This window comes from Pararge aegeria, chromosome 9 (assembly GCF_905163445.1).
Source record: "Pararge aegeria chromosome 9, ilParAegt1.1, whole genome shotgun sequence".
In the NCBI taxonomy this organism is placed as follows: Eukaryota; Metazoa; Arthropoda; class Insecta; order Lepidoptera; family Nymphalidae; genus Pararge; species Pararge aegeria.
In genome coordinates, this window is record NC_053188.1 from 11,023,125 (window position 1) to 11,138,733 (window position 115,609).

At 35.1% G+C, this 115,609-nt stretch overlaps 2 protein-coding genes and 1 long non-coding RNA gene across 4 annotated transcripts; 2 read left to right on the top strand and 1 right to left on the bottom strand.

Annotated features, from left to right (window-relative positions):
* Window positions 1–1,748: 1,748 nt before the first annotated feature.
* LOC120626283 (U1 small nuclear ribonucleoprotein C) lies at window positions 1,749–2,414 on the top strand. The gene has a single exon (XM_039893729.1). It carries the CDS (start codon window positions 1,889–1,891, stop codon window positions 2,381–2,383), a length of 495 nt encoding a protein of 164 aa, XP_039749663.1. The 5' UTR covers window positions 1,749–1,888; the 3' UTR covers window positions 2,384–2,414.
* A 2,333-nt stretch (window positions 2,415–4,747) lies between these two features.
* On the bottom strand, window positions 4,748–114,824 carry LOC120626161. 2 transcript variants are annotated; one of them, XM_039893515.1, is made up of 7 exons: window positions 114,217–114,824; window positions 20,504–20,594; window positions 19,588–19,765; window positions 14,759–14,961; window positions 13,056–13,259; window positions 10,011–12,571; window positions 4,748–6,676 (listed from the first exon to the last, which is right to left on the bottom strand). In XM_039893515.1, the coding sequence occupies exons 1-7, from the start codon at window positions 114,503–114,505 to the stop codon at window positions 5,148–5,150; spliced, it is 5,055 nt and encodes a 1,684-aa protein (XP_039749449.1). In that variant the 5' UTR covers window positions 114,506–114,824; the 3' UTR covers window positions 4,748–5,147. The 2 variants fall into 2 exon arrangements, with proteins under 2 accessions (XP_039749449.1, XP_039749450.1); XM_039893516.1 differs by lacking the exon at window positions 4,748–6,676 and adding an exon at window positions 8,723–9,045 and having other exon boundaries at window positions 9,269–12,571.
* Window positions 16,652–18,154, top strand: LOC120626162. The gene is made up of 3 exons (XR_005658843.1): window positions 16,652–16,703; window positions 17,164–17,396; window positions 18,101–18,154. It is a non-coding gene; the product is annotated as an uncharacterized LOC120626162 (long non-coding RNA).
* Window positions 114,825–115,609: the final 785 nt, after the last annotated feature.

A 115,609-nucleotide genomic window follows, 5' to 3' on the forward strand; every position in this document is an offset into this window, starting at 1 on the left:
CTCCGTGATAGTTCAGCTTTCTTTTGGCACAAAAATGGTTAAAATCGTCCCAGTACTTTCCGAGCCTATTGGGTAGAAACAAAAAAAAAACTGTCCTTTTATAATATTAGTATAGATGACCAATTTGGATTTAGAAGAAAACAATTTAAGGTTAAGCCAAGTTATAGATAGAGCATTTAGATATATAGAAAAAGCGTTTGTCAATGTAAACTGCAAATTAATGATGACAATTAATGACGGAAAATAGATAGGATTAGACTACAGAGAAAAAAATAGTATATTCGAATTATACAAAGCCAGGAAACACTAGAAGAAGTTGGGAACGAAAGAAGAAACGCAAAAATCAGATAAACAGTGGGATGGTCAAGAATATCCATTATCACCCTTTTCATTAAACATTTATATAGAAACTGCACTCCAGAAAATTCAAGATACAACAAAAGAAGGAATAAAGTTTAATGGTCAGAAATTGGTTTTTAACAGATTCGCCGACTTCTGCAATATCAGAAACAGCACGCACCGAAAAAAAAGTATAGAATGTAATGAACACCACTTATTACTCAAAAGTACGTATAAATACTATAAGTTATTACTCATAATTAAGTATAATAAACTAACTAATACTATAACTAAAGTTAACCTAAAAATAAAACGGTCAACTAAAATCAGTCCGATTTGTGTTGAATAGATGGTCTCGTCATAGACCAAGTAAACAGTTTTAAACCTAGCAAGCCTAATTACAACAGATTCAAGACGTACACCAGACATAAAATCTTTAAAAATAAGCAATAGCTAAGCAAGCTATTCACACTGAAAACAAATTTTCAAATCTGAAAGATCTATTATAGAACATTAAAAAAGAAACAAATAAAAAAAGGAGCATTGCATTATATGGATGCGAGACTTAGACATTGACACAGAGGGGAATTGAACTGCTGCTGAAAGCAAAATGTGGTGTTGGCGTCGAATGGTGAGAATAAGTTGGATTGAGAAAATCTAAAATAAAGAAGTAATAATAAAATGTTATTGTGTTATACCAAAGAGAAAGAAAATGATTGAAATAGACATGATGAATTTATCACGAATTTGAGGGAAAAGTAGACGGAAAGAGGAAAGATGACGACTGAGACTGGCTTTTATGGGACAAATAAAACGTAACGTTGGGGTGTGGACTTATAAAGAGGTGAAAGAGAGGGCCATGGATAGAGAAAGTTGGAAAAGAAAAAGATTAAACCGACAAGAGCTTACTTAGTTCTTAACTTAAAGAAGAAGTCACATTTGTAGACGAACAATTTTTTCGCCATTATTCACACACCATTATTAACTGATAAAAGTTCCTTAGGGAGAAGAGAAAGATTATTCATCAGGGCATGGGTACTAGTTTTTACCACGAAAAAATAGTCATTGTTCTTATTACTTCAGTGACCGTAGCTAATTAAACGAAAAGGTATACAAAGGATTTATAAATGCATTTTTAAATAGTCTTTTTTCACGCTGAAAGATAAAAATTATGGAGGCAAATTGTTTGCTTTAATTTAATTTGCCTTAAATATATTAATTATTATATTCTTTCTTTTCTCAGAATGCCGTTCAATTCAAGGATTTGTAATACCATGAGGTTGTTTTTTTCAAAAGCAAGAAAAACCTTTATGGGCATGGCCACTAGTTTTTACCACAGAACAGGAATATCCTTCTAAGTTCGTATTCTGTAATCTGTGGCCAAATGTCAATCTGATGTGAACCCAAACTACAGATCAAAGCGTTGCAGTCAATGTCATTTTGATAATTGTAGTTTTCTTGTTTCTATTAGTTGGTTTGTGTTATTTGAATTGTTTTGATTTATGCTATTCTTATAAATTATAGTGTAAAACAACTTTTATCGGTTAATATGCCTAAGTACTATTGCGACTACTGTGACACATACTTAACCCACGACTCTCCTAGTGTGCGAAAAACACACTGCACTGGAAGAAAGCACAAGGATAATGTGAAGTTTTTCTATCAGAAATGGATGGAAGAACAAGCACAACATCTTATCGATGCAACTACGGCAGCATTTAAGGCGGGAAAAATTGCTCAAAATCCGTTCGGAGCTAAAGGAGCCTCTATTCCCCCACCTTGGGATCCTTCAGTTATGGGTCCCGGAGGACCTAGACCACCAGTGCCGGCGCAAGGAGGACCTCCAGGCATGATACCACCTCCATCAATGGGTCATGGTGGACCGATGGCTCCACCAATGATGATGGGTCCGCACGGGCCTATGCCTCCTATGATGGGAATGAGACCACCTATGATGGGTCCATTGATGGGACCCATGGGGCCAATGGGACCTATGGGACAGATGAGGCCACCTCTAATGAATGGACCTCCTATGAATAAGTAGTAATAAACAATCCTCATTATGTGAATTCAAATACTTGTGTTTCAATTAGGAAAACTCTTTCACCCTTATCTTCATAAATGTGAAAAAGTTTTACTACATTAAGATTTAAAAAAACTACCCAATAAATACTAAACTGCAATTTTAGTAAATAATAATATAATGTAAAAGTTTCCTTTTAAATATTTGGATAAATGTGTTCTAGCATTTAAATTGTAAAGTATAAGTAAAATATATTTCTATAAGATAACTTGTGTTAGTATTTTCAAAAAATTTAAAGTATAAAACCTTAAGTTTCTTGGTGTGGGCAGTAGCTTTGATAGGTTTGTCAGGTGATTTTGCTGTCAGTCTTTTTCCGTTTGAAACACAAAGTTTGAACAGACTGATATGTATATATATATATATATATATATATGTAGATTTGTATGTTTTTTTTTCATATAAGATGTGAACAGTTGATAAGAAAATAATCTTTCATTGCCTAATTAGGGTTGTTAAGTTAATGCCTTTTTTCAACACAAGTTACAGATGAAACTCATTGAACTCAGCTATGTAAAATTTATATTAAACGTCCGCATTATGCAACTTCCCCCTAATTATTTTGAAAATGTACAATATGGGTGTTGTGTTATCAACATCACCAGGTACCTAATCTCTTTCAACTTGATTTAATTTAAAACTTATTTATAATATAAATAACAAAAATAAAAGCGCTGGCCTGTATTTTTTTTTTGCGTGCATGAATTCATAGGTGGTCCAAAAATTAAATGAAATTATAAATCCACCAAAATTTAAAAATATAAATTAATCGGAGTAATCTTTGATATATCTATTTTATACTTTTTTAAATTAGGTATAACCTTAGTTAACGAAATAAAAGTATTATGATTATGAGTATCTCAGCACGGTCCCACTGGGACCTGTAATTACTTATTGCGTTAAAATAATCACGAGTTTTGTGGAAAGTTTATTAAGTAGGCATCTAATTTTTTAACACTAATAATTTTTTTACTGCCGTTCCCTTTGCATAGTCGAAGATGAAGATATGGATAGCGGTGGCTCAGGTTCTTCTCGATGAGAAAATATAATTCCAGTTAGATCTATTAACAGTATAACGACACTTATCATTGGTAAAACACCATGTAGTACTAAAGCCACATTTTGTTTAGTAATTTGACTTGCCTTTAGTGCTCTAAATACACTAAAAGATAGTGTTAATTGAACGGCGCAGCATGCAACGACAGCGTACATTTGCAAAAACTTAGAAGCCACGTGTTGTCTAGCAGAGCCAATAACCAATATTCCAAGTAATATGTAGTTGGTAAATAATGTCACTGGCGTTATTATTGCGTGCGTAATGCCTAAACTTGGCGATGACCGTACGTTAATAAGATTAGCCGTGTTGATTACGAGTACGAACACCCGAAGCTTTATTGAGCTACCTTCCTCGCACATTGAACAGCTTGTAAATACAGGGTTGCAGTTCATGGGTAGTGTCTTATGATATTCTAGCACCTAAATTTTTTACCATGCTTAAGGTATATTAAGTTGATATAAAATTAATTTGTGCTAACTTCTGTGAAAAATAGTGATTAATGTTTAAATAATGTTTTAACGTCAATACTCAATCAGTTGGACGTAAAATTTTGATTCATGTCATAGCCATAGATAAATGCGAGAGTACCTTTTTGGTAACGTTAACGCGGGCAGTAAACCTAATTTTATTTATTATTATGGTTGTTAAACGAGAATGGTGCGCATATAGATCGTCAGGAATAAGAATGAAATGAAATAACAAATATTTAACTTTTTTTCATCGCGCAATTTCATACAATATTTGTTATTTTTAAGTGTCCCCTTCAGGCTGCAGGACAGGCAAAGATATGAAAGGTGGTTTAGAATGTTCTCTTTTTGAATTACTTAACCACCCACCCAATGTTATTGTCCCACATCTGCGCATCGGCCTCCTCCCTTAAGAGAGAGACATTACAAACATCAACAATGCTCCAATGGCCACGCTGACTCGCCAGTGACCTCTAAACTGAGGTATTTAGAATTGTTGGTCTTGTTGGACATTTTATTGCATTTCAATAATTAGATATTTCTGATAATGGTGCCAATTCATCAAGTCTCTAAAGTCAACAGAAAGGTCTAAAAGTAGGCCAGGGCTATCCTTTTCTACAGAGAACGTTGTTTAAAGGATAGCACTTCACATGATAGAATAGCTTTCTATACTTTTAGACCTGCAGATCAGAATTAGAATCATGCCAACAATCCAATAAAGAATAAGTACTTAGGTATGTTATATTTTAATCTTAGAATGACTACGAAATGTAGATTATACATAACGTAATGAAAAAAATCAAGATTGTTCAAAACATTTATTTAAAATTTTATTTTTAATAACTTAAAAACCCAAAAATCTGAACTAGTTGAAAAGTACTTTAATGTACTACCGAATAAATACTTACGTGCTATTTTGTAACTATAAACCTAATTTAGAAATACTTACTATCTTAATTTCATAAACTAAGATTGGCCCCAATAGAGCTACTGTAAATCATATAAAACAAAAACAGACACGAAATGTAGTTTGAACACTGGTTTTAATTTTTTATTAGTGCCAATTAAATGGCACACTAAGCAAGAAAAAGACTAGATTAAAGCTTCTTAAATTCCATATCCTTATATAATAATATACACAATATGAACAAACGTGTAAAAAGCACCGCTTTGTCACATCCGTCTTGTCCAAAAATAAATTTTATCATAAGGCCGTCTCTAAGGTGCTTGGTGAAGTTTTTCCTCTCTCAGGGGATATTTTATTTCTAAGTCCCGATCCAGAATCAGGTGAATTGGTACATTTAAAAGATGAAAATTTTAGAACTGACGGATCTGGAGTACTATTGAAGAACTCCGCTCGCTTTGCTTGAATTATTTCCGATCGAGATAGCACTTGTATATTCGGATATTCTGTACCTAATGGGAAAATACCTTGATCTAAGTTAGAAATACGGTCTTCATCGATCTTTTGCTCACTTATCGGTATTAGGGATCTCCTAGCCCCAAAATGTTGATTAGTTAAAATAGGAACTGTTTTAGAAGGTGGGCTAACAGATGAATCACATTTATCTCCGGAGCTGTTAGAATTCTCATCTTCATTGTTTGCTTCGGGTATAGGCGTAGATAGAACATCTGATCTCGGACTTGCGAATCGCCACTGCGATTTGGGGGAGAGAAGAATCTTAGAGGTGTTTTTATGTTCTTTCAACAAATTGCTAGTTCGACCTGGCGATAGTGGTTGATTGTTCGATTTTATTGTTTTTCTATGGGTATAGGTTTTCGGCGACCCACTGAGATCGAGTATATTAATTTGTGATCTATTTTCCGGAGAAGTCGAAGGAACTTGTGTTCTATCCTTAGAAAGTTTGAGTTGCTCTACTGCAGAGAGTTTCTGGGACCTACTTTGTACGCTGGGTGTATTTAGTTTGACGGTGTGTTGTAAAAGCAATTTCTTAAAATCTAATCTTGATGTTTGCTGCAGTGGCCCATATCGGTCTGCGCAGGTCTCCTGCTTTTGAATGCCAAACGAACCTATAGTGTTATAAATAGCATTTTGTTTGTAAACATTCGAAAAAAACATTCTGTTCTTACTGTCTCCTAGATAACCAGTTTCTGGATAGCGCTGGGTACTTTTAATAGCTAAAGATGTTCCAGATGAGCTCAAAGGTGACAAATTTACTGCATTAATAGCTGGCGACTCCGCCCGGTCAGTTTCTACAGGAGTTTCTTTGATATTAAGCTTCTTTTTACTTTTGTGTATGACAGCGTACAGTTCTTCGTTTGTCATAGTAGATTTAACAGGAGATAAAAGTCTGGAACTTAAGTCAACCACAGTTTCTTTATTAGTTGGCGTGGACGACTTAAAAGTGGCTGTAGTTCGAGGATCTATTGGTGATATTTTTATGGAATCCTCGTTACTGTGTCTAAAATCTTGTTCAATAGGGTGTGTTTCATCAAGACTGCGTCTTTTCGGGCTATACATAGTTTTCTCTTCAATAAAAATAGGTTTGTCAATGTTATCCGAAGGAGTTATTTTCGGCAGTGTCCAAAATTTTGACTGGGTCGCACCTGGTTTATTTTCGTAACTTGTAATGCCATGTCTTCCACGAAGATGTGCCGTGTGATATCGATGAAGTGTAAGGTTTGGATGGTGCAGGTCGACTGATGGAGAATTCTCATGCATTTGCTGATGGAGTTTAGTCGGAGGCTTGTCAGCAATTGAATGTCGATAGTCTGAAACGTATACAATTAATTTTTATTCAGTTATAATATTAGCACTGAATCGTTTCTGATCTATGTTGACTTAGGTTTGCCCAATAATTAGTAGTTCGCAATTAATACTCATTAGATAGCACAGGCTCCAAATTATTATTGTGTGTGTATCATTTATAAGTGAGAGTGCATTTATAATCCTCCTCAATCTATTAAAAGCAACAATATCAAGAAAGCTTTAGTAGGCAGTAAAAATAGCTATAGTAGACACGATGACAGTAAAATCGCCAAAATATAATATTATTAAGATTCATGCATTATGAAAAACGTATTTTTCCTTATATTTTTAGTGAGATTGTTATTAATTTTCAAAAGATAAAACTAAAAAGTCTACCGATCCACCAAGACAGGTGAAACGCCAATGACGTCACGTCTATATAAATATAATTTTGTACCGCTTGAACTTTGAAAATCGCTGCGTATATCAAGTGTTTTGCGATTTAAAACTAGATCATAACAAACTAGAAATCGGTTGCTTAGTTTTGTGTATTGATAATACCAAAATCTTTAGGACATTTGTACTATTAATTTGCCCATGACGTCATGAGTGACACGATGGTTTTCGCGTCAAATATTTTTTTAAATAATTATTTATATTAATTTGCAATTTATATCAACAAAACCTTCAAATGCTAAAACAAGATATTTTTTGGATATACACAGTAGGTACTCCTGAACATCATAGGGCCATTTTTCAAAATTAGTCATCATGCCTATTAAAGCACTTCCAAGTTTTAAGTTATAACATAATTGATGATTAGTGATACCTTGATACACTCAGATACCGCAACCCTTGCATAAAAAAGGGTGTTAATATGCATACATAAAATATCATACATGCCAAGTAGGTATTTTAAGCTCATACGACGTGCACAACAATAACTAAATAAAATCACATTATTTAAACAATAAATTGATACATTTAGTGTAATTCTGGTGCATGGTATTCTATTCTTTATACTTATAATAAAATTAAACTTTACATATTTGGTTACATATTACTTAAATATAAAGAACATTCTGCTTCCAATGATGCAACTGTTAGTTCATAGATATACAATAATAAGAGTAGAATATTAAACTAGTGATAAGTATTTATAAATATCAAATAATTACACGTAATAGTTAGTTATAAGTATCAAATAATTACAGGTAACATTCAAAACTGACGATCAATAAAACACATAATATATCTAAAATTCACCATTTTAGATATATTATACAGAGGCGGAAGAAATCAATAGATCTTTTATTAATATTTATTACACTAATGGGGACATCAGGAAATAATAGTGTTTTAGTTTCATCGCATGCTAAGAAATGTCATGCCAAAAAGCAATTATAACTTTACCTTTGAAGAACTTGGCCATAAAAGTCGCGACCATTGGAAGCAATCTCGTTCCTTGTGCAAAGCTATGTTATGATCAGTAATTTTAACGTGTATTAAATAGTTGTTTTTAATGCAACACACCTTGAATTGTTTAAAAATATCAGTGCAAAAGTATATTCTTAAATTAGTGACTATGAATTCAATTTAAGGTTAATATAACATAAAGTACCAATTTAGCATACCCTATAAGGATTTGGTCGTATGAGTTTGAATGTTTGAATTGGTTACCCTGATATTTGGTTGTACACAAAACTTAAACAATGAATAAAAAAAAATTCATGATTCAGACAAAATCATTCATTCAGTCCTATTCCATAGGATACTTAGACACGCTAATTTTAGCTTTTTATAGGTTTTGTTTACTACCGAATGAATACCATAATGCTTTACGTACAGAAATGAATTAAGCTCTTTTGAGTGGTGATTTTCGAAAATAATAATATTTACTAAGAACACATAAAAATATTGAAGATCACCTCACAATAGAACTAAATTCTTTAATAAAATGTTAAATCAGTGCGTGACCTGTGAATGGGGTGGAGTGATGTGAGGGTTATAGCAAAAGGAGTGAAATTAAATGAAATCAGTGCGTTAATTCATAATAATTTTATAATATTATTTACAAACACATTTAAAAACAGAATAACACACCATGCACTTCATATAAAAATTATGAATTAACCAAAAGCTGTGCACACACAGGTGAAGGAAGCCACCATGCAATTTTATTGGAATAAACGTAGAATAGCAACCAAATTATATTGACAAACATAATATTAATTTTAAAAAGAATTTTATAAATAACTATATATTCTATCACAGGGATATTTAATTAATTAAGGCAAGGAAGAACACTTATCAATTATATCTCAAATGGACGGATGATTCATCATGTAAAAGAATGCTACCTTTAAAGTAGAACTACGTACGCATAATGTCATTCCTTAAAATTACTTAAACCTAATATAAACATTGGAAGTTAAAAATAAATGTATTTACTATTTCAATATCTATGCAGTCAAGTAAGCGTAATGAATAGACAGGTAACAGAAAAATATTTCTACAAAACATACAATTTAATTACGTTCTACCAAATTTCAGTTCCAAAATCAGATTCAGATATAGATAAAATTCTAGCTCTGTGCATCGGTCCGTCATAAGGAACAGTAACTTTACTGGGAGTTAGAGGGCAAGCTGGCGACGAGTGAAGCACACATACATTTTCAGGATCAGAATCCAGTATTGCTGATAGCATGTCAATCGCTCTGTCCCTGTTGTCAGGAATAGACATTATGGTGTGCCTATTAGGAAGTGGAGTGGTTAATGGACTAAGAGCTAAAGCGGATAGTTCAGCTTCAAAGTTATCATCGATGAATGAATTACGATTGTTATTATTTATACATTCACAATTATTAAAGTCATTATTCGAGTTTTTGGGATTTAATTTAGGGGATACAGTTGATGGATAGTTTATTTGTTCCCGCAGAAGATCTGCAGTGATTTCAGCTTGGATTAATTCAAAAGAATTTCCTTTTTTTACATTGTTGTTAAATCCATCAAGTTTCAGGAGCTTTTTAATAGGCATCAACGGTGAATTGGCAAGTTTATAACTATCACTGCGTTTAATTTTACTATTTGGGTTCTTGTCAAAATTATCGCCGCTAATTATATTCAAGTTTACATTTTCGTCATTATTTCTATTTGTGAACATCTTCATAACTTCTGCCACTTTTTTGTTACCCGTTTTACATACGTTTTTCTGATGTTTGCTCTTTAAAATAACTGATGTTTGGAAATTAGGTACAAAAGGAACTATTTCTTCGCTGTCGAGAAACCTACCAGTACAATCTAAATTGGATCTATTAGCGTCACTCGTAATTGATGTTGAGGAATTATGAGGCTTACCTTCGTTATCTTTCGTTGGAGACAAGCTGACACCCTCTGCATCATGTATATTTACGTATGCACCTGTTCTTGTTATTGCTTCAACTACACGAGGAAGATCTCTATTTCTGTTAGCAACTGCATCCAATTTGTTATTATTTATAACAGCTGGAGCAGGGAAAGGCGTAGCGGAAATTATAGTACTTGGTTTAGGAGGTGGTAGAGTTACAAATTCCTTCGTCATGGCACCGTAGGGCTCTATAGGTGCTTTAATGATCGTTTTACCAAGTTGTGGTGATGTAGGTTTACTTGAGGGTGGAGGTTCATACGGAAAATCAGTCTCATCCGTGATTTTTACTACATCTGCACTTTCTCTTTGAATAATTGTAGTTGTGGGACATATTTCTTGAACAAATGGTCCAGGTTCGAACGTAGTATGGGCTCCCTTTCTTCTTTTAAGTGTATCTGATGAATAAATCACTTGGCCTTGAGAATCTAACGTAACTTTTGCACCCTTTCGCTGAATTTCTTGTAATGCATCTGACTGTTTTTGTTCCAAACCGTGCTCGACGTAGTCTTTGCTATCGCTCAAACCATTTGGAAGTTCATTTAGTGAAACATATTCTGTTTCTGTAAGTTTCCCAGACAGAACAGCTTGTAAATTTTTTCCAACTATGTCATTGTTTGCGTAGTTCCCTCGACCTAAGCTGATCTTTTGGTTATTGTTCTTAACATCTGCAATAGTTACATAATCCCCAGAATCATAACAATCTTCTATTACATCCGCATCTTTGGTAATAGGCGATTTTTTCGTGGACAGTTTATTTGGTAATACACCTTTTAACCTACACATAAAATTATTGAAAGGATGTAATGACGACTTCGATTGATTTTGTGGTTTATATGATTTGACGTCAGTTTTTATGTCGTTTTGCTTTTCATCGCTAGGTAAATCTAATTTTGGTCTACTAGATGATTTTGTCAAATCTCCATTGTTTTTTAAAAATGTTTCTTGTTTTCTATTTTTATCTGAACCTTTGTTACTGGTTTCACTTTCGTCATCAGAGTTTGTTGGTGTTATTACACACATTGATGGGATTCTGGAACTATTTATAGTCGTTTTATATCGTATTCTTTCTATTCTATCAGTACCTTCCAGATCTGATGATTCAGAGTAATCTTGTTCAGAAAGACTGTTTTTGCCATGGGCACTAGATATTGAATCTTCTATTGGTGAGCTTGAAGTATTATGACCTGAATCTGGGGAGTTTGTTCCTGTGTAGTTCTTTGCGCTTTCGAGATCAGTTTCAGTATGGACCTCAGCGACGGCCGTAATTTCTCTTTGATTACCTACATTCTTTGTAATTGTTACGGTGTTTAAGGGAACTACATTTATTTCAGGTGCTGAATGATTGGATGGCTGCTTATCTGCATATGATCTCATTGCAGTGTATCTCAGACTTGTGAACGGTGATCTAGAAAATGACGAACTTGAACTACGTTCTAAACTGGAGTTATTAAGGTTATTTCCCCGACTACGAGTTATTTTGGTTAAGGAGCTTTTACGTTCGGGTACAGTTGGACCGATTATCAAAGAAGATCTATCACTATCACCTGCCATCAAAGTGGTGCAAACAGTGCCAGCAGAACTTGTAGTAGTACTTGTAGAACCTTTGCCGAAAAGTTCGTATTCATTTTCAGCTGTTAAATTTTGGCTATTAGAAGAGTTTGAAAGAGCTGTTGTAGTATGCAAAGGCGTACTAGGAGACATTTCTTCCTCTTTCAAAGTTTTAAGACCTGAATCCATGTGGAAAGATGTATAATATCCTTCTGTATCGCAAGAAAACTCAGAACTTGTTTCTAAATCTTCGTGTAAATCAAGAATTATATCTGGAGTTAGAGTACCTTCACTAGTTACGCTTCCTGAACCAGATGTATTTAGAAATTTTCTTCTGCTTATAATCGAACTGGGTGGACCATGGTGGTAGTTAAGCGAGTTATTAGATGTAGCAGCCGATGTGGAACTTTTAGGCGGTACTGTTGTTGTAGTGATTTCCGAGCCGATGCTCGTCCTACCAGATTCTGAACTAGCTGACCAATTACCGCTAGACGAATGCGGCTCATCTTTACCAATGCCCGACCGCCTAGATTTTCTTTGCGTGGACGCTCCCCGTAATTTTACTCCACTATTGATAGTAGCTGTCGTATGAGCACTAGTCGGAACTCCAATACTTTTTTCTGATGACGAGTAAGATGCACATCTTTGGTGAGTTCTTCTATCTTCTTCTCCGGGGCGTTTTTTACGCATACTGACAGCTTCTTGTGTTTGATCATTTTCTATGGTACCAGACGTTATTAATTCTTTACTTTTATACATTTTCGAGTCCCTAAAGTTGTCTCTACTGGTACTCGGTGATCTGCCAATCATTCTTAATCTGTTTTTACCCCATTGTTTCAAACTATTAAAATGACTTTTCTTAGCAATAGTATCTGTCGGACTTTTCTTAAGCAAATCACTTGATCTTGACCTGATGACTGTACTATCTTCAATTTCTTCAGAAGCCACAGCATTTGGTGTATCACTATGATAGAACAAACCAAGCAAAGCATTAGTCACACGCTAAAGGCCTATGAAATAATTCATTGAACAATCTCGCTTAGTCTCGTAACAGAGAGATTCTTCAAGAATATCATTAATAATGAAGCTAATGAGAAAATGACACTATTAGTGTTCAAGTGCGAAACAATATTATGCTGATTGTTTTTATCTTAACATCGTTAAATATTAAGGAAGCATAAGTGAATAACGTCAACCAGAAAAAAAAATGTTTATTCACATAAGCACGAAATAATATTATCGACAGGTTAAAATGTGCAGAAATTTATTAAACGATCTTTAAGCTTCCACACAATACTGTGCTTTAGGTTACAAAAGTTAATTGGTTGTCTCAAGATTACATTACCCACATTACAATAAATTAGATGGGATTTAAAGTATTTTTAACTTTATTGTATTTTACTATAGATAGTGTAATCTAAAGAATACAGTGCACTCTAAAAGCTTACCCAGCTATAGCCTCTCTAAGCTCTTTCTGATCAGTGCCCGAAATGGTGTTTCGTCTTTTACCCCGTGGTTTCCTAGTGCGCGTGCGCCGCTTCACAGTGTCTGTTTCACCGGTACTTGTCTCAATGTGAAGAGATTTTCGCGAGTTGCACATTCTATCGAAGAATTTGCCAGACGTATCTATGGAAACAAGTTCGGGTGGGAATCTGTAAAAAATAAAATAAAAAATATTTGGTAATAAAGCTGAATCATTACTTTTTTTTTGTTTAAGCGCAGTCATATCAGAAAGAAAGATATTTTATTTTCCTTTTGATAGCCTATTTCTCGGGGTAGGTTAAATGCTTAGGTAGGTACAAGTGGCGGTCTAATAGCTGATTAGTGTTTGTATAGAAGTCCTTAATTAAAAAAAATTACTTGTTTCAGTATTTTTATCGCTCGGCAATACCTTATTACATAACCTCGTATTGAAAGGTCAAGTACGTCAATATCTATAGGCTTCCTTTAGGCTTGACGGGTAAGGAACTGGAGCCTGGAGCTTTTATGATTTGAATAAGGAACATCACGCACGGAGTAAATCTGTTCTTTCCAATATTGCTATCTCGCTCTAACGTATGATGGTGTCCCTGTCATTCACCAAAGCCTGAAAAGCGCGAACCATAGGAAATATATTGTAAAAAAAACCCTCTTAAATTTGATTTTATTGCCGAGCGTGGTGTGAAAAGTAGAGTCTTAGGGTTAAAACTGCCTTCGTTTTGGGTGCCCCTATATCCTTCGTTACATCAGAATTTAAGACCTCGCTACGCTCGGGAGTTACGCCGGGATAAATAAAACAAGTAAACGCCCTCGTTTGCCAAAAGCCCTCGTTTGCTTGGGAAGACATTGCTTTACCAGGGGGTGTTGAACAATCTACGATTGTTGGAAGGTAGAATGAACCTCTAAAAGCCTTTGACAGACACGGTGTCTAAGGTCAACTAATAAAGCACTGACTTCTATGAAAACACAAGGGAGTAAGCGCGGGAAGCTTTTTTTATGAAAAGACGGGGTTAGTACTGCTCTGGAACCTGTTGTGCTATTTTGTGTACCTGTGTATTTTTTAATGGTCAGTAAACATTGTCACAGATCGCCAGAATTTAATTTGGATAAGAACCTAAAAATTATGTTCAAACGTTTTTTCAGTTTTTTAGGCCTATTTAGTCAGCATTTTGGACAACTTGCCTGGCGCGGTGGGAAGGATGTGGTCATATAAATGGGCGGCTCAGGATAGGTTCGATCGCCGTCAGGGTCAATTTGTAAACTTATTAATTATTTAATTTTCTCTAATCTGGTGTAGTGAACTTTGTCTGAAGCTCCAGCTTCAGACAAAGTCGTACAGCTAAGGGTTTTAACGATGCCGCGTAGAAACTGATTAGAGTTATGGATCTAATATAACTCATCGTCATCATCATCAAGTCAACCAATGGACGTCCCCTGCTGGACAAAGATCTTTTGTAGGGAGTTCAAAGACCACGGATTTGTGCCGCTTGCATCCAGCGGCTAATTGCGACTCGCTTGATGTCATCAGTCCTACTTGTTTGGGGACTACTAATTTTGCTTTTAATATAAATAGCATACATTAGTCAGATAGCATTAAAGGGCTAACACTCAGTGGAATAAAGAAATTACAGTATTTTCTTAAATCGAGCGTAGGTACTGTACAATGTCTTACTTGGAAGCAATGACCCTCAGCTGCTCTTCAGGACTGGGCAGCCGATGGTCGATGGGCTCGTCGTCTCCGGAGCCGCATTCGGAAAGCTCGTCTGGTGTTAGTGTCACACTGCTCGCAATGCGCATTGACGCGTCTGGCATCGCAGTTACGTCGCCCACGGCTTCTTTCGACGTCCATTTTCGAAGGTGTTCTACTACTAACGGCTGTGGAAGAGGTTTATTCAAGAATGTTAGTAAAGATATTCTTAGATACACAATGAATAGTGGCCAACGACTCCGGTTCTAACAGCGGTCGTTTTCCGATGCGGGTTCACCACTCCAGCACCCTGGGTGTCCCACATTCAACGGTTTTCTAATCGCTGGATTCAACCGTTGACTTTATGTTGATAACAATAAACAAAAAGTGCTTGAAAGAGTTCTTCAATATTTTGTTTTATAACGTACTTTAAATTTTGGAGAACGAAATTTAAAGTACGTGTTAAAGAAAATTTGGAAAGAACTAAATATTTTTCTATTTACTCCACTCCTTATTTTAGAAGTTCTCTGATATACGGACAGACGAACGAACTTATTTAATACGGCCAAAGTGCAATTGCTCCCGAGTAAACACTTGGTATATTATCAAAATTAAGCTTAATTTGCTATACTCCGCGAAAAGCAGGAGAATCTGTGTGGTGTAATTTATAATTTCTTCAATCCTTATACCCCACACCAAACAGATCCTCGGCAATATACCCTCTACGCACGTTTCGCTCCGAAACCGGAGCATCATCAGGAGATGTTGACTTTACAATGAATAATTGTTAAGTCATTGTCATCAGGAGATGTTGACTTTACAATGAATAATTGTTAAGTCATTGTAAAGTCAACATCTCCTGATGATGCTCCGGTTTCGGAGCGAAACGTGCGTAGAGGGTATATTGCCGAGGATCTGTTTGGTGTGGGGTATAAGGATTGAAGAAATTATAAATTACACCACACAGATTCTCCTGCTTTTCGCGGAGTATAGCAAATTAAGCTTAATTTTGATAATATATCATGGATTTCCGCAAAGTAACGCCTGCTTCTATCCAATAAACACTTGGTCTCCACAATATGGCAGGTACTTAGTAACTGCCATATTGTGGTGTCACCATCCCTCCTCTTCCCGCAAGTATCTTAAGCGGGAAGAGGGGGGGCGCGAGGGGACCTAGGGGATATAACGGCAGATGGGCAGCAGCGTCCGCAGCAGGGCTAGCACGGGCAGGAGATATAAATTATTTCCCCCGATTATATCCTCTATCAAGGGATATAATTATCTTTTCCCCTTGCCAGAGCACGGCAACAGGGGAGAGGATAAATTTATCCCCGTTTGACATTTCTCGTGGATATATATCCCCCGCCCATAGCATGGGAAAGAATGAAAGGGGAAAGACTATCCTTTTTTGACATTTGAAAGAGACAATTTTATCCCCGTCCTTAGACGTGGGTTTAAAATTCTGTTAACGAATTAAAGTCGAAAAAAACATGTCTCGTGCTTTCTGGGGCTCTTATTATTCAAGTGAAATGGAGAAATCTGAACGAAAATTACACCGGCGATCTATACGTGACGCCAGTAATCCGTTCGAATTTCCCGATGCCGAGTTCCAATATTTGTTTCGGATGGGTAAAAATTGTGTGCTGTACTCGTGCGAGGACCTTAAAGAGGCACTAACCACTAAATGCTGTCGATGGACTACCCAGTGCACATAAAAGTAAGTTGTTATTAAGTACCTAAAATCACCTTGTGCAAAGACATCATCTATATATGAACGTAGGTTTAAAAAAGCATGGCTAATCACTTTTTGTCTAGGTTCTCACATCTTTAAGGCTATTATTAGCGGACGGTAGTTATCAGCGGGGACAGGTCAAGACCATGGCTGTTGCTCAAACAACAGTCAGCAAATTACTGGAGCTATTGTCAGTATGTGAGTATATATAGGTACTTACTTCCTAATAATTCTCATTAGTAAATATAAATCCCATCCTGTTCAGAGTGCAGTGATGTGATAACTAGTTTTCACTTTATAGCTGAGTGCCTCTTGTACGTGTTGGTAAGATGGGAACTACAAGGTAAGGATAGAATAAGTGAAGAAGACCTAGCAAACCTCAACTTAGGGGATATTGTTAGGTTCACCACAGAGACTGGTAGGTTTCAGGACCCTGCCAGGACACCAGTAAAACCTGTGTCTCAAACATGGGGAATAGGGTGGAATGGTCCTTACATAGGACTGATCACCCGTCTTCCAATGGCAGACATCCCCTCATCAAATATACATATACTTACTTTAATAATAAAATTATTAGTCAGTACTTAGTACTTCAGTATAAGTACATAGCAAAGATATTCAATGCTAGGTACTTTAATTATTTTTCATTTCATTTTAGACTAATGCCAAAGTACATATTATTCCTGGGAACAGACTGCCAGGCAAATTGTGGCTAGAAGCTAGAAGTGAAGCATGGTTTGCCTGATATTCTTGGAGCCATTGACTGCACCCTCCCTTACCATTCCCAAATGGGGTGCAATACAAAAATAGGAAAGGGAGATCCACGATAGATGTTCAACTGGTAAAGACAAATTATTTAGATCTAGAGTTTTCAAAAACTTAAACAATCAAGTAAGTTAATAATTTTAAAATATGTTTTACAGTTTGTGGTGTGTGTCCATGACCAATTCATATTTATTAACTCTAAAGTAAAATATGAAAAGATACAGCTGTATTAAAGTAGAATCGGACAGTACTACATCTAATGTATGTTTTAAATAAAATATGCAAAGTTTACTTATTGTTGCCATTTACTAGTATAAAAGGGAAACAATGCAAATCAAAAAAAGTTACACACCTATATCATTATATTATACTCCTCATAATTACCTAGAAATTACATGCCTAGGATTCTGCTGCATATGTTGTATACAACTAGTCTGGTAAATTATTTATATGAATATACAAAAAACAATGTCTCATTATAATAAAATTGTTTATTTAAGGAATTAGTACAAAACCTTGGCAGTAGATACTGTATTTAGTAATGAAATATAAGAAAATACAAAAAAAAATGTCTGATAAATTATTTAACATGGCATGGGTTAATCATCACGTCCAAATTACAGTGTAGGATTGTGCATATATTTCTATTAAACATTTTATTAAAATCTTGGAGAAAATCTGAAAAAGCAAAACAAGTAGGAATTAATTTACATGTTTAAATTAATAATAATTAATAATTTAATTAATCATTGATCCTGCATTTTCACATACAATTTGCCCTACTAATTTGGGTCAACAGTATTGAGCATAATATAATTTGTATATTTCAGAACTCTAATGGAGCAAATGACAGTAAATTTTGTAAATACGAGCGAAGAACAACATCAGACATCAAATATGCATCAAACAAGATTGTTAACAGTTGCTCGACAAAAAAGAGAAAGATTTATAAATACATATTTTAATTAATAAAATTTCTAAATTAACCTTTTCATCCTTTTTAATTTATTTTTGTGTGATAAATGAGCATCCTGCATTCTTCCATCTATACCTACTCTGGAAAATAAATAAATTCTTCACTTGGTTGACTTTACAGCAACATGTATACTATGTATATGTTGCCTGTGGTGCTGCGTCCCCGTGCTGTTGCAGCTTTTTTAATGTCCTGCCACGTCTGCAAATAAAAGAAAAATTATGCAAGACTTGTTTGATGCCAACAACACTAATAAATAATTAAAATTTTTTGCACTTGCTTACTTTACCGCAAAATTGACTTAAGTGTTTCCACTGATTGACCGTCCCGTCTGGCCCATGCTCCTTCAGTAATGACTAAGATTTGCCACTGGGAGTCTGCCCTTTTGGCTCCTAAGAGTTCCTGTGAATTCCCCAGTGGCAAGGTGGTTGTGGGTTGGCATGAAATCTACCAACATTTGCAATTGTATTTTATTACTTCTTGATCTGAATAAACACAAATTTGTCAACTAATGGGCCATAGAAAAAGGCAAGCACAACTTTAAATAAAATAGTACAAGATCAATAATTTGATATGTAAACAGGATTGGATCTTGATGATTAACGTCTCTGTTTACTTTCACTGTAAAACATTCATTCATTAGGTACGCTTCTAAATCAATAGGTAGTCACTTTTTCAAACATTTTATAATAGAAGACTTACTTTTTAGCACTCATTTTATTTTCTCGAAAGGTAGGTTTTATACCACTTTGAAAAATCCAGAATAAATAATATAAACAAACAGCCGCAGACGAGGAACATTTATAGATAAAAAAAACAATAAAAAACTTAGACAACTAAAACAAAACAGAAAACGAAAAATTTATTTGTCAAAACCATGAGCACAGATTAGAATAATTAATTTGTGACATTTACCGGGGGTTCGTCTTTCCCCTATTATATCCACCGTGGATATATTGTCCACCCGTGTGCCCATGCTCGGGGGGTGGATATAAATGCGTGAGGGGATAAACGTTATATCCTTTCCCCGTGGAGAAGTGTCCCCCGCCCATGCTAGCCCTGCTGTGCTACCATCTACAGCGATCGCCAACTCATCTGCCCATGTGGTGATTATGGACCAAACTATCAGTAGCTCAGTCACTGAATTTTGACCCCTATTTAAAGAGCTTAGTCACAGAGTGTGTCTATGCTGCGTATATGCAGATTTATATTAATCTCTTAATATAAAACATGTTACAGAAAAATAACAAAAGACTGTATGATCAACATGTCTTTGGCCAGTGATTGCCACTTAGGTATTGAAAGTATTTTAGTACTCTGAAAACAAAAAACAATATAGCTTACAATTCTAGTTTCAATTTCAACGTCGACTTTCTGATATATTCGTCTTCTTTTAGTACTAAGCACAGGCGTGCATAGGAGATAGGGGGAATGTTGGGAATCTCGTCTCAGTTGGTCAAGGATGGAAGCGGAGAGCCGATCGGTCGTGGCCTTCTCGTACAAGTTTCGTAAGCTTGCAGGTCTGAAATAAAAGAAAATAGTAACAAAATTCATTTTGGTCTAATGCATGAACTTAACTTATTTTATACAACGTGTAACAGAATTACGAAAAAATATTGAAGGATGCATAAGTATATTTCACAAGGAATCACCCTGTAAAAATATTAAATCAAAAAAAGTATATTTATTTTCTATTCAAGCGAATTAAGTGTTTACTCATAACAACCCTATTGATCATAAATGCCGTTACATTCGATGCGTTCCATAGAAATCGTGTATACGAGTAGCGATCTAATAAAGACACAAGTCTCAGAATCTTAAATTTCTACCCATACATTGTTGCATGTTTATAGTAAACTTATATTTTTTTTTTTAGTCCACTACCAGTTTAGGAAGTATGTCACACCCATAATTGGTATCTACGCGACATAGTACCGGAACGCTAAATCGTTTAGCGGCACATCTTGGTCAGTAGAGTTGTAACTAGTCGCGGGAAAATTGTGTGTGTGTGTGTTTGTGATTGTTGGTACCTCCCACCACTGAACACAGACAATTAATTTTCACTAGTCTGGTCTAGACTAGAGAAACTTCAGAAATTATAAATTCCGAAATTGCTCCCGCCGGGGATCGAACCCAGGACCTCCAACTAACAAATCGCAGCGCTCACCGCTGCGCTAGGGAGGTCTTCAAGCTTAAGCGTCAAGCAAGGTCGTTAAGCTAGTTATTTATAAATTAATGATGTTATTTTAGAAAGATTTACCTTGTGTCTGCTGTGAATAGTTCCTTTCTCAGAGGATTACTGGCCGTGTAATGAATTTTGCGCAACGCAAAATCAGACAGGCTGCCCTCAGCTGAAACAAAGAAACAAAAAATATAGAAATTGATCATTTCTTACACGTTTGTGATAATTACACGTAGTTTTAATTAACGTACGACTTAAGCAAGAAAAATTTTCTTAAAAAGGCAAACACAAAAATAATATGTCGAAAGATGTGTTTTATTTTATTCACTACGAAAAAAAACCAGTTCTCGTTGACATAATTAAATCACAACTTTCCGTACCCTGTTAAGGCGAAAGTCGAACATAAACTCACATGGGAATGAATCGCCAAGAGGTACACCATAATAAAATTGCGAATTGAATTCTCCGGTGAATGGTGTTCAAGGCGCAGGCTGGCCGCAGGAAACTAGTTCCATATAAAACAGATAGTGAGATTGAATAATATTGGATCGCAATAAGAAATGCACAAGTGGAGCCATTGTATGGCAGCCTTGGTTCCCTGCGGACCAGTGCCCTTAGTGTTATATATTTTGTACTCTCGCGCTCGTAGGGTTAATTTCGAATATCGAGAGACTATAACGTCGGAGTAAAATGGAACTTCCTACCTTGCGTTACAGTAATTTAACAGCGGAAAGTAATAAACGAAAAACGTGATATGTGCCAGATATTTTTTTTAAAGCATTTGATGGAATATTAATTGTAATTTAATTAATGAATAGTTTTCAACTAACCAAAGATACCTCCTGAAGCCTGATGTCTTAGTTAGTAAAATAAAATCAGTAGTACAGAATTTGCAACTCCAAAACGGTCCATTTTACTTAGCTCGATTGCGAATCTAGAATTCGATTGTGTACTCAACCTAAGACTGAGATCTTCATACAGAATACACTTTGAATTTGCTCAGTCTTAAGAAACAATACGAGACTAAGTAATGTGTCCGACGTAAATCTGCCTGGCTTTAACGTCAAAGTAAGCTCTATAGATTTCGGCCTAAGGGTCGATGCATGTCGACGTGGGTGGCGTTTTGTAACAACCTGCTGTTGAAATGCACAAATGAAGAGATTCACATATCTACAAAAAAATATAATCCTAAATTATTTTCAGTATTTTATTTACATTCATTCGTTCGATTGTTCGTAAATTTTCAAATTCCTTCAGTCCAGAGAAATTGTGGGTGTCTAACTCAAATTATTTCAAGATAGATTGTTGGTTATGAAACTATAAAATAGAAAATGGTCAATCCCGTAGCAAGCTTAAGATATGCATATCTATGCCCTTCTGAATAAAAACTTCAATTGAAATTCTCTTTAGGCATAAGAGGAATGTTGATTAAATGTGAAGAGCACTTAATAGAAATTCACAAGAATGTAAGCTATGCAATAAACTGCAATGGACTTCTCAGTGCTCCCGGGAGAGTTCGGTACAATGTGCTCTATAAATTCTAAATGAAGAAGTTATTTATCAACGTCGTCGTGAAACGGAACGAATAATTTATTATAGGAATGATGAACTAACATAGTTTTTAAAGTTTGTTTATACGTCTATTTTTGGGTTTTAAATAGAGTTTCCCCTACTATTTCAACTACCTTCTCTAAAGTTTTAACCAGTGCTTAGTGACATGTTACAAGTAGATGTCCAATGTCTTCGAAAAATGTTTAATAATTGTAATATAAAGTTTGTTGCTTACACCATACATAATCCAGATTCCGGAGTAAGTTTAAGACAATAATTATTGATATAGAAATCAAAGTAACATTTACTGCCGTAGGCTACAAAGGTTACATGTGGTCACGACTTTGAGAAGGACTCGCAAGGGCGCTCCTATAATAAGCCTGGTTAACGCATACACGATTGTTCCCGTTGCGAACACGACCCGGTTTCCTCTAGTGAGACAGGAATTATTGTATTCTTTAATATTATTATTTCTGTTTAATAAACAATAAAGAACGATTAATTATTTTTTTATTAACGTGCAAGACTATCTAAAAATGATATTTTTTCACAGACGGACCACGGATAGGATCTTTTATCCCAGGGAATTTAAAGTTTCCTACGGGATTTACAAAATCGTTAGTCACTCATAATAAAAGAGTTGGTCTATATTTAATGTATAGTTGGTCTATATTTAATACATTAAATATAGACCAACTCTTTTATCTTCCCTATTCCCTAGTTTCTATATTCCCTATGCTCTTAAAAATTTAACACCAGTACTCTGCAACAGAAAACAGAAGTGGCGACCTATCTTTTAACTTAAATTTCGGAAGTTAGAAATTAAAGTAAAAAGATAGGTCGCCACTTTATCCTTGACCATGACAATTATCGCGATTTTGAAATTTAATTATTAAATTCAAAGTAGGTTATTTCAGTGTTTATAGCAATGAAAGATTATTTATTACAAATATAAAAAGTCTTGGCAGTTATTGTCGATCATCAAAACGGAGATTGATATTGCAGAATGATAAGTGAAATAAAATACCTACGAAGATATCGATACAAGTAAAGGCATAGTCTCTTCGATTTGGGTTTCTCTTTTGCGTACTCGAATCACAAACATTTAGTGCTTCGAGAAGCCCCCCAGATGTCGTGGTGTAATTTTATATACCGTGAAGCTAAAAAGTTTGCGGTTAAAATCACACCTTAAGAAAATACGAAAGTTATGTATCTAAGTATCTATGCATATTATATAGTTATAAATGCAAAATATATGAAAAGTTTCGACTTTCACAAAGTCACGATACACTCCTTCGAGACTTTTCAGTATGAAATTTAAATAAGAGTAAATTTTTGGCGGGATATATATATAAATTAGTTTATTTTGTCGTCTTTAACTCATAAAGTGAAATTGACGACTAACTAACGACGGATAATTTTTTTTTTGAAAAGTTTGACCGACTACCCCTACAATACAACTGCCAATGGCGGCGAACGGGTTAAGGAGCATTGTGAAGGTAGATTGTCCTAAGCGCTCTCAATAACTGAGTGAGGGAAGCTAGTTAAGACTATTATATATGATTTTTCGAAAATAACATCCCACCAAAAACATTCTATAAACTAGCTAAGTCTCAATGACGCTGCTTGTTTATCTCTAAAAAGTAATGAAATCTAGACAAAGTCTTCGTCTCGTTCTCTTTCGGCTCTCGTAAATTCTCGTCTTTTTAGAGATAAACAAGCAGCTGCATCGAAACTTGGCTAGTTTTTACAGAATGTTTTTGGTGGGACTCCACTTCTTTTTTTAGAAACGTAGGCATAATGATTATCGTAAAAAAAAACGTAAGCGCGTTTTAAAACACAGTCAGCACTATCTAGCGGCGTGTGCGGGTATGGCCGCCACTCTTAGTCCAATGCATTATATTTTGTCCAAATTTTGAGCGAAATTCATATTTTAGTATAATTTGTTTATTTTATTTGTGCAATGTTCGAGTAGAATAAAGTTAATCGTTCGACTATTTCTTCTTGTAAAGTATAAGTATAAAAGCCAGTCTAGCCTTATCCAGAGTTTTTCCTTTAATTTTATTTATATGCGTATTAAAAGCAGAAGCCAGAAGGAATGCCTCCCATTCGCCCAGCAGTGGGACGCTATAGGCTAGATTAAATTAGATTAGAAAATGTGACCCTCAACGCTGGATTTTTGCAATGACAGTCGTTTTTTTTATGTACCAATAGTAGAACGGGGCATTACCATATCTCTAATACAGCTGAGACCAGCTGAGGGTTCTTTATCAGATACTCGATTTTTGACATAAAATGAAGCGGTCTACCAAGTTAAATACTTTTTGTAAAGGCAGTCTGTCGATCTGTAATCGTTTGATTAGGCTCTTGTGTTTTTAAATCAGACTTGAATTATCCTGTTATCTTTAACTTTTGGAATTATGTGTATTAATACAACATAGTAAATGTTATATATAATCATTTAACTAAATATATAGACTGGAGGGAATAGTCTGGTGCGTTAAAATAATTAGTCTTTCTTAAATATAACTCAGACAGGATTTTTATTGTTCTATATTTTTTTTTGGATTAAGAAGCATCGACTAGACATTGGTGCCAATTCTGTGGTGTACAAAGTTAAGAACGCTTTGAGCTTTAAGACAAACTAAATTGACTGATCTCTCAGATCGCGAGGACCTATTTTTATCATGGAATAATTAATAAATTCCAAGCTTTACGAAGCCTTTTTTAAAGTATCAACCCGACATTTTTTTCTGCAAACAATGACCTTGCGTCACCGTTTTACACATGGGTCGTAAGACTTCGTCGTGGTACCGTATAATTTTTGGTATAAGCTCCAATTTTCATTGAGTAATAATGTACTTTTACAGCAGGAATATCCGACGAATCTATTCGCACAGCGGGGTGTATGTGGAATTATTTATTTATTTATTAGCTTTTCAAGGGAAACAAACAGTACTATTACACATAAAAGTAATACCGTATTTTTATATAACATAAACCAATGAAGTTATTACATAATTTATATATACATATATTAATATACATACTTCTGCCTGGCTGTGAGTTTATTAAATCTCGTAATCGATATTTATCTCTCGATTAAGAAATTAATATAGGTTCTCGTACATCATACCGAAAATTTGTATTTTTTTTACGATATGTCAATCTGTTGGTCTAAATCCGGGACCTGTTCTTTTACAGAGGTAAAGCAAAATATTTTGGCTTATTATCGCGAGAAAGAGGCAAGATGAGATAAGATGTTGATTGCAAGAAATGAATAAACAGAAATTCTGAGGTGGAACGGTAAAGGTTAAGCGATAGGGCTTCGTTGAATCAATGTATATTTACTTTTTTTTTTTTTAATCTATTATATTGAAAATTGACTAAGAAGCGAATACTTATTAATATCTCCTCAAAATGAATAAATCTGTAGTACATAAAATATTTTAGTGGTTATAAAATATGCACAAATTGCGGTCGGGCTATAAAGGCGCTGTTTTTTATAGCTAAAGAGATTTACTACGGGACACTATCGATACGATTTCGCAGCAGCCTGCGATTTAATAAATAAATATATATACAACGTGTAAATAAAAAAACTAAATAATACTAGAGGTACAATATTTACTGTCTCTGGGAGTTATCAGTGAAACTCAAACGTAAATAGTTTTTGAGCAAATCATTGCATTAGTTTTTTCTGAAATAAATGAGATATATAGCTGTAGTGTATGTTATAGGTACGCGTCGCTTAGCGTAGGTACTATACACTTGTCGGTCTTTTATCTTCAATAGGGTGTTGGGTGGTGGGTCTCCTGGGTGTTGACATTACAGCTAACATCAACTGCGGTAGATCCATAGAATCCAAACCCCAAATTGCCGCCAAAAAACTTGGTATTCTTAATAAAGTCAAGCGGTATTCTTAATTTTTATTAAGAATACCGCTTGACCCACAAAATGACATCACGACCCACAAAATGATTACTCTATATCAGGCTCAACTTCAGTCGTGCATGGAGTACTGCAGCCATCTTTATTGTGGTTCCGCTAAGTACCAGTTATCCGCTATGGATACTGTGGCTCGCCGAGCCAGGAGACTCATAGGTAAGGACTCACCACTTTTGGCTAAACTCCAGAGTCATGATCATCGTGGTAATGTAGCCAGACTGTCGATGTTTTATAGGATATACTTTGGAGAGTGTGCTCAGGAAATATTCTATCTCATCCCCTCTCCACCATTCTACCATCGCACTGCAAGGCATCGGGCGGGTTTTCATTCCTATGTTGTTACTATTCGAAACTAGCACGAAGTGATTTGAATCTTCTTTTCTTATACGCATGGCTGGGGTTTGGAACAGCCTTCCGAGTTCTGTGTTTCTTGATTCTTACAACTTGGGTATCTTTAAAACAAGAGTGAATAGGCATCTTCTAGGCAAGCTCGTCCCATCGTAGGCCACATTTCCAGTTTCCATCAGGCAAGATTGTGGTAAAAAAAAAAAAGGTTTAAAAGTTAAACACTTAAAATGTTTTAAATTAGTTTGTTTGGAAAAATAGATATGCTTTTTTGATTTAATATTTTTACAGGGTGATTCCTTATAAAATACTAGTTGTACCCTGCCACGCTTCGCTGTGGCACATTGTGATTGAATGGTTGAGAAAAATAGATAAAAACAATCCTTGATGCGTATTATATATCATGCTAAAATTTCAGCCCGATCATTGCAGAACTTTTGAGTTTTTGAAGCGTACACAAACCAACATAACATTTATATATATATATATAGATATGTGTTTTAGCACTAAAGATGTCCCTCCTACTTCCAGAGGCAACCAGTATTATTTGGAAATTATAGATAGTTGCAATCATTGACTGCAAATCTTACATAGACTCTTCCGCACTTAAAGTTTTAGTAGTAGTACCTATTAAAGCATTTTGTGGCCAAGCTTGTCCAGGGAAGTCCCTACTACCCCCATGCCTATTTAAGCTGCTAAGCTGCGTTCCAGTACGAAGGGTGTTATTTCATAGGATGTTTTCCTTGCATGGTATTCAAAGTGTTCCCCTGTTTATGTAACAATTTATGTGATTTAAACTTCATTCAATACATTCTTGTTTGCTCGTAATATAGCCCCAAAAAATTCTGTCCAAATTTCATGTCTTTAAAGATTTAAAAATCAAAATTTAGTTTTTTATGATTTTTTCTAATCATTAACGCCCCCGCTATACACTTCGGAGATTTAACACTTATAAAAAAGTTAGCCTATCCATTAAGTCAATGTATCCTCTACATTGATGCAAAATTTCAATTCAATCGGATGTATAGTTTAATAGTTTTAACGGAACAACCGTAAAAAACTCTATAGATTTATATTAGTATAGATACCTACTTATGCACCCACCATGAATTTATAAATATAAAATGCATAAGGAAAATAATAATTCCTCCAAGTGAAGGCAAAGACACTAATAAAAATTATAAAAAAAGCATCTCTTGTTTCAAACGTAATATGGACATTTGAAAAAGTAGATCGAAACTGCAATGTTTCAATTTCAGCATGGGCGGTAGGAGCCGTAGCTTTATTGGTTTATTTATTATTATTTTATTATTTTTTTACTTTATTCGCAGGTTCAAATCCTGCCTGTTCCGAAAATGTTTAGATGCATTTTAAAATTGATAAAATTGATAATTCCTCGGAGTATCGGTAAAACTCTAAGAACAAGTTAAAAAAAAATAACAAAACACATTGGCTAGTTCTCGGTACGTTCTTTAGCGCACTGGTGTTATTTTACGAATTATAAAGTCTTTTAAATATTTCTACGTTCTGGCCGTGAGCCACATCACGGCCATAACGTAGAAATATTTAAACAGACTTTGGTAGGTTTTAAGGAATACAAAGCACGATATGGAATAAGCACAGCTACGTGCCCCAGTTATCTAGAAAACTACGGGAGGTTTCATTATTCCGCAATACAATTGTGCAATATACCAGAGGTTTTTGAAATTGCAGCTCTGTCAACATTATGTTTTCGTTTTCTGTTATAGGTTCTGAAAACGATAGGTTTTCGATCTGGTTGGTCGAGTGGTTGGCGTATACGACTGCGAATCGCGAGGTCGTGGGAGTGATTCCCGGGTCGGGTCAAGAATTATAGGTAGAGATGCACCGAATGTTCGGCCGAATATTTGTATTCAGTACATTCGGCATATTTTTTTATGTTCGTATTCGGCCGAATATTTGGTTGATTTGCCGAATAATTACCGAATGTGTTTAATTTGCAATTTAAAATAATATTTTAAAAATAACATTTTATTAAACAGTAAGGTTTATAAATTACTGAAGAAGTACTAAAGTTATACATAGTTTTTTGTAAAACAAAGAGCACGAAGTTTTGGAACAATTATATATTGACATAATAAAAAAAATACTTTTTATAATCGTTTTAAATACAATTTTAATCAAATAAACTTCTGCTTGTGGAAGGAGACAGGAATTAATTCATCCGAATCATTCGGTTCCGTAAATGTTGGACCCAATATTCGGCCGAACATTCGTATTCTTTTTAACCTGCATTCGGTGCATCTCTAATTATAAATAAATAAATAAATATACTACGACAATACACACACCGCCATCTAGACAAAAGTAAGCGTAGCTTGTGTTATGGGTGCTAAAATGACTGATGAATATTAATAAGGGTTGTTCCGCTATAAAAATTATCACTGCTAGCCCGGCTTTAATAGGAAATTTGTGTCCACCCGTGCGTCGAATAGAACGTCAAGCCGTCCGCGTCTGTTCCAGTTGTTATGACTAACATAACGTGACAATAATCGTTAAAAACCTCCCATCTTCATTGAATCAGCGTGGTGGATAATAGATCCACCAGCTCTCCCAGAAGATATAGATGCCTGCGCATGCCACTGCAGTTAAGTATAGGCAGGAGACATTTTTTCCACTGGTAAAGGACAACATATACAACTAAGGGGCTACAATTTATCTCCTGGTTCCTGGCTATGCTAACCGTGCAGTAGTGGGACGTTAATAGGTTGATGATAATAATATCGGAAACTGCAGTAGCGGCTCTTCGTGACTGCGCGGCGTATATTTTCCGCTACAACGTAATGAAGCTGAAAGTACAGATTTACTCGTTAACTTTCGAAATCAAAGGTGATTAATACTCGTAAAGATTATTATCTTAATTACGTGTAGTGGTTAGAATTTCCAGTGGCAGTTTCCGCCGAGAACTTCGCGATGTTCGCGGTTATATTATATACACAGTATCAATATGACTTTGATTTATATTGGAATAGACCTATAACATATACATTCAGTATTATCCTGGTGTTATAGGATTTATTTATACCATCGTTTCCTTTTATTTAAAAATATGTTCTATTAAAATGTTCCACTGCTTGGAAGAGGCGTCCTGTCTAGCAGGAGAGAAGGAATCAAAGCATTCTATTACAACGTTGCTCCATAGTAGTTTGCGGGCCTTCACGAAAATTATCACAATATGTTAATGATAACAAGCTGTAGCGCGCTGGTCAAAATGAGACTATAAAATAGAATTTAAACAATAATTATAAACATTATTAGGTTTCTATAGTCAAAGACTTTGAATCTCAGATAATCACAGATTTTGCCAAGACACTGACACTGTAGGTTTCCCATTTTTACAAACAAATTACAATCCCAAAAATGATTAAAAAAAGAGTATATATGCATGTGTGTGTGTTTCAAATACAGTGGCTGTGTGTAAAATGTTTTTTTTTAATTGTATTAATTATGAATTAAAAAAAATTTATTACCATAGTTCACACCAAAAGTTTTTGCTTCACGTATATACCTATACCTTTATAAAAGACAACCAAGAACCGCGATTTAACGTGCTCTCCACGGCACAGTACATAGTGCAAATTTGGCCAAAAATCCAATACTGGTCCGGGTCGGTAATTATAAACGTGTCCTGATGTAAATAAAGTTTTTGTATGAAGTACTTCATAGGTGCTTTATTATCATCTTCTCAAATAATGTTCTTGTGGCAATACTGACGTATGTGTGTCGAAAAGTAAGACCAGACCAGAGTAAATTTTGTAATTATAAAACGAAACCCATTCGTAGATCCACAGAGCTTACATCTGCGCCACGCAGGTCGTTTAGTGATTAAAAAAAATCTAATTCCCCGATGCATACTAGCTATTTACGAATAATAAACATATTATTATTAAACACGCGTGTCAAGTAGACTCAAGGATTTATGGGATGTTTGCCCGTATACGGAGATCATGTTCAAAGAGCAGGCTAAATTGCTGTTGATTTAAATGTATAAAGGTAAGAAGGCCTTAATTTATAAGAATAACGGTAAGAATTAACTTCATTTACGTTGTTTAGTAATAAATTTAGCGGAGCGGCGAGCGCTGTGGTATTGAGTTTTAGATCCCGGGTTCAATTCTCAGCAAGGGCAATTTAGTAATTTCTGAATTTTCTCTGGTCTAGTCCGATGGGAGGCTACCAGCCAAACAACAAATCCGTGGCGCTAAGCGATTTGACGTTCGGGTACGATGTCGCGTAGAAATTTATTAGAGATATAGGTTTAATGTGCTGCCATACTCCCTAAAAGGTAAGCCCGTTACCATCTTGGACTACACCATCACTTACCACCAGACAATCGACGAATGAAACAAAGTTTTGGAAAGTACTTAATAACTATTGACGTTCCTTCAAATTCCATCTTTAGTGGAATTAACTAGCATATAAATTATGCCTGAGGTGGTATTATTAGTAAAATAACGAAACTGTTTTAAATAAAAAAGTCCCGTCTCAAAATAGTTTTTCATATCACACCCTTTAAATCAAGTTGCATTCAAGCTATATTACAAAATTTGAATGTTACGTACGTTGTAAGCATAAATCAGGGGACAGATGCTATTCGCATGCTGAATTCTCGATGAAGGAGCTTCGTCTTTTAAATTGCCATTTAATTTTAAGTTATTTGAAGTAATCGGCATAATATCACACGGTAACACCAAGCATTAGGTACTGAAAAGGTATGTAAAGTTAACCTTACTGCGCCAAGATTTTTGGGAACACTAAGCTAAAGTTTACAAAACATCGTATCAAATCATGATAAAAAAGCTATTATACGTTATACTCGTATATATATCCAATAACCGAACAAAGTCGTTTCCAGCACCGACCTTGCCATCTACCAGCTCCAAAAAGGAGGAGGAGAAGACTAACTCTGACTGACTCTAACATGTCGTGTTAACTATGTACCTAAATCAGTGGCGTGCACTTCATACATGCACAAAAGCACTGATACCCCAAAAATTTTTGTACAACTCATATAGGGGAAGGATTTTTTAAAGTTATGCCATCTTCCTTCTTTATGCATACCCTGGTCAAAAACCCTGTGCACGCCACTGACCTAAATGTATATATAATAAAGACCCGTACAGCATTGAATTCGATGTTTTAATCCATGGCAGATTAGCAGGGTTTCTTATAAAAGTGCAATATCTAGCTTTACATTATCTTATTTCATTAATAACTATCTAGAAGCAAAAAAAACACGTTTTTCATATCCCTAAAATATTAATTTATATATAATACGCGTTATTCTTTTGGCTTATTTCTAAGAGCTTTTGTTTAGGTTTTAAAGAATACCGTTTTTTGCCCGGGCTTTAAATAATGTAATGTCTAAATTTATTTCAAAATTTGTCCGGACATTTTTGGTCCTTCATGACCGCTCGCTTTGAACATATTTAATAAGCACGTTGTATTTGATTATTGTTTTGTTGAGGGATTGTTTTCAAACTATGATTTCGCTCAGAATTAAATACTTACTTATGAATAATTAACTCATTTATTTGGGTATGGATCAATAATACTTTTATCAAAAACCTCCATAATTAATGCAATACTTTACAAAAAATGTTATTACCGTAATAACGGTAGAGAGAGCTTTTCAAGGGTCACAATTTGATATACGAGTATTTATAATTTCTGCGTAACGTTAGCCGTTTACAAAGCGCATGAATACACTGACATGAATACACTTTTATTGTACACCAAAGAAGCAAAAAGTAGTTACAAAGATATAAATACAATCAAGAGAGTACAATTTGGTGGTCTTATCGCTACATAGCGATTTCTTCCAGGCAACCAATGGCGTAAAAGGAAAAAACGTAGAAAAGAGGTAGGTGGTGCAATAAATAAGATTTAAAAATTATACAAATATATAAATATAAATAAAATATATATATATATATATATATATATAAATATAACTATAATATATATATAAATATATATTATTAGCGCATGCAACGGAAGCTCTCAAAATGTTTTTTTTTTGTTTTTGGGTAACCATCGCAAACGGAACCCTAAAAAGCGACACACGGCCTTGTGCAACATCAAGCAACAATACATTTTTTTTTGTACAAGAATGATGAAATTATTATTTAAAATTATTACAGAACAATGAAATTCCTTTGAGATCACAACTGTTGTTTTTTTAAACTAGTTCAGCTCGTATCGGTACTTCAAGTTCATTGACCAAGGATGCTAAAGCCGCGGTAATCAGTCTCCAACCCATAAGGGATGAGTTGTAAAAAGTGGTAAAGAGAAAATTATCCGCAACAAGCCATGAATACTTCTGTTTAAGGATAGCAGGAAGTATACAGACAGGTTCTAACATCGCGACACAGAATGTACAGAAAAAAGTAATGCCGTCTGATCAGCGGGACTTTTGCAGCAAAGGAATAGGGCGCCCTGCTAGCGAATTCCCTTAAGATTATACTTAGTTGCGCCTTATACGTATAATGAACGGAATTTTAGATACCGTTAGTCCATCATCTTTATCGAAGGTTTGCGGTCTGTGTGATCTTGAATTTTAATTGTGATGAACTCTGATGAATGTAGTTTCTATAACCGGCAGAGCGTCAACTGTATTTCTAAGCGTAGTCCTATATATAATATTGACGTAGTGATATTTTTGTCCAACATAAGAATGTCTACGGCATTAACCTTATAGTAACAAGACGTAGTTCCATATTTGCACTTGTCAATTGTAGAGCCCGCATCACACTAAGCTGACAGTTATACGAATGGCAATAAAATTTGCGAAACAAAGGAGCAGATTTTGGAATGGTCCCATAAAATAAAATTTGCGGTTTGTACAGGAACGTTTTAACAAATCGACAAATGACACAGGATTTTGTTATCATGTTTAAGCAACTGGGCCAATTTGTCGAACCTGAAAACAAGATTTATTATTTTCTTAATTGTAATTCTTTTAACACCCTTCAAATCTTAATTACTTATTTAACTGCTATACATTTGAGAAAATTTCTAGAAAATTTTACTCAAAAAGCACTACAGTCGACCTACATATTATATCAAATATTATTCAAAACAAATACTGGGTAAAATTAAATAAAGGCCTATAAATTTTCTTGTTATACGAAATTATGTAAGTAATAAATTGTAATTATGCCAGAGGAAAGGTCCTGTTGCCCCTCTTGTGTAGCCTCTAATGACTAGGCCGCAACGTTACACAAATATAAATTACAGCGAAACACATAAACAGGTATTTTACCTAAATGGATCATTAAAATTCGCAAATTTGGGTCTGACATTATTTTCAAATCACGAGGTTAAACATTTTGATTAATTATCATTATTTATTTATCAAATAAAGAATTCTAACTTCCGTAACTTCACATAGAATGCGAAGAAGATAGTGTTCATTAAGTATATTATTGGCTTGTAAGCTGTTCACAACTCGGAAGCACGGCTGATAGTATCGGAGGCTCGTTAACGCTTAACTTATTATATTTTAAGTCTGACTTACAATAGGTGGGCGTGGTTAGACCATGGATTATAAACGTACCTGGAAAACTTATTGCAAACGATACGAATATTGCCATAGTTTTAACAAACTGTACCTACAGGACAAAAGTGTAAGACCAATATATGTATGATGATTTAAGCATTAAAGCTATTGTTTAAAAATTTAACTTTCAAATCAGTAACGTCAATGACCGGGGGCTTCCACCGATATCTGTGCGTTGAGGGCGGCATGCAAAAATCTTAAAACTATTACTAAGCTTTATATTAAGGGGCTTAAAGTGTAAGTTATTATAGTCACGTTGTGCCGTAAAAAGGTTTTACGCTACATTGAGCTCTTGCGGTGGGATATCGGATGACGTGCCCTTATTTAGCATTGCATTCACGTCGATGCGGAATAGAATTGAATACGACAGACGTCAATGAGAATGTTCGATTGTGAGGGTAGTATATTGTCAATATAGACTGACAAAAAAGGGCTTATGCAGATTTAATGTAAATTTTAATTTCAAAAATTTGTTGAATCACAAAATATGTCTTCTCGAAACTTAAAAATTATCATGTGTAAATTTGAAGTCGAGGCAAGTATCTTTTTACCAAAAGTTTTATCTAAGGATGTCGACTAATAACTGAGTAAATGTTTTAATGCTAGGATTTCCAAATTTCACGTTCTTCTTTAATGTCGTCCTTCCTAAGAGGAGTATACCAACACTTTGTTTACCGATTTATGGTCGCCATTCCAGAACCTTGAGAACAAATAACTTACTTTCTTAATGGATTACTATATACTATTTATAATGGATAACTCTTGTATTTATCTTAATTATACTTTGAAACAAAGTTCTGGTATATTTATGAATTCAGAGCACGAACCGAGCTTCGGTTGGTCGATTCCGGGACAGCATAAGTGTTGTAGGTAGCCAAGTTTCTGTCAATTTGTTAGACAAGCGCTTGGCTATATTTCCACTATGAATTGTTTGATATTGTAGTGCTGAATCTTTTAAAACCGACGCCTACATCTACATGAGATCTAAAATATTATTAAACGAAAGTAACCAGATTTTATAACAAGCAACCAGAATAATGATCTATAATACATACAATAAAATTAAATTCTAAGCTTATATAGTTGTCCCACAGCTGAGAACAGCCCTTTTGTCTCGTGAAACATAAGGATTAGAGCTTCGGAGCAGTGTGGGCACTCTAAGAGGCACAAAGTTGCCTATTTCCATCAGTTTCTGTAACCCTATACATAAACAATTATACTCCGACCTCGGAGTCGAGCCCAGGAACTCATGGCCCAAAGTCGAACAAACTACCCACTACTCCAACGACGCAGATTTATACTATAGACGAGTATTAATAATTTCATTAATCTGCCTTTCCGCGCAATTTGTGTGAAATATAAAAGGACGGGGCCTTCACAAAGTGAACAACGAAATAGGCGTACGTTCAATAAGTTACGGTATGAATGAATTTTAAGGGTACACTTCTTTTAACAGGTAGGAATGATTTCCTTAAAAACAGATATTAATTGATTATGAAACTCCGAAGCAAGTGGTTGTAAGAGGTATTTTAGGCATTGTATACGGTATTCGGGAGCTTCTGAATATAGAACCTGCGAGTATTTTGATTAATCGACACGTAAGGTAACGCAATCACAAGACGTTTATGCCGCATATTTTGACACTCGCAATGTAATCTAAACTTACGTGGTACCTATCATGTTTGGAAATTAGACAAATAAGGAGAAAAAACTGTTGAAAACTTTTTTTAAACTGTTTTTCTATTCATTTTGCTATTTGATTAGTTTGAAAATATTGGAAATAAATATTCAAAATTGATGATGATATTTGCCACTAGCTGGCGTATAATAACATATACTTACAACCAATGCAAATTATTATTTTTAAATAGCGGGAACTACACAGACGTCTGACGTAAGCGTTACTTCCGTCGGAAAAAAATCTGAGTTACTCCTTAGTCGCGCCTAAAGAAGTTTTACTTCAAAAAAATAATCGGATGTCTGTAAATTCGTATTACTGACGTAGTTAAACGTGACAACGTCATAAGACAATACTGATGGAATGGTTGCATTTTTCAAAAGAAAATTTAAATTTTAATTGTTTGATAGATATTTTTTATGGATATAGAAAGTAGATAGATGGAAATCACAATTGAATTGATCAAGTTTCATTTATTTGTACGCATAAATACAATTATGTCATTTTTTTTACAATGTACATAGTTTCTATCATCATCGTTGCAATAAACAATTGACACCACATTCACTTTGCACTGCAATTCATACTTGACGAAAACATGTAAATGTATAATTGTATAGCATCTGTCCACGCGGACGCATCGCTCACTCAAGTAAGAGCGAGACAGATGTCGAACGCTGCCGAGCGCGGAGGCCGATTGTGCCTCTTTGTCGCTCGTTCCGCGCTCTCGCTTGCACTTCAAGTCTTAAATGGAACGCCTCAGAGCGAGGTAACGCCGCATGAGTCATGTTTTTTCGTGCGTGCAGCCGGCTCCATCGAATTATAAGACGTTGTCACGTCAAAAAATGTATACAAATTGATTCCCGTAATGTACAGTGACAATATAAATAACGGCAAAGATATTGGATAGCTTCATGATAACGTTAAGGTAAATCATTAAATACCGATGGGATAAAGATCGTATAATGATAATGGACGGGTAACAAAATAATATAATCTTGGGTGGTCCTCTTAAAGTGACTGGATTTTGTGACTTTTTGTACTAATAACCTACTCACGCTAATAATAATTTGGTTGCCTGTAATTAAGATTATCTTATACTATATAATCTAACGTATATTTAACTATAAATTATTAAAACACTTTGTAAGAGTGAAAATAATAAATTAATTTATGTCGGCATTGAAATGTTCCCATTATAAATTTGGCAGCTTTATCAAAATATGGACCATTTAGAAACAGGTAACTGTATCAGATTACAGATTACAGATAACCATAGGTTACCAACATTCTATTAGCAATTTTCATGTGGAAGTTTACTTTGTGTGAATAATTTAAATATTTCAGATCACGCGGTCGGATAGTAAGATGTTGGGATATTTTTTGGTGCAGCAAATTCAAAATTTGAGAACGTTGCCCAAAATACTTAATGACCGAGCAGTGTTGACAAAGATGTTCTGGAAATCTTTCCAAAAATAGTATCGTTAAAAGAATATTTAAAGAAGTCTGGTGAAGGAGTTCGACGGACAGTTCGCGTAAATTAACGTATTCGTTAACAACGAGTCACAAACGTCGGTCTTTGGTCCACGGTAGTAAAAAGCTCTTGCCCTAACACTAAGTAACTAAAAATTTAACTATTCGAAAGTATGGAGGATATTGGTTTTAAATATAATTTTTTTTTTGTATTAATAATTGTCGGACCAAACTGATGGCCCACCTGATGGTAAGTGGAAAACCATCGTCTATAAACAGAGCAACAACAACAGCACAACAGGAGCACGTCCTACAACATGACGCCCTGTCTGTGTTCATTAATTTGAGGCGTAGGTATTAAGTCTCGTGTGCCTGTAATTACATCGGCAACCACTTCCTTCCGACCGTAACAAAGCATTGCAACAATGCTGCTTAGAGGCAGAAATAAGCTTGGCGCTATTACTTCCCCTACTTGAACTTTATCTACTGTCCTTCTTTTATTCTATTTTTAATAATCAAATATCTCCCTCTTATTTAAGGGATAGTATTTGCTTTCTTTCTGACTCTTCTTCTTATTCCCACCTTTTGGTAAACCGAAATTCTTTGGCATTTCTTTCACCTTTAAGGCTATTATGCTCTGAAATCCGTAGTAGTAATTCCATTCCTATTTAGGAATCGCCTGAAGGACTACTTCCTCTCTTTGAGTGATGGCATTTAAATTTGTCCTTTACTATTTATTGTATGTGTTACATTTATTGAAATCTACTTGTGTATACTGTATATATTAATAAATATTATATTATTATTATTAGTTTATTTTCCTTTATGTTATGCGTGCAATAAAGTGCTTCTTCTTCTTTTTCTTCTACCTCGGACGAGCTCTGTCACAAAAAGCTCTGCTAAGACTAAAATCATCAGATTTGTGTACCTGGTTTACCTATCCTACTCAAATAGGTAAACCAGGAACTCAGATCTGGGCAGCATGAGAATAAATTTAATTCAATGTTGTCGGCATTAGCAGGTGATGTTAAAGGCTGACCGTGTTCGCTCGTACCGTTAATAGAAAACATTCCGTAAAGATTATCTGAACTGCCAAGTTACACAAAGCTTACTTTACTTAACTCATAACGCAAAACTTGTTTTAAGTAAAGTTGGTCGAAAGCACCTGTATGATATACTTATACCGTACCAATCAGCAGTTGCATACAATTTCGTACGCTTACTTTAAGGTGTTTTGAAACCCTGTAAAATCCTTTGTTTTCTCAGTATAGGAGCGTCTATTGAGAAAACAAAGGATTTTACAGTTCTCAGGCATTCAGTCTAGCAAATTATAGGCATCTTTGAAATAAAATCGCTGAACGCTTTTATAGGTATTTTATTAAAACTATGCAGATTTTAATGCCCTAATTTCAAGAACATAGGACTTGAATACAATCTTCCAATCCACGTTTAACCACTTTAGACCAATCGTTTCTTACACGCAAATACAGAACACCCTAAAATAAAACCTATCATAATTACGTCCAAATGTTTATAAAACACGAGAATCTCTGGACGTATATATATTTTTCAACACACATTTCCTCCCCTTGTGTTTACAGAGGCTACAAGAGCCTATATTACCCGCTGTATAATACTCTACCTGCCTGCGATAGTCCCTTCAAAATCGGTCCAGCCGATTTAAATCAAGCCGGAAAAAACAGAGACAGATCATAAACGTAAACAGTACCTACACTAAATGTACAGTATATACTTTATTTACGGTAATAAGCTGTTTTTACTGATTTACAAAATATGTTCACTAGCCAGGCAAACAGAGCAAGAAACAAAACAGGGCTAGTATGTTGCACTAGCGGTATTCATTGTTTAAACATAGTGATGTAAGGTTTAACTTTTTACGTACTATTTCCGAAGATGGTGATGATATTCATAAAGTCCCTTAATATTACGCTCATTCGCAATACTTAACAGAAATAATTGTGACTTGTTTGGACTAATTCTCAATAGGTAGAAAAAACACGAAATACTAGAGTCTAAATATCCCTATATCATATTATCTATTTATTTAACGGTAGTTAAATTACGTTTAAACTTGTGTTAGTGAATATTATTTTTACGATTAAACAATAAGTAAATGTTAACGAAATTTTATCTCCACTTTTCTTGCTCTTCTACAAAAATAATAGGCAGTCTAAAATGATAGCGGGGTTACCTGTTATGGGAATAGTATTGAGATAAATGAAATCCATACCTTTAATCGGTTTCGACGCGATATCGTAACGGAACGCTAGCTAGTGCGTCTTGGTTAGTAGGACGGTAACTAGCCACGACCTAAGCTGACCAGATCAGATTAGAGAAAATTCAGAAATTACTAACCAAACTATTTCTGCCGGGAATCGAGCCCGACACGTCCCACTTACAAGAAAGACCAAAGCGTTCACCACTACGCCAAGGAGGCCATCTAAAAACTAAATGAAACCTGATTTAATATTATAAAATATTGGTACCAGTAGCTTAAGCTACATGTTGTTATCGTCAACAAGCACCGTTAACAGTTACGAATAATAAAGTATAGGCACCAGGCGTTACCCACTATCTTCCATCACTAATTTAAATGCGGCTCAAATAGATTCTTTGAGGTGCCGATGGCCGGTGTTTAAAGTTTCCTCAAACAATATACGCCTTCATATATACTCAACACCTCCGCTTTATTATGTCTTCCGTGGTTTGTCTGCTTTGTTTCGTTTGAGAAGCATTAAGGGGCTTCACTTTAAGCTATATAAAATGAGAAGAATGGCTTTATTCACATTCCCGTTTCATGAGGCAGTTTGGTTAATCTCTACAGAACATTAATAATTGCATAAAATGTAAGATGTGTTTTTTTTATATATAAACAAGCTGTAGCACACGACTTCGTTCGCGTTTTTTTATATCCCGCTGGAAAATTTAGTTTTCACAGTATAAAAGAAAAGAAAGAAAGAAAGTAAAGAATGTTCGCCATGAAAAATGCTATCGCTCTTTCCTATGCCAAGATCGTTTAAGCTGCGCAGCCATGCCTCGGTTATGGTAGATTTGATGAAAATCCCCCAGGAGAAATACCCTGGTGGTGGCTTTTTGGGATGAAAAGTGTACTATCTGCCGCCGAGGTGCAAGCTATATAATATGTGCCTGACTTCATCAAGATCAGTGCCAGTGTTGAGCCAAACATACGTATTTTTATTTTTTTATATTCTACTACAAGTTAGTCCTTGTCTACGATCTAACCTGTGGCAAATGATAATGAAGTCTAAGAGAGTAACCGGCTAACTTAAAAGCCGATACATTAAAACTGTTTCGAAGCGACATAGTACCGGAACGTTAAATCGCTTGGCGGCACCTCTTTGTCATTAGATCGTTAACTTACCACAGCCCAAGCCTACCAACAGAACGAAAAAATATGTAATTGTTAAAAATGGACATTCTTATTGCACTTGGTCAAAAATCAGACAAGATACAGATTAGTTTACATACTTGGACATTAAAAAAGTAACGTAGAATATATGTTTATCTGCATTTACTATTAAGAATGGGCCATCAAGTGAAAAAATAACATCGCGGGCATCTGTTAGTCAAGTTATGTTCTAGGAATACCTTTGAAATGCCAGACGCGAGATTCCATTGAGGAACTCTTTAAATAAACCACATGAATAGTGTTTGATCGACTTCTACTGACCTAATCATGTCGGTATGGTTTACGTTGCGCTTGCGGGATAATTAAAATTACCGTAAGCTAAATAAAACGGGAGATATCGAGAGATATGAATAATGTTCAACATCCGACACTTAGTAGTTGCCTTGCAACTTTTTAACTTTGTTACCCTGACATGTTCATTTTCGTAAATTTTGTTCATTTAATATATCTGTATTTCGGCTGTGAAATAGGATCCCTGTTGTAATCTTAGGAATCAGATATCTAGTTAAGCACTGAACTAGGTTTACAGTATCACAAAACTGTAATACGAACATACCTAACCTAACCTACACTGAGGCTACGTTACATAACCATGAAAGTGCACTATTTAACCAAGGCCCTGTAACAATCTCGCATATACATAAGGTTATAAGAATAGTTAAAAATCCTGTCATTAACCAATCCAGTAAATATTTCTTATATTACCAGACCCACTATATATATATATATATATAGTGGGTTTGGCTAAGCTAAAGCTAGTATTATTTATATATATTATATATATATATATATATATATATATATATAATATGTATATATATATATATATATATATATAATATGTAAATAATACTAGCTTTCGCCCGCGGCTTCGCTCACGTTAAGTTCAATTATTGTTCGGTAAATTTAACTACACTGGGTAAAAAAATTATACTGCTAAAAGAAAAATAGGAACGTAAATTACTTAAAAAATCAGAAAGTTTCATATAAATTTTCATCCCCTATTTTGGAGTTAGAATTTTTAAAATTTGTGAAACACGTATTTCTTTATTTTTAATCGAAAACCTATTATCAAAGTTTCATGGATTCAAACTTGAAAATTAAATTGATAAAAGAAGGATTTTATGCAAAATTTTCATCCCCCATTTAACCCTCTTGGGGTTGGAATTTTCAAAAATCCTTTCTTAGCGCATTCTTACGTTGTAATAATATCTGTCGGCAAAATTATAGCCCGATCCGTCAAGTCGTTAGAGCTGTGCGTTGATAGATCATTCATTTTATATATATAGAAGATATCTATTATTATTTAGCGCTATATAATTATTTATCAGACTCTGTCTATGTCCAATCCCATAGTTTCATGATAAGAGCAGTAAAGACACAGTCTCAATCACAATGTCATACTTAGCAATGTGCTCAGGCCACATAACAATACCGGAACGGTCCATTTGGTTTAAAAATGTATTCAAGCGTTTAAAACATGTTGAAAAGCGTTTTGGGCACTTACTTTAATATGTAACGTACTAACGAACGCAAAATTAACGTTTCGCTACAATTTTGCTTATTCATCATGCAAGTTCATAATCCATGCGTCTTTAAAAAGAATTAGGACAAAAGTTAATCCGACCTATTCAGAGTTCAACTGCGGTCTAATCTGGATTTTGTAGGAAACTAGGGAAGATTGACTGTTTTCTCGGTTAAGTGAAGTAAAAGCTTAATTCTCGGGTGAATCCAGATATGTCAAGCTCAGTGCCCCGTCAGCGTATATTAGGAGGCAAAAATTTGTTGCATACCTACTGTTTTTACAACAATATTACCAAACAGTGGCCCGAAGCATGCTCTAAAAGAAGTGCGCTTGTTTAATAACAGCTTCGAAAATACTATACCATTTTGTGATGTCATCACGAACTGTCAGATTCCAACAAAACACTGATAACGATTTCTATGGTATGTGTTATGGCAGATAAAGCACGTCAGTGAGGTATTCAATCATAAAAAACAAAGCACGGGTCTCCTCCCACAATTACTCGTAGAAGGGGTCAAGGCCATAGTCCACCACGCTGGCTGGCCTAGTGTAGATTGGTGGACTCCACACACCTTTAAAAACAATATGTAGAACTCTCGAAAAGTTAGAGGTGCGTGGTGGGATTCGAACTCTTCCCCTCGAAAGTGAAGTCGAAGTCTTACCCACTAGACTATCACCGCTACACATACCAAGGTATTCAATGGTGGTCCGGAAAACCCTGATTCTATGCAGTTAATGACGGCTTAGTTTGTACACTCGTTTTCACTTCTCCATATCGTAGGTATATAAAACTTCAGTAGTCCAAACTGTACAACATACTACTGCTGTTACTACTACTGCTGTTTGTACTACTGTTGTGTTAATGCTACTCGATTTTTTGTAAGCATCAGGACGGTTCTATGAATGTACTTTTGATATTCTGAACTGAAGCTACAAAAATATAGTAAGGAAAGTAAAGTTGTCTCGTAAAACTAATAAACTAAAAATATTTAGGTTCATGTGTGAATAGATCCAAATTCAGTTCAGACGAGCATTATAGTTAATTGAATCAGGACTAGTTGTAAGTTACGGCATGCAATTAAATTCGTCTAGCTTTTGACACGACGGTATCCAAACTAAGTTGCAATCATAGGGGTAGAGTTCGTATCGTAACTACCGTATTTTAACGAATAGTCATAGTGTTTTTAAATAACAAAGCACCCATCGTTACAGATGAATCAAGGTTATTAACCCATTCGCTTTATGGTTACGGTCTGATACCAATTCCGTTGTACTTCGGGCAGTTCTACGTATTTTAGCCAACAACAAGCGTTGTGGGAATTTGTTACGCTAAAAACATTGCCCAATGAATAATAGAGCAAGCAAAAGCAAAGCATAAACCTACACTAAAATTTCATTAAATTTTAATGCAATTACTTAAATTTCTGCATCTTATTAATCCAAACACTGTTTTGAGATTTAGGGATTGGGAATCTGTTTACTTCTTGGTTGGTCTAGTGGTTAGCATTTTCGACAACGGATCACGATTTCCTGGGTTTCTCTTACATATTATGATAATAATTGTTAAAAATTCTGCCAACCAGCGTTATTAGACAGGAGTCCTTTGCCAAGTAGTGGGACATTAATAGCCTGGGAATTATGATGAAATGAGCCGTATTTCACGTTAAGATGTTCCGCGTTCAAAGCAAATGAATTCCGAAATTCTTCATTCAAATAGGTCTATCAATCGAAAGCACTTGGGCATACAAGGGATCTCAATTTTATTACTAAGCTATGTCATTAGTTAGCCCTGTTTTCCGAGACAAAGTCTCAACTAGTTCTGAATACACAGGTATACATTTTATCTGTGCAAAATAAAACAAAATTTGTATAAATTTCCGTGTCGCCCTGAAGTCGACAAAAAACTTAGCTGTGTATTTAAGGAGAAATGGGTAATTGGCAAACCCTCTTTTTCCATAGCGCCCTGCCTTCTTGAGTCTGCATAGTTATTTCAACTCTGTTGAGATCACAGTTAACCGCCGTGCATTAAGTACAAGTTCCGTTACGATGACGTCGACGACGACGTAGAAATAGCTTAGTGTTATTGGTGCCGTCACCCATCAGGTGAGATCGCAGTCAACCAATAACATTTTTTTTAAATAAAACATCCAAACTACAGTTGGCTTGCTGCATATACTTAGCCTAGTAATGTAGATTTATAGGAATGCCGCAACGCTTAAAGGTAGCTTTCATCAGCATAAGTAAGGTCAGATCCGTACGCTTTCCTGTACCTAAGTAAGGTGTCTAGGAAATTAGCATGTAATGTCTTCGATGAGCATAGTTAAGTCAAGTTAACTTTCTACCAGAATAAGGTTTGAACATGTTATTTCTACAAACTACTACGTTTACTAATTTTATTAAAATAAATAAAGGAAATAGGGTTGTAAAAGGAAACCCTGCTATAGAAACGAATAGGCTTTACAAGTCACAACGGTAGCTCACATTCTTACGATAGTTCCAAGTATAGTGTTAAATAAATCAATGCGAGGTACAGAAGTCGTATCACCAAATCGGGATAGAGGAATGAGGAGGGATTTATTTCTATGAGAAACATCGCGTAGTCCTCTTTCCCGTGTACGCAATAAACGAAATGGAACGGGATTATTATGAATGATTATTATTTATTACGTCTGTGCGTTTTGTGAGGAGCCATTTGTGTGAAAAGTAACTAGCTATTATTTCTCTTTGCTATGTTGCCACAAACATACCTAGCTTGATTTATGAACGTGATTACCGAAAAACATCTCGGTGCAAAATGATACCCACTTTTCCCTTTTCCTTTGCAACAGGACCTTTACAAACCAAATTAATATATTGTTAGACAATTTATTTATATTAATAATTGAAACTTTACTGCATAGCTGTGTTTTTGTAAGTTTATAAAGGGTTAAATAAAAATACCCGAAAGCACTCGGACTTGTCTTTCCTATCATTAAAACTACCAACTTTTGTTCTACGACTTTTCAAAATTCAGTATTAATTTATTTCATGCAAAAAAAAATAATAAATCGTGTTGTCTGCCAGTTTATCTAGTGAATCTGTGTGATTATTTAAACGACAGTATAACCTGATCAAATGTTTATAAAACCTCTGTCTATCCGAGCGTTTGTCCGATCGTTGATCCTCGGAACGGCTGCTCTGATTTGATGGGACATTCTGAGAATGTAAAGGAAATACAATTGCTACTTTATTAATTCCTAAAGCAGTTTTAAAGAATTCAGAGTCCAAAGACAGACGGATGCACCTTTATGTCCTATAAGAAAACACAAAGTAAGTACTATGCCGCACAGGATTACTGCGAGTGTTAATTTAAAATTTAACTAATCTGTATCTGTAACAACTAACAGCGTTAAGTTTTAAAATTTCTCATCTTTAACTTCATTTGGAAATAAATTTCACAATATTCTTTAATTTATAATTAAAGCAAAGAAGTCAAATTAAGCTCTTACTTTATCACATAAAACGTAGGACAATATTATTAAAATATTAGATGACTGAGAAGAACTGCGGAATGGTAATGATTTTATAGCAGTCGGTTTGTATGTCCATTTTCCAAAGACCAAATTAGACGACACAAAATAAAAAATTGTTCACCAACAACTTTCCTACGCCATCTCATAGAGTTAAGTTAGTTTGACGTGTACATTAGGTTAACGGTCTCATGAATATAACTTCAATAAGATATGACAGATATAATGACAGGACCAAAATACGAAAGAACCAAAAAAACTTATGTGTCGAGATTTGTACCATGCTATGGGCCTTATCAATAGGGTAGTAATTGAACATGTATTATGATATTCTTTCGTGATTGAATATTTAATTCGTTTTATTGATTAGGGTATTTGCACGGTTTGATATCAGTAAATGGTTGAAGCTCTCAAATATTTTCCTCTGTGCTAGAAAACTTTGCCCACTAGTAGGATCTGCGGATTTCAGAATAAAGTATAAAATAATATGTATGAAACTATTCACGTTTCAAAAAATATAATAAAGTTGCATAGTATAAATAAAAATTTATACAATCAAATATATTTTTTTTGCAATACAAAACCATACTCTAACTAAGTAAACCAACCCTGTTATTGAAAGTTGAGAGAGGTCCCATTAAGCAATGTTGAAACTTTCGGGTGCTCTTTAACTGATCATTTTCCTTTTACTAATAGCCACTGTATCTGTAATAGCTTTGCTGAAGCACTTACAAAGCTATGAGTAATTACCAATATTAGCTACTATAAATACCTAAAAAGATGTTAACACCGTGAAAGGAGTGCTTTAGTGTCATAGACACGTTAAGCTAATTATGCTTCTTTACACTATTAATATAATCATCAGATCAGATGCTGGTCACAGACCTCATGAGATCTCAGGTATTAAAACGTTACACATATCCCTAATCGAAATCTAGTTAAGTGCAATTACTAATAGCCACTGTATCTGTAATAGCTTTGCTGAAGCACTTACAAAGCTATGAGTAATTGCACTTAACTAGATTTCGATTAGGAATATGTGTAACGTTTTAATACCTGAGATCTCATGAGGTCTGTGACCAGCATCTGATCTGATGATTATATTAATAGTGTAAAGAAGCATAATTAGCTTAACGTGTCTATGACACTAAAGCACTCCTTTCACGGTGTTAACATCTTTTTAGGTATTTATAGTAGCTAATATTGGTATATCCTTATCAATATTATAAATGAGAGTTTGTTACGCTTTCACGCATTCATTATAATTTCAATCATCCTGACATTTTGTTAGTAACACGTTGTCGGGTGTACAGAAAAGCACATAGTTTCATCTAGAAAAAATAATTTTCGCGAGAGATACTTTTTTCGGAATGTCCTATTCCGAATTGATTGACCACATCTACATACACGCGAGCGAATCCGCGGGCAATATTTACCTTAAGTAAACTAAATTAGGCGGTCTAAACATAGTGTTATCCTTTTTCACAAGTTGAAGACAACAACACTACTTTTAAACAACACAAAACTGGCATTATAGGACGGGAGAAGTTGAGTTTCAAATAGAATAGTGGTCAGGTATGTGTTGTGAGGAACTTCGATGATCCCCTGAGAATTATCCAATTCCTACAAAGCCACGGAGCCAATCAACGATCAAAGAAGATTCCTATACCTAGTCGTATATTTATCTTAAGCAGTTATCAGGTAACACTTCTGAAACTTAATCAATTATTGATGCCAATGGCTAATCTTGAAATGCGTAATTTCGGTATGATCATAACCAGATTCGACCAATATTTCCACCAGGAAAATTGATAAAAGCTTTTCTTTTAGTCTGATATGCCTAATGTGGTGAATATATCCCATAGTGTAATGTCGTATGGAATTTTGTTATGGGGAAGAGCTGCTGATATAGAAACTATATTTATACTAAAGAAAAGTGATCGATATATAAACTTAGATCACGCGACTCCCTTCGTGCCAAATATAAAGAAATAGGTATACTTACAGTAGCCTCGCAATATAGGTATAATATCTTTATTAAATTATATAATATATAATTATAGGTATAATATCTTTATTAAACACAAGATTAGTAATTATAAACAAAAAGTCGATATAAACAATCGAGTTACTAGAAACGGACATAAATTAGTGATATCTGCATATCGTCTGAGAAAAGTACAGAAATCCTTATGGGGAATGGGTATATGCTTTTATAACATGATACCGAACGTAATATTAGATCTACCTTTACCTAAGTTTAAACATTATATTAAAACTCATTTAATCAATCGTGGTTACTACACGATTGATGAATTCCTTAACGACAAGGCTGCTGGGAAGCAGGCCACTCCGCTCTCATATCTCACATATAAAATAATATTGGAAAAGAGCAATCTGTTGAGTTTCTTGCCGGCTCTTCTCGGTGGAATCTGCCTTCCGAACCGGTGGTAGAGTCTTTAAACAGACTGATTTGACGTTTCAAAAGTGTTTTAAACTAGGCCTAATTGAAATAACTGAATTTTGAATTTGAATTTGAATATATGCCTATTTCTATCCTAAAGAAAAGATATGTCAAAATAATAAAAATTGCAAAGCGGATTTTTATTTTCTTTTTTAGCTTAAAACTTAAGGCAAAAATGTCATATTATTATAAAAAAAATCTCTTATTAATAAATAGGCAAGCGAATGTTCAAACCAAATATTTTGAATATAATAATAGCAGCGCGATAGTGATAAAATAATTGTATGGCTTCATAGAAGATTGTTTCTCAGTATGATCTTAATTATTGAGGCGAGCCGGTCGACGACTTATGCCTCACGACAAGCTTCGGGCACCGGGTGTCGCCCGTGTGGTCCCGGGGGTCTATTTGTGTTGGATAGCATTACTTTATACTAGAGTAGCCTTAGTTGCTTAGCTTATATTTATCTAAATACATACTGTTCCTAATGCTTTAATTGGCTCCATATATGTCCTTTTATTTGCCTACTTTATCACTCTGTGTCTAGGATAAGGACCTCACACATAAAACGTTTAGTAGCAATCATCGATTAACGTATCAAAATGGGTTTATCTGCAGGATTACTGGCGGTTATACTTACAAAGGTTTCTTAAATATAGGAAAAAGACTATATCTTATGATAGGACGTAATCCCGTTTACCAAAAAAGGCTGTAAGACAAACGCAGGTTGAAGAATGGTTTTCAAATTCCAGGGTATTGTGGCGTGTACCCAGCGACTATCACCAGCGAAATCTTGGTACTGAAGGGTAACCGTAGCGTTTTCCAGTATTACTAGGTAGCCGGCAGCCACTCCAATTTCTGAGTTTTCTCTAGTCTGCTTTGGTGAAAAGCTTCGGCCGTGTCTAGTAACCACCCTACCGACATAAACGTGCCGCTAAGTGATTCAGCATTCCGGTATTATATCGCGTAGAAACCGATTAGGGGTATAGGTTTAATATTACTTATTTACCCCTAAAAGCTTAGCCGGTTACCAACTTAGACTGCAATTACAAGCAGGTGAGATTGCAGTAAGTAGTAATGGAATTAAAAAAATAAATAAAGATAATATGTAACTTGCCCGTAGTTACGATTATTTGTTACTCTTTCGTGCCTTAACTTAAACGAAAGAGTAACAAATAATCATCATGAAATTTTGTATAAATACAGCTTGCATCCTGGAGATTGAGGAGGGTATTTTTTAGCCCGGGAAAACAAAGAGTTCGCGCTGGACTCTTGGTGGCACGTCTTTGTCAGTTTGTTAAGTGGTAACTTTCCACGACCAAAGCCTCCCACCACGTAAAATATAATGAGAGCGGTTGAAATGAACTATTAAAAAAAAACTTTGGCAAAATGACAAAGGAATTCAACAAGTCAGAATCAGAAGCTTAAATATAAGTTTGTTTGACCTAAAAAGAGTTGTGAGATCTCTTGACCTCTGCTTCAGCAACTAAGCCTTTCCAATGAAGCGGGAGACCGTACAAAAGTGAGTGCTTTACAGCGCCGTAGCGAAATACTTATGCAAAGAGAATCTTGTATATTGAATTCAATTTGCATGTGTACGAGATCGTACTATATGCAAAAGGGTTTAAGAAAAATACAATATCTACTTAATGTAACTTATACCTACTTATTAAGAAAGTTTTGATGGAATTATTTCATTTTATCTGCGTCACTGGTTCAACAACGGATCACGAGGTGATGGATTCGGTTCCCGGCTCTTTGCCAGAATTTTTACTACTCAGTAAATTGGGTTTTTTGAAGTCCGGTCCTCGGGAAGCAAGCTAAGTTTTCTGCCCCGGTTATTGCCAATAGCATAATAATCGTAAAAACCCACCAACACGTATTATAGCGTGGTACGTATATGCTCTGAAAACATCTCTAGAATAGGCTGTGGACAATTATGTGAAAAGTTTATTAATAAAACTTCCTTTCATGATAATCAGTAATGTAGTACCTACACATTTTGTCAAACAAAGTCAAAGAACAATAAAAAGTTGAATGCAAACCGAGATCAGATTACTAAAGTTAAGGACAAGGACTTGGCAGTGCCACTTCAATAAAATTAAATTTAGGATCAAGGGTGGAAATAGTCAACGGAATTGGATTTCATTTTATTCGTGATCCTCTCGAGTTATTTTTAGTTTAATATTGCAGAGGCCATATATAATTCTAATGAAAAAACTTTTTGCCTTACACCAAGAATTACGCAAAAACCTAAAAGAATTTAATAGAAAATAAAAAACAATACAAATACCTGAAATGTTTTAAAAAAGTACTATTGTGTTATGATTAGTGGCGTTTCTAGGGTCTTGAATTTGAGCAAGCCCAGTTACCTAAAGAACAAATTTAACTCGTCATGATCCCTAATTCACCGTTCTTGTTGTGCTAAATGACAAACAATATCAACTAATCTTTGAAAAACACTACGATTAAGGTCAACACGCGAATTATAAATGGAAATATCGATTGATAATTGATTGGATAAAGAAGTTACTATGCGCCAAAATTAAAAAATAAATCACCTAACTCAAAGTGTTTCTGTGAATTCTGGTCTCTTTAATTTATAGCGACTGGTAATTTATGTCATAACCAGACGCGTTCCAAACATTTTTTTCATTAGAAAAAAAAAATGCAATACAAACAACTTATAAGAATAGAAGCATCAAATAGACGAATCTTCTCAGTTTAAGAATACCAAAATTACTCTGTATAGCATTATCTATACAGTGTAATATATATAATATATATAGATATAGAAGAATTAAATTTGATTCAGAACTACTTCGTCCTTATTTTTTTCAAACATACGGGATTGAGCGTCTTACCGGAGGGTTGTACTATGAGGTAAGACGAAGACGCGAAGAGACGAAGACGGTAAGAAGCGAATGCTTTTACGGTCAAAATGTTAGTGGCGAACTGTGGTTTATAGCCCTTTCTCTTATTCCTTATCGCGAAAGAAAGAAAGCTTTTTCATGTCAAGAGCTGTCGATACGCAAGCGCCATTGTTCCTTCTTAGACTCGTGTGCAAGCGAGCAGCACAAGTCAACGCTTTGTATGCTACCTTTCAGATCAAATTCAATGCAATCGTATGGTGACCATTAACAAAGCCAACCATTTTATTGCAAGCATATTTTATTCCCATTTAGTTTCTATGCTCTACAGTCTAGAATAAAGAACGTTTTAAGTTTCATTATACTTATTCCTTCATACATTTTTAAGAAAAATAACGTGATATAATAGTACCGAGTTTTTTAATACAACATATAGAATTACGAAGAGTGACTCATTTAAGGAACAACCAGCAGTTTTATGTTTTACTTTTGAATAAGGGTATTTTTTATTTTCATCCCCTTTTCTATATCTAAAGTTCGGCAAACAGGCAAACATATCTAACATCTCGGGGTAAAATGTACAATAAATACTGTATGTCTAGTAACTTCATTCATGTTTGAATCGCTGTGGATTTAGGTGGAAGTTCCGGGTTCGGTTGCCAGGGGAAATTTATTATTTCTAGATACAGGCTAGCTACCACCCTACCGGCAGAATAGCGATTTAGCGTTCCGGTACGACGTATGTGTTTCATATGACTGCCATACCCCTCACAGATTAGCCCTATGCCATCTTAAACAGCATCATCACTTACCAGCAAGTGAGATCAAGAGATCAGAGAGTCAAAGAGACTAACTTGTACTGGAATAAAAAATAAAAAATATGTAGTCTCCTGGGACACCAGATAAGAATAAAGTTCCTTATTACATAAATATTAATTTGGAGTTCTAGTAATTTTTTTATAATGATTTATTTATCGATAAAAATCTAGAACTACTGAACAAAATTATCTTACATCTTTTATTTTATTTACAATCATATAAAATATACAAAGAAACAGCTATTTTCATAAATAATAATTAAAGGCACTGTATAATGAAAACACATACACAATACTTTAAACATATACTCCACGCACTTTCTTTACGGATGTTTTTGGCCGGGTGTTTTTGGCCGGAGGGGTACCCTACCCCTCCGCATCGTCCTATAAGAAACTTCGATGGCATAAAAAAATTAGCATAAATACCTATGCATGTATCAATGACCTAGTTAGTTACAGGTAACTCAAAGAAATAGGCGTAAATATTTCTTCCGCGATTTTGTATGACTAATCACTTGAAATTAGGCATTCACTTTGAAGAGTATGCACTCGTTGCTCTCAGAGAAAGTGGTCAAATGTCAAGGAGATAATTTGTTCGTGCAGGAAATTAGAAGCATTACACAACTGGGCCAATCCGCCGCACTCACTTTATGGCAATTGACGGCTTAGAGGCATAATTAGTCACGTGGTCTTTTCTTAACTTGTTTTTTCCTAAATATTTATTTATGAAATGTTTCAATGTTTGTTTTAAATTTGAAATTACTTTTATAGCAGGAGAAATTTTCGGTTTTTCGTTATTTTAGTCTAGATATAGGTACACAAATCTTTAAACTAAATAGTCTTGCAACTCAACGTCATTTTTAAAATGATTTCTGTATAAAAGTATAGCCCTACTTTTAGATTTATGAACGCGATTTGTGACGATGTAAGCCGTGCTATGTCACATGTATCTCACTGGTTTACTGCTAATAACTTAGTTTTGAACGCAAATAAAACGAAGTGCGTAGAATTTATGTTACCAAATGTAAAGAAAGTCGATAAAAAAGTAATGATAAATGGAGAATCATTAGAAATGGAGAATTCCACAGTTTTCTTAGGAGTTACCTTGGATTGTAAGCTACAGTGGGGTGCACATATCGAGACACTAGCGGGTAAGCTCAGCTGAGCTGCTTATGCTGTCAGAAAAATTAGACAGTTAACAGATGTTGAAACTGCTAGGCTTGTTTATTTTGCATACTTCCATAGTGTAATGTCGTATGGGATCTTGTTATGGGGCAGAGCTGCTGATATATAAACTATATTTATACTACAGAAAAGAGCTGTGCGATCGATATATAAACTAAGATCACGCGAATCCTTTCGTACTAAATTTAAAGAAATAGGTATACTTACAGTAGCCTCGCAATATATTATCTTTATTAAACAAAACATAAGTAATTATAAACAAAAAGTCGATATAAACAGTCGACTAACTAGAAACGGACATAAATTAGTGATAACTGCATATCGTCTGAGAAAAGTACAGAAATCCTTGTGGGGAATGGGTATATGCTTTTATAACATGATACCGAAGGTAATATTAGATCTACCTTTACTTAAGTTTAAACAATATATTAAAACACATTTAATATATCGTGGTTACTACACGATTGATGAATTCCTAAACGACAAGGGTGCTTGGAAGCAGGCCATTCCGCTCACATCTCTCACAAAACAGAAAAATTCTAAAGATTGTTAATCTTTAATATGATGTTGGAAAAGAGCAATCTGCTGAGTTTCTTGCCGGCTTTTCTTAGTGGAATCTGCCTTCCGAACCGGTGGTAGAGTCACTACAAACAGACTTGACGTTTCATAAGTGCTTATTAATTAGGCCTACTTGAAATAAATGAATTTTGATTTTTTTTTTGACACAATAAAATTGGCACTAATAGCCTAAATTTATATTTTGGAACGCACCCACCCCGCATCGTCCCATAAGGAACTTTACTAACGTTATAATTTAAAGTTTTCTTTCTACCTCGACTAGAACTTGAAATTAATATTAATGACATAAGGAACTTCGTTTCAGGTGTCCCCCGACACCACACATTTTTTGTACTAGTGGTGGCCAGCAATTTCGGCCGCGAACAAATTTTTATACACCTATTTTTCCAAACAAACATTCATACACTATTTATTGAAATCTATTATTGAAATAATAATAAAATTCTTTTCACTTATTAAAACTAAAAACAAAAACAACTTATAAACTAAATTGGGGTGTAATGTCAGGTGTTATTAAATATTTGGAAACCAACCGAAACAAATAATATAACTAGAATTTTATTCATATCAAACATAAAAAAACTAGTTAAATAAATATGGTAAACTTGTGGTAGGTATTTATGCTAGGAATTAGTTCTGCTAAGTTCGTATTTCGATGACAGGTATATTACATAACCATGACCATGATAAGACAGCTAGATAAAAGTATAGTAGTAAGTATTGTAGTAAAACTATGCTGTACCCAACATCACCACGTCGTATCTTCATTATAACAGATAATAAATGTATTATCATTAACAACCTATTTCGGGCCCACTATAGGGCAACGGTCTCCTCTCAGAATGAGAAGGTTTTAAGGTCGTAGTTTACCGCGCTGGCCCAGTGGTAGACTACACACGCCCTTGAGAACATTTTGGAGCACACTCGGTCATGCAGGTGTCCTACTATTTTTTAGGTATGTATATATGTATGTTTTATTTAAATTCCACTACGAGCTAGCCCTTTTTTTGTTGACGGGGGGGGGAAATCTCCTGTTTACGAGACAAACTAAAAGCTAGCCCTAAACAGCAATCTCACCTGGTGGTTAAATTGATGATGAAGAGATAAGATAATATCGGACTAGCCTGTTAGCGAGTATGGCATAATATCCATACCTATCCCTAATCGGTTTCCACGCGACATCGTACCGGAACACTAAATCGCTTGGCGACACGTCTTTGGTTTAACTGGCCACCGCCGAAACCACCGATGCGTCAGGGAGACTTTAAAGTTGTGTGTTTTAGTTTTACGTTATATCCCTACTTAAATATATTGAGTGTTTATTGATCGAGATTCGTTTTGTGATATACATTTCTTCATTATCAAATCATTTAAAAATAATTATCTTCAAATAAATTTCGTCGTAACAAAGTAAGAACAAAACCATGACTAAAAAGTTGAAGACTAAAACACTTCATCAATCATGAATCAGAAAATGTACTTTACCTAGCTATAAACATTAAACAAAATTCATTCAAAGCAATTTCCTAAGACATAATTATTATTCCTTAACCGCGGAAGTTCCACACTCTATAATATCGCAAAGGTGAGGCTGTAACATTTAGCGTACGGGAAGACGTTGATTGCATAATAGTTACACGTTAGAAATTATATTGCAAGAGTTGGAACGGATATCTTAAGTGAATTTTGTAATCGTTTTCGGATCGCAAGTTATGAATTTAAAATCGAATGCTCAAGGTTTTTCCACGTATTGCATATGAATTACCTAATCCTAGTAGGGTATTAATATTCTATAGGGGGATAAGGATGTGCATCTCGATTTCATCGTTAATGTAGGAATTAGTGTATTTGAAAATTAAATTGAATTATAAATTGGATATGGTAATTAAAAAGATGTTATTTGACAAAAATTATACTGCGCTTAATTTTTAGGTCGGTTTTGTATGAATTACTAATATCGAATATTAAACTAGGAAATTCAGGTATGACCTCGACGATAGCCAAATTATTTTAACACTGTTAGGAAATTTGTCATCATACAAAAATAGTCAAGAATCCAAGCTTTGGGTCCACAGCGCGGCTAGCTCCGCTACGCCTATACCTACCGAGATATAACAGGTAGCCCAGTCTGAGATCTTCTACCTACGTTTACTTATTAGAGCGCGTGAAAGTTAACTAAGATTTATATGGCATCATCAAGTTACAATCCTGAGAAACCGTACTGACACCAACTGATCCTTTTCGATACCATATACCATATTTTACGACCATCCTGGCGCAGCGGTAAGCGCTGTGGTTTTAAGTTATGAATTTCCTCTAGCCTGGTCTGGTCGGAGGCTTCCGCCGTGGATAGTTAGCACCTTTCCGAGAGAGAGCCGCCGCCGCCGCGCGCGTGCCGCGTGCCGCTAAGCGATTAAGCGTTCCGGTACGATGTGGCGTAGAAACTAATTAATTACCGACCGAATTAACGACTCTAGTACGCACGCACTAGAGTCGTTATTAGCAGTTGTCTATGCCCCAACTTTGACCTCACCGGTTGATGACAAGGACAAGTTTTATAATGATCTAAGACAAGTGTTGTTAACCATACCATCTAGTGATAAATTGATATTGCTCGGTGACTTTAATGCGCGCGTGGGTACAGAATACGAAGCCTGGAAAGACGTTCTAGGCCAGCATGGTATTGGAAAGTGTAATACCAATGGAATTTCCTTGCTTACCTTATGCGCAGAGTTTAATCTTACCATCACTAACACTTTTTTCCGGCTTCCTGAAAAATATAAAACGTCATGGATGCACCCACGTTCTAAGCACTGGCACTTACTTGATTATATAATAGTCCGTAGAAAAGACGTAAAGGACGTTCTTATAACGAGGGCCATGCGTGGAGCTGAGGGATGGACTGACCATCGTCTCATCCGATCTAAAATGCGACTCATTTACAAACCTCCTCGCAGAATAGAACATAAAGTACCTCTAAGGCTGGCATACAAAAAGCTGACCTATTGTGAGGAAACCAGGCAAAAGCTCAATGCTGAATTTGAGTCAATTGCATCCCATTCCATAGATGTTTCAGTTAACGAGGAATGGCACCAATTTGCTGATTCACTGAATGACATCGTTGTTCGAGTTATTGGAAAATCACCAAGGAAGAATCAGGATTGGTTTGACGATTCTGATGTGGAGCTAAGGAAACTTTTTGATGACTTTAGACTTGCTTTGAAAAATACAAAAGATACCAAAAAGTGTACTGAAATTCAGCAAAAACTAAAAATCAAAGCGCGCGAGGTCAAAAATAGGTGGTGGACTAAGAAAGCCACAGAGCTGCAACATCTGGCTGATACACATCAAACAGGTAACTTCTATGAAAACCTTCGTATGATTTTTGGACCTAGGTGTAAGTTGTCAGCCCCTATCTACTCGCGCGATCGTGAGAAACGTCTAACAGAACCGAAAGATGTGCTGAAGAGATGGGCTGAGCACTTTCAGGACGTTCTGAATCCGGGCGCTCAGGTCGCCGAGCTTGCATACATAAACTCACTTCCAACCTTGCTGACATCATCAGAGTTGGATGAACCTCCTAGTTATCAAGAGTTTATGTACGCAATTAAACGTTTGAAAAATGGAAAAACGCCGGGCTCGGATAACCTGCCCGGGGAGATATTTAAATATGGCGGTGCAAATATTAGCAACAAGCTATTTGAGTTAATAACTCGAGTTTGGGAAAGTGCTGACGTACCTCAGGATTGGAAAAATGCATCCATTTGTAGGCTTTATAAGGGGAAAGGTGATCTTTCTGAGTGTAGCTCGTATAGAGGCATATCCCTATTGTGTGCAGCTGGCAAGGTTCTAGCTCACATAATTAATAGGCGCCTTAGCTCTGTGGCGGAACATATCCTGCCTGAAAGCCAATGTGGTTTTCGGCCCAGGAGAGGCACTGTTGATGCAATTTTCGTAGTTAAACAACTTCAAGAGAAAAGCATTGAACAACAACGTGACCTCTACATGTGTTTTGTTGATTTAGAGAAAGCATTCGATCGAGTACCCAGGGACGCCCTATGGATTGTTCTTAAGAAAGCTGGATGTCCTGAGAAGTTTATACGCATTGTAAGTCAATTTCACAATGGAATGATGGCTCGGGTGCAGTGTGACAATAGCTACTCGGATCAATTTCCAGTAACATACGGTGTCAAGCAGGGCTGCGTTATGGCTCCCACTCTCTTTGCTATTTATTTTGCTACTGTTATGAAAGACGCACTTGTCAACTGCTGTGGTCAAATAACGCTAAATGTTAGATCTGATGGGAGTGTCTTTGACTTGTCACGTTTTAGAGCACGGTGCAAAGTTAAAACTCTACCTATTTTGGAGATTCTGTATGCTGATGATGTTTGTCTCATGGCTGACTCCATTGAATCCCTACAGAAGTATCTTGATCATCTGGATGCGTCTTGTCGAAGATTTGGCCTAGTTATAAGCGTTTCTAAAACGCAGATGCTCAAGCAACCTGTTAAAGGTCTACCTGAAAGTAATACTTTCCTTAAGCTAAATGACGCACGCGTTGGAGAAGTGTCATCTTTTCGTTACTTGGGTAGTATAATACGAAAGGATAATCGTTTGAGTACCGAAATAGCATCTCGTATCGCAAAAGCTGCTGCTGCTTTCGGCAGATTAAATCGGAGGGTTTGGACATCACATGATCTACGGTTGAAAACTAAAGTAGAGGTTTATAAAGCCATCATTCTGCCAATACTTCTTTATGCTTCTGAAGTTTCGTGTCTGTACAAAACAGATATTAAGCGTCTGGATATTTTCCATCTCAAATGTTTAAGAGCAATATTGCGTGTAAAGTGGCAGGATAAAATCACAAACTCTGAAATTCTGAGGAGATCGGGCATGGACGGCATGGAAGCATTAATATTGAAAGGTCAACTCAGATGGTGTGGACATTTGACGCGCATGAATGACACCCGGCTACCGAAAGCAGTTTTTTACTCTGAGCTCAGTAATGGTAAACGAAAGTCTGGTGGTCAGTACTTGCGCTTTAAGGATGTTCTAAAACGCAATCTAACATCATGCAATATACCATGGAGCAATTGGGAGCGAATTGCCACGCAGAGGTCTAAATGGCGCAAACTGATAAGTGAAAAATGTAAAACCTTCGAAATGAAACGTCTAGAGCACATTGACTCAAAGCGCTACAACAAAAAAATTAGGCCTAAGCCTTCCTATACGTATAGTTATAATAACAGCGGTCAACTTTACTGCGGGTCGTGCAATCGAATCTTCAAAACTAAATTTGGCTACGCTAGTCATATCCGTGCACACTCGAGACGATAAAGCCAAGGTGTCGCCGTTGACGGATACGTCATGGAGGACATCATCATCATTAGCAGTTAAACTATTCTTCCAAAATTAAATCAATAATAGGTATGCCTAGGTAGGTATGTAGAAAAGAAAAACCTGTACATAAAGTTTGGATTTTTATCAATATATAAACCATCTATTTTTCGTTAAATATAATTAGTGTTTTTTAACGAAATTGCATTTGTTTTACACTCATGTCAGTTAAGAAATATTGTACCTACAAAATAACACACATCGGGATTGGGCTTAATTGGAGAATCATGTAGGAGTTCTATTCTCAAGAAAGCAAGATAACTGACCCGTCACTAACATTGCGTCTGCTTGTTTGTCTGCGCGGCGTCTGTGACATGAAGCATAAACCATGCGCACGGGCGTTACAAATCCACGTTTTTTTTCATTTTTCTATAAGTTGAGCCCTTGACTGCAAATCTCACCTAATCGTAAGTGATGATGCAGTCTAAGATGTTGGCTGGCTACTATGTTATAGGTATTGCAGTTATATTAAAACCATACCCCTAATTGGTTTTTACGCGGAGTCGTACAGGAACGCCAAGCCGGTTAGCTGCGAGTCATTGTCGGTAGGGTGGAAACAAAACTAGTCCCCACGGCCAAAGATTTCCACCATGTTTATTTTTTAAATTATTTCCAATAAAACTTAGAAGTGGAAAGTGACGATGCAGATGAAGACGTTGGTAACAGGCTAACCTGTTAGGCGTATAAGATGTAATATATTCAGCTTAAGCCCTTATATATTTTATTTATCTATCTATCTATATATATAAAAGAGAAAGTGTGTGGGTATGTTCCATATAGGCTCCGAAACGGCTGGACCGATTTCAATGAAACTTTCAGGGAATCTCCAGATTAAAACCTGTAAAGTTTGGTGACGATCGGAGCACTCCCATTTTTGAACTGTCAAACTGTCAAATACAGCTTTTATTTACTATGATGATATTCTATTGTTGGGTGTACATGGGTGTAGATAATAATCTTCACCCGCTCGAGAAGAGAATAGAAGAGACTGAATACGGAGAGAAATAAATTATTTAATATATTATGAGACTTAAATTAAAATTTTAATGATGTTTATTGTTTAAATAAAATAAAGCAAAATCTAGCCCGGCGAAGCGGGCATATTATAATTTTAATAAATTACTAAGAAAACTTGCGTTAAAGGTAATATTCCTTTTTAATTTTCAAAAAAAAAAAAAAATACTAAACGGACGGGTAACACACATTTGACGGCCGATTGGCGCAGTGGGTTCGATTCCCACAACTGTACAATATGTGTGTGATGAACATGAATGTTTTCAGTGTCTGGGTGTTTATCTATCTTAATATATATAAATCTCCTGTCACGATGTTTGTCCGCGATGGACTCCTAAACTACTAAACCGATTTTAAATTAAATTGGCACACCGTAAGCAGTCTGGTCCAACTTAAGAGATAGGATAGCTTAGATCTTTAATTATAGTCGCAATTTTATTTTTAAAAGCAAAATCAAACGCAGACGAAGTCGCGGGCAACAGCTAGTATATTATAAATATTTATGTATATTATTCATAAAAATTATTCATCAGTTATCTTAGTACCCATAACACAAGCTACGCTTACTTTGGGACTAGATGGCGATGTGTGTATTGCTGTAGTATATTTATTTATTTATTATTATTATTTTATTATTTTCACGATCTAAAGAACTACGTAGATTTATTATTTGTTTATGTTGCTTGCACTTCACTTTGGAATACTCAGCATTTTAAGTGAGCGAGCGAGATATCTGGTTAGTCATTACTCTGGTTAGACACGAGGTCTTCTTGTTTGTTTGTCTGCGTGGCGTCTGTGACTCGTAGACGTGAGTCATGCGCGCGGGCGTAACAACCGCACAGGTTTTATGTAATTATATTTAATGCATGCCCTACTTGCTGGTTTAGTGGTAAGCATATCACGAAGCTGTATCATACCGCATATTATAACACAGCGTTGAAAGCCTATTGGTTAGGTCTTCGGCTTCACTTTCGGGGGGCCGAGTTGGAATCCAAGAACGCACCTCTAACTTTTCTAAGGTATGTGCGTTTCGAAGCTATTAAAATATCACTTGCTTTAAGGATGTACTGAAAGTTCTTCATAATGTTCTCAAAGGCGTGTGAACCCCACCAATCCGCACTGGGCCAGCGTGGTGGACTATGGCCTAAGCCCTTCTCATTGTTGGACGAGACTCGTGCCCTGTAGTGGGCCGGTAATGAGTTGTTAAGATGATATCACGAAGTCCTGGGTTAGAATCCGAGGACGTCCGAGGCCATCTTGGAACGATTTTTGTCAAACATAGCGAAAGCAAAATCGGGTCATCCGTTCGGGAAATATAATGCCACAGACACACACACACACAAACAAATACATACAAAGACGTCAAACTTATAACACCCCGTCGTTTGACGGGGAATGATCGGGGATTGAAAATTATATCTGCACAGCCACTCGTGATTTATTTCAGTCTGGCTAAGATGGCGCAGTGTAAAAATATTAAATCTCTATTTTTTTGAAGGTCAGTAAAAAATTACAAGCGACATTACATATTTTTTTTATTTGTCAGATACTAATAGAAGTACTTGAGGCAAGGCTTTGTAGAAGACAAGAAATAATTACATCTTTTGCTCCGCGATAGGTACCCACGTAGTGTACAAATTGCAGAATAATCTTCCTCCCTACGTTTTATGTATTTTAGATAAGTACCTACTAAGTAAGTTTAAATTATGGTACCGATGTTTTAAAAGCCTCTCAAATCGCTTACAATCGCATACTTTGCGCACAATCCGGGACGTATTATTGTATTTACATTTATTTTGGTGCTTGTGTGCTGAATTCAATTTTCAACCGATCGAATTTTCACCTGTGTTAATTTTTGATTATGCCGGTACCATCTCAAGGGTGCGGCGACATTACATGCTTTTGGCATTCAATTGATTTGCCCTTTACTGTTTAGAAGTAGGTAAGCTATTGAAACGAAAACACGCTATAATAATCCCTGTTTTTTTTGTAGACAGCTGTCAATTTAGTATAAATGGGTACTCCATTCAAAAAGCCCGATGGCCGTCCCTACAAATAGCGTGACTAAACCAATAGCGGCTTGAAACAAGGCCGCTCGTAACATTTGGCGTAGCGTAGTTAATGGCAAGGTCAATTTAACAAAGCTAATAGAAAAACTGATTTAGCTCCGTCTTAGAAATAGATCTCATTTCCGATGTTTCGTGACATCACCAATGATCAAAGCTCTATCCAGGGCTGGGTGCCCCCCAGCACTGGATAGAGCTATATGACCCTAAAGTTCTCTCCACCGACCGTCATTATATTATATACCAAGACTGGTTCGTGAAGCGATTGAAATTCGGAAGCACAAAAATTTCAATCGTGAGGACGGTTTTAAATTAGCAAGTGTGTGGAACCCAGTGTTAGAATTATGCAAACCAAGAGAGCATCGAACAGCTTCCCAATTTAAAAGTGACGTTGTCAGTGTAGTGTGTCGAAATGTTCGTGAAATACCGACAAAAAGAACACGAAAGCGGGTAGTCAGATTCTGCCCGTGACATCCAACTTGACATCTCGTGCCTACGCAGTCCCGTCGTGACCACGATCCATGCAACTGGGTCGAAATATAGACAAATTCAAAATATTATCGTGGTATGTACCCGTTGATCTATGCTTAAGAAATATAAACAGTTATAATATACACCGTTATAATGTACACCGCTCTTACCGCGTTACTTACGCATTTTTAATATCAATTTTTGTTGTTGTTGTTTTTTCAACCTTATGAAAAAAATTCACCGATGTCTGTTCAGTTTTTGCATGAAGTTTTCTAACAGAATTGCCTTTTACTATTCCATACCAACTTCAGTTTTCAAGGCAAAAAATTAGCCTCCGTATCTCTCCAGTGTCCGGCCATTTATGCAGAAAATTACGTAGGTACTTAAATCAAGGACTAATGGTTGAACACCTGCAGGTACTGTCGCCCGATGTCAATAATAATCAATCTAATTCAAAAAAATTACATGGAAAATGAATTTAGTAGTAAAAAACCAACGGCAAAGTTTCTTACCTGCTTCTTTTAGGTAGAATCTGCATTCCAAAACGGCGGTAGATTCACCATTCTACCGCCTGTTTCTATCAGACTTGACGTTTCAATAAGGCTAATAAAGTAAGCCCACTTGAACTAAATGAAATCAAATTTTATCTAACGACTAAATTGAATTGTAGCTTTTGGATGAGATAATAATATTTTAGGCGTATAATGAACTGATCGTTCAAAAAACAATCTATCTATTACTCTACATACAATACCTCGTTTATTTTTTTTTATTGGATTTTTAGGTTATGAAGGACAACAATATGCAAGTACATATACCTTTATGAATTTCTAAGACCAGGGAAATCCATAAATTTACCCGAGGGGCCCGAGGCTATAAATAACATAGGACATTGTAATATAACTTGAATGAAACTTCATCCGTAGAAGAAGATTCCCATGTAAATCATTACGCTGATTGTGGAAATATAAGTAGCGGGTATGCAAATCGTGGATTGTTTAATCACCGTAAATAATGTTTCCTTACTAGATTCCACTGAATATGAAGTCGTAAGGCTCATTGGACGACCTCCCTGGCGCTAGGGTGAGCGCTGTGAATTTAAATAGGACGTCCCGTTTTCGATTTCTAGCAGGGGCAGTTTGGGAATGTATAATTACTGAATTTTCTCTGGTCTGCTCTAGTTAGCTTTGGCCGTGACTAGTTACCACCCTACCGACAAGGACGTGCCGCTAAGCGATTTAGTGTTCCGGTGCGATGTCGCGACCAAACCGATTGGGGGTATGACTACCATACTCCCTAACGGGTTAGCCCACTATCATCTTAGACTGCACCATCCCCTTCTACCAGGTTAAATTGCAGTCAAGGGCTAACTTATAGGAATAAAAAAAAGAGGCTCGGATAGAAAATGGAAAACTAGATAAAATATTGTTACTTAAAATTACGTGCTTCGCGTCGCCACACTGTCTACTTCCTAACTCCGGGCTGGAACTAAGAATTTTAATCAGTAAATACCAAACCTAACACGTATGACCCATTCGGTTAATCAGACCCAGGACCTAGGGATCCGTAGTTGGAACATGCTAACCACTAGATATATGAAAAGATTAACACTTTATTACATTTTTATATTGCCCCGAAACTTATATTTAGATACTTACTACTAATTTATGCCTTTGTTCGAGAACAGCCCTTAAACATTTCTTAATGTAATTATTCAAGAATTTACCCTAATTTTAAGGACTAAACGAAATTGTTAGTGACAATGCTTACGAAGTTATGGTCACATTTCTATAGTAAGGAATGGGTAAGTATGTGAAGTGGTCGTTATCTATAGATAGGTACGTAGAGGAATATCCATACATTTCGGAACCGTTACGCAGTTTGGAACGGTATGTAGGTATGACAAAGGAGATAATTGTTTCCCAACATATCTAAACAGCCTTGCTAATCTAATGCTTGTTGAAAAAATATGTATATTGTATTATTATTTGCTTAGAATAATAACACTTAATTTAACTTAATATGGTAAAAAACCGCGAGTTGATGAAAAATAGAGATGTCGCTTATGAAAAAAATCTGATCACATAAGCGAATTCTCTATTTTTCATCACCAAGCGGTTTTTTTATCATATAAAGTTAGATTAAGTGTTATGATTCTAAGCAAATAATGATACAACATTAATGTTTACTAGCCAATGCTAGAAACGGCAATCAATAATGACAAGTATTAATATTGAATATATAACTGAATCGTCGTAGGCACTTTATATTTTATTGTACACAGCAGAAATTTGGGAAATCGCATAAATTATGATCTACAATAATCATGCAAAAAACATAATATTAAAAACAAAATAGGCATTACGTTCTACTACCAAGACATATTTTCCAAATAATCATCATCATTCTGAGCATATGGGTGTTAGAATTGTAAGAGTAAGCCTCGACTTCTAGCACACTGGTCTAATGCGAGTTGGCGGGTTAGTAGGGTTTTTGGCACATAATACCAACCGGGACCCATGTCTTAACTACTCTCTCCAAGGTACGGTAGTAAATTAAGTTAGGGACCGGCAGAATATAAGAGCATGTTAACTTGTAATTAAAGTTGTGTGGGACAGTGATTTGTGATAAATGCTGAGTGTTGCACTCAACTCAATGAAATAAGCACGCCGACATTTCTGTCGGTACCGTCTCGAGTACCTACTAGGACAATAGGACGATAAGTCAGCACAGTGAAAAGCTGACGGGTATAATGCCCTTAAGACTATTTGCGAACCGTGTTTCTTGGATGAAATATTTGTCTTCAATTTCAGACAAGATTCCCTCCTACGGAGGTAAAATCTCATTAGACGCCTACGACCCTGCTATTTTGTATTTTGTTTCCATTTCAAAATTGGAGAGCACTTAAAAAGTTAATACCTCAAGTTACTCGTCTTGCAGAAGGATTTCTCTGTTTTTTTATCTTTAAATAGTAGTACCTATTTAGTAAAGCTTTTTGTGACAGAGCTCGTCAGGGGAAGTACCTACTACCGCCATGGTTATTTTTTGCCTGCAAACAGCATTGCTGTGTCCTGGTCTGAAAGGCATGGATGCACCCCTCACCTTAGGTTGATGGACACAGAACGGCACTTTACAGTAGGAACGTGTTTCTTGTATGCCTTGCGACGTGTTGCTCTTTTTATAGGCTCCGGTTTTTAAAGAGCAGTTGCTTCTGCTTGGTCTTGCAATTATAAGTAAAACGCTACGCGACACGGATTGTAGCAAAATAATTGTTTCCCGCGGTTCGAAAACTCGCATAATTTATAGGCTCTTTAACAGCAAAAATATTAGTTAGTCTTTGCAGTCCAATGTGGCCTATGTGTTTATTTAGAAAGTTCAATTTGCTTAAAAATATTCATCAGGAGGCACGTTCACTCGGACTCTTTATGCAAACACTGCGTCTTTGTTTAGTTTGCACGAACATAAATAAGTGAATGTTATTTTAAGTATAACATTTCAAGTACATTCCTACATTGGAATCAATATGCTAATATAAGCGATACGAAATCCCTCACTGCTGGTACACATTGAACAGACACCATTGCAACTAAGAGTCGGCTAATACCTATATTGGCTAATGTGCCTGGATATGTATCAATATCAACTGTATTTAACAGTTCACCCAATCATACAATTGACAGTACACCCACAAATAGGTATATCATTTAGTTTTTTTTTTTTATCATTTAGTAAAACCTACCTCTTCTTTTTTTACATAAATTACAAAAATGCAATAACGGAAAATTAAAACTCCAAATATTAGTCGTCCGAACCACCACGCTTTTGGCATTCTGGCAATGCAAGTACTCTAATATTTTATTTAACCTATCATATAGGAACGTTTTTTCTACAAACGTAGAATAAGGCGAAGCATAAAATTTTTGAAAAGATTATTTATCTAGTTACGCCAAAAAAGTTTAACTTGTAACGCGTGAACATAAGTTTTTTTATTTCTAACCTTAGAATTTTTGGCCCGGGATTCAAACTGTAGTTAATCAATGCTAACCATGAGACCAAAGGTATTTCAATTATTTCTATTAACTCATTTTGCATACGAGTGGTGTAAGAACGAGCGATTCTTGTAATTTTTTATTAAATGCAATAGTATTTGTTATATTCTCCTTCTTATTTTTATAATTATCATAATCTATCTAACAGGCTTAAAAATTAAGTCAACTTATTAATTGCGTTTCGGTGGTCACGACACCAGTAATTTAGTATTCGTTTGGACACGGCGTCATCGTTCACCACAAGAATATCGTTCTGCGGGCACGGTGTAACGAATCTACCCTACTTACTAAATAAACAATATCTTTAAAGAACGTAATACCGAAAGAAAATCGGACCTCATAATTTTATTTCGTAACGAAATCAGATCAAACCTGGCTCAATAATTAAGTTTAGAGACGATTAGAGAAGAGAAGATTAGACGAGAGTTTGATACATAGTGAATCCACTATGCCGTTTAACGGAGATATGAAGACCTGGAGTAGGGAGATGAAGTTGAATATGCTATGAAGTAATGAATGATGAGGAGATGGAGACATGATGTTGATAATGGGATCTAGTGGTTATCTAGATCCTATTTTTATGCCATTTCAGGAAATCTAGTCTTGTGAACTCGTTGCTTCTGACGCTCTTAAAGTCTTAAGTTATTATGGAACAACAAGGTCGGGGTCTTAGCCTTTGGATGATCATGTGCCAGTATTATTTAACAAATTATAAATCCTTACGGATAAGTCATTGTTAGGAACCAGTTGGTTAATGGTTTAGTTACGACGGGGTTGATAGAATTTATATCCCGGAAAAACAAATTCCATGTGGATGACGTGACACGTAAGAGGTAGGTTTTAATAGATGCTAAACTACAAGTATGCTAAACTAAAAAAAGAATATGAATAGTTACGCGAATTCTTAGTAGTTGACCTTGAATGCGAGGTTACTAATTATAGCTTGTATATAATATCCCCAATATCCGTGTCTTCAAAAGACAAAAAATATTATGTGAGGTCGTTTCTATTCTTTTCAAATAACCGACTCTACAAGTCACTACACTTTTATTTGTAGACCTAATTTAAGTCGGTCAAAAGAAACGACTGCACGGATATTCTCGCGACTTTCAAATACATTTAAAGACTCAAATACTTTAAAGTCGATGTTTTTCCGGATTTATAGATCGACCGAACAAATAGTATAACAGAACGGAATAAACAGATTTTTATTCCTAGCAGATTAGTGAAAATTTACAGTTATTACTATAAGATCTTTGACATCAGCGAATTGAGAATACGCTGATGTCAAAGATCTAACGAACAACGAGTATTACCAATACAATTCGTTCAAATTACTTGCTTGAAATGATATCTATAATTATGTTTATATTCTTATTTAACGATATCTGGTTGACATCTTGGAGGTGTAACTTAAAAAGTTCAAAGTTTAAAGGAAAGCTAGAAAGAAATGTCCTATTTTCGTATAAAGGATTGCATAACTGATAAAAAGCTTGGGTGTGAATTATTGCTCTAAACAACTAATTAATTAGAAGAGCAAGTTCTAATTATTTTAAAAGACATGGTGAGATGGTGATAACAAAAAAGAACACCATCATCGCCATCATCTCACTGTGCATTTTTTAGGTAATGTACGCATCAGGAGTACCATTTATGATGGTACTTATGATGCGTACATAAAGATTGAATAAAGATATTTTTGACTTTGATTATTTTATTTTTTACTAGATAGTATTCTAGTATTATAATATAAATTTAGAGCGACTTGCTAGCTTGTTATACATGAAGAAAAATGTATCCATTCAAATCCAAAGAAAGTTTCTGTTATCACGTTACAATTGTTTTTCACCTAATATGGAGAGATTAAATTAAACAACAGTACAATAATCAAAAAGCAAAGTGACCTCTTGAGACCGTTCTTTAAAACGGAAGCTAAAAATGAAGGCAGAGTGACTGTATCCTGTAACGTTAACTATTCTTAGAGTGGGATGGTACTAAAAAACACTCTTGATACCTGAAAACGTCTTAAGTATTTTTAAAAGTGAAAAAAATCAACGATTGCGCCTTACTCTGACGCCACTACAAGTCAGTCCTTGACTGTAATCTCACGTGATAGTAAGTGATAAGCAGGCTATGATGGTAGCAAGCTAACCTATTATGACAGTTACATTAAATTCAATACCTACCCTTAATTTTTTCTTCTTAATTTCTGGTTTCCACGCGGTACCTGAACACAATATAGCTTGGCGGAACCGGAGCCGCAACCAGACCATCTTCATCATCATCATCATCATCATCATCATCATGACATTAACCCATTACTGGCCCACTACAGGGCACGGGTCACTTTTTACCATAAGAAGGGCTTAGAAATTAGAAAGTCGCTACTTCTATTTATTAAAATAGCGAATAAAAATAGATATCAAAAAAACCATTCGCCAACGAGAAGCCTTGTGCCCAGCAGAGGGAATTCCAATAGCTGCGGATTAAACCTTTACTTAAACTCATGTATAATAAAATTTAAACATACAAATATAAATAGTTGTATTAAACAATAAAGATCCGTATCTTTTATTTATGTACGAGTCAAGATCAATAAAATTGATATCGCGATATTTAGACTGGCAGGAAAGTGGTTATTTACGTGATACCTTTATGCATACAAACAGACAAACGGACACTTCCTTTGCCCTTTCAGCCTCGCCGCCACTCGTGACTAACATCGATGTAGGTCTGCGATAAGCAAGCGATATTATTTACACATTGAATCGTTATTCTTTGGCCGGTCAAATAGATGGTTAAAAGAAAATGGTTTTGTAAGAGTTCTCGCGAGATAAGGTGATGATTTATAACTTTTATTGTGAAAGGTCGAACCAGTTAACTTGGAATAGGTCTTACTAGTAGATCTTATTGATAAATGGTCAATATTTGATTTATTGTGAAGCTATGAATTCAATTTTAAATTCAACCTTGGAAAGCTGTCAGCTGATAGATACACCAAGAAATCTAAATTATTGTCACCCCCGACGCAAATACGATGGTGTTATAAATTTGATGTGGTGTGTCTGTTTTGTTTAGTTTGAAAGGTGAATTAGTTAAGCGTAAAAATCTGTCCAAGATGGCCGCCGCCATGAATTATACTTCATAATTACTGGACTGTACCAAAATATTTTGAAAATTATACATTCTACTTGATTAATTTTTTACTCTCCTAAAAAAATATTTTTTTTAAATTTTTGTACCTTAACACATCTACATTTCTTTCTTATATACGGAATTACGATTTTTGTTATGTATAAGGGTTAAAGCTTTTTGTGGTGTGGTTTGGTGTTTTAAAATACCAAGATATGCTTCAGTTTCTGATAAGTATTATAGGTATGTGGTCAATTTAATAAAAAGCTTGTTTCCGTCCGATTTCATTCGCGTTATATTTAAAAAGATAGCCCATGATATAAGTCCTCTATAAAAGTTATCAGCTTACTGCTAACATTAGAACACCCAATGTCCTATATTATTCGTGGTGGTAGTTTATTAGAATTCTAAAAGGTGGCACTGATTTATTTTTGTATAAATTTGTAAGATATCCGTTTTCAAGACGTCAAAGATATGCATTTTTATCCATGAAACACAAAAACACAAAAATTCTATAATATTTTGCACATAAGATATTATTCAGAGAGCCTTTTACTTCCCACAGCTAAGAAGCGGCTGAAAGCAATTGGTTCCGAAATAGCGTCATCGTGCCCCATTGACACAAATGAAGGGTCAGCAGATAGGCCTTAATTAAACTCGGTAAATTCGTTATCTTGTCAAATTTGTTCTAAAGAGAGGAGACATTAGGAGTCTTTTTTAGTTTCCTTTAAGAAGAATTGTAAATTTGGTCACTTATTAACTCGTGTCAGAGTTTAGTTTGGTGTAAAGGAGAAATGTTATTGTCCGGATCATGTTCAAGACCATCCGTCATATACTTCATTTCCTATGGATACTCCGAAATGAATGAAGCTGAAATTCTAATTCCTAGTGGTTTTCTTGGGCATCATAATTTTTATTGGAGTTCCGTGTACCTTAAGGGTGCTAAAAAGACTCCAGTGTCTGCCTGTCTATCTGTCCGTCAATGAAGTTCCGATAAAAAAAAACATTTTTTCTTGGTTCTATTTTTCACTCTTGAAACATCTTTACAAACACCACTAATTAATGCACACTTTTTAACCGACTTCAAAAAGTATTCGTCAGAATCTTTTTTTTATGTATGTTACCCGATTACTCGAAGACGCCTGAACCGATTTGAAATATTCTTTTTTTGTTATACTTTCCAGGTGGTCCCATTTAAATTTTATCGAAATCGGTCGAGCTGTTATTAAAAAATGAACATTATTAATTTTAATTAATTAATTAATTTAATGAAAAATATACATTTTTTATGTTAACTTAACAATATCTGTTACGGCGTAACAAAAACCCAGCCGGGTTTATCCGTACACCGGTATTCATCGTTAAGCGCTCGGAATTATAAGTAGGTACAGTATTTTAAAGCTACATACAAAATATGACGGGTAGTTCCAAAAAAAATAAATATAAAAATTATTATTGTTGCAAGTGTAGCAAGTTTTTGCCTATAAAGTTCATTATTTGGCGCGCTGAGACAAGTATTGATTATAGATAAAAATACATGATTAAAGTAATCATTATTACCTACAAAAAAGTCCAAAGGATTTTATCTAACTATCATATCTAGGTCCCAATAGTAGCGTTTGTGTTCTAAAATTTAGTTAGATCGCCGGTAGAAACAACAATTTTTTGCTGTTTAGTTCCTGCACGTTGAAGTCGGTTTTTTTTAATTTATTAAAACCACATAAACTCCCATTATAGGGTATACTATAACAAAATTATACGGGTATATAGATATATACTTAGATAAAATACTTACAAGAACGTAACTAAGCGATTATGTATAGACACTGCCTAGATAACTTACCTGAAACAATAAAAAATACAAATTAATAAAAGATGTAACCATACAAATATAATACATTTCTACAACCTCTCCAAAATGTAACCTAGTCATAAAATATGGAAAGAGTGACCGATAGTATGAAGTAAAATCGTCAAGATACAAATTGTTCCTTATTTTATCCTACACTGTTCATAATTTTGCATGTGTTACGATTTCCGAACAAATTGTTTACGGCTATGAAAAGACCAACCATTGTGGTCAATAACGGATAATTGAAAAATGCTTACAAATGTGACGAGAATACGTTTATGATTTATGAAAGACCGCTAAAACAACTTGGTGTGTCGGGTTGATACAGAAAGTAAAATACGAGCTTTTCCATTTATTTTCAGAAGGGTAAACGGCCCGGGTCTCGAGAGTGCAAAGAGTTTTACGACCCGTGACAAACAAATATATACAGAAAGCCGATTATTTGGTAACTGCAAACAGTGATCTACCTAAACACACGGGCATATCTACGTATATTTCTGATACGAAAGGATTTTTAAGTTTAAATTGGTTCGTGCCACCGTTGAGTTGACCTTCACAGAACCAATCTTACGACCTCCCTCTCCTTGCGCAGCGGCGAGTGCTGTGGATTTACGGCAGGGGCAATTTGAGAATTTATAATTTAAGATTTTCTCTGTTCTGGTTTGGTAGAAAGCTTCGGCTGGGACCCTACCAATGACTACCACCCTTCAGACATAGAAGTGCCGCTAAACGATTTGGCGTTCCGTTACGATGTCGCGTAGAAACCGATTATGGTTTTTAATATAACTAGCATTCCCCTAACAGGTTATCCCGCTACCATCTTAGGCCGCATCATCATTTACCATTGAAAATATCTTCTATTCGCAATATCAACTCGGAGTTAGGAAATGGGCGTTGATTATTTGCCTAAAGTAGGATCACTGATTGCTTTAAAGCCGGCAAACCATTCCCGTTACCGGTTATTATAATCCGTCCACTCTTATCGCAGCAATGGTTGCTCTAGGCAAAATGATGGCTCTAGGCTCTAAATCTCTGTCCTATTGGAGAGGAATCATGTGCTCTGCCGTGACACATGACGAGGTATCTCAACTGCACAGTGGCGTGCACTTGGCTTTTCACCAGGGTAAGCGTAAAGCAAGAAGATGGCATAAAATGGAAAAATCCTCCTTCTCCTACTCCTATAAAATTAGGGGAGGCAGTGCTTACTTGCACGTTTTTACTAAGGACCACTATAAGTGCATACTCTAGTTTCTTACGACTTATCGTACTTACTAGCCTTACGACCTTTAAAATCGTATGCTCTGACAGATTGAATTATCAAACATAAAAGAACAGCGGTGTTGCTTTCTACAAAAATACAATACACAATGAAAGTTCCGAGTTAATTTTAATCGATCAACGGTTCATTGTGGCGATGTCTGCGCCCGCGCAATGGAGCGAGAAATGCTAGCCGATCGAATAGGAACGCAACGATAAGTGAATAGAGCCTAATTAAAACCGAGGGGCCAGATAAACGCGCTTATCGGTCACTATAGGGCTGATGACTACGAATTAATCAAACTGCGAAAGCATATCAATGATCACCAGTATATAAAACGAAACCTCATTTAAAACGGGGTTTTGTCCAGTCGGGCTTATTTATCGAGCACTTCAGAAGACCAGATACATCTGGTCTAGAATTTTAAAACGTGTGTGGATTACCTACGCTGTTATTCGAATTATCAAAAAAGAATTTGATAAAGATAAAGCTATTTAATCATGGACGGGCAATTATATTATGTTAGAAATACGTAAATCAAACGTGGTGTAAACCAATAGTCTTTATAACGCGCATCTCTCTGGTTATCGTTAACTTATGCTTTATTTGTAGACTCGATAGATATTTACATAAAATTCATCAATAAAAACCAATTTCGACTAATCCTTTTTTATTTAATTACTGTCCTATTAAAAAAATATGAGATTCAAGTCTTTTATTTCTTTGAGAATGTATAATTACATCTTAGGAGGTGGAGTACTGCTGTTAGACCGTAAATTACTCGCAACCTATTTAGTAGTTAAGTTTAGTTAGGTAACCGTATACTATTAATCTTTACCTACTTACTATACTTACTGTTTGTGTGTATCATACATAAGTAGTTGGTTTAGTTTATACTTAAATCGCTGTTATACACATGCCAGTTGCCTGTGTTATTCACAAATTTTACATGGTATTTTATTAGTTTCCTCATTTATTATAGATACATTAGTTAAGTTGCATGTAATAAATCAAATCATATATATTTTATTGTTTTTAAAAAACCTGGTTCACGGCAGCCCTAGTGATGCCTCTAAGGTCTAGGATACTTGAGTTATTGACTCGCAGATGTTAAGTTATTCACATGTTGCCAGCAGATGCTTGCAAATCTGCAACTGGACTGACATCATTTGATTCTCTTTTATTATGTAGGTACCTTTTTTTTTCTTCCTTGATCCCCTCATCTCTATAGGTTCGTTTATTTCCAAATAATAGTATCACTTTCATTTTATGACTAGAAGGAACCCTTCAAGTTTCTACGCTTCCAAGACTCCATGTAAGTATAGCTAAGATAGGTACCTAAACCACGGGAAACCGACATAAGCTCCCCTTTGTTTCTTCTGCCTTCTATAATATAAATGCGGAAAGTAAAATATATTATTACACAACTTCATTCAAATTAAGACGTCGACAAAGCAGTTTTTAGTGAAATCATTAACTAATAAAAATAATCTAATATATCTAATATCTAGATATAAGATTAAGGGACTAACAATCAATGTAAGTTTGTTTGTTACGCTTTCACGCAAAAACTACTTAACCGATCCTCATGAAACTTTGTACACATATTCTTGGAAGTGTTAGAAGTAATATAGAATATTTTATTTTCCGACATTAAGCTCGGTTCCTTTGGGAGAGGGGATGGAAGTGTTTGACGATTTTACACCGTAACTACGCCAAATTATAACCGATTTACATAATTATTTTTGTACTATAGAGGTTATAATATGTGTTTAATTTTGCCCAAACTTTGTGTTGATCTGATGAATGTGGTTGGAGATAGAGGACAGAACTCCTCAGCGGACAGCAGCAAACCCCTCATTTAAGGCTTAGCGATACTGAATATTTTATTTTTTTAGAACTTACAACTAAATTGAATGCCATATCAAAAACAAAATCAAACGCGGACGAAGTCGCGGGCAACAGCTAGTAAGATTATATAAATATAAGATTTTCTCGTCAAAAGTAAAATCACAGATTATTATTGCAGTCAAGACTTACCAACTTCGAAAGATCGAAACACTCCACAGAGTACTTAAAAGAGGTAGTCAAAAATCATTTTCTAAAAATATTTTTAAAGTTCATGGCCCACCCACAATACATTTAGGGGAATAAAGTATACCATCTGGCATATATCACAAAGCTTTTCCAAATTGATAAGCGTGATAATATATATGGCCACTAATGCACCGCCCAGTATATTAAATAACATTGAAGTCATTATACTGAGATTACGATGACTGCGTACATTCATTACAATTTTCAATGGGAGGGGCCGTTCTATGAAATGATCATTGTAATAATAGTGACAGGTCTTTTGTAGTGTTAGACGAGACACGTGTTCAAAGCAAAACACGTAAACAAAAGAAAGCTATTTAATTGGGATCAGCAATTTATTTAGCTGAACACTAAGTGCATTGTTGTATTACTAGTGAACTATAGTGAGAACCTAAAGAAACGTGCCAAGCGCGGCGCGCAGTGTTTTAGGATTTTTAGGTACATAAAACTTTATGTACCTCGAAAAATTCTGTACTGATGTAGATAATACAAATTTTTCACGCGTCTACTATTCGCATTAACTATATTCCTTGTGTTCTTGTTGTAAGAAGAAACTGGAAAGTTCACTTTTTCAGTGAGGTTTTTCAATACGTTTTCCGCGAATAAAATAGCCATCAACTTAACCATAAATTTAACAGGAAACAACATATTAAATATGTTAAAGTTCCATTTAAAAATTACACAAGTCTTTGATCATCATGGCTCGATAACTGGAATGGAATATAACTGGAATGAGTTCGGGCTAAAAAATTGCTGATGTCACCCTTTGGCCGATAAATGCTTGAAAGAAAGGCAAACTAATAAATAAACTTTCGCAAGGATCTAAAACTACTTCCACTTACTAGTACCGATTAAAAAAATAATACTCTGTATTATATATGATCACATCGAAATGTGTAAAGGTCCGAAAAGGCACGGTCTCTTCAAACACTTTATATGCAAATTTAATTTACTTGGTTACGTGTTTTAAGCAGAACCCTAACAATATCGTGTTCAATATATATAAATCTATATACATAAATCTATCGAATGATAAAATTGGGCTCAATTAAACTGATCCACTGATCTGACCACCGGAGTAGAACATTGATGCGTTAGTGAATTATAAAATATGCATTACATTCGTTAAAAGGGCCATTTATCGTTCCGAAAACATAATTACATTAAACTACTACTCAGGACGTAGGTAATATATAAATGCAAGTGGGTTTTTTTTGGTTTTTGATTGTTTTACGCAGCATGTAGTAAAGAAAGGTATTGAGATTTTTTTTTCATTGATATAGTTCATGGGCCGGATATTGTCTAGGACAACTGTTTATCCCGAAGAAATGAACAGAAAAATAATACATTTTATTGTACACGAATCCATAACATAATCATAAAACAAGACTGAAATAACAATTACTACATAATATTTAACAGACATGTACAGCAGCCCTTTTGCTTAAAAGCAATATTCGCACGCGTGCCATCTGATGGATGTCCATCTATTTTCTCTTCCTATTTCTATGAGTTCAAGCGGCTTATAGAAATGGGACAAGAAAAAGGTAGACAATAATTATCTTGAGTCGTGCACGCTAATCACGCTAATCATTGGCCTATGCACAGATTCCAGATTTGCTTTTAAGCGAACCCCCTGAACACGTGAATAGTAGTCGCGACTAAGCAGATCTAAGTTTCATAAGTAAAAGTGTCCATTTGAGTTAATTTGAATGCATTTTAAAGTTTATCGAGTTCGGAGGTACACCAAACGTTGACAGAAGGGGCGCGTGCCCGGGCCAGCTGTTGCGGTAAAAAGCGACTGCACAAATGATACTGTAGCGGCTGATGCACCTATTATTCATGCACATATTCTATCGCCTATTATTTGCTTTCAAAACAGTTTCCGAACATTGTTCGCTCAAAATCACGTCATTTTGTTGTTAAGAGATATTTCGGTTCGGTTCACATTCAGTGCAGTTTCATTAAACCTCGACGCAAAACGACGGGGTGTTAGAAGTTTGATGTGCGTGTGTTCGATCTGAGCGGGTGAATATGATTATGTTTCTTTTCTGCAGAACACAGCAATGCTGCTTGGCACTCAAAGCACAAAGGGTTCTACTGCTACAAATGGGATGCTAAAAATTATTGAAATATTCACAAAACAGGATCTTTACATACATAATATCCTCATCTCCTTACCTTCCTGTAGCCGTTTAAAAGGAGGCATTCATTAAAAATTAAAATCAAAGTAATGTAACTTCTGTACGAATATAGTATCTGTTCTGTGATACGTGCCTAAAACGGTAAGCATAATAAGCTACTTGGTAGCACCTAATAAAGATCCTCCACCTTATAAGCAATTGATTAAAATAAGGTAACATTCTTTACACTTATTAATGGACTACATGCCAGTAATTCAAAAAATTCAAAAGTTAAAAGTTTATCCGTTTACTTTACACTGGCAACCAACATACATAATACAACAAGTCTGACACTGCATTCGAGGCCAAAGTGTATATGTTTCAATATTCAATTATTAAAAGTTGTGAGTTTACTCCTTACGAATGATGATTATTATTATTAGAGGCAGCGTGATAATTTGAAATCGGTCATGATCGACACATCAAACGTTTTTTTAATGTCAATCAAAACTAACTACGCCACATGTGCCACTATCAATTAAGATTCATTCATGCTTGACGCACACATCTGGTTCACAATTCGTACAATTATCTAGAGCTGCAAACATTTACGGATAACGGCTTATTTATGGTTACAACAAATGACCAACTAATTAGGTTTTGCGAAATTAAGATGCCAGTAGGGCAGTTTATCAGTCGGTCTATTTTGCCAGTGTGTTTATAACTTAAAGTTACGAAATAAGCTTAATTTTGTTTCTAACTTAGTAAACTGTCGTATCGAATATCTATACTATACTTATAATAAAACTGTAACTGGAATATTTCTGTACATTTAATAAATTTTGAAATAAATCGCTGGGGGTGCTTTATAATCGATACCGAGTCTAAAACAGATTTTTATTTAATTTTTGTTTGTCTGTCTGTCCGGGCATCACGTAAAAACTACAGAACCTGGATGGATGGATGTTTGTTACGCTTTAACACAACAACGAATAATCTGATGTGGCTAAAATTTGGCAGAGACATATACTATAATCTGGAATAGCTCATAGGTTTCTTTTTATCCAAGAAAAGCAAACATCTCCTACAGGATAGCATCGCAATTTTTTCCGCATTTGTCTTTTAAAATCCGCGCAGTTCGCGTTTTCGATTGACGTGGTTTTTTGGATAAGCATAGTTGAGGACCTGAAAAGTGACAAAGGCTTCTTCTCTGTCCGTCTGTCTTAGCGAAAAACTGAAAAACTACCGAACGGATTTCCATACCACTCACAGGCCCATGCCACTTTGGTCAGTTTTTAGTGCATTTTATTATGGTTTTCTGTAAATTGGCTTAAATAAAACGATGTTTGTTAAAGATGCCATGCTGACTTTGAGCTTTACTGGCGTACGCTGCCTAATTGATTGATAATACATAAAAATAATGTATTACATGTTTGAAGTAATCATTAATACCTACAAAAAAGTCCGGGAGGCTATATGTCTAACTGTTAAGTCGCAATAACTGCTTAATGTTATAATTGGCAATCATAACACGGGTACAATCTAAAGATGGTGACATTCCTATCCCGATATTAATCCTTATCCAAATAAATAGTTTTATAAATAAAAGTGATTATGTACCTGCAAATTCTTCTTTAAATTATACAAATTGGACCTATCGTTTAAAAGTAACGACGGGTTTAGAAATGCTAAAAGCAAAAAAAATGCAGAGGTCCGCCCGGTCCGCGTATTATATAGTTCGGAAATAAAACTGGACTCTGGAGGTGGTGCTGCTATTAGGTTCTTGGTTTTTTTAAGGTATATAAAACCGATAATAACCGATTTGATGCAGACGATGTTGCGCGGGTCAGCTAATATATAATATTATGTGTTGTCACAGTGACTTCCGTAAATAAATAATTATTTATTTATTTACGGAATACATTAAATAAATAAATAATTATTTATTTATTATTTATTTATTTAATGAACACACGGTGATTATTATATCATCTTCATGTGTCTGGCTAACATATCCGGAGTAGGTAGGTACGCTTGAGATCTTTGACTTTGCTCAGCAGATTTATGTCAGCGACATATATAAATCTCTTGTATTATTATATAACTTTGTCTTGTTTAAACTGTTTTTTAAATCCGAGGTAAGTCTTAAGCATGCTATATAAATTCCATTCTCAATTGTTCAACTATGTTAATGATAAAAATTCGAAAACCTTTTTTGCTAGTAAATTATAATAGATACATTGCTGCGCTGCTTCACCGTACCTGCCATTTGCACCGCATGTAATACGAATATATATATATATTTTAATCAATTCTCAAATCAATTCAAATTCAAATTCTTAAAATATTTACTTTTGAACTTAATCTTTATTTTTAAACCACTCATGATTTTATTATCAACCCACTTCTCAAGTGTTTTTATGAGTTTTAGTTTTCTAAATTTAACTGAATAAAAACAAATGTATATCTACTAACAGTAAAACTAAGTGCTACCGTTGCATCGATTAAGTTTTACTACGATCATTATAGGATATAAACATGACATAAAAAGACCAGTTCCTTTTGAGAAAACAAATAAATTAACTTAGTGATCCATAATAAGAACTTCATTTATGTCAAGTTGGTTGTTTAGTGGATTACACAGGGTGTTCCTTCCTATGTTTATCGTACGACTTATGAGGCGACTTAGGAAATATATAAGAGAGAATGGGCACTCAGCGTCTTCTGTGTTACTACAGCATTTACTGCGATCACTACCACTATGGCGGCGGTGGTTATGGAAAAACCCTCTGAATGGGACAGGCCCGTAGTACAGCAGTTGACTATTATTAACTATTATTGATGACATGAAGTTCCTTTCGCGTAGGCAGCTAATATAAAATAAAATCATTCTCCAATACGTTAAAATCAACATCAGTGTAGGGAGTGCTTTTATGCATCATTGCAATTTAATCAACTATATACCACAAAGATCGGTACAACTGTAGTTTTAAAAGCCCGTTAGCGTGCACAACGCACACTGCACAAATGTGTAGTGGCGCGCACATCTTACAAGAGCCTAAAACAGTATATTCTGCTGGGAAGCTTCGGCCGTGGCTAGTTAGCACCATACCAACAAAGACATGGCGCCAAGCGATTGAACGCTCCGGTACGATGACACGTAGAAACTGGTAAGGGTTTGTGAGTTTAATATAACTGCTACATACACTCTTAGTCTGCATAATTACTTACCATCAGGTGAGGATTGCAAGGGCTAACTTTTAATGAAATGAAAAAAATCCGGTGGCGTGCACTGTTAATACTTACTCATGAAAGTAACGCCCACCCTTAAGCTATTTATATAGGAAAAGGAATTTTTCAAATTTATATCCTCTGACCATTTGTGCCTACCGTGATTGAACACCCTGTGCATGCCACTCGTTGTTCACATAACTCGTTATTATGGCTAAGTCAGACCGAAAGACGAGGAAGTGCGGAAGAGTTATAGGGGTGTAGGAATAATATTGTGATGTTTATTCTAGGATTCGCGAGGTTAATGGCCGTGCTAAGATAGCTACATACATGGCGGTTGGCCAGCTGCAATGAAATTCGATGCTTGATATCATCGCAGGAATGTCTAGAATTTTGTATCCTAATTTCTAATCTAAAAAGGTTTTGCGAGTTGATATATTATAGTTAACATTTTCTTATACCTACCTTCAACCACAGTAGATTAGTCTGGGCAGACGAATTTTGTTAAAACGCGTATTGGTAATGCGATTCTGCCAGTAATCTAAATAATACTAATTTATTTCTAAGGACTTAAAGTTAAAGGATATATTCGATTCTTGATTCGGGCCAAAAGTTGTTAGGAAGTGGGATTTTCTATTAAAAATTAGCCTTAGAGTAGGCACACATTGTAAACCCCGTGCCACCAAAAGCACTTTAAGCCATCGGTCTCGGTTATTATGACATACATGTGATAGTAATCTTTGAAGCCTACCAACTAAACTCGAAATCCCTTCCCTATAAGAGAACAAGCCTGTGCCCAGACATATTATTTGTTATTGTAGTGCAGAAACAAAAAAAAATGGCTATACACGCACTATACACCTCAATGTTTTTTAGTATTAGCAACTTAAATCATATTACTATTATAAATCTTGTGTTATGGTCGACGGTTAAATTTTCTAGCTACATGAGAGTATGGAACCAGTAGGACTGGCGCTCGTAAAACCCGAATGATTCAAGTTTCTAAACTCCGGTAGTATTGTTATTGTAAGTGGAAAACATCCTTTTGAAAGGGTATCGTATATCACAAAAGGTTTGTCGAATACCATTCCTAAGTGAAATGTAGATGTAAAAATACGAATAGATAAACTTGTTATCTGTAACCGTTTTTTCTTGAGTAAAAAATGCAGCAATTTTCAATTAATACCTAAGTTACTATCATCATCACCATCATTTCAATCGTTAGACGACCACTATTGTGCCCTTTGGGCTTAGAGACTTCCATAACTTCCACATAACAGTCTTGTATCGTATGTGTTCAGCGACAATCTTAACTTAAACTAAACTATGAGAACATAAGAGTTCCACATTTTACTTGTTTGGTTCTAAAATGATAGGATTTTATAGAAAACCAAAAACGGCGCCTGTATTAAATTACTAAGAGTCAAAAGTTATCATTAATGCACTCTGAATGGTTGACGAGTAACTTAAAGGGTTTTAGGCTTACTTTGAGTTAAGAGTATTTTGCTCGCTCTCTATTGAGGAATTTACCTTATAATTTATTAATTTTATATTTTTATTTTATGAATACCCTTAAAGCTCTTAGTCACGTACCTATCCATATAGAAAACAATCAAGGTAATGGGTTGGGACACATTACATGTTTGTTCTCATGATCACTTTACATGAAGCCTGTCAAGCTAGAAGCTCGTATCAATAAAATCATGATCGTGTTTAAGACACATCATTAGTAAGAGCAGACTTACCTATTTGTTGCTATGTTTACATAGTCTGCAGAGCCTAAAATAAAACAATGAGGGGTGGGTGTGTGTTTTTCTTCACTTCACACCTAGCACGTGCAATGTCATGCAGTTTGGTTACCTTAACAGCACGATAAGTTGTCTATTTTTGTTAGCTTAGGGTGGTTGACGGCTGAAGTGTTGTTAAAGTTAATTCTTTATTATCTTAACGAAGCAAGACAAAAATAATAAAAGCAGTCAAGTATATTTCGGGACACGTATGTAGGGCTCTGTTTACCACCACAATATTATATAAGAAGAGACACCTGTACCGAATCTAAGTAGGTACAAGTTATAAGTTTGTCTTCTACTTGTAAAGCCCGCCTAGCTTTGATACTACGGGCACGAACCTTGACTCTGGTAAAATTTTAAAGATTAATATTTTACATACACGCAATATTTTTGAAATACCTATTAAACGACACCCGACACCATGAGATAAACGAGAGAAAAAATGTTCCTCACATAACGTGCATGCGATGAACGTTAATTTGATTAAATAGCTATTGCCCGCGACTTCGTCTGCGTTTGATTTTGTTTTTTGATGTGGCATTCAATTTAGTTGTAGTTCTAAAAAAATTTAAAGTATTCAGTATCGTTATGCTTAAATGAGGTGTTTGCTGCTGTCCGCTGAGGAGTTCTGTCCACTATGTCAAACCACATTCATCAGATCTACACAAAGTTTGGGCAAAATTAAACACATATTATAACCTCTATAGCACAAAAATAATTATTTAAATCGGTTATCATTTGTCGGAGTTATGGTGTAAAATCGTCAAACACTTTCATCTCCTCTCCCAAAAGATCCAAGTTTAATGTCGGGATAAAAAGTATCCTATATTAATTCTAACACTTCCAAGAATATGTGTACAAAGTTTCATGAGGATCGGTTAAGTAGTTTTTGTGTGAAAGCGTAACAAACAAACTTACATTCACATTTATAATATTAGTAGGGATAGGGATAGGGAAGTAGAGAAGTAGGGATTATATTTTTCCTTGTTAGCGTAAAAAATATATATTTACACACGCCATAATAGTAATATTAGGAGAAGCTATAAAGCTTTCTGAGCTAAGAGTGACCGAACCGACGGAGATTACGAAACTGAAAAGGTTCATACTACTAATACGTAGGTACTAAGGAATCCGAAAAAATCTAAGTAAGCGTTTCTTAACATATTTACCTATCAAAAAAAAGATCTTCGGTTATATTACAATACCTAAATTTTTTTGTCGTCGACGCGTCAACCGATGATTTTTTTACTGCTGGATAAGATGATGAGATTTCCAGGCTCCTGTGGGACCTGCCTGCGATCCATTGATTTCATCTGTTCATCTAGTTTACGAACCACACCAGCAGCTCGATTCCTACTGATTTGATGTCGCAAAGAGCTATCTTATCTATGGAATGCTGTGCAATACATACGGTATTAATGCAGGAGCGATAACAAGCCGTTCGTATACAATTTACAAAAGTTATAATAATAGTTACAGACGAATTGTCCCACTTTTCGCAAGCCTCCTGCACTCTTTACGTGTATATTATATGCATACTGGCTCCGTCAGGACGTAGTCCTACTTTGTACAAAGTAGGCTTAAAAAAAAGAAAGTAGGTACTCATGTTTAGCAGTTTTTTTTCCTACCTAAATTAAGTTTTTTCCTTCAGTTTAATTTTGCTGCGGGATTAACTTTGTAAAACAATTTAAAGGAGATGGGAAAAATTAGGACATTTTATTTGTAGTTTCAGTGATTATGATATTATGACTTGCCTGCAAAGAATACATTTTTGAAAAGAAAATTTATTTATTTTATTTATTCTGGCCCAGCTACCAAAACTGTAACATAAGGTAATTATATATTTTGAAATAACGAAAACAAAGATATTTAAATGAAAAATAATTTATTGAATAAACTTATGTTTTATTGATGTCATGATAGTCTGTGTTGTTAATTATCTTTTGTATCGTTTTCATGCCAGTTACTATGATATTCATAATCCTCACTTATTTCCCTATCTCACTTGCACTCATTGGGAAAACACACATAATATTATTATAGTTATGTGAATCTTAGATATCTACATTCTACGATTGCAGTGCATATTAATGAAAAAATGTCAAGTCAATTTACTCTGCTCTGACATAGGCAGTATGGAATTAAAATAAATATAATATTCTTAAAAGTACTAAAAATAAGCAATATCCTTGTGTACATTTGCTCAATGTGAAAAAAATTAAAGTTTTTTCCAAACTTCCAATCAGGATTAATTAGGTACTAAAAGTAGGTATCAATTATATAGCATTATTTTTATTTAAACCAGCTTGTTATACATTACAAAGTTTAATGTTGTTTTATGCTTTTTTATTATTTTACTTTTCCCAGAATAGAATAATGCCAGGCCTACAACTTCTACTAGACATGATCAGGCGTAGGAGTGATGGGAGTTTATCAATGGAAGAATGCTATGGTGATCGCCGCCGCCCACACATCTAACTGTAACTTGAACAGGCTCAAAAACTAAGCCCCTGTTACGAAATTTAAAATAACGATGCGTCGTTTTATAAGACTCGATACTGATCTTAATAAATTGTATATGCATTCTTAATTAATAGATAGGTATGTACTAACTACTAAGAAGTGTGAGTATATTCTCAAAAGCCTAGAAGATCAATTTGGTCTTGTGATTAGAATGTTAGACCAGATCAGATCAAGTTCATCCCGTTCGGTACCTACCCGGTTGGGATCAAAAATTATAGGTTATTATTTTCTATCCACGATGGTCCCAGTGGAGTTACTATAACAGCAGGCATGTGCCTAGCTTTTTGGACTTTAGTAGACTGAGAATAATGATGATCATAAATAAATAATAGTTCAAAAAAAATAAACTATTTTATACCTTTTAGTTACTAGTACTTAAAGTATTATTTTTATTAGAGATAAATTAATTTGTAAACTATTTGTTATCTTAATATTAGAGAAATCGGCTAAAGATAATGGTTGGAAATTAAAATTAACTTAATTCCTGCGATGAAAATTATAGAAATTTACAAAAATCTAATTTAGCAATTTAGCAAAAAATTTGTTTATTGTCATCGACACTCGATATATCTACAAAGTTTGAACGAAATCGGACCGTTTTAAGAGAGTCAACAAATAAATAACCAAACAAATACACTTTCGCATTTGTACTTAGACGTTATATTATAGCTTTATATTGTTACATGATTATATTAAAAATATAGGTCACAGTATACTTGTGAGAAAACTAAATATCATACATCAAAAAGCAATATTACAGGAAACCATAATTGAAAACCTTGTAAAAATAAAATCAAGAATGTTCAAAACATTGAAGTAGAAATATTATTTTGTTAAAAAAGCAAAATATCTTTTCTCTCTGTTGTTGTAGTTAATGAGTAGATTATAATAGTATTTGAAGTATTTTTTATGTAAGTAACAGGTCATAAACGTAATAAATGCCGGTTGTAATACTCAGGCTACTCCAAAGACTTTTAAACATATTTCTTCAGATAAGCCAATCACGTCAAACTTACACCATACATTCAGTTTTAATTATCAAGAAAAGCGATCGTATCATTAAACTTATAATACACCGTTTAACGTTAGTTAAGTGATAAAATGTCCCGGCGCCTTTTTTCAAGACAGGTTTTATGTCTCTGTTAGCTACGTGACAGTTGTGAAAAGTGGGACGCATCACTGGTGAAAATAATGGTTTGGTTCTTTTAACGGCTCCTTTAATTATTTTATCAAACGTTTAAGGTAATGCAGCGAAAGTTTAGTTAATTAAGATGCTTATAATAAACTTTGTGTTCCAAATTCAGAGACTAACACGTACTCAAATAGTTTTTTATAAGAATAAGAACCTACATTGTTTTAAAGCTCTGCCTAGAGGCTTGTCTGTTTGGACTTAATCACATCTACGCTGAATCACTACTATTAATACTATCCATAATTCGGCTTCATTTGAATCTATTGTGTGTAGAAAGTTAGACCTTTAGTTGTTATTAGTTGAGACATTATTTCTATTTACGTATATTCGTCAGTAGGTATAAGTAATGCTATTGCGTGCATCTTTGCACATAACTGGAATGAAACCATACTAATATTTTAATGTGTTTGTTTGTTAGTTTGTTTGCCCTAGCTTCACGCCCTAATGAAGCAACAAATGAACTTGATTTTGGCACAGAGTTAGTTAAAAAGGCGGAGAGTAACAAAGGCTACTTACAGGAAAACAAACGGTTCTCACGGTATTTGTAAAACAACGTTATATAATAGACACGGACGAAGAACGCAGGCAACAGATAATGATTAAATTGGTAATTAAAATTACACTTGTGACGCAAAACCAGCAGTAGTCTCACGTCTCCTAAAATGCAAATATTTGAAATACCTACTATATAATAAGAAAATTTCAACTTAGTAAGGAAGGGTTACTTGAATAGGCGTATTCATCTCTAAGTTTTATCTGCTTACACTTGTATTTAATTAACTATCTACGCTGCTTTAAAGCGGTAATATGATAACGAGATAAGATTTACCCGAGGTCACCTATATTTTTAAATACCGAAGTATTTAAACATTTTCCTACATCGAGTTTGTTATTCTCATCAAATATAAATTCAATTTTAGCTGATAAAGTTCAGGTTACGGTTTAAGCAGCTTGCACAATTGAACCTCTCAAATAAGTAAAAGGATTTCCGCCTATTAACTACCGAATAAAAAGTTAATCCAATCAACTGTTATCCTTTAAAAAATGGATGTTGCCCGCAAACACATACGCGAGTATATAACATATCCCCCAATATAACGCATCCTTTGTAGTCCTACAGGATACAAGGCTACATACATGGTTAGAACGGTTTAGCTATGAAGCTGTGCATAGACAAAACTATACATTTTTAAAGTTGGCTGAAAGTATCCTTAGTCAATATACAGAATGAAAGCTTACTTTCATCAAGATTGGTGCAGTGGCTGAAGCGAACAATCACAGATTCGTGAAGGCTCGTTTAATAAAGACAAAAAAAAAAAACTTCAATCTACTTCGTCTGGGCATTGGTTTTACCAGAGACGAGTCGACGACCAATGATTGATATTCTTGTATATTGAATCGAAGATGAACGGTCTACTTGTATGTACTTTTAAGAGATATTCCTTTTGTTCGAACAGTTCTTCGATTGAATACCTTTCAATATCACGACCGGTACTTAGTTATCATCAGAGTCATTGTTAGTCAGTTATTTTAACTTATGAGATCGATCAATTCGATGTTTGGCCTTGAGACAATACGAAAGCCATAATAACTAGGGTTGCCATTACTTCTAGGAATCAATACGGGATATTTTCTTCACCGATGCTTATACATACGAGTAAATAGCATGCATGTGTAGGTGATCTCAACCGCATAATAAGTATAACATAAAAAATTCTAAATGATTAATTCAACGTTTTATTCATTTATATATTATTAATTAATTTGTTCGCCCAGTTATATTTTTAAGCTGTATTTCGTTAAAATACCGGGTGCATGTAGTAAAACGGGACGGGTTGGTCAAACACGGTGACGGTCCCGTATATACGGAACGTATGGCAACTGTAATGATAATTCAATGTTTAAATATTGGACTGTAACTCATGAGGTACTGGGTTTAAATCCAACCCATTGCACTATCGTTGTAGGTTCCTAACTGCCTTGGGGGAAATGGGGATTATAAGTCTTTTATGACGTGGTCACTATTATTTTTATAAATAACGTAATAAATATCGCGCCCATATAACTTTTGATTCAAACATCTAAGAACCAAAGTTTTTCTTAATGCCCGAAAATTTATTTGCCGTTTCTAGAAAGTTCTGCGTGTAATGTTTTAAGCCGACTTACAAAAGAGGAGGAGGTTCTCAATTCAGTTGTATTGTTTTTTTTTTTTTTTTGGTTTTTTTGTTAGCTCAGAACTCTGTAATTTATAAACCGATTTGAAAAATTACTTTTTTCATTAAGTCAAGATTTGTTGAAGGGATTCTGCAGAATTTTTTTGAACTCTTCAAGTATTATAGGGATACCTTATAGCGATTTAAGTAATTTACTAAAAAAATTGCTTTTCTAAAGTAAGTATTTGCTATCGAAAAACTCCATTTATTTAAGTAAAACTGATGGTGAAGAACACGGATGGCTACCGGAACTACCCGGTAGTTGGTATATACTAGTAACGTGACGAGCATAAATTGCTTACCTATACTATATAGTATATATGCTCGTCACAATAAGGGACTTGATGGTGAAGAAACACCAGGAGAGCTCCTCAAGTATTAACGGCTTCGGAAAAGCAATAATTTGCAAAAGGTAATTTGATTGCAAATATACCCACTAGAAAGCGTGAAAAAATTTATTGACAGAAAAGAACAGTCTTTGTTAAACAACTAAAAAGCAAGAAATAAATATTTTCAACAACATTTTTATTAGTGTTTTTACCTGCACTTGGAGGAATTATCAATTTTATAAATTTAAAATGCATATAAAAATTTTTGGAACCGACAGAATTTGAACCTGTGACTCTCTGGCAATCTCGGTCTGAGCGCTTTCTCCAATTAAGCTACGGCTCTTATAATTTTATTATTTTTAATTTATAATACAATCAATGTGTCATCTCTTGTTTCAAACGTGTCTCATTGTAAGATGGACCTGTGAAAAAGTATATCGAAACTGCAACGTTTCCTATTAGATGACGCTACAGTCGCTATAAGACTGATGTAAAAGGCATTTTATCAGGTAGGTAGGTAAATCTTCAGGTTTGATAACCTTCCTGGCGCAGTGGTGAGAATGAGTGGGATGGCGTCGGCCACTGGTTACCATCCTATCGACAAAAATGTGCAGCTGCTAAGCGAATCAGCGGTACGATGTCGCGTTAAAACCGATTAGGGGTCTAAGTTTAATAAAACTGCCTTACTCCTAAAAGGTTAGCCCGTTACCATCTTAGACTTCATCATCACTGCAATGTCTTAGCTTGCATCAAGGGCTAACTTGTAGTGAAAAAAAGGTAGGTGTGTATTCATTTTATAACTTATGACTCAAGCAGGTATGGTTGTTTGATGCGATAACGTTGTCTGTGGTGTCATGTGTCGGTCTTTACAAACAATTATATGAAACGCGGGCAGAAGGTTTGCTTTCACTGCATATGTGAATGCACGTAATTGTACACCCACGTTTGTAGCCAGTCCTGGGATAAACATGCGATGAATTATATATAACATACATATACTATAGGTATACTGACGACAAATGATGTATGCGGTTGTTGCTGGGGCGCCATTTTATTCCAATTTAATTTAGAATAATGGTGAGCTACCATGAAACTTTTAAACTACCGGGATATTTTATGGGAGTATTCTAGACTAGTTATGAACTTATCCGGGAGTCGTGAGTTCGTGCACGTGTCGTAGCAAATTGTGATGTAATGTATGTAATATATAATACAATTACATCACATAAGTTTTATTAAATGTTTATACCTAAACATAAATTGAATTGAATAAATGAATATACCACGACAATACACACATCGCCATCTATCCCCAAAGTAAGAGTAGCTTGTGTTATGGGTACTTAGATGACTGATGAATATACAGAAATACTTATAATATACAGATAAACACCCAGACAATGAAAAACATTCATGTTTATCACACAACATTTTCCAGCTGCGGGAATCGAACCCGCGGCCTTGGACTCCCCGCTGCGCCAATCGGCTATCAAATAATTTGATTTTGCCTGGATTGTCAAATTTACTCCATTCTCTTAAGCGGGGTGTGGGTTAAAATCCACTCGGTTATTAAATAATCCACTTAAAAATGTTTTGTAAACATTATATTTAAACGGCGATTAAACACCATTACAAATATTTACAAAATAAAATTACCTATAACCCTTCCTTCAAAGTTTCAATGCAACTACCTACTTGAAAATCTTATATTCATTATTAACAGTGCTTTTTGGCTAAGCGCCACGCATTCGATAGTATACAAAAGTGCTATCCAGAACTCCATAAAATTGTACTCTTGAAAGAATATTGCACATTGCCTCAGTTCAGTGCAAATAAAAACATTTTTAAAGATACAGAACGAATAACTATAGTAACCTTACTAGGTTACTATAGTTATTCGTTCTGTATCTTTAGTAATACTTACTACTCAATTTTTGAATATATAGGTGTAGGTATGTTATTTACCATGATCATCTAATAGCTCTTGCTCTTGTGTATTTATACGTCGAGATTTAATTTTAAGTATGTTTTAATATGGAAATGATTGCGATAAAATTAATAGCTGAATTGTACCTACTCTACGAAGCTCGAACCTGTGTTTCGATACCCTTAAAGAGAGCGTCATAAATATTTTAAAAATAATTAAACAGAAAATTTCTTTATAACATAAACAAGACTTTCAACGGGCACTTAAAAAGCAGTTCTGATTTATATAAATTGGGTAATTCAAAGAGCTCGATGGGTGGGCTTAATTAATAAAAAAAAATCTTATTTGATTTAAGCAAAATTGGAAATGCGTCAAACCAAAGTTATTTGTACCCAATTAATTCGATTTTCATATGTTATCAACTTTTTAAAGGAATGGTCCGTTTAACGTACGTTTTTCCAAATAAAAGTTATCGTGTATTATATCCTCCATTTCTTAGGTCCGAATCCTACTTCCTACCATCCTTCTAATCCTACTTATATTATAAATGCGAAAGTTTGGCTGGATAGATGGATCGTTGTTTCACTTTCCCGCAAAAACAGGATTTGATAAAATAACATTAATATTTGTTATAGAAACATCAACTATAATTTATAAAGATATTGTGCAAATTGGTCAAAATATAACTATGTTTCAAGTATGCATTTTTTCACAACTTTTTAACGCAGGTTATTACCCCCGCTGGTATCCTTCAGAGTAATCCATCATACAAATTTCCTCCCGCTTTGCTGCACTAAATTAAGCGTATGAAACGAACTCTAATGACGGAAATATTACGTGCAAGAAACAGAGTAAAATATTATGAAACGTATAACGTAGGTATAACTTACATCAAATTACATAATTCATACTTACTAGCCGTAATGTCGGTCTGTTACACCAGGATGTGTATTTATTCGTTAAACATAAAATATTATTAAGTGTAGGATCTACGCCATTTGGCTTCAATCAATAAATGAGTATTCGCAGCAATAAAACTATTATGTATTCACGGTTTCTATTAATTTGAGTAGGTATTCTAAAAGTTCCTTTATACGTATATATCTTAAGTAATATTTATAGAAATTTAGATTTATTATAGTTTGTTAGGAACCTCCCCTAAAATTAAAATATAAATATTTAATTAATTTAAGTAATGTTTAGTATCTAGTTTTGATTACACTTACAAAATATTGAGCGGTATTATGAGGCACTATTAGGGCATTAAATTTAAATAACAAACATAATATTTAGTTGTTTTTTGCATGCATGCCAAATATTTATGTAGTATAAGTATCGGATTATTTAGCAGATAGTTTAACAATATCACAAACACGTAGAATAATTAACTACGGTAGGTAATGTGGTTTGATGAATACTCCATTTATATGAACGACAGGCTTGTCATAGCAAATAATCTTACACGACAGCCAGCCCAGCCCAGTGACTCGGAGTCAAAAGTATTGGATGTCGCAATGCGATTGCTGGGCCGGAATCGATATCGTTATCTGTTCTTTGCTTAGATATAAATGATCCACGATGCATTTGCGTAGTTGTCACATGTTTAATTACACTATCAATGTTACACAACATATCGATTTTTTATGGTGACAGCAGTATATTTGGGACATAACCTTTCTATTTCGTCAACTCATTTAAACATTATTGTTTAAATAAGCTACATTAAAACAATTTTATAGTGTTATCAACAACAATTTTACAGTGGTGTATATAATAACATCATTTTAATGATATCTATTATTTTATATTAATATAGTGGTTAGGACTTCAGCTTCACTTTCGAGTGGTCGAATTTGAAACCCAGCACCCACCTCCTTTTTAAGTTATGTGCGTTTTATGCATTTAAAAAATCACTTGCTTCAACTGCACGCCTGAGAGAGACTAAAGCCTAAAACAACCTCACTGTGTAAGGATCCGTGCCCTGCAGTGGGCCCATAATTGTAGATGATGCTGATGATGATGATGATTATTATCATGAAAATTTATAATTATTTATACAAATTGAATTAAAGTTTATTATAAATTACAAATTAATGCAAAAACGTTTAAGTTGACTCTCATCTCTTCATAATTACTGTCGGAATTACCCTTATTAACCTTTCCATTAAATTCCTTTCAGCCATATTATGGTGAGGACTTAATAACATAAATTTTATGCTTTAAAACATTCCCATATGAACCGTGCATTTTTTTTTTAATAAATCGTAGCCTACGTCACAAATTCAAAACTCTTTTCAGGCCTATCTCTGTACATAAATCGGGTCAATCTTTGCTCTATTGCTGCGTAAATAGCTAACCTAACCTAACTTACGTTAGAATTTATAATATCAGTCGGAATTGGTACCTTTCAATATGATGGTGATATTTTACTTGCTTAAAACCTTTTTCCCCTATCTTAATTTGGAGTAAACAATCGGTAATGATCCGAAACGCAATCGATCTTTAACGGGTCTCGCGTTATCTACTAACAAAATGTTAAATAATTGAGAAAGGTTTAAGCCCATGGCTTCAAAAAAAAATATTATAGTGACTTATTTTATATACTTTGACATAATAAAAAATAAATTTATAACTTAAGAATGAAATTCATTATTTTTTAGTCTCTAACTTATTTAACGTAGCTGTACATTATTTACTTACTAATATTAGAATTTCAGAAATAGGTTAGTTAGTACCTAATGGTCAAAGGTACTAAACTATTGCACTGTGTTCGTTGGGAAGTTCTCCAACTGTGAAGATTCTTCTGATTTACAACAGATTGAGATAGCACCAACTAGATAGTACATAAACCACAAATGACAAATATATTATTAAAATCATTAGAATTTTTATTTAAGATAAAAAACTATTATAAAATTTAGAGATTCCTCATAATTCAGTTTCTTTTTTAATAATATATAACTTAAAGTAGAATGTACAAATGAATAATAAGATCATCATGTATAATGCGTATTTGCATGTGACAGATGAAGTCAAACCAGTAGTGTTCTTATATCATTTTGGTACCAGACTTAGCTGTTTTACATACTTAAAAGCTTTTGAGACACAGTTAATGTACTAAACTTTTACTTACTTACTACGCTAGTATATATATATATAGAGGTGTGAAGTGTCGGTACTATGAGTTCGCAAAAACTATTGAGCACGCGTGTGTCTGGACGTCCGTCGGCGCTCTCGGCTCATTGGGCAACGGGCAGGTGGCGAGTAACGGTTGGGTCGGTACACAATGAAGCCGGTTGCGGACAGGGGACAGGGACATTTGCGACCATCTTAACGGTCTTTAAGGCATCTTGTATTACGCTAGGTAAATACGCCCTAATAGTGTGCGTTGAACTGTTGAATTACTTGAAGCAGAGGGGGATTGGAATTCTTGTATCAGTTTAGTTGGAAGCAATCTTAAGCATTGCGCGTGACCGCGTTTTTAAAAATTTGATGTGGCGATTTTATCTGAATCACGAAAATACATGACCGTTGTTAAATAGGTATCGTCATATTTTACAAAAACTGTTGTACTTAAAAAGCTCAATGATACATAGTTTGAATTGTCTAGCTTTTCCAAGGCATCAAATCCTGTAGTTAATTCGAGGCCAAATTGTTCACGATGTTCTAAGATAAGAATACAGGGCATGTTCTAAATTCGTAATAATTACAAAACGCCCTATGTACTTTTAAGCAACACCCTAAACACTAATACAAACACGACCCACTTTCTGTACGGCCCGCGGTCACACTAGATTGTGCGTGGGCGAACAAGTCATAGCCATTCAAGCTGAACCAAAAGTAAGGCTTATCTACCCGGGAGATGCTTTTACGCTCTCTTCCATTAGTAAACTCTCCGGAAGAGGTTGTGCAATTTTTGTCAGATTAGTCTTATTTCTAAATCGTGACTTGTGGCTGACAATACCCTCATCGGAAACACCTCAAACACGAATAAAAACGAGCCCTAATTTCTGAAAGGCCCTTGGCATATACTTTTTTTATTACTGTAAGTATAGGGAGGCCAGTAACAAAAAAATACAGGATTAAAATCACTATAGGTTATCACCGCCTTGGTGATAACCTATAGTGGTTTTAAGAGGTACCGAGGGCGCTACCCGACACGCATCTCTAACTTAGCAGTAACGTGCGTTTTAAGAATTTAAATATTACATCTTTAAGCGGTAAAAGTGCGTAAACTTGCATGCCTGAGAGCTCCCCATAACGAACCTACTATAAGGTGTGTGCAGTCTACTAATCCGCACTTGGCCAGCCCTGTTAACTATGGCCAAAACCTTTCTCATTCTAACTGGAATCCCGTCCCCTCTAAATGGTTGATGATGAGTTAGCTTAAAACATATAAATATAATATTGATATGTAAAAGAGCTTTTTGTGACAGAGCTCGTCCGGGCTAGTACTATCGCCACGCTTATTTCTGCTGCTAAGCATTGTTAAAATTCTGTGCGGTCTGAAGGGGATGGTTGGTGCAATTACAGGCACATGAGGTTTGACACCTACGCCACAGGTTGATTAAAACAGGGCGGCAGTTGTTGCTATGTTTACAGGCGATGGTTTTCCACATACCATCAGGTGGGCCATCTGCTTGGTCCGTCATTTATTAAAAAAAAACCTTTTTTCATTTATAAATTTAAAGGCGCTTATGACATGAGAAGTTAAAAATCGATGCCGTTCGCCTGTCTGCCATAATAAAACGATCATGCAAGTAACACTACGTCGACAATAGGGTGGCTCACCCTTCAGGGCGGCACTCGTTTTACGGCTTTTAATAATTTGGTGTGTAAGCTGCACTGATTGTTGCCCCACAGCTGCTCGCGGTAAAAAGATTAACGACAATAAATCACATTTTTTGACGCAGTTGTTAACATAGGTGAGCTTGCGTTAACGATAAAAATTTGATAGTATAAACATCTTGCTCTCCCAGATATATGGTGTTAACAGAATATAAAAATTGTTAGCATCTGCACTTAACGTAGCAATAACAAACCAACATTTTTGAGCAAAATTTCCAAAGCTAAAAAACGCTTCTTCAATGCAGGTTAATAGGCTTTAGCTATTGTTATCACGTTCCAGATAATTGATATATGACTTCACTCCACCCTACTGTACGACGCTAATTTTCTAACTCCGGACTGGTACTGAGAATTTGACTATATAATAAAAATAAATTTAACCTGAGATACGAACCAAGGCCCTCGTGATCCCCAGACATGCTGACCACTCAACCGCTAACCAGCCAAATGAACCGTTAGAATAACGCATAAAACAATACATGCGGCTGATGCATGTAGCTGTACACTGATAGTGGTCAGGCTGAATTAGCATCAAATGGATGCGAGTATAATATAATTAACTTTTAAGAAAAAGAGATACAGATAGATAAACATCCTAACTTCATTCAATGAAGCTGTCACAGCTGTTGCTTTAGCTTACTTTTATGTATTCTTGTTTAACTCTGATTATTATTCTCTTAGGACTCTCTCTCTCTCTTCTTAGGAGAATGATTATTTTCATACGAGGCAAAGAAACGTAACGACGTCAGCCTTCTACTGACTAAAACCGCATCGTTTTTTTCCTCTTCACCGCCTGTGGACTGGGTAATATCGCAAAGTGTCTAGAGCTCTTTGCTGCTTAGTCATCCGAGGACTTACGCAAATGAATCTAGCAAGCTACTTATTTGAAATGTAAACTTTCTTTTTGTTAGTTTTTAATTAATCTGAAATTTGATAATGCAGAAGAGATTTGTTTTTTATTCTTATGAATGAACGTCGAGTTTCACACCCATAAATGGCCAGTATGCGCTCACTTATATCGTCTGCCGAAACCAGTCGGCGACTTGCAAGTGACAGGGTTCGTTCACCGGCGCAGTTGGTCCACGAATAAATCATGTTTAACCTGAACTGGAAAATGCTGACGTAACTTAATGGACTAAGACAAATGACTCGGTTACGTGTAAAAGACAATTATAATAACCGTTACGTCTAGCGACGTTTGACTCAATGTCTTGCATACAAGTAATCAATATGCAATCATTACACTAATTTTGTTGTTTTTGATAACATTAAACGCTAGTGTGGCGGGTAAGGCCGACTATTAGAAAAATCGAGTTTTATTTTGATGGGAGTTTTTTAAGACGTAAATCTTGAAAAACTCCCATCAAAATAAAGCTACGCAAGGCAACGCCAATGACATTTATGTTTTTTTAAGTTGATAGTGTGGATTAACTATGTTATGAATTAGATAGTGTTAAAAGTGCCTAACTTTGTTATTTTCGTCCGTTTATGGTTGTATGGTTATAACTTTAAATACAAAAATTTTAATAAAATTCTTTTACTCTGCTGCAAGCTTTTATTGTTCATTCTTCTTCTTAGTACCTGTTATATCCGAGGACCTGCGTATTGAGTTCTATGTGTCGGTTAAAATAACCAACACACACTATTTATGGGACTCTTTTGACATTCCAACATATCTTCCCGCAAAGCCATGTACATGTATGTCAGTCATTTCGTTGGCATGAAAATCAATTTGTATGGAGCTGTGTAATGTCATAGCGACGCCATACCTCTTCCATGCTATGTTTTGCCATCACGCGAGCTCGGGGAGAATTCAACACGTAGGTTGATAACAACAAAAAAATCAATATGATCGTTGAATAGGTATGTTACAATGAAGCCATAATCGTTCTCACAAAAGCTAGGTACTTTCTATAAGGGTCTTTACAAGCAGGTGTGGCTTGTTATTCTCTAAAGTGCTCAACAGTAGATAGGCACTCGTATGCATTTTGTTGTATATTTATTTCTATTGTTGCAGGTATCTTTACTTCATTTATAATAAATACAAAGTTGCAGTTTTCATGGAGGTTTGTACAACCCTTGCAGAACAGACACAAACCTACCCACCAGACTTTCTATGCAAAAGTATATATATACTTATATATAAGATAAATTGTTAAAATGCATATATAATACAGATATAAAATTAAGATATAAAATTATAAATCTGATATTTCTCCCAAGCGTAGGTAAAAAACTATAATAAAAATTATAAAAGTGCATTAAGTATTTATGGACCAAGCGGTCCATAAATACTTAATGCAAAAGGAGAAAAAATAAGTAAAAGGTGTACTTTTTTTTCATAACGCTTTTAGTTCATTTATAGAATCAAACTACGCATACACAAATGATTTATCGTCTCAGAAAGTAGTATTTAAAAAAAAAGCCTTAATTCGCCACGTTGTGTCACGGTAAGGCTTCGTGTTGAGAGCCCTGAGCTCAAGTACACATTCTGCTATTTACGAGCACCATTACCGAAGTGCATCAACTCTTGAACTTATCTAAAGAATACATTCGCAATCGGCGTTTTTACCTTCATGTTATCAACCACTTACAAATGATTCACGATAAACAGCACGACATTCATGTGTACAAAGGCAAAGTAAATCAGTTTGACGTGACTAAATGGTACTTTTCGAAAGGAAATGCTAAAGGTATTGAAAAATACTCAAATCGTTACAGGTGTTGCCTATTATCTTTGAAGAGTTTCCTCGATTTTTCCCGGATAATAGATCTATATCAACTGAAATAGGACCCCCTCTGAGGTATGACATATCAAACAAAAAAAGAATAATCAAAATCGAAGTAATGACGTAACAATCAAATACGAACATAAACACTTTTGAAACGTCAAGTATGTCTGTTTGTAGTGACTCTACCATCGGTTCGCAAGGCAAAGGCAGGCATGTATATCCCTGGCATTTGTAATGAGGACGGAATATATAATACACGCGTTGTTTTTTGTTTTATATGAACGTTTCTAATTCAATATCAACAAGGCCATCATACAGATAGACGAGTCTTGTTAGGTAACATTGTTCTATTATGGAATCATACAAAACTGATTTTTTTCCTCAGTTACATATGATATAAAATGATAAAACGCTTGTCTTGAGAACATTTAGTAAAAGTACATCTTTCTTGCAACGTCGTATTTTTAACGGTGGACGTTTTTCGATCATTCTCGTTCACTACGCTACCAATACCACCTACCAAAATTACCACGTCAATCAACACGTTAGTGCAGGAAGTTCACTACAGACACACTGATGTCAATCATCATTCTCAACTCCACTACAGGGCACGAATCTGCTCCCAGAATGATAAGTGTTGAAGCGACCGTAGTCCACCGCACTGGCCAAGTAGCTAGACTTACGCACTACTTTAAGAACTTTTTGGAGAAGTTTTAGGCATGCCGGTTTACTCAGGATTTTTTTCTTCACCGTTAAAAGCAAGTGATATTTTAAAATGCACTTAACTCTTACCACTAACTCGAAACATAACATATTCGAAATTTTCTAAAAAAATAGCTTGATGATATAATAACAGAATAGTCAACTCAGGATTTGTCCCCCGCGATTTGGAAAATTGTCTTTACATTAGGTAAGATGTTTATCCAGAATGGTACGCTTTATGAACACTATATTTGTTAGGATTTTCGTGATAGCTTAGAGTTTCATTTTAAACCGGTGGGAACGGAACATTTTATATTTCCTTAATGACTCCAGTTATACAGCGAACGCCCAACAAAATCAAGTTGCATGCCTGAATTCCAAATGAAGTGATCGAACGAGGCTCCCGCAATATCCACGACACTTAAGAGCGGCTCTTTTGTAAACGCTGGCTCTTCAAAACGGCGTCTTGCGACAATGACATACCTACATACAGACATACCTACTTTATAAGCACTTTTGTAACGACAAGTATGTCTGTTTGTAGTGACTACCGCCGCGCCGGTTCGGTAGGCAGATTCTACCGAGAAGAGCCGGCAAGAAACTCAGTAGTTTTCTATCCTACTAATAAGTTTATTTAACAATTTATGAAATCTTAATATATATATTTCTTTCTTAAAGTAGGCACATAATAATGAGTACCTAGTGACGGCGATAACTACACTAGAAAACCTAAAACTAAAGCTACGACGGTTCCAAACGCGCCCTGTTCTAAAAATAAGCCCACAAAAAACTTAGCCTGGAGTTCTTATTGTTAACACCATCTCACATTGTCATTTAAAACTATGTTAGAAGCAACCTGGTTAGAACAATAATTCACAATCAACAAGATTTTTTATCGTTCCTAAATACTCTAATAGGACTATTCTATAAGCTTTCGCTTAATACAAACTTTGAACTTTTTTAGAGACTTACTTTTTATTACTTATTTTAATTAGTGTAGTTGTAGAAGCTAAGATAAACTTACAGTTCAATATACTAGATATTGCACTACAAGTTTGTTTCTGCTTCTAACATTCAAATTATTGCAGTCACACACATTCACAGTTGAGCACACATCAAATTTCCAAATATGTATTGGCTATAGACTGTAATTTTTTTAACTTCTTTATATTTATCACTCAATGAGTTTTGGTTTATGTTAAACAAAGATAGTGCTGCAAATAAAGCGGAAATCAGAGAAAATGGATAGATAGTCTTAACCGAGACGTAAATGACGTCATCAATACTTACAGTAAATTGGAAAACGATAAAGATAAACTATACTAGGGCTAGTGCCATTGATTAGCTACAACATATTTTTTGTGCGCTGACATTGCAAACGTTGGCTAAACCTTATGAGTTAAACTGCGGATTTGTATTATTAATCACTTCAAACCGCCTCACACTACTGCTTAGATTGCACTTGTGCGAAGCCGGGGCGGGTCGACTAGTTTAATAAAAAGTAATTGCTTAAAAGATTCGGAACCTTGAGATGTTTGTTCGTACTACAAGTTTTTTATTACAGGATACAGCGATGAACGTGATTAGTATCCTGTCGTACTCGCATTCCCATGTCGGATAACGTCATCATTTGAATTTGGAATATGTAATTGAAGAAACTGAGATAAAATCAGAGGCAGATGTCTAATGAAACGTTAGAATAATGATAATTCATACTCCGAGGCAACAAATGTGTTACAGTCATTTTCGGATGGTGGGTAAACAATAAAACTTTTGATTGCTATAGATACCTATCCGTTGCACAGATATATTGATGTGGATAGATCACTTAAATGCGATACACATTAGCGATATACTTCAAGACATCAATCTTGTATTTAATCTCGATCGGCAAAGTATTTCTTTATCTTTATTCTTTTGCGGAACTAACACCGAGACCATCAAATCTTGAGAGAATTTCTGTAAACTGTGGAATAGATGCAACAACCAGACCAACCCTTAGTAAATCATAACAATAATCATAATTTCGCACTGTCCCTACGGTTATTCAAGGTGGGAGCAATGAGCAAGAATATTTTTTATTCCGCTACAAGTTAGCACTATTGTAAACTTATTATTATCCAGCATGTGTCGATGATGATGATAATGATTTTTAACTAAAATTTTATAACATTTGTTCATGTAAAATTTAATCACATTTCTGCCCCAGTAGGTGGAAACCTATTCCAGATTTATCTACCTGCTTAATATTGATCCATCTAGCGTGGTATAATAAATAAATAACAATAAACCAGGAAGCCACAGTAAGTTATATGAATTAGAAGGAATTTATTCACACCACAATATTGTTAAAATAGACAAGAGAAGAATTGATAAACAGCAATCCCGACATTCTTATTTAACTAGAAATTGTCTCACAAAATATACCTTTTAAAACAGCGGAAATAACTAAAGGTAGGGTCAGGAAACAATTAATATACTCCAAATAATAATACTACACTAGGCGTGTACGTTAGCTTTACATAATAGGTATATTCCGGCAATGGCAAAATTCAGAACAATTGGTTATGTAATCTTCGGTAGGTCCCACGCTGTGCTTGCACCGTTGCAGCACCATTGTGCCTCAAAATAATCTGAATAATGGTACATTTCTTCTTTTATTCCAATAAAAAATACGAATATTTCGTAAGGTCGGACAATGGGGTATGATAAAAATTCGTGACAGCGCGACGTTTAGTAATAAATAAAGCAGGATTATTATTATTCAATAGCTCCGAGTACCTATTATCGATTAAAGAGTTTTTTGAACTTTACGATCACTGTATTTTACTTTTTTATACGTTCTCAATAACAAGAAGGTTGATTGATTTCATGAAATTTTATAAAAAAAGAAGTTTAAAAAAAAAAATTAAACATCAAAAAATATATATAACGGTTCTTCCACACGGTGCGTGTAGTAGGTACTTATGTTTTGTTTGGTTCACTGAAAAAGATGGGGTATAGCATTATATTACACCTATCCCCTTATCGGTTACGCGCGGCATCGCGAGACGCCTTGGTGACACATCTTCATCGGAAGGATTGTAAGTTGTAACTAGCCCCGGCCGAAGCCATCCATCCGACAACAACCTATTCCGCGTTTTGTTTATCCAATCAATGACGGAAAAGTGGAAAGTTGCCACCAAATAACCTGTTAAATCCATATTTTGCATTCTGAAACCTAAGTTTCAGGAGAATTATGTAAAAGTTATCATGGTCAGTAAGAAATTATGGTTTGGGCGTTATTTCGTATACCTAAATTTAAAGTCAACTGGGATACAGAATAGCTCTGCCGGTACTGCAAATATCGTTTATTTTTTGTTCTGCACCCTACCACTTGGGTCGAAACTCGAAATAATGCTTAGCAAAACGGAGGATAAGATACAAGACCATATAGTCCCAAAAATAATTCTGGGGTTATTATACACCAAAGAATTCAAGTAACAACTAAAACAACCCCATTTCCTTCCTTCCTTGACGACAAAGTACCTACGCCGTGTGGTGCAGTTGAACAAAAGGCAGGACTTCCGATCAGCTGCCGCGCACCCCTGTTTTTTATGAGGCTTCATCAACATTGACTTTAGTTAGTCACGTTATTGTCTCCTTGGTTTTATTATCGATAGGTACGTAAGTGTATTAATTTTGGAATACTACCAGCCTGGTAATAGAACGTCATTCGTTGAATGCAAGACACAAACCTTACAGGTAAAATATTTTTTATAGAATTCGTCATCATCACCAACAACCCATTATCGGCTCACTACAGGGCGCGGGTCTCCTCTCAGAATGAGAAGGGTTTAGGCCGTAGCCTACCACGCTGGCCAAGTGCGGATTGGTAGACTTCACACGTCTTTGAGAAACTTATAGAGAACTCTCTGGAATGCAGGTTACCGCACGATGTTTACCTTCACCGTTTAAAGCAAGTGGTATTTAAATTGCTTAAAGTAAAAACACACATAACTCCGAAAAGTGAGGGGTGCGTGCCGGGGCTTGAACTCGGTCTCCACGTAAGGAAAGCCGAAGCCTTACCCACTAGGCTATCGACGCTTTCACTTTCGTTTTTATATATGATATTAGATATCAAAGCTTTCGAAATCAAAATGGGTCCGTACCTACCCTTAGTTCATACTAGATTTGCTCGCTTACAATTGTACAGATGTATCGTCATGGTGAAAAGGCGTTATCTTCATAACTTTTAAGCTTAAATTCTACATGGCTTCTGTGTTGTAACTTATATTTAGGTAATTTTATTTAATTTGATTATGAATTGGTCCACAATTTACAGAGTCGATTTTTGACCGATTTCGAAAAAATTGTAGGTTCACTTAATTTTAGGAAGTCTTAAAATCTGTTTTCTTAACGGAAATCTTGTAAATAAGAAGTACCTATTGAAATAACGCATTTATAGAGTGCACTGAAAAGTGGCATTACGGATACGAACATTTATGTAGTATATAACGTAATTACATAGAGGATAGGTACTGCGCTTGAATTGCCGACGAATTGCCGAAAATTGCATCATAAGCCCCATTGCACACATTACTCGATTGTTTACGCCGTTGTGAACTTGCCGTTATAAAGCGTTATCAGCGAAGTAATGTTATTACCATATTTTAGTGGTCAAGAACAGTATAACATTTAATAGCTTTAAATAAAAATGGAAATTATTTTTATATATATTTATTAATAACTGCAAAATTTAATAATATTCACTGGTTTGAATACCAACTACCTTTTAAACAAGAAGTTAGTTTTCTGCGATTGCCGTAACATAAATATTTACGCCGCCGGGTCTGTTTGCTCTAAATGTAACGTATTATACGTATTAGTTGATCGTTTATATTCACTATATTATTCTTAAAATAACTCGGTATAAATCGACTTAGAATGATTAAGAAGCGCGTAGCGCGTAAAAGTCGTAAACTGAATTTCAAGTTCATCGAAGGGAAAGTTTGACTTTTATGTATTTAAAGAATTACTTTGGTATGTGTTGAGACATTCCAGCAACCAGTCTGGCCCCGGCCGTCGTTTGAGACGCCAGCGTATAATTAGCGTGGGTTTTTAAAGGTCATTGTCACAGCTTCGGCTCTGGCTGCATAGATCAGAAATAAAATCAACCTATTGTTTCATACTTCCCAATGCACCTTTTGTTGACTGAGTGCGTTATTTACAAAAATATATTATAATATATATATGTATATAATATATATAAAAATACATATAATATATATATATGTATGTATATAAAAATATATTATAATATTAGATCAATGGCTTAGTAAATTATAGGAACATAAAAACAGGTACGGAGAACTGTTTATCAAATGTTTATATCAATTAGGTGTTAGGTTATCTTAGGTTGGTAGATACTACTATCTAATCGTTTATACTAGATGGTGGATGTGTGTACTGTCTTAGTATATATTTGTTTATTTAAGCTTTAACTTTTTAAGCTTTTATAAGCTTTTATGTTTATTAGAACTGCCGAAATCAGAGTTCGTCATAAGTTTGGACTTGATCGATAAAACATTTTATAACAGTAATAAGATTCGTTATGTAGAGATAAGGCCACCAAATTGTGCTCTATGTGGATATCTCTGTTCTCTAAACTACTTTTTTCTTTGGTTTAATTTTTATCCCAAAATAACTTAGAAGCATGTTTTTCATAGTTAAGAGGGTTAAAGGGTAATAGGTAAATGTAGCTGAATCTTGTAAAGCGGATAACCATTTAGACAGAAAAGGCGTCAAAGTAATATTTTATTTGCCTCGAAGAACCTAATAGATAATAAGAGGAGAGGAAGTAAATATGTATGACACATGGTTATGTGATTTTTGCAAGTCAAATAATCAATTTCTTACAATTAGCAAAGTTCATTATGACCGGAAAAAAATACGGTAGCCCATATTTACTTACTCTCTTATAGTAGGTAGTTTAAGTTCATCCTCTCAGCACCTCAAAGAAAAAGAGTCGAGACACAAATATGATACAATTCCTCTGATCATGATAAATCTTTGTTCTTTAATTACTGTAGGTACTTAATTGTTGATCTCTCTGACGATGAAAATATTATATACTAGATGTGCCCTGCGGCTTCGCCCGCGTAATTTTGGGAAGCAGCGTACTACTACATAGTCTACACCTATAGTCATAAGTATATATGAGATTTGAGATTTAATCACAATCATTTATTTTCTTACGTATTTTTTTTTCAATGAAAAGTATACTATATTATTTCTAGTACCTCCAAGAATATGTGTACAAAGTTTCATGAAGATCTGTACGTAGTTTTTGTGTGAAAGCGTAACAAACAAACTTACATTCACATTTATAATATTAGTAAGGAAGTAAGGATATTGTAAGTACTTACTCTCAACTTGCACAAGGAATACGTAGCGTCTCAAAGTCGTTAGGTAAGACATCAATGCTAAGTTATCTTTACGAGGAGACACAAATGTTGATTATGGGTAATAAATAAACCTTATAATAATTAGTCATGTTAACCTCATAAAGCACCGGTGATAATGTACAAAGCATTACACCGACTTTCACGCTTACTGATAGCAATTATTCATTAATGTTTTAACTTAAGGTTCATCAACACTTTATACTGAAGATTCCAATGAATAATAGTGCAGAGTTATACTATTTCAGGATTTCGAAATTCTAAAACGCTTTACAGGACATTCGGCGGGTCATTATTTCTTATCTCAGTATGAATGACACTGACACACAAATTTGAAATTCGAGCACTCCACCGAAACTGCTCGACCGATTTTTATGTTTTTAAATGATTGGTATATAATATCAGAATATTTCATATTACTATATTAACATCATACATTGGATCCGGTAGGTGGTGCTGCTGTCCATAAAGGTATGTTAAAAAGATAAAAATATCATTTAACGGAATAAAATAATATCCAGATATTTACTTCAACAACTCAGAATAATTACTTCAACAATTAATAATTAATTAAATATTATTATTATAGAAATAACTTTATAAAGTAGCCGACATCATTCATCATTTATTTAATTTATTCAACGGCTTTTTAATAAAAATTCTCAAGGAATGTTAACAAGATTCGTATCATGGATCGTTGCAAAATCTTTTAGTAAGTCGTAATACAAAAGCTTGCATTAGAGCAGGCATTGATGGGCAACACATACCTGGCTGGCTTTTTCTTGGAATTTATTGAACGACAAAAAGCTCTCTTCCCTTTTAGTGGTTCCCACAATGCCGAGAGGGGTGCGCATCTCAAGTATAGTTTTTGTCTCCTCTTGTTTCTCTAGTAACAATAACAGAATCTCAAAATAAAATTACGTATGTAGGTATTTATTTGCGGTCTGTACTAAGCCACACTAATGCTATAAATACTGAAGTAAGTATTAGTATTTTCAACTTGTTTGTAATTTTTAAAGTAGGGATTATATAAACTACTGAATCAATCTTGACCTATTATGTCATTGGACTCAAAGCTTGCTTTCTCGAGGCGAGGCGAGGCGAGTTATAGGCTACGGTATTGTCACGGAAAATTGTGCGCAGACAAAATCGCAGGCAACCGGAGATTTCAGAAAATTGTATTTGCTACTCGTGCTGAATAATAGTATCGGTGACAGATAAGTACTATTTTTCGATGCCGATATTCTGACCTATACGAATAAAAGACACCATCATGCGATATTTGACAGAGGCATCTCCGCATCTCATGCTACCGCAAAAATAACAATTCGTTTACAAATTTAAATAGCTGGTAGTACTGTTGTATACAGACATCTTGTATCAAAACTGGGTTAGAACATTGTATACCTACTCTAATTTTAATTTATATAAAAATTTAACATAATCTCATTTTATTAAATGCACATTAAAAATACTGTGAGACTGTATTACTGCGTTAAAACTGCACTGCGCATTGTAAAGCCTTTCTAAACGTATTATTTTCGCAACTGAGTCGCGTATCAACACATTAGGTAAGTATTATATAGAGTCGTTAGATTTAAGCTGGGTTTCAGATTACAAGACGAAGACTTGCTTAATACGTAGCGACTGCAGATATTCAATAGCTTGCAAAACTATACCGCTATGCTACATGGAAAGGCTCCGTTGGGGACGAAAGGTGACACCGTGGACTGTGGCATTAGGTGATCGCTGACTCGGTTTCAATTGCAAGTCGCTATAATATAAATTTGCAGCTAAAGCAAGTATAAAATATATTTACCATAACCCATACAGCACAAGTAAGACCCAAGTGAAGGATAAGTAGCGTATAAGATCTTTCCTTTCCTTTATGGAAGGCAGTTATTTCGAAATAAGACTGCTATGAAACATCGTTTGACATTTGAAGTAAAATCAACTTGAATGCCGTTACGGTAATTGGCACGATGCTAACTTATGCCGTCATGCCCCTATGCGCTCCCCCATATTTACTTCTTCTCTATTTATATTCTGTAATCATCCTTACTACCATGCCCGCCCTAACCAAGCAATCAACTTTATTTTTGTCAAAAACTTAAATGAACTCAGTGGCGCAGCGGTGAGCGCTGTGGCGGTCACGAGTTCCATTCCATGAACATTCTAAATTTAGGACTAAATATTTTCTGTATTTTCTTTCGTCTGGTATGTTAGGAGGTTTCGGTCGTGGCTGTTTACCTCCCTACCGACAAAGACGTGCCGCTTAGCGATTTAGCGTTCCGATACGACGATGTCGCGTAGTAAGCGATGGTATGGATGGTATGACACCTTAGAATGCATCATCACTTACCGCCAGGTGAGATTGCAGTCAAGGGCCAACTTGTAGTTGAAAAAAAATGTTTGCACATGGTCGTAAGTATAGAACATTTATTTAAAAAAAAATATGGACTTTCATTAGAATAATATGTCACCGCGAACGTGGACACGATCGCGGTTCGGCCTTGCCTTAACTATAGAGTATGCTTGAAAAGGAACATTTGAGAGTCAAATATTTAAATGAACACTGGAGTTTTGTATAATGTTGATTATACGTCAAGTTTTTCTCATGTAGCAATATCTACGGCAATCATCGAATCTAAATATAACAACAGTGGTTGGTCTTTTCTATGTAATTGTGGGATGAACCGTAAGGTTTTTTTTATTATCTTCCGTGGGTAAGGTCTAGTTTACAATGTCTTCATTTCTAATGGGGAGTAAATATTCGCAGATAGAAAGTAAGTATTTTATATGGGTTATATATTTGCTTGAAACCCAAACCGGTAGGCAGTGCGTGTCCCTACTTAGTTTCCCCTCCTTATCTGGTTAACGTAAAAGGCCCGTATCACTAACAAGTCTCTGATTATGACAGACAGCTTCAATATAATTCAGACATGCCGATACGTAATCGGTATTAGTATTTTGTATTTACCTTTAGTTGTTTGACTTTCGAAACGATTTTAACGTTAACTGCAATAATTATAATATTATGTAGAAACGAATTTAAAAATAGATTCAGGGTTTATGTTGTCATCAAAGTGTTTTAAAGAAGAACTTCTAGGGCTACTTAACTGTAAATCGCCTAGTACTTATAAACAATGTACGAACTTCGGATATACAAAGGAAGATAGCGGTGTCTTACTGCCTAATCAAGAACTTTATCGTTGTCATCTGAGATGCGGGCCCCGGGAACTATAATTTACTCCATACAAAGTAGGCCAGCAATGATTTATACGACATAGTCATATCCTCTATTATTATCCGGTTGTTGAGATCTCAACCGCTGCCGCCATTATAATTTATAAAATTTTTGACACATTAAATACGATATTTAAATAAATTTCATATCACCTTATAACTGAACCGTTTTCCTCAAACACTAAAAGACCAATTTTGCTACCTATTTGGCTTTTCGCATTACATTTTATCTTCAGGAGTTTCTTAAACTTATTACACGGTTATACTGGCATAGCACAACATTAGAGATTTTTTATAGGGGTTTTGAAAACTACTCGTGCTACTTACCGCTGCTTTAAGTGCGACCAAAAAATCCAGTCTTAGATTAAGTTATATTCATATAGATATATTATAAGGTTTATAAGGTTGTATTTATAGTTATTTTCATATAATATTAAAAATTATATATATTTTAATGTTTCTTTAATTTCTAATACTTAATATAACACATAAATACGTACTTATACATTTTTTTTATACCTACAGTTTGAGCGAAAATGATAGATTTGAGTCACTGAAAAATATTTAAGATTCATATAAGGTCGCAAATGGCTTACCTTCGTCTTTCTCACGTTACTGTGTCACGATAATGGACGGACATGTCTTGTACAAGAGATAAATAAACCATGAGAAATCTGAGGCTAGCCGTTCATTGTTTGGACGTTATACTTAGAGGTACACGTTTTGACCGAAACTATGAAAAAGTAGATACAATTAATATTTAACGCAACCAAATCAATTTCATTGTATTTATGTACTTACTATGCTCTGCCCGCGGTTTGCGTATCCTATTTGTATAGACAGTACCTATTTTTTATTCCACTACTTGTTGCGTAAAAAGGATAATCCAAATAATGTATTTAAATATTTATTAGAAAGGTTTTTGGCATAGAAAATATCATGTTTATTATCCCAAAACCTTATTATACCCTAATATTTTTTTTGCCAAAATCATTTCAGGCGTTTTACCATGGAGGCATTTTAACATTATAATCAATTTCATTTGTCATATATCTCATAGATACCGAGCAATATTACTAATTATACGATAATAAGCCTAACTGTCTCCCAAGCAAAAGTTAGAAGAAATAAAAAATATAATACTCATACTAATAGTATATAGCGAAAGTGTGTTTATTTATCTGTACGCCTTAAGCAATAAATCGACTTATTTTTTGGCATAGAGTTACTTAGTTTTAGGACGGAGATATTCAAATAAAACTACATAATTATGCAAAATTTTTGGTCGTAAGAATTATAATCGAATTGTAGGATGAATTCATATTATGAGCAATGATTCGATATCAGCTTCATTCGATAGCAGTATCATATTTTTGTGCAATGGGTTGAAATTAATTGCCATGCTCTGAGCTCATTTTCTAGTTACAAAGAAAGTTGATAAAGCCTTTATCGTGCATTGAACTTTGCTTTACGTAGAGTTGAAATAACTAGTTGGTTGTTCTTAATGTTTAAATATTACGAAGTGCGAAATTCACTATGTGATTTTCTAGGTTCAGGTTTGCTATCATTAAAATTCGCAAGTTCAACTGCCGAGGAGAGTACCTACTACTTAAGAAAGTCTTGCGTACGATTCCCGAGTCAGGTCGAAAATTGAGTTGTTGGGTTTTCTATATATTCTTGTTAAGTATAACTGGTACAATGAACTGACCCTGATACAGGTCTGGAACAAATAGACAATTCATAATAGGCATTGGGCTATGGGCCTCATAAGAAGGATCAGAGTCACTCAGCGGGTGATGGAAGAGCTATGCTCGGAGTATCTCTACGCGATCGAATCAGAAATGTGGAGATTCGTAGAAGAACCAGAGTTACCGACATAGCTCAACGAGTCGCGTAGCTGAAGTGGCAATGGGCCGGGCACATAGTTCGGAGAAAGGATGGACGTTGGGGTCCCAAGGTGCTGGAATGGCAGCCCCGAACTGGTAAGCGCAGCGTTGATCGACCCCCAACGAGGTGGACGGACGACATTAAGCACGTCGCAGGTAACCGCTGGATCCAAGCGGCACAGAACCGTGGAATTTGGAACTCAATACAAAACACCTACAAAATACCTTTGTCCAGCAGTGGACGTCTATCGGTTGTTATGATGATGATGATGATGAATAGGCATTATAGGCCATAATAGGTTGACTTATATTTGTCACACATGTCCGGTGGAGTTAGTTTAAGTGATGGTATTCATAGCCCATGGGATTTAAAAATAGATGATGCGTTACGGATATGCAAAGCATTTTTCTTTTTCACTTTGACAGGTTTGCATTTGACTACGAACCCACCTAATGATGAATACTGTGGACTAATGATACAGTGGCATAAAAATAATGGTATTTCTGTAACACATAATATACCTACAGAGAGCAGAGCATAATATGTAATTATGGTTTAACGTCGGACCTTCCGTTTGCGGCCGCTTGTCGGTTTGTTATATATATCCTTCCTTCTTTAAAATTACTCCTAATTTAAGAAATATAGTAAATAGTGTAATTTAAAATAATGCAATTCACACGGCACAAGCGAAACTTCTGAAAAGTAGCCTACGAGAGAATGAGATGGATATGGAGTTGATACTCCAATAAGGAGTAATAGGATAAATAAAAGGTTTATTATTTTATACAATGCTTAAAAATTATTTAATAGATTACATATACAACGTGTTACCGAAATACGAAATACTGTTAAAGAGTGCATACGTATATTTCATAAGGAATCACCGTGTCTAAATATTAAACTAAAAGAACTACTTTTTTTTCTTTGGTGTACAAAAAAAGTGTATTCATTCATTCATTTTTCCATACAAACAAATTAAAAGCATTTCAAGAGTTTACGATGCGCGCATAGTACCTACGCTACGCGACGGTTACCTTTTACTAATAAACTACAAGCGTTTCGGTTTTACAGAGAAATCTCAGAGACAGTAATTAATGTGCCTCTAAAGCGTGTGAAGTAATATTTCGGTTTTCCTTAACACGTTGTATATAAAATATTAATCATTTTCCATGGATACTAAAACAAAATGATATGTGTAATATATTGTATCTCATTTCTTCGCAGACTTAATCCTATATTAATACTGTATTAAAAAGAAACCAAACGGTTTCAAATCTTTTTCTTCGGTTTAAGAACCAATCTTAAGTTTCACATCAAAAATATGGGGCATATTACAAGGGTAGAACATTTTATTGCAACCCATTTAACGTTTTATGGTTATGTTTGAAAAGCACTTTTTAAACGTAGCACAAAATAATATTTTTTAAACATACGAGTACCTAATATAATTGTCATAAATAGCAAATTGCGATGCGGCCCAATCATACGATTATTTACGTTGATACCGAACAATGGTGTCTGTATAATCGGAATCAAACTATGCATTGCGAAATCTATCGGTAAACTGCAGCTATACGGAGGAACCTTAACATAACCCAGGCCTCGAAGGCTTAGCTTATAGCTAGGCAAGAGTATTGATCTTTTAAACCAAATCGGCATTAAGTTGTTTAATCATGAAATCTGAAGCGCGATACAAAGGCTTCTTTTAATACCCAAAGATACTTATACCGACCAGGCGCCACGTAAAAAGAGGGTCGATAGTTAAACTTGTGATTATCACATTGCGCTATTGTTCTTATTTGCTTAAGTTATGGTAGGCACTCTAGATAAAATTGCGTATTTTAGTTCATAGTGAATTATGTTACCTCAGACATAAGCAAACAGCATCGAAATCTTTTAATTAACATACAAAAATTTATATTTGTTGCAACTTTTCTGTCACTGTACTCTTAGGTGGGCCTTGCCGAAAAAAATCCCATGCCAATACCCATTTCCCGCAGTAGGTACTTCGCAAAGTTCTCTGCCTGCCTATCTGAAAAAGTTGCGGCTATTCCCGCGGCAATATGTGAATAAATTTACACTTTGTTAAGTTTTCTTCCCACCAGTAACATTTTCGTCAAAATAGGTTCCGCCGAAGATAACCCCGCCAGACAGAACAGGTAAAGAAAAGGACTATATTTTAAAAACGAGTGTACCTACCTTAGGCAATTAGGTTATTTGTTTGAGCGTCGTAATTTAGTACGTTTTTAATAATATCATAAAAAGTAAAGATTATACACGGGCAAAAGATATAAATGCACATCAAACGAAAGTACGGTAAAATAGTAATTTTTACCGTACTTTCGTTTGATGTGCATTAAAAGTGAATTCATTCATTGATATTATAATGGTCGAATAACTGGGAAAATGCCTCCATATTATTATATAGGTGAGATTTAAAGCTTATACCTAACTCGATGCTCCAATTTCATTTTGGCGGGCTATAACGATTGGTTGTTGATTGGAGCTGGCGTTTTAGCATCCTCTCGGAGGCACAGGCCAGGTCACTTGACATCGCATCCGGAATGGTAGGTATTAACTTATAGATTAATCAACAGGATTAATTTGTATAGAGTTTAGATATGCTTTGAAAAAAACTCTTAACTATTATCTACACCTAATCGCGCTTAATGCTTTCAAGTGTAATATAAATACTTAAACGGTCAAAACGTTGTGCGCCGCGGCTTCATCATCGGATGTTCTTGAAATTATCTCGAGAAGTTTTTATGGTCTGCATTGGAATCTGGGTGTTTTTTCCCATTGCGGCCTGCTCGAAAGCACAAACAGGTTTTTCGATAGCGCTCGGTAATGCATCAAGCTGGAGCTTTTTATAAGGCCGGCATGCCTGAGGAGTACGGTGTAATGAGATTTCCAAATGATCGTTTTATTTAACGTGAGCGTAATTTTAATGATATAACCTATTGTGCTTATATAATGTTTACCTAACTATCTATTAGGTTGGTAGAAAGATTTTGAAATGTTGTGCCATTACCACCGATTTAGTGTACCTACCTAACCAGTAAACTACAAATTCAATAAAAGACTATTTTTGATTTACTGTAAAATGGAATCTCGCAGTATATTTAAAAATATTTAAAAGTATCTTAAAAACTTCGAATTTGAGTTTTGTCGGTCACACATGTCTTTTGTTATTGCTATATTATGTATTCGTAGATACCTACCTAATTATGTATTAAATATTTATTTATTGTGTGGTATTATTTTATTGGTTTCCGATATTACTATACTTAGGACCTTCGGTAGGTACATAATAATCGTTCCATAAATTATTAATAAACAAAGTAAGTTGGGTTCCTAAATATTTGCGATGGAAGAAACATTTTAAGTAGGCACCTAAGTACCTAAGCATTTGTTCAAAATACCTTTAAAGTATCAACAGATAAGATACTTAACATTTTACCTCTGAGATATTGAAATGTGCATTTTCACGTAGACAATGCAAATTTCAATGCACACTTTGCACTATATACTAGTGTCAGTGGGATCTGAGAGATAAATAGATAGTAGCAAAAGATTGTATAGTAGGTAACTAGCTAGGTAGGTATCAAATCTTTAACGGGACTTGGTGGTGTGGACGCTACGGGGGGTAGATAGATTTAACAGTAATATCAAAACCTAACTAGGTAGAGAGTCGCATTGTCTAGTCAATGCGGTTAAACCTTAATCAGGTTGAATGGTGCTCGGTGATGATGAGAGATATTATTTATCATTAATCGTTTGATTTTAAATATCATCTAAAATAAAAACGACTTTCTATAAATAGTAATAAGTTAGGTAGTGATTACAGGTAGGTACATTTATGTTAAACGTGTAAATTACACATAAATCTACCTACCTATTTGTTTACAATATGATAAAGAACCTTTTAATACTTACATAACGTAGCTTTTTTCAAGATTCAGAAGTAAAAGACGCCAAGAAACGGCCAGTATAATAAATAATTAAAATAGTTACTTTATAGATACATAATTACTACAAAAGTAGCAATATCTTACAACCCATCTAAAGTTTATTATTATTTGGATGTTCCCCAACAGTAAGTGGTTAAATACCTAGGTCCTATACATATTTTAAAGTTTCTACCTAGATATCAAGGTTACAAACTTGAACAAAAATAGTCGAGTCTGCAATATGCAATACAATCTAAATAATTAGGTTCCTGAGTTTTCTAATATTACATGTTTATGCAAATCTAAGTACTTTTAGGTAGGTACTTACGGACTGGTACTATCTTCGGGTCATATTTTTCAACCAGCTCGTGAATAAATTCGATCTTCGTTCGCGCACATTTCGATCTCTCGGTTATTCCTTCAAGCTGCGATGTGAGCTCGCTGAAAATGTCTTCAGCCAGGAGAACTAGAGAGGCGAGCTGCCGGAGTGCATTACTGAGTGTACAGTTGGTCACCGCTTGAAGTTCCTCATCCGTGACCCTCGGCTTCCCGTTTTCATCTCGCAAACTCGTTCGTGAGAGAAACTTTGGCTCCAACACGCGTTGTACGAAAGGCATCTCAAAAGAAGTTCCCAAAACCACTAGAACAGATTATTCACCCATACCCGCGGCGCGAATTTAACGTAATTCCGGCATCCATTCAACACACAACACAAAAAATGTCAGGTAACTGCCACTTTGAATCAACCGACATCCTAACTAGCAAACTTTCACTTATTTGACTTTTTACAGACATTTAATTTAATATATAATCGTTACTTGTACACTAAAATACGGTTTCGTTCATGAAAATGAGAAAATAAAGTTTGTTACAAACTTTTCATATTGACGAAATCCCGCCATTCTACACCGAAAACAAACATCACTCAGCGACTGAAGCAGCCGACCGAGTGAGAAATAAATGAATGAACTATGAATACGTTTCTCGGTGCTGCCATAGTCTTTTGAATATTTCCCTAAAACTACGCAACGTGGTTCATAGTAGGGATTTATCTTGTAGTTTTATCGCGATTCATGATCTATAACTAACTCGTGACTGGTAGTTGTAAAAGCTTTTTGTACTTAATAAATAATAAATAGTAACACCATAATCATTGTAGTAATAATAAGTTTCTTTTAATTTGCAATTAATTATTTTTAATATTAATATGACGTCATACTTGAGAATTATAAACAAATACACTGGCGTTTGCATGATTCTTATGTAGGCCCGCAAGAACTTATACTTCTTTGAGATTAGTCACAAACGTTTTTTTAAGCTTTAAAATAAAAAATAAGGAGAACTCGAAACGAAAGAAGCGATACGTTTGAGACGGCGGCGTGGCAGGGCGGAGCTCACATGCTGTTTTGTTGCGATCTCAAAATATAGTGTGACGAATTCAATGTGTCCAAAACAACATTTTCAGATTCCCTCGTACACTATTCGAGCAGAGTAATTAAAAAAGACACACTAACTAAAAAAACATAGTCACTCCACCAGCATAAGTCTCTTTTCTAGAACTTTGTTGCTATTGCCAATACTACAGACTATTTATACACAGATTTACAATATTCTTCCATTACTTGGGTAATTTATGTGTTACATTTGCACGCACCACCTACTTTTGTTTCGATCGAAAAATTACTCATGTACACCAAGTACTTAACTTTATTAAAAATATA

Coding starts and splice junctions, on each gene's coding strand:
- LOC120626161 (XM_039893515.1), bottom strand. CDS start 114,505: ATGCCTTTCGTACAACGCGTGTTGGAGCCAAAGTTTCTCTCACGAACG. Junction 20,595..114,216: donor CCCGAAGATAGTACCAGTCC/GTAAGTACCTAC, acceptor TCTTTGTTTCAG/CTGAGGGCAGCCTGTCTGAT. Junction 12,572..13,055: donor CTTAGAGAGGCTATAGCTGG/GTAAGCTTTTAG, acceptor GTTCTATCATAG/TGATACACCAAATGCTGTGG.
- LOC120626283 (XM_039893729.1), top strand. CDS start 1,889: ATGCCTAAGTACTATTGCGACTACTGTGACACATACTTAACCCACGAC.